A 115,561-nucleotide genomic window follows, 5' to 3' on the forward strand; every position below is an offset into this window, starting at 1 on the left:
TCGTGTGACCCTGGTAGGTCTTGTGATTAGAGAAAAAGTGTTATGAGCTACAAACATATTGTTATAATTGGCAATTTGCGTGCTATATTCTGATGCAAAGAGATTGATGTTAAGATCTCCCACTATCATAAAAGTTTTTTTTGTCAATTTTGTAAGGCAGTTCTCAAAATTACTAGTAAAAGTATGAATATCGTTTCTTGGATGTTTATATAAGATACCAAGGATCAAATTACTGTCAGTAGTTTTAAGGTTTATTTCAAGCCACAATTCTTCGCAATTGGAGTAATTTAAATGATATTCAGTTGTCACAGTAAATTTAATATTGTTTCTAATAAAAGCACCAGCACCCCCTGCTTTGAAAGCAGAAGGTGCGTGTATAAATCTGTAGCCATCAATGCTTATATTGTCAGAGTTATTACTGTGTAATTTAGTCTCACTTAAAGCTATTATGTGAGGAGAAGGGGAGAAATTGGATAATAGTGCAGATAGTTGACCAATATTTTTTCGAATAGAGCGAATATTTATATCAATGACTGATAAGTCTGAATCAGTTCAGATACTTCTATGTTGCTGCACTGGCAACCATTAATTAAATTTAGGTGTTTCAAACTGTTTGCATTATCATAGTGGTCTAAAAAGTAATCTTGATTAATCGACATTTACCTATATTAGGCAGCGAGCCGAGGCCATTTATCTTTCAGTTTCGTAGCGCACATAAGGTAACTACCTGAAAATGATTTTAAAATGTTCCTTAGAAATTTAGTAACAAATATTGCCTTGTTCCCACTCCCAAAAGTTGCACGTTTTACAGAAAAGACGCTTTTACTACAATAAATATGTGTTACCATCTGTCCTATTTTCTCTGCTTTTCGGGTATCATGGGTCAATGAACGCAGACTTCTGCATGATGTAACAATCAAATTAGTCAGCTGTAGGTGGATCCCCAGTGGTCGGATGAATATCAGATGTACTACTACTGCTCGCTTTTGCGTTGAGTAGCCTTTCCATAGTTTTTTTCAGTTATTATTAGTTCAGTTATTCTAAGGAGGTGTTAAAAAGTATAAGTAAGATATTAAACACTTGTATATCCTTACCATAAATAGCAATTTTAGTTGAGCACTAGCTCGTAAGACGTTGTTTAATAGGTACGGTGCGGTAACTCCAAGGAAGGCTAGACCTAGAATAATATGTCACAAACAACGATAATTTCTGGCTTGCATGAAATGTTTATGATTGTTTATGATTTGATTTAATAAGTATCATTTATTTTTTTCGGACATTTGTTAGTGTCGTAGTCCTGTTTCTAGAAATAAAATTGCCTTTGTTCAAATACATAACCACATAAACTAAAAAAAGACTAATTGTAATATTTCTGTTCACTATGTTATGTACATTCATTTGTGACTTCATTGCTTAAAAATAAATACGTTTGATAGCTTCTATAAAAAGGATGTATTATTCGCTAATGTGAATCAGCGTTGTTGGTGTCGCTGCTTTCGAGGTCATTCGCGACTCCTGTCACACAATTAAAGTATTTTTTGTTGTTGGTTACATTACATGTATGCCATATTTTTTGTAATCTACCTAATAAATTATGATTGACTGAGGAAGTCCGATTTTGGTCAGGCAAAACATTACAGGAATACATTTGCGTTAGTGTGATGTAGGGCTCTCGAATTGCATAGTTCTTATGTATGTGTTGTAAACTTATGGTTATTGAATTTCCGGGAACCTCATATATTCAATTTCGCATCAGGATTGTGGTACAGCTGTAATGCGTTCAGTATGTTCATGTTTACACAAAACTGAAGAATTTATTTAGTTACCAGAAGTGCGCTCGGAAACTCATTTTTTGGGCGTTTTCAAGGCTTCGTCTCACGGCCCATATCCGTGGTGAGGATCTACAAGTGTTTAATACCTTACTTATACATTTTTAAACAACGTCTTAGCATAACTTAACTAATAATAACTAAACATGGCTATGGAAAGGCTGCCCAACTCAACGCAAGGTCGAGCAGTAATAAAAAATATTCATCCGCTCGCTAACAGCTGATTCGATTCAATTGTTACCTCATGGAGAAGAATATAGGACAGATCGTAGCTCATATTTCTTGTAGTAAAAGCGTTTTTTCCGTAAAACGTGCAACTTTTGGAAGTGGCAACAAGGCAATATTTGTTACTAAATTTTTAAGGAACATTTTAAAATCATTTTTAGGTAGTTACCTGATGTGCGCTAAGAAACTCACTTTCTAGGCGTTTTTCAGGGCCTCGGCTCGCGGCCTATATGGGACTAGAAGAAATAATCAGCAATTGAATGATCGAAAAAGATGTTTTGTATACAATACACAAACCTACTTCATTAAAAGCAGGTCCTGCTCCGTAATGATTGGAATGGTAGAAGTGCCTGACTTCTTTCTAATGAGCACTTTGCCATTATTGGTCTACAGGAACTTATAGCCACAGGCATGCTTTAGATCTCTGGCTTTGTAGAACAAATCTTTGTTCGTGTCGGATAGATTTTCTACGACAAAAATTTTGGTGGATCTAGGAACGCTCGGATGAACTGTAGAGATGTCTAAGGTCTTCAGTCTGCGTCGATTCATCAATATTTGATTTCTTGTTTTTCTGTTTATGAACTTTGCAATAATTGGTGATGGCTTTTTCCTGTTGTTTTTTGACATCATGTGGCAGTTTGAGATGTCAAAAGATTGCAGAGAGACATCAATTATTTTGCATAACTTGGTAATTAGATTTTCACAATTTTCCCCGGCTGAATAAGGTATTTTGTGAAATTCCAGATTATCCAATCTGGAACGACGTTCTTGGTCTTGTTGTTGCTAAGTCAATATATCAATTTCTTCCTTTAGCTCTTCCACAAGATGTTCTAGTTCCAGAACTCTTTTTTTTGTTTTGGTTGCAATTTTGTTGGGCTCGATTTGGTTTGATCTCAACTCATCGAATTTTTTCGACACGAAATCCTGGCTTATTTTGATTCCATGGATTTCGTTTTTGATTTCAGTAAAGGATGTTACCTCTGATTTTATCTCATTTATTGACTCTTTCAATGATGTTATTGAATTCTCCAAATTTGGATTATTGACAATTGTCTGATTTGCATTGAAAGCTCTTTCAAGGTGTTGCTGAATGATGGTAGGGATCTCCAGACGCAATGTTTCTAAAACTGTACTTTCCAGTATAGTGACAAGATTGGTGATGTCATCAACTTCAATTTTGGTAGTCATTGATGCAGTTGAACGCATTTGTCGATCGGTTGGACTTTTGCGTTTTGGTGGTACTGGAGGAGCACTGGCTTTGTTTGGTGTATCCATCTCTTCTTTTCCCCACTGCACAATTGAAGATGTTCTCCACAAATTATCAGATGTAGATTACATCTATATAGAAGTTATATTAGCTATATTATATTTAACCAAATATCATCTGCAAATCTTAATAAAATAGCGATGAATGATGTGCTGTAATGATGTGCTTTAATCTGCAGTCTGAGTCTTACAATAAATGAAATTATTATGGAACTTTATTTCTAACTCCATATTTAATATGAAAATTATCCAGAAAAATTTGATATATATGTATTTTGTATCAAGAGAGATACAAACAAAATATGGGCAGTATGTGTTTTGAAGTATATGATAATCCATTACACACTTCCTTAAACTTTTATTCCTATTTGGCATATATCTGCTTTCATCATGCAGTTGAATAAAAGTACGAAGCACTGCAAACTTTCTTTGTTTTATTATCAATTCAAAAAAATTCATTTTACGAATCTTTATTTAACAATAAATTCAAGTACATTATGAAATACTGAACAAAAATTATACTGAAATTAATGAATGCATAAAATGCTACAGGACAGCAGAATATTGAGATTTTCGACATTTCGCGACTGCCATGAAAACATCTTGCAGTTTGCGATAAATAAAATAATCTTACAAAGATAGTTCATTACTCATCAATATTTGCAGTTTATGTTTGTAGAGTTGCCATCCCTATTAATTTTTTTGAAATTGACAAACCATCCCATTGTTCAAAGTTTCGGGTTTGTTATTTACCATCCCTTGGTTGGAGAAAACTGGATCCCGGTTGAGTGCCAGATAGACATGTGTACTATCGATACGTCTACCTCCAAGATACGATAAATTCGGAAACCATCTGGTGTAAGCGTTAGCAGGAGTAGTCACATTGGTCTAAAAACAAATGATAATCCAGGGGTAATTAAGATTAACATCGTCGGTATGTACTGGGATTGGAAAACAAAAGCTGCAGTAAAAGAGTGAAGATTCAACTGCGTTAGATGTCAACGCTTCTCTACTGTCTTTTGTAACGTGGGAATCTCGTGAGTTAAAATTCTTCTATATTTATATATTTTGTTGACACCAATTATGCTATGTTTAATGTGTAAGTATGCCTTACTCACACTATATCATTATAACGCACCCCATAGATAAAGCCAGCATTATAATAGCTTACGAATCAAGAGCCACAAGCTAAACAGCTAGCAACTAAAAACAGCTAACAACTAAAATCTAATTTTAAATTTTTATGCATCACCTTAAAGGTAAAACAACGCACTTCTGCTGAAGATAATGATACTAACCAGAGGTTCGATTTGCAATTCAATCCAGAAGAACATGTTTTGACCTGACGTCACCTTTGATCGTAGCAGGTTTATTATATTATTGTACACTTCATCGTTCGCAATCGAAGCCAATGTGGAATTTCTTTCAAGACATTTTTCCTGGGCTTGGCTATAATTGATCATTTTGAAGTCGTGAACATCTGTCCAGTAGCAAATTGACTCGAACTGATATTCACACGTTGGGTCACCTGAATAAAGAATAGTAAAAGCGAAGTTGTGTGAGAAATGTAATATATAGAACTGATAAAGATAAGAACATGAGAGTTGAGATAGGAATTTGATACCCCATCAAACAATAGAGAAATACATGATTAAAGATAGAATGTCAAAGGGGTATAAGACGTCACATCAATAAATCAAAAGAGACACGGAGGGTAAAACTTGCAGATGTGAAATATGGCAATACCTCTGAAATCCACGCTTTTTCCGGTAGTAGACTCGTCCAAGATCGGTTTCTCCGTTGAAATTACAACCTTTTCTATGCTTGTATGCATAGTGTGTTGATTCCCAGCCATTACTATTGTGTTAGTCAATTGCAAACCTTCAAATGATGACGTAATTTTTTGCGTGGTGAGAGATCTTGCTTCTATTGCTTCATTTACTTGCAACTGACAAGCGACCCCATGAATCTCTTTTTGTGGAGACATGTTCGCCATTCCCTGCCCTGTAGAGGTCGGATCCCGGTTGATTACAAGGTATACATGTGTTTTATCTACGTTGTCTTCGCTTGTAGCAGGCCGATTTGGAAGCCACATTGTGTAAGCATTCGCGGAAATTGTGTCGCCGGTCTAAAAAACAAACAATACTCAATGTTATAGTGAATGATGATGTCTCGAAGAGTCTCTTATTTTTGAACAAAAGAAAAACACTCACTATCGAGTTGCAACATTTATACATGAAAGCAACTTTTCCCGTAGTTCACTTAATTATTTAGTAAATAAGGCAAAACTGTGAGAAAATATTTTTCAAATTAAATTGGGCCATCCATTTTTCAGTAAATTCGAATCAATGATTTTAAATTGAACTTCAATCTTTAAATTAGTAATTTGTACGTGGTGCAAGGATGGAAAACATTAACTGATCTGCAAATGTCTTGTCATCAATCTTTAACGCCATCGATCAGAAATATATTATTATATACAGAAGGGTGAATCCAACTACTAGAAAGATTTTATTTATAGTGGTCGCCATATTCTTCTCATTTTTTGATGCCGATGTAAACTCTCAGAAAACATGTGTAACTAAAATCAATAAGACTAAGCTTTAAAGTTCGACGGGGTATTAGCCAATACTCACCAGAGGATCTATTTGTAACTTAGTCCAGATTCGAACGTTTTCAACATGAGCCGGAATCTTTGATCGTATCATAGTTGTTATTATATTGTAAACCTGACTGTTGGGAATGAGAGCCAATGCTGAATCTTTTGAGTTGCACATCTTTATCGCTTCCTCGTAATTTAAAGTTTGGGTAGGGTTAACTACTGTCCAGTAGCAAATTGATTCAAACTCGTATTCGCACTGTTGGTCTAGAAACGAAAAGGGTTATGAGTTTCATGGAAACATGACGTATGTGTTGGAAGTTGTATGATTACTGACCAACATAAGAATGATATAATCTTTGAAATAATCAAATTCTTACCAATCCTGATAGTGGTATCAAAACTTTTTGTAGTTTCGCTTTGTGTAATAAAAGTAGTTGAAATTTCAAATCCGCTGGATTCAACGCTGTTTCCAATAGTAGTGTCTCTCAAGTTAGACGCTTCAGTAGCTTTGACGGTATTCGGAGTAACTGTTGCTCGATCTTGTGTTTCTTCATCTACGAATAAATGAATAAAAACACACATTGATTGACTATGCCTGTCATCGATCTGAAATGGCAAAAAGGTATCAATGTAGCTATATAAGATGACATTGATTACCTGGGATTAAAGTAGAGACAGCAGTGTTAATCGTGTCACTTGTGCTTTTAACTGTTGTTTGAATCTTGCTTGTTAAATTTTCATATGTTATTGATGTTGTTTCATCGTTTGGACGATTTGTGGAACTGCCATAGGTACTTGTAGGATTGTGTACGTACACGGTACCGTCGTCTTTATGCATTTCATCGGTACTATTTAAGACAGTTTTATTATCCGTCAAATCATTTTCATCAGTGATGTTTTGTGTATTTGTGGCTGGGTTTGACATTACTTTCATTGTTGGAGTGACTGATATCGTCTTTGTTGGATGGTTCGTGATAGAGGTTTGTTGCTTTCCTACACGAACACTTGATGTCGGAAACTTATTAGGTACCATCGTCTCTTCACGGATGCTGAAGCTCACTGGGACAGGCGTTGCAGGATTTAAATCGTCTACACGAGTTATATATGTGACAATCGTGATGTCCCGGAGCTGATTTTTCATCAGAATGGACGTTACTTTTTCTTCAAGTTTGAACCTTAGATCTAACATGTATATACATAATGAACGTGTTGATATTCTATGGCCTAAGCAATAAGTTAAAATGTTGTATTTTGCATAAGTTATGTACGTCTTTAAATATGTGGATTCATTTAAATTTAAAATAAGCGAGAGTCATCTTTCTTGGTTTGTTTCAGTTCTCAGCGTGACGTCAGTTGCAACTTTCGTGACGCTTTTATGTATAATGCGACCCAGTCTGACTCATCTATCATTCTGCTCTCTTTGTTTGGTGCCGAGAGAGGTTTCCTATGGTCATAATTTTATATGATATTCGTTCAATAGCTCTGAAACATTTTAGTTTGTTCACATGCGTTCGACCTATTTTCAAATCGACGCTTGATGTAACCATCAAGACTGTATTAAATCTTTTGAGTGACTTTGTAGGCAAGCTTTAGCTGGTTTTACGTAGTTTTTTTTTTATAAGTTCAATTTGGTTCGCTATCCTACGTCAATTGCGACATTTGAATTGCATAGATTCAAAGCACGAATATAGTGGGAGCTGAAGTGAATGTTTGATTAACATGTCTATAATATTGTCTATTATTTTAATACTAATCATTGTACCATTTTCAACGCTCAGCAAAAATATAGACAAATCAGAAAACTCTATTACACTACGAGTGTTTATTAACCTGTCATTTTATTAAACATATTGAAACCCCAAGATATTTTTACTCACCCTGCTCGTTGGTCAGCTGAAAAATAGACAGTATTTCAGAGATTGAATTTGGGTAATTGTTCATGCATATGCTAGTATTTAACTGGTATTCGGAAAATGTTGAAGATGAAATATACATAGGTTGCGAAACTTTCATTTTTCTCATTCATTCCTATTGACTGATAAACATGCATGAACAGTGGGCATAAATATACCGGTAGATAAAATATGGTATCCCCAATGTGCTAATTATTCTGCATATAAATGTTTTACCTTAATAGAGAATCCATAATCATTGCAATCACAAAATTTATTCGAATCCGTTGAAATGTCAGCTGCAAAGAAATGTAATATATTTATGTATAGAAACAATGTCAAAATCACTTGAATAAATAAAATTCTTTTTTCTGTAAAATTAGGAATCATAGTATTGAATAACGTAGAACTAAAGCATATTTGCGTAGTTTCTTGTCCTGGCGTTGTTTAAACTTATAAACTTAAATTTGCCATCTAAACTTTACTCACCTACATATGCTCCAATAAGAAGGAAAGACAGAATGAAAGTGAACAGTCCCATGGCGACTACCCCAATTCGTCAAAATCACAAACTGGATAAATTCTGTGCACATTCAGTAGAGACCGCCGTAACAACTGAATTTCGATTTTGTATCACGTTTGTTTTATGTCCATTCTTTCTAAAAATAAAGCGCCAACTTCCGTGAACTGAGTTAGTCATATTTTTTAACATATTTTGGGCAGACCAAGTCGTTAAATTTGATATTTTTTGCATAGGCGTAATCTATCAAATCGTGAAAATTTTACCACTTCGAACAATTTATGCTGATTGTATATGAAGTTATAATCTTTTTTTTGCGTCTGCCTACAAGAGTGACTGGTAACTTGATACACTCTTTCTATAATATCAAGTTGAATATACGAATAAAATAAAAATGTATATAGTGTACGATTGCGTTATCTCAGCGTCATAAAACTAACCTTGGTACGTAATCTCATGTTCAATAGGAGTGAACACAGTCGCTCATGATATGCGTCTAATCTCATGAAGACATTCTTATAGATTTCAGTTCCCAGCCCATTCTAAAATCACTGTTATCAAACAAGCGCTGAGATCGCATACCAAAGTTGCACTATATATAGTTCATGATTTACAATTCTTCTATAATATCCTATAATATTTTTCATCAAATAATATTCAGTCTCATTATAAAAGCCAAGACTCAACCAATGCTACTAGATCAAACATATTCCACAATCACATAAAATTGAAAGGTTTATAAAGTTAATTTAAGTCGGAAAAAGTCGTGGGAGTTGCAAATTACGTCAAACTAAATACTGACATATTTCCGGAAATCAGGCTGCCGTGATTTGTGTAGACGAGATGAATAAGAGTGCAGCATAGTAAAATTTGAAGAAACATACACCCTTTCCATAAACACGCAGATAATATCTCAATCATAGCTTTACAGGCGGAGTTGATTATGACGTAAAAAGCTCACCTAATTAATCATCGACAAGTTTTTCCACTGGTACTGAAAACGGCTTCCTCACCGGCTCCAAATCAACATCAGATACTCTCATAATTTTGATTCCACTTTTCAAACTTTTGCACAAACGAATTTAAGGCGTCGATGAAGTCAAGTACAGTTGAATATCTTATTTGTAGCTTGAGATTTAAGCGGCTCAAGTTGCCTTACGTGTATATAATACAAGTTCTGAATTGAGTTCTTGCCGCGCCATCATGAAAGTTTCTTTTCGTCGCCGTCGCGGACCTGAAGCCGGTCTTCCATAACTATTATTTTGAAAACCTATTCAAATTACTCAAATGATGTATGGTTTATCAACGTTTCCTAATTTACGATGATTGACAGTGTGCATCTACGCACGTTGTTACGACATAATTGAGTAGTCTGCGAAGGTGATTGCCTGCCCAGACAAGCCATGCTTGGCCAGGGATATTTTCTGATTTTTGTTTTTAAATAGATAAATTATTTAGTCAATTCAAAATAATGCTACCTAAAACCTCCTTATCTTGACACTCCCTAGTCAAATTTTTAAAATATTTTCAATTAGCATTTGTCACCTAACCAAGATGGCTTGAAAGGCCATTGAAGGCTCGTTTGAATCGTATTATTATTTTCTATTCGCAAGAGGTCGCTAATGGACCGCTCCATGTACGAAATTTTGCGTACGTGAGAAAATTCATCGACGATAGTAAACAAACATTCGAACCTTTCTTCTTTATGGCCGTTGAACCGTTACTTATGATAACGGCACTCTCTCGCAAGCGTAATAGTCGTCTCGCTGTTTGTTTTCCTAACAAAATGACATCACAGGGAAGGGTGTAGCGCAAACAGCTGCCGAGTAACGAAGCTGGTATATTTGTGAAGTCAACGCAGTTCTTGTTTGTTTATTATTGTGCGGGTACTTATTAGTGCGTGTTTACGCGAGGAAAATGAGCGCTCGGCCGCGCAAATTACTTTCTTTCAAGTAATAACGTATTTCTTTGTATGTTTCTTAGCTTCCAAATATTTACAGATATAAAACTCGTAAATTTGGAAATAGGCCAACAGGGAGTGACTCACAACCCGGGTACAAAAACACTCGGACAAGCCTATATCATGCTTGAAAACGGCGCAAAAATGTCTTATTGGGTTTGTTTTGAGTTAAGTCCAAGATAAGACGTATACATAAAGAATGTTAACTCTTACTGATTATTATTAGAGCCATATTTATATTGAACATAAGTCTCATCCCGGAATAGCAGGCAACTGCTTATCTAAATATGCTATATTGGTGACCAAAACTACTGGCCTATCTTTTTTGCTTTTGCATCGTATGACCCGTAAGCAAATAGTTATAAACGAAGGTGAAGTGTTTTTTGATTACATAATTAAACATGCCTCACCTAGTTCTTTACACTCATTATTTTTTCCAAGATCTGCACAAACTGTGCAATTTCCTTCGGTTAGGGTACAGTTGACTTCGTTCCCAGCTGCGCAGTGATTAGATAAACCAAGGTTAATCACAGGTACTGAATACCCTTTTCGCGATGTTAGATTTCCAGTCGTTGCCACACTTGCAATAATCCGTTGAGCAGGTGGACTCAAAACAGCATAATGAAGGCATGCTTTTTAATTTATGATATTTTATGAAATAGCTGTTAATACGAATCAAGTATTAAATTTCTAAATACGATTTTATGGAAACCTAGGTATCCCAAATGGGTTAAATAGGGGATATATCAAATTTTGATATGATTATATTCATTATTTATCAATTAAAATAATAGAGTATATATATATCTCAGCCTTTTGCAGACGAATTTCACCTGCTTGCAGAAACCTTCTAGATCAGTGGTTCTCGAACTTTTTAAGCCGCGCCCCCTTTTTAGAATTTGTCAAGTCTCGCGCCCACCTCTAAAATACAAATAACAGATAGTAAAGCGAAAGTATGTTTTAGTTTTAACAAAACAAGTTGAAAAAACGTGAATGAAAGGTAAATGGTGTAATGAATGAAAAGTTCTAAGCATGTTTTGAATGCTTCACCAAGATTTAGTAACAAATATTTTTATTTTTAATTAGCTTCACGGCCCCTCAAAATATTGCCCAACCGTTCAAGGACCACTGATCTCGATATTATATTAAACTTTAGTCAATATGTCTTATTCAAAAAACACGTTGAAAATACTTGGATGATACGTAAATATTAAACCATTGATACCTCAACAAGTTAAGTCAGACTTACCTTGTTAAGTCATCAATGATTAAACTTTAATGTAAATATCCAAAATAAGACGGGCAAGATCTAGTCTAATCCAACAAATATTTTTATTTAGCTTCACATCCCCTCAAATTGTCTACGCCCCATTTGAGAGGCATGGCCCATCGTTTGAGAACCAATGCTTTAGAGTTTTGTTCAGAGCAATCGTAGCCAGACTCCGTTTTGGTAACGAAAGTCAATTTGTCACAGCATGGGACCCTCCATTTCTCCAAATCGGTCATGTTTTTGCTGAAATTTGAGTCAAGAGAAATATCTGTGAGTTGATGTTGGGATTGAAATTGCAGACCAATCTTGAGTGGGAATCAATTTTCTAACTGAAGTTTCTTAATATTCTTATTCCACCCGAAATCTCGTGCAACAGTGCTTGTTACGATTCGTCATGTAAATAACACGTTTTATTGTCTTTTCTCTCTAGAATGAGTACCAAAAACAGATTTTTCATAATTTATTTCTTTAAGTTAACAGCCATGGGGTGATGGTCCATCCTGGTGTCTCAATTCGAAGACTCGATTCAGAGTCACAGGTCGTGTCGTTGATCTTACAAGTCTTGGGTTGAGAAGTAGATTTCATAGATAACATTGTTGAAATATAAACATGGGTCACATTACCGCCATGACAAGAACGTCTTTCAACTACGTTGTTTTAAAATTGAATTTGGATCTCCTAATATGCACGAACAACATTTACGTTGGCATCAACTCGGCGTATTTTATTTTTGCAACATTGCGTCACAAGTCTCTTTTGTGAATAGTCCATTTCGAGTCTAGAGATGAATGGTTCCGGCGATTGGCGGATAACGATATTGGAAACTTGGTGAGGAGGTGGGCATAGCGTTTTTTGGTATTTTCCGTAAATACAAGATACTTTGACATACAACGGTATGTCATTTAATTTAGCAACATGAATTACTTTGCTTCAATTAAGCAGGTCTGTAAGGTATGGAAATATACAATCGACTACGGACCTTCGATTCCGGATTGAGGAAAATTCTGACTCCAACTCCCGACACCACATTGTAAAAAATTGACTTCGGATTTACACTTCGAAATTGTACCTAGCTAGTAAAAAATTGCTAATGTTTTTGATTTGTGTGTCACATTCAAATGCAAACCTAATTCTACGACCTAAAATATCGGATGCATTTAGTATTTTTTATCTCAACGGAAAGTCGGAAAAATAATAATTTAATTTGATAAATTTCGAGATAAAAAAGTATGATCTGTTATAGTGAAGAATCCTACATTTGTTGCTTCTGTTCGGAAATAAAATTCTTACCATAATAACATAATGTTACAAATGTATTGCAAAACAGTTACATTTGTCATTGGAGTTTGAAAATGTAGTAATAGTATATTTGTATCAAAGGCCAAGATGTGATCGCCATGGCATGAAATAGCAAAAGGTAAGAAAAACGAAACAGTATACTTACGTAGCTAATTAAGATAGTTACGATTTCAGAATAATTAAGGATTGTCTGGTTACTCTGGTACGTTTGGGGTCGTTAAAAACTGAGTACTCCCAGGTTTCTCACACCGTAAGGTAAGCCTAACGATATTGTATGTATAGTAACAGGCTACCGGTGTGAGGAACCGGGAAGTACTCAGTTGTTTACAACCCTAAACGTACCAGACAATCCTCGATTATTTTGAAAATCAAGATAATTATGTAAAGTATGTTTCGTAAAAACGTCACGTGTGTCTCCCTACTTTTAATCAGAAATGCTGCATTGTGAAGAACATTTATTCCACACGTAGCGGAACAAAAATACTAGTTTTTAAAAGAGCTATAAAGTGGGAGAAACGCTCTTCCCGACATCAAGACATTCAAAATACTCGCAATGAAAAAAAAATGTTTTAACTCCGGCTACCGAGACCACGTTGAAAATTGAAAAATTAGACTCAAGTTCTAATCACCGAACCGAACAAAAATTTCCGAATTATTGAAATTCGGAATTTTGACTTCGGCAGGCAGAAATAAAAATATCCAGAAAATTTGATTTTGCTTCGTTTTACAACAGTACGACTTAACCGGAATACCAGTAGGTGCTCGCCACTAATACAGTCCAGTAATACTGTAATAATTGGTTCAGAAGATCCAATGTGCTGCAAAGACACACAAATAGGTTCGAAGTTCACGACGCAAACAAAGAGACTTTATTAAAATAGCCTAAAAAAAACAATTAAAGCAGATAAAATAAGAGCGACAAAATACGGTCCTTACCCAGCGACAGCAGAAGCAAGAAGAGCGAACGCTGCGAACTGCAGCCAGTTCACATATACAGTGATGGTTGGAGTCGAGTAACAGGATCTAACTATAGGCCGAATTATGGATCAGACTCCACACACTAATGCATATGCAATACTAGACAAGAAATATAAAACAATAAAAGCTAGGTCAATCCAGTCTCGCCACAATACCCCCCTTTTCATTAGAGAAAATTCAAAAAAATTTACTCTCAAAAAAAAAATAAAAACATCCCCTAAGAAAGGTATTAACACAGTGAGAATACAAAACTCGTAAAAAACACAATGTGTATGTCCATCGGCGGGTATTAGCAAAATATGAAACACAGTGGAACGATATATTAAACAGTAGAAAGCATTTCTGAAAGTATGACAAATATAAAGCATACTATTTACAAAATACACAATAAAAATACAAAAATTCCCAACTACAAAATCCAATAAACCCTATCTAAAAACACTAACTAGTCCTACCTAAATATATAAATTATAGCACAATTCTCAATGTAATTCAAAACAAAATGTCACAGAGCATAATTCAAGTATGAAAATCATCCAAGTAGGCAGGTCTAGGCCTTGTCCTACCAGAACGAGTAACAACCTGATTTTCATCAGACCTACCTAAATCTAAATTAATCTAAATCTAAGCAAATCTAAATTAACTTCTGGCTCAACATCAACTGGAATAACAACATCCTGCTCATCATCATTAGAAACAGCAATATTGTCTGGGAAATCAGCACTAATAACAGGCACACTATCGCAATCTTCAACCAAATATAAACGAAGATGATCAACATGAGCTATTCTACAATTACCATTGTTAACATTGTTAATACGATATACAAAATGTGAAAAACAATCTAAGACTTCATAAGGGCCTATCCAACCAGTCGAAAGTTTTCTACTCTTAGGAGGATAAAAATACCACACAAGATCACCAACATTAAAAGATAAAGGCTTAACAGTTGCATTAAAATTACGTTTCTGTCGAACAGCTAATTTACCCAACTGTTCTCCAGCAAATTCAAAAGCTTCAGATGTAGCATTATCAAACCATTCAACAAATTCATCATAACACTTAGGGACATTATGATCAGGAGGTTTACCTAAAAGTAAGTCAGTCGGCAATGAAATTTCACGTCCCAACATTAAACGATTCGGAGTAAAACCTGTACTTTCATGTACAGTAGATCTATAAGCCATTAAAAGATAAGGAATGTGTTCGTCCCAGTCTGTGCGGCTAGCATCTACAAATGCTTTAAGCATTTGCTGCAAGTTCTTATTCATTCTTTCACATAGATCATCCGACCTAGGATGATAAGGAGTCGTACGGGCTTTTTTCAATTTCAAATAAGGAACACATATGCTTAAACAAATGAGATTCAAAATTAACCCCTTGGTCACAATGAATAATTCGTGGAGTACCAAATCTACTAAAAAATTCCGTTACAAGTACATCGGCTGTTGTACTGGCCTTTTGATTAGGCAAAGGATAAGCCTCAACCCATTTAGTAAAATAGTCTGTGACTACTAACAAATGTTCATTGCCCCGTTCAGTGATAGGTAAAGGACCCACAAAATCAAGACTAATTCTAAGAAGTGGCTCAGTACAAATCATTTTACAAGGCAACACAATTTGAAAAATGGATTTCCCTACAGGCGCGGATGGCAAAAACTGGCGATGAAGCACTTCATCGATGACTCCCAATAATTTCCACTGGCTGCACAGGATTCGAACTTTTCTGGAGAAAAACAAGAGTTCTGCAGCTGGAGTTTGTTGATCCAACGTTTCCTTCATTGTCAGTACTTTAGAGATGTTATCGTCCTTCATCTGCATCTCACGCATATCGGTCGATGAATACGAAGCGAGCCATTCCATAGAATTACCATGACTCGGCTGCAAAGCAGCAACTTTGACAGCTTCCAATTCACACGGCTGATCACCATTCCCACAACTAGTGCAGGAATCACGCTTACATCGGCGACGAATACGACTCAAACCATCAGCATTGCCATGCTTGGAACCAGCACGATGTTCAACTGTAAAATCGTAAATGTCCAGATCTGATATCCAACGAGCTACAATGCCTTCAGGATCTTTAAAATTCGAAAGCTAACGTAATGAGGCATGATAAGTTCGTAGCTTGAAATGTCGACCCCACAAGAAATGACGAAAATGTTTACCCCCCCCCCCCCCCCATTGCAAAGCAAAAAGTTCTCGATACGTTACACAATATCTCTTCTGCGCCTTGTTAAGGGTAACGCTGGCATATGCAATGACTCTTTCCTCGCCATTCTGAATTTGACTTAAAACTGCGCCAGCTCCAAAACCAGAACAATCAGTATCTAATATGAATTCATCTTCATCTTCCTGTGGAAATGATAAAACAGCAGCACGAACTAAAAGAAAAGCGACATCACACAGCTTTGTCCATGCAAATTCTACTTTCTTCTTCGTCAGATGAACAAGAGGATGTGCAATGGTAGAGAAATCTTCAACAAATTGTTTGTAATAATAACAAAATCCAAGAAATGACTGCAATTCTTTGACATTAGCAGTCTTGGGACAATCACGAAGAGCAGCAATATTTCCATCGCTACAGCTTACACCATATTCAGATATTACATGTCCCAAATATTCCACTTTACGACGAAAAAGTTTACACTTCTCCGGCTTGAATTTAAGTCCAGCAGCACGAATTCTTACAAAAAACTTCACGTAAGCTGCTCATGACCAGATCAAAGTTTACTTCATAGGACAAAATATCATCCAAGAATGCAAGACAAATTTTCCATAGAATTCCAGCCAAAACTTTGTCTATTAAACGCTGGAAGCAAGATGGCGCATTGGCCAGCCCGAAGGCAAGAACACGGAATTGAAAAGTCCTACTTGCCAGTACCCACTCGCCAAGTCCAACGATGAAAACCACTTTGCTTTACCCAATGCATCCAAAATATCATCAATTCTTGGCAAACTGTAGACATCTTTGATGGTTACCAGATTAATTTTCCGAAAATCGATACAAAAACGACAACTTCCGTCTTTCTTGGGAACGAGAACAATAGGCGAATTATAGGGACTTTCACTCGGTTCTATTACACCTTGATCAAGCATGTTTTGTACTTGTTTCTCTGCGATTTCTCTCTTTTCGCCCATCCCATACGTCGCGATGGAACTTTGATTGGTTCAGATGTTGACGTTTTAATCTTATGTTTGACTACAGAAGTTCGTCCCAGTTTGCCATCAGGACCAGCAAAAACATCCTGAAATTCGACGAGCAAATCACGAACACTTTGACGTTGTTCAACCGTTAAATCTTCTGGATCGTCGACGAGCTTCTTTAAATGTTCAGGTAGTTCCCTGGTGTCCATGACATCACCAGGCACCACTTGTTCCAGAAAAGAGACAGTCAGGTTTTCTCTTGGGCATAGTAAACCGATAAGCAAATCCGCAGGTATTTCTACCGCTTCTTTGCCAACATTGACCACCATGAGAGGCACTAGAGAGCATGAGGCGTCCACCACTCCGGGAAATAGAAATAAACCACGATGGCCATACTCGCTCTCAAACACACACGCAGCCTCTGCCACAGCTATGACGTCACTATTGGGTTTCCATGGGCAATTCAAACGACCATAAATCACCATCTCACTCTTTCTGGGAACAGTCACACATTTATCTACAACAATTCTACAACTAGGAACAGACGAAACAGGCTTAGTCAGGGAAACAGTTTTACCATCAACCTCCATTTGACCTACAGACATATGCAAAACACAGTCTTGCTCTTGGAAATAATCCATACCAAGCAAACCATAGGGGGCACCAAGATCAGCAACAATCACTCTCTGAACAGCACACACAGAATCAATACAAATTTTCAAATCAATCATACCACGAGCTTTCAGAGAAGTTCCATCAGCAGTTTGAAAACAAACATCACAAGGAGACAAATCACACTCCTTTCCACCAATAGAACAAAAAACTGCATAATCTATAAGCGTAGCAGCGCTATCAGAATCAATAAGAAAACGTACAGTAATGCCATTCACATCAACCATAGCATACCAGCTAGTGGGTTATCTCAAAGAACAAATCAAATTATCAAAGTCTTGGTCCATGCATAAATTCGTCATTTTTCCAGTAGCAGCTGAGGACTCCCGTGCTACTGATTTCTGTTTAAAGGCATATCATTATTCTTGGGCGCAGGGGGAAACTGGGGAATATTACCACCATCACGAGTTTGGCCATTCCCACCCCAGACAGAATTGGAGCTATTCCCTTGAAAAAAATTTCTTACAGGGCCACTGGCCGTTTGCTGGGCCGAATAAGCAGGAGGCTGCGAATTCTGTAGAACATAATATCGATCACACTGAAAAGCTATATGACCTCTGCCATGACATCTCTGGCACTGGTTCTCAGGGCAATTCCTACGTATGTGACCCTTGGCACCACAACCATAGCAAGTAATAACTTCATTCCTACGACTACCCTTCTGACGGGAAAATCGGGGTCGGTGACCCTCGTCTAACATAGCACGAAATTGGTCAAGTATCTATTTAAAATCATTCCTCAGCATACTAAATTCAGATTCACACCCACCATCATCACATTCAGAATTATTCACAACAGCTACCATGGACTTACTAGCACGATTACAACCATGAGCACTGTGCGTAGCATCAATAGAATGACATACATCAGCCACAGTAATTAATTCATCCAATCTCTGAGTCTGCCTGATTGTCAAAGTCTTAGACATCTCGAAAACGCTGCTTAATCAGATTCTCACGAGCAATAAAATCCAAAGAAGGATAAGCCTTTCTCGACAATGCACAAAGAGAAGTAGCATATTCCGTTGGCATCTCAGTGGCCAACTTCTTCCGGTTATTAAACAGAGTAGCAAAGTAGGATTCCTTACCCTCTGGATAATAACGCTTTTTCAAGGGATTCACTGCAACACTCAAACTGTGCCTATCGGGAAGGGATAATTCATTCAACAAGAACGAAGCCTTCCCACGCATACATGCAGCAAAATGGACATTGGACACCGGCAATTTTATCAGTCCATCCATTATAGGTACTAATGGATGAAAAATAACACAAATATTCATCCAAAGACATACCATCCCCATCAAAAGTATCAGGCTGGATATTCACTCTCATACTATTATTCATACCAGGAAGAACTGCCTTGCAATCAGTAACGTTACCATTCACACTTGCATGCATAGGTGTAGACTAGTCAACCACACACTCATCAGCAAAATTCAATTTTTTAATAGTACCGGTACCATTCATCAAACATTCATTATCAGGGCAGTCTGGTTCACCATTCCTATCAACACTCTTAGGCACCTCAGAGGTTTTTGAAATAGGTTTAGGAATGAATGATGGCACCTCACCCTCAGCCATGGCCTCGTCAATGCTCTCCAGATGGCATAATACCCGTTCGAGTACTACCTTCATGCCAACATCTCTTTCTTCAAGTTGTGCAACACTAGCATAGACTATTTTCAGTTGCCTAGCCAGTTCTTTATTTTCAGCTTCTAGTACTTTATTCTTATCTTCAATTTCTTTATTTGCCACTAGTATGTCTTTATTCATGTTTTTAATTTCTTTGTTTCCGGTTTCCATCTGGGCAATTTTATTCCATATTACATCTCGTTCCTGGTCGCAATTTTTTCTTCGGTGTGACATCATGCACTTTTAATCAAAAAATCGTCCGATTTTTCAATTCTGGCGCTAGCTCGTCAATTTGCAACGGTACGACTTAACCGGAATACCGGTAGGTGCTCGCCACTAATACAGTCTAGTAATACTGTAATAATTAGTTCAGAAGATCCAATGTGCTGCAAAGACACACAAATAGGTTTGAAGTTCACGATGCAAACGAAGAGACTTTATTAAAATAGTGTAAAATCCACGCTTAAAGCAGATAACATAAGAGCGACAAAATACGGTCCTTACTCAGCGACAGCAAGAGCAAAGAAGAAAGACACTGCGAATCCGAAACAGTTCACATATGCAGTGGTGGTTGGAGTTGAGTAACTGAATACAACTATTGGGCGAATTGGGGCTCAGACTCCACACACCAATGCATATGCAATAACTAGACAAGAAATATAAATAAAATAATAAACAATAAAAAATAGTACAACTCCAGTCCCGCCACAATACCCATTCAAACATTCTAATCTAGCGTGTGGTGTCAAAAGTTATGATTTGTTTTAATGACGCTGACACACCTCATTTCACCTGTCACAACACACCTCCAACAAAGAATGATTAGTCATATTTCCACCAGTGCACTATGCATTACTCAGAATAGCATTATGAGTTGGGCAATGATATAATTCAAATCAAGCCATTTTAGATGTTTCTTGTTAGGATTAGAGTGTGGTCTCATAATATATAGATCAGGGGTGGGCAAAATTTTTTAGTATAAGAGCCGCATGCAGCAAGTCAGAAATATGTGAGAGCCGCATAATTTTTGAAATTAATAATATTAGAATAACGTGAACTGAAAAGAACTTTACACAAACGTATAATAACAATATTGCAAAGAATATATTCTTCAATCGCTTAATGAATTGAAAATAAAACTGTTACGCTACAGTTTCTCTTAGTTAAATTTGGATGATATATAATTATTGCCACCGAGAAAAGCCGAATAAAAACTCCGGCGAGCTGCATGGAAAATTTATATGGAAAAAAGTTCCAATTTGCCTATAAAAAGGCCCAATAAAAAGTCTGTTCAAAGTACTTTTTATTTGGTCAAAAGTCCAAATACTACAGTACTGTCATTACTGTGTCAAGTACCTAACGCTTTTGTACAGTTTATAATGTGTGAATTGATAAGTAATATAGTAATAATAATAAATTGATTACCAAAAAAAATTGTTTTATTCAAAAACTTCCACTACTTACTTATAAGGGCTACCAATTTTTTGTCGAGCTCCATATATAACGTAAATTTTACTTACTCATACATACTTTGCTTAGTGATGGTGAGGCTTCTTCATTTTTGAGTGAATTACATTTCATTTAGAAATAAGTCTAGATAAGGGGAGCTAATAATAGCGACCGGATTGTTTTGAAACAAAGGGAGAAAGAGGCTGTCTTTATGGGCCGAGTGTTATAAAAGAGGGGGGAATCGAATATTAGATTGGGCAATTTCAATTGCCGCAAGGATTCGCAACAGTAATGCGTATAATAGTGATGCTCGTTATGGTGTCAGGAGTTATTATTTGTTTTTAATGACGCTGTACACACCTCATTGACGCCTCCAACAAAGAATGTGAAGAGAATGATTACCCAGTCAGTTAATGATTTATATACACCAGTGCACAATACGCATTATATCGTAGAATGCTGATATTATTCAGATACATTGGGGTAGGCGAACTGCGGCCCGCAAGCTAATTTGTTGCGGCCCTCGAACGACCCGACATTTGACACATAAAATAAAAATTGGTCCTAAATTTATTATTGTCTCTACACGAATTTAGGTGGTAACAAGTGCTGCTGTACGGCACTTGTTTTGTAATAAGTAACTTGTAAACTGTAATGTCTAAGTGCTTAGACCGAAAAATATTTTTCTTTCTTGCGCATTTCAAAACCAATTTGCTCGATATGACCAGGCAGCATCGCAGATATTAAGATGTTAATCTAGTTACAAAACGTGTGAAACTTTAACACAGCAATAACAGCTTCGAATGCATCATAATTTGAAGTTTAATTTAGCGATTGTTCGAAGGAGGAAATATTGCGGCCCGCCCACTACCGAAAATGTGTATATTTGGCGCGCAAGTACATAAAGTTTGCCGACCACAGCATTAGTCGAACACCTATATGCTTAAACAATCGGTAGCTGAATAAAAATTTCTAGACAAAAATGTTTGAAGGTCACGACCTTTATATCCCATCAGCAATAACCGAACCGAACAAGTTAAGCTGAAATACAATTCTTGAATATAACGCATTATGGTAAATTCATAAAAATGAATTAGGTATGTCATATTTAGGACGAATGCTCTTAACCCTAGTCCTGTCAAGAATGACCATTTCCTATATCTTTTAAGAAAAGATCACTGCTTCAGACTCAACTTCAGATTTGCCTATTGTCAATTTTAGGGCAGGAGAGCTGGTTTGAAATCACAGTATATGAACCTGGTTAGGGGGTCTCCCTAAAACCAGGCACTTGCGAATTCAGGCACTTTTTCAGGCACCATTTCAGGCACTTTGATATTTTTTTATTTTCACCGTACGTCATTGGGGTTTCCAATTTACCTGACAAGATAATTAGACTTTAAATAATTTTTTGCATCCCTATATTGCAATAAAACAATATTATTTCCAATTTATTAGAGTATAAATAGTTTTTCAATAATAAAATGTGGCAACATTGATTACAAAATACAGAAATCAGGCACTTGTGAAATTTCAGGCACTTGGTCAAAACCTATCTTACAATGTATCTGATTACTCTAAAGCAGAAAATTAAATATATACACTTTGTATGGTTGAATTTACAACATTTTGGTAAAATACAATACCGTTTGTGACTGATGGAGACGTGTCATATTTCGCAAGTGCCTGATTTTTCTCGGTGACAGTTGCCATATTTTTTCGCAATTATTTTCTTAAATTATTTGCGTCAGCACTTACTATTCTTTGCTTTCTAACGCAAATTCATTGTTCCACAACAATTTGAGCGTTTTTAATATTGCAATGAGCAATACCATTTGACAACATATGGTCAACCATCGTACTTTCTGGATTTATTTGAAATTGAATATGAATAATAAAATCTGTCAACCTTAAGCACAAAATACTAAAACCAGGCACTTGTGAAATTTCAGGCACTTCGTAAAAACCTATTTCTCGATGTTTTTACTTACTTTGAAGCAGAAAACTAAAATATACACTCTTTTGTATGATTGAAATGACGTCTTTTTGGTAAAAAACAAGAACGATTGGGACTGGTGATGAGGGGTCAAATTTCGCAAGTGCCTGATTTTTCATTTTTTTCGATAACAGTTGCCATATATTTTCGCAACAATTTTTCTAAATTATTTGAGTCAGAACTTACTAATCATTGCTTTTTAAAATAAATTCCTAGTTGTACAACAATTTCAGCGTTTTTAAAATGAGCAATTTTATTTGACAACATATAATTAACCATCGTACTTTTTGAATTTATTTAAAATTGAATGGGAATGATAAAATCTGGCAACCGCAAACACAAAATACTAAAACCAGGCACTTGTGAAATTTCAGGCTCTTTGTAAAAACCTATTTCTCGATGTTTTTACTTACTTTGAAGCAGCAAACTAAAATATACACTCTTTTGTATGATTGAAATGACTTCTTTTTTGGTAAAAAAGAAAAACGATTGGGACTTGTGATGAGGGGTCAAATTTCGCAAGTGCCTGATTTTTCATTTTTTTCGATTACAGTTGCCATATATTTTTGCAATACTTTTCATAAAATCATTTTCGTCAGAACTTAGTACTTACTATACTTTGCTTTCTCGGTAAAATGTTTTTAAGACAATCCGATGTATATTGAGTGCTATTCTTATCGCTAATCTCAATTCGACGTCTGCCCGAAGATGGTGCAAGTATTTATATTTGAAGTGAGTACATAGCTCTTCAAAACGCCCAAATGGAAGATTGAACAAGGCGGAGTCAACAAAAATTCAATCACATTTGGAACGTTGTCGCACTGCATCGTCGCCACTCATATACTCTGACATTCCGATGCATGAATTTTGCTTTCTGGAAAATAATAATTGGAGTGTCTGTTAAAGCGCGAACTGTATACGGGAGCACGTACAATACCAATGCTGCGTTTGCAAGCGTTGGTATCATGATACATATGAGAAAGTATCGAAAGCGAAATTGTGGAAGTGTAAAATTTGTATTCGGTAAGTTGGTGTTGCAACTGTGGGTATTTTCAGGGCGCTCCCGTAGTAGCCTATGTGCTCCAAGATGGCGCACAACCTAATACCTCTATCTTGGTACACATACTATGTTCGGGTTGTGTGCCAACTTTGTGCACATAATACGGGAGCACCATTTTATGCACAACCTATTCTGATGCTCATTCGCGACATGAAGATACTATACGCCCGACATATAAAAGTAGGAAAATATACACGAAACCTTTTCATGTTTAATTTCAGAACTGACATTTAAAATTTTCAATTCTTAGATCTGTGGTTTTACCTGATTGCAAGATACGTAAATCATATCATGTCAAAATAGAACAAATAGTAAGGATTTTCATTGGATACTCAATATTTCTAATAATTTTCAAACTGAAAGCTTTGATTAGTGTTCACTCATACACTTCCTTTGTGAAGTGTTTTTAATGTTTTATCTCCTTAATAAATTTAAATTCAAATTTATATCCCCAATTACTGATGGAGAAAGATCTATAATCGAGAGTTTAATACGGCTTCTGTGACATTAAAAACATTTACTGTTTTACGTTTTTATATATTTGTAACTTTTTGAATAACGCAAAAAAATTCGTTGACTGACTTACTGGCGTGTTGAATATTGAAGGATTTTTATTGTAACATTCGTTTAACGATGCTTTTAAGCCTAACTTTGGGCATATCAGCTACCTGATGTCTTTCGCCGAGCGAATTTTGTTTAGGTGACATTGCCATTTCGTATTTACCATCCTGTAGCCATTCTTCTTATTTAGGAACTACGTGTTTTACAGTTAGCTGTTTCAGCATGAAATAATGTACAAATAATTCTACGTAAACTATCCATGAAATCCATTCCATAAACTATCCATGAAAAGATATTACAGTCAGATCTTCAGGTTGTAAAGAATATTATACAACAGCAACAGCAAGTGATTGAATATCTTAATTGTAGCCGTGGTTGAACACCGCTGGTTGTCAATATAGATTTTGCACAGGCTTTTATACATTTTGTGAACGGTAAATTATGTTCTATTATGGGATAATGTGACTTGGATACGTATTATAAAAGATTCTATACGACATAAGTCAATTGTTTCTGTTATGTAGTTTATATGAAGTCATAGGCCAAATTACATTATTAAAATCGTCGTCCGATAACAATTAAAACTGGAATTTCGAACTAATATTGCCAGAAGACAAATTAGGTTGTTTATAACGATGCGATTGCTACTACCTGGGTAATATATTACGTCGAAATGTTTATAACAAATTAGAAGAAGTTTTGAACCAATTTCAAGGGTTCCGAACATTACTATAAATATGTCGTCTGAATAACTAATATTCCCTACAGATCTGTCAAATTTAAACCCGTATTTAAATAATACATATGTCATACTTTTGAATTAATAAAAATAAACAACACAATGTCATTCAAACTTTACAATATTCAAATAGTTTTGCAAAAGCGTGATTGGTTTAATTAAATACCGATTTCCGGATGTAGATACTGATGTAAAAATTTTAATTCCATTTATGCTAAGTGGAGCTCTCATACAAACATTGACTTTTATAAAAAAACGCAATAGGGAAACAACATATAAAAAAAGACAAAAATTATAGAGATATGGCAACTACCATTGACAAAACCAAAAAATCAGGCACTTGCTAAATTTGCCACATTCCTACCAGTGACAGTTCTTCTTGTTTTGGACAATAAAAATACCAAATTCAGTCATACAAAATATGTATATTTGGATATTCGGCTTTAAAGTAATCAAAAACATCGGGAAATGGTTTTTTACAAAGTGCCTGAAATTTCACAAGTGCCCGATTTTAGTATTTTGTGCTTGCGGTTGCCAGATTTTATCGTTCCTATTCAATTTCAAATAAATCCAAAAAATACCATGGTTATCTATATGTTGTCAAATAAAATTGCTCATTGTAAAAACGCTGAAATTGTTGTAGAACTAGGAATTTATTTTAAAAAGCAACGATTAGTAAGTTCTGACGCAAATACTTCAGTCCTACTTCAGTCCTTTTTAGTGCTGGGTCGTATGACTCAGCATTATTTTATGTTTTGAATTCATCGATGCGCATCTTAAACACCAGATGTCGCTAATGAGCCTTCTTCTGAATGAATCGTACTGGCGGTTCTTGTAGTGTGGTTATTTACAATTAAATTTATTTCGAATCTATTGTCTTTCCATGATTTGTGCATTTTATTTCGGATCTATTGTTGTCTTTCCATGATTTTTGTATTTTTGAAGATAATTTTTCCTTTTTTGTTGTCGAATCCACTGTTGTCTTTCCATGATTTGTGTATTTTATTTCGAATCTATTGTTGTATTTCAATGATTTGTGTATTTCTGAAGATAAATTTTCGTTTTTTTGTTGTTCTATATGCTTCATTGCTATATTTGCTGCTTTAATACAGCACCAAGGTGTCGCTGACTAGATGACTCATTGAGTCTATTCGCGACCCCGCGTCAATTGCAATGAATCAATGTTTTTCGTTTTTTCAATTTACTGTGTTTTCTTTTGCCTCATATTGATTCTTGCATGACGAAATAAAATATCTGAATCTGAATCTGAATCTGAAATAATTTAGAAAAATTGTTGCGAAAATATATGGCAACTGTTATCAAAAAAAATGAAAAATCAGGCACTTGCGAAATTTGACCCCTCATCACCAGTCCCAATCGTTCTTGTTTTTTACCAAAAAGACGTCATTTCAATCATACAAAAGAGTGTATATTTTAGTTTTCTGCTTCAAAGTAAGTAAAAACATCGAGAAATAGGTTTTTACGAAGTGCCTGAAATTTCACAAGTGCCTGGTTTTAGTATTTTGTGCTTAAGGTTGCCAGATTTTATTATTCATATTCAATTTCAAATAAATCCAGAAAGTACGATGGTTGACCATATGTTGTCAAATGGTATTGCTCATTGCAATATTAAAAACGCTCAAATTGTTGTGGAACAATGAATTTGCGTTAGAAAGCAAAGAATAGTAAGTGCTGACGCAAATAATTTAAGAAAATAATTGCGAAAAGATATGGCAACTGTCACCGAGAAAAATGAAAAATCAGGCACTTGCGAAATATGACACGTCTCCATCAGTCACAAACGGTATTGTATTTTACCAAAATGTTGTAAATTCAACCATACAAAGTGTATATATTTAATTTTCTGCTTTAGAGTAATCAGATACATTGTAAGATAGGTTTTGACCAAGTGCCTGAAATTTCACAAGTGCCTGATTTCTGTATTTTGTAATCAATGTTGCCACATTTTATTATTGAAAAATTATTTATACTCTAATAAATTGGAAATAATATTGTTTTATTGCAATATAGGGATGCAAAAAATTATTTAAAGTCTAATTATCTTGTCAGATAAATTGGAAACCCCAATGACGTACGGTAAAAATAAAAAAATATCAAAGTGCCTGAAATGGTGCCTGAAAAAGTGCCTGAATTCGCAAGTGCCTGGTTTTAGGGAGACCCCTGGTTAGGGTTAGGCCATAATTTTATTCTCATTTTTCTTATTTTAGTCATATTAAGAGTTCGGGGACTAGCCAAGTGACTCCCGTAGTATTTGTACTTGAAATTGTAGCCTACCCCAACCTGGTGCACATACTACGTTTCGGTGTCCGCCATCTTGGTCCACATACCTCTGGAGTACCGTATATTCCAATTCCAACTAGAGCTAAGATCTGAAGCCCAACCCGATTCGAAATTCGGGCCGGGTCGGGCCTGAAATGTTAATAATCACGTTCGGGTCGGGCTTCTCTATCGCTGACTTTATTTGTTAAATGAGGCGTTTAAGCCACGAGAGACCGTGGTCGGCAAAAAACAGAAGTTGCCTCATCAACACGACACATACTGTACTAAACTCTTGCAATGACAATTCAATGAACTCCTAAATGAAATATGAAATTTCGGGCTCGGACCTGCAAATCCAGTTAATTAGTCGGGTTTAATAGCCACGGGCCTGAGTCGGGCCGGACTGGAATTTTGGGCCCGATCTTACCTCTAATTCAAACTATGGGTCCAGCTCTGGAACTTCATTTTTTACGCTGGAGCTGGGCTTCAACTTCATACCAAATGACGTTTTTAAGTGTGACCACTACCGGGGGCCACAACGCTTGGCAAAAAAATTATTTTACTTTTGATATTACAAGGAAAGCTTCATTTTTAAAAAAGGATATTTCACAGGGTGTTTTTTGAGTTGTTGAGCATGAAGTGTTTGTACCGCAATATAAAAACAGAAGTGTTCACAGGCGTAATCAACTATCAAAATATAGGAGAATGCCATTCCTTTTTCACTGGGCGTCCGCTCAGAAAGTAGAAACCCCAACAAAATATTTCAGGAAGTTTCAGTTGCTCCGAACTAGGCTCTGTATATAGCGTGTAATACCAAAATATGTTAGAGTTACAGAAATATTCGCTCTGACCGGAGAGATGAAGGAAACGTGGGCAACCATATGTGACAGCGCTGAAGAAATCATAATCGATCATATATAAACGCTTCATTTTACTTAAAATTACATAATTTTATATTGTACTTCGAATAGCTTTATTATTCTGATATTGAAGTCTTTATCTTCATTGTGTACATTACGATACAAGTGTTGGTTGAACAAAGTCTTTGTAAATGATTATATTACCAGAGTTCGTCGCAGTTTGTTAATTATTAAAAAATTGCACAATTTTAAGCTTGAGTACACCTTGACGTGTCACAATATACTATGGGATATTTTCTTCAGTGAACCTCATCTTTAGTCATCAGAGGTATGTCAGTAGTTGATATCAACATGTAGTAATAAAATGTAAGATATTTAATAATGATATAATCATATTAAATCTACTGTTTAAATTTAGTAAAAAACTAGTAGTATATATGTGAAATTAGACGAATGAATATTTTCAAACTACCGACATAAAAAGATGAGGGCAAAAGTATACAGATTTTTATAGTAATTTAACATTTGTTGTAGTAATTACACATTTTTATACCAGTTATGTTTGAAAAGTAGTTACAGCCTAGTTTGTCATTTACAGCAGTGATTTTCAACCGGTGTTCCGTGCAGACTTGCAGGTGTTCCGCGTCAGATTGTTGTCCCCGAATCCTTTTCAATTTTATGATAACGAAAAATAAATTCGAATCCACTAATCGTGTAATTAGTTTTTAAAAAGATTCTGTTATGCTTAATAAATGTCCCCCTAAGAACAGACTTCTTAGTTTATTTCCGGAATAGTGGCTAATAAGCAGAATGTTAACGGGAATGTAACTATTTAAATTTAATCAGCTGCTCAAACGCCATTTTCCTTCTGTAATGCTAGGCTGAGGCGTCATTGATCAAATTCTACTATGTTTTCAAAGTTAAGGTTTGGACCAAGCGGTTATTTTGTCCTATTATAAAAAACAATATGGTTAAAGTTGGATCACGAATGGGAACTTGGGTATTGATTTTGAAACATTTTGCAAACGTCAGCTCATAGTAGCCTACACTCTTAACAAAAGAACTAAAATTAGTCAATGGTTGGAGTACAAGCAGAAGTTATCAAGCTTGAAAGAGTTGTATTATTTATGTCTATAATTTTAGGACACTGGTACAAACTGATAAATGACACATAAAACCAGTAAGTCTGAATGGCCGCCTAATTTCAAAGCCCAACTTATTTCCGATTGGTCATCAATACGTAATAAACATATCTACGCTCAGAGAAACAATACCGTCCATCGACAAGGCGAACTCTGGAATACCAGAATCTCGTTTTTAGGTAAATTGACACTATAAGAAGTATTCAGTTAGCTATTTCGAGCAGTTCATCAACGCTATCCATGATACCGACAACCGTTTGTTGGCGTTTCCTAAATCCTAGCCAAAATAGAGGGTTCGTGCTCATCTAAACCAGCTCATATATCATGTTAATATTACATTGCTATTAACGGATACGAACAACCAGTTTTAAATAATTTTCCTTGGTATTTCCGCTTACTTATGTCTCTCCGGTCATAAATTTGTACGTCTTTTCACAACTGGAGTCATAAGCCACTGGCCATGTTGTAATTTCATTATAACGCTAAAACAGATCGAGATTAACAATTATTTATTTTGTTCTCAGTTTAATTGCATATATACGTTTTCAAATATGGTCCGCGTAAAAGTAGTAAATAATGAGGCGGATCTGCGAGCGATTTCTTCGAAACTAAAGGAAGGAAAAAAAAGAATTTTGGATATAAAACTCAATAAACCAGTAAAGCATGAAAATTACAAAGAATTGAACTCTGTTATAGAAAAATGTAGCGGATTCAAAAGTGTATCCGTGAGACATTATTTCTCAAGAGGAATAGACTTGAGGGGATTTTTGGAAGCGCTGTCTAAAAATTCAGACAAAAAAGTAAGTATATAAAAAAGAGTTAAGCTTTTAATTTCAATTGAGATTATGTTTTGCTTCCGCGTGACGTCCCCGAGTTATAGCTCTGACCAAATCCGCCCAAGGATCACGAACCACTTGTTTCCATGTGGTATTAATCATATGAGAAATCCTTATAATTCACTTCCTTCACTTTTGTTTAACTCTAGTAATCTTTACAGCAACCTTCTGTTATTTCTAATATTGTATGTCCTGGATTTTCAGTATGCTGTTGATGTTTGTACTTTAGAACTACAGCAGCCTAAACTGACCTTACTCAGTTATAATAACTAGAACTGTTATGAGTTGATGAAATATATTCTCGTCTTGATGCAATATATTAGTTATCAATATGACCTAACTAAAACTCGACAAGTTCGCGCAGATTTTGTCTAGGTATACATATCTATTAGTATAAATGTATTTGCCAATCAAGCATTTTGTTTCTAATCCGTTTATCATCATTCTCTATAGGCATATCCATTGGACATTACGGACAATGAATACGCCGATTGCTGCACATCCTCATTAGTAGAGTTAATCAGGAAGAAGTCTCTTTCTGCTTTGAAATTGCCAGACAATGTTCCAGAACAAGATCTAGATCGTATATTGACTGAAATTAAAGAGAGTTCTCGAGAGGTATGATAATTTCAGCCATGTATCCAGTATTCTGGTAATTTAGAGAGATTGTTTTGACTCAAACCATCTTACTAAAGATTCGGAATGATTCGAGTCATCTAAACGAAATACCTCGACTCGCGATCAAAACTAGACTTAACTCGAGACTGTTTGAAGGTAATCGAGTCTCTGAAATGGTAAAAATGTATCATTGATGTATTATTAAAATCTCAAATGCCCTAGCAGGGTGTTCCAAGGTTGTCGGCCTCGCGGGCCACATTATTATTTTTGTATTGTTCGTGGGCCACAATAGTGCCAAGAATGGGTAAACAGTGCAATACAAAACAAACACTTTTATAGTCCAAACACATTGATCATTGTTTATCATTTATCATGATAAAACATGCAAAAACCACAAAAAAACTCACTAAAACCTGCAAAAGTAGAAAATGCCGTTGTCACTGACAGACCTTGCAGACATATCAAGCAAGCATTGTGGTATTTTCCCTCCCATATCCAGTCGAAAATCTGTTCGAATTGATCAGCTTTCTTTTTAAACTCATGTTTACAAAATAATTGCAGATGGATTAATTACCGAATTTCATCAAATTTGAGATACAGGAGCGTAATTACTGAATTTTTTAACATATAATGCAGCGTTTTTTGTAATACTGGTTGCAAAAAACACCGGGCAGAAATTATATTGTTTGGCATTAACACTAATATTTAGTTATCAGGATAGCCGACCTAGGCTAATATATTCCTCATTCAATTTGTGTTTTTTCTATGGACTTTATTTTGTTAGCATATATTCCCGACCAACAAGATAGGAAGCCAGTTAACAAATTAGACTATCAAAGAACATCATTCAACTTCGCTAGTTTCCTCAGCTAGTCATAACACTAGTCTATTCAGTGATGTAACAATATATCAGAAGATTTCTCTGTTTATTTTTATGATTTTATGTGTCGAAACAGCAACAAGACTTGTGACTCGGCAGTGCAACGACTCGAATCTGGACTCAATTTCTAATATTTGCTAGATTTTACTCTTCTTTCGATCAGTGATTATCAATCGGGGTTCCGCGGCACCGCAGTGTTCCGCAAGTTATCATACGAATAGGAGAGTTTATTTTATTAGGTTTGTCAAGCTATTAAGTATGATTTTCAATATTAAACTTGCTCTCTGTGAAGATCGTTTGTTTGGACAGTAATAGGTTTGCTCATATATATACTGTAATTATAGTTTTTACAATCAAACAATAAAAAACAATTACCCTATTGCACAGGGGTTTCTCTGTCCTCTTGAATGTTTCTTAGGGGTTGGTTCCACCCAATCAAAAAGATTGAAACCACTGTTGTAGTCTGTAATGACTTGCAACTTCCTGACTTTCAGATGAAGTTTTTGAAGATTTCCAAAGGCCCCATTTTGGATACGTCGATAGGCACACTCCAACACTTGCTTGAAAATAGGAAAATCCTTGATCTACTTGATCTTTCTGGTTGTATACTTACTGATGAGAAAAAGACATTGTTGCTCGGTTCCAGAAAGACTAGATTATTCAAGGTATGGCGTGTTAGAATTTTTTTTAATTTTGTCTCGGTTTCCATCCTGCGTTTAACTGTGCTAATATTGAATAGTATGTTTATATTCCAGAACTTCCATATTTGTTCTCATAACCTAGGCCAGGGCTAATCAACTGGCGGACCGCAACTAATTCTTTATTTTTGATTATTGGCCTCAGTTTGGATATGTGAAAGTTTCCTTTTAAAAATGACTTTTATAGTTTTAAAGGTTATTTTTATATTTTGCTCAAATTTGCGCCTAACATATATGCAACGAAGTGTAACGCCATAATAAACAAAGAGAATGGAGCTATCTTGATCAGCCAATGACCATCAGTCGGCCGAGAAAATGCGCGTTTGAGGATTTCTGGAAAGATCGCAGTAATTTTGAAATTTTGTGTACAGATCTTTGGTAAAATAGTTGATTAGCCCTGCCTCAGGTCATTATTATCTTTATAGAAGTTTATAAGCGAGCCACTATAATTATGCCAGATCTGTGGCGCGGCGAGGAGGATTTGTAGAAAAATCACCCGCCCACCACTTTTCCTTCGAAAAACCAAGAATGCCGCTAACAACTACTGATGATTTTTATTTTCGTGTAGTGATTATATAAATTTCTAATGTCTTTATGTAAACTATATTTCTGGAAATATACGCCTTGTGCCACGGAATCAATAATGAGATTTTTGTCACAGAATTATGCGTCTAGTGATAGAACGTGTTATTGAGCGATCGTTGGCGATATACTAAGACTGAAAAGCTGTGTTAGAAGTTTGTTTATTTTGACGTCAATTGAACAATACCTTCATTATCGGCTGTTGAATTTAGACATCACGTGACGGCGATGTTTACTTTCATCTGTTTACTTTTATCAGTGCTTCCATAGTATAACGTCACCAAGTCTAGCCGCACGGAGAATAACTAGTTTGCTTAACTAGTGGCGATGATTCTATTTTGTCGTTCATTCTCCAAAGCACACAGCTACCGCGCGAATTGCCCTTTGACACGTGTAATCAATTATTGCTTTTATGATAGCCTTACATATTGAAGGTTCTTATTTATCATGGATTGTCCATTAGTTGAAAAAGTCAGCCCATTCAATTACTGGGGTAATCTCGACGACTATTTTGCCGTATAATGGGACTTTTCGAAGCGTCGATCGTTGCGTCATCATGATATTTTCTCATATACTTTCAGGAACCCCCAAAGATAATATTTAAAAATGAATCAAGTCTGTCACCCGTTAAGGAAGAGGATCATGATGAATCCTCAGGTTGGTTGCAAGTAAAGAGTCACCATAGATTTTAGAATTTACCTTAAGAGCAAAGCAAATTACAGCACATTGATTAAAATAAAACATATATATACAATACAATATATAATACAATTCTATACAGTTACCAGGTTACCTGGTAAAAAACAAGAACTCTGCTCCATTACATTGCTTTCCTCTGTAGTGACAGCGATTCTCGAAATATGATCATTACTGTGTTTTACCAAGTTACTTTTGCTGGTGTAGATCTTAATTAAATAAACATGGTACAATTTCACTCGAGATAAAATAAATTATGTCCATGATAAAGAATTAGAACGGTATCTACTCAAGTCTCCCACTTGCTCATACACTGTTTACATCAACAAAATGGCACAAATATTCAAGTTAATGAAGATGTTTAACTAAATGAATGACTTTGACAAAATAACATAATTTAAGTAATTTGTTTTTCAGAAAAGCAAACTTCTTACAAAATTGCACTCGATGCCAGTGGCACTTCAGCCTTTGAAACTTTGAAGACAAAAAGTCAATCTGGGAAATGTAAATTTTCCTTTCATTTTATTTTTTGTTTTTGTACAACAAGTATACATGCCAATAAGTAAGAGAAAGGAGTTTCCAATAACGTAACTGGAAGTCACACTTCAATAATAATAATAAATTACACCAAATGCTGGTAAGTCCAAAATTGTAGGGAAACAGAAGTGAATGTTCTTTCGGAATTCACCATATTGAAGCTTTTTGCATTATATTCTGTACAAAATAAGTAAACTATAAATATTTTTATTTTCAGTAAATAGAGCAGTATCTACACCTTGTTTGGCTGCGTCTGCGCGAAAAGATGGAAGAAAATCTAGGTGGAATAGAGGTGAAGAAGAAGATTACTCTCTAGAACAGTGCTCCGCAACCGGTGTGCCGCGGCGCATTAAAACAACCACAAATTTCTCATTGTTATATGAACATAAAACAAAGTTACACCATGTATTTTTCGTTTGTTGTGGTGTGCCGTCAAATTTGACAAGTTTTATAAGTGTGGCGCAAGTTAAAAAAAGGTTGCGGAGCACTGCTCTAGAACAGTGGTTCTCAAACTTTATAAGCCGCCCCCCATTATAGTAATTTGTCAAATTCGATAGTTATTTATTGAAAATTTTGATATAACTGTTATTCCAGACAACAATAGCTTATTTTTGCATCTCTAGATACATGCACTACCACACATTTGCAATCACAGTAATTTGGGAGAGTGTAGTTTTCTTGAGGTCAATCAAACTAGTTCATGATGAGACCAATTTCGATTTTCTTGTCTTAACATCCAATAGTATAGTTATTTATTCAATAAAATGTCTACATATAACAGTTTCACATATCCATATTGTTCTGAATTGATTGCTGATTTATTTCATTAAGGGTCCAAGCACGAATCTCCAATGTTACATGGAAAAATATCTAAGGAATGGAAAGGTTAGTACTTTTTAATATTCATGACTTAGTAAATAGTTAAATGATGCAGGGCACGTATATCTAGATTGTGTACTGATTACCCCAATGGTTCTCAACCTCTTTTTCTTTGTTGCACAAAAATTCTGTGGCCAACTGACATTTTCATGTGGGGGAAATTTCAAGAAAAACATAGAATTCCTCCTGCAAAAATGAACGCTTTCCCTTTAATATCAAATTAGGTGAAAATTACCACTCTGTAACGAAAAACTGCACCATCCATTGCTACTACCATCAAATTTAACTAACAATCGACAACTCCAACAATTTTTAATAGGTCTGTGGCCCACCTGAAAATCGTCCTGTGGCCCAGCAGTGGGCCATGGCCCACTGGTTGAGAACTAGTGGTAACCTAATGTGACTCTTTTATCTGTCATTACTTCAGTTCAATAAAATCATAATTATCAGTCAACTTTTTGCATACTTACAAATTAAATAAAATTAAAATTAAATACAAATTCCATAACCGCCATGAATTGCATGTTTCTCAAATTATGTTTCAGGACGATAATGTGTAATTCGGGCTTAATAGTTGGCATATAGTGTTATGTAGCCTACTTATGGATACATTGCTGATTACCATGTATATGAATGTTTGCATTGATACAACAATTGTTTGACTGAACTAAGTAACGATACAAAAAGTCAGGCTTAGCATGTGATTCGGCTGTCTAATAAAATTGTTGATACCCCATTTCTAGTCTCAGATAAATTCTAACAAATCTAATCAATTTGTGTGTTCATTATCCATCAGCATTTTTGTTTGACTGGTATGTTATAATATTTTGTTTTATTCAATTTTAGAAAGACTAGGTTTCAGAGTAAGCAAAGATTCTGCTCTTGGCTCGTCCTTTGGCTCTTCCATTAATTTGGGTAAGAAATTGACTATTTTTTACTCTCTTCAAATGTGTAGGAGCAAATCTGTAGGTGTCTCTGCTCAAAGACACGTTTGACTAATGGTGCGAAGTTTTTGGAATACGCTATTCATTGCACCGTGTAACTGTGTCTGTGAGGAATAAGAATGTATGGGAGGATTACTGAGCAATCTTCCGTTGTAGAGATCACGAAACTGTTATTGGGTTTAGGTTTAATATTCAAGTCCACCAACTAGAATAATTAATTAGTTGACTATTTGGCGTAGTATAGCTAGATAGAAGGCACTGATTTATATGAGAAATTGAGCTTTGCTATTGAATGAAACATGAAATTCCCACCAGCCTGTTCTCGATTATTACTATTATCATTGTTTTTTCTTTCATTCTTCAGGAAAAACAGAGCCTTGTGTATAGCCTAACTAATTTATATGTATATCTGCTTTTTACAGCTCATCGAGGCTCAATGTCGTCCCTGTATACCTCAGATATGAGTCGAACCTCTTCTCGGTCTGGATTAGTCACTGGGAAGTCCGTTTTAATAGCAGGTATGAAAATATCTGAACTGAAATACATAATATATTCGGAGCATTTTAATGTTTACTCAACTGCTATATGTTCCGCTTCCTTGGATTACAATATGAAAACCCAAAATAATAAAAGAAAACATGAATATTACGGTTGACGACAGGAGCTAATATGCAGCTACAAAGTGCGACAACAACATTTGACGGCGATTTAGTTTTCGCAACCCAAAATGTTTACTAGTCGCTCACATTTTGTCCTATGGCATAGAAATTACACTCAATCTTGATCCTGTCTGATTGCACACTTCACTGGTATTGGGTCATATTGTTTTTATGTTCAATAAAGACATAGAATTGTGTTAAGGTTTATAATATGGAGTACTAGCGCAAGTTATATTTCGCAGGTATGATTCTGAAAAACCTTGTCAATAGATCAATCTCCTTGTTTTGCAATCTGTAAAAAGAATATGATCCTGAAGAATTTTTATGCGTCTTAAAAAAAGTTTACGTCCTTCTTCTCAAATGACTATACACAATATAAAAATACTATGTTCTCCTAGACCTAAAGCTAATAATATTTGATTGCTATGGAATAATAGGTCTGCGGCCGACTGAGAAAACCCCATTTGTAGAAGGCCATGGCTCTTCATTGACAGACAATGCCATAAGACTATTTAAGTCAATTTTAGACACCACCTATTTAAATAAACCCCTTTCCCCCATGAATTAAATGCTGGGAACATATTGCTTACAAATAAAATAAACTTACTTACAAATTAAATAAAATTAAAATTAAATACAAATTCCATAACCGCCATGAATTGCATGTTTCTCAAATTATGTTTCAGGACGATAATGTGTAATTCGGGCTTAATAGTTGGCATATAGTGTTATGTAGCCTACTTATGGCTACATTGCTGATTACCATGTATATGAATGTTTGCATTGATACAACAATTGTTTGACTGAACTAAGTAACGATACAAAAACTCAGGCTTAGCATGTGATTCGGCTGTCTAATAAAATTGTTGATTCCCCATTTCTAGTCTCAGATAAATTCTAACAAATCTAATCAATTTGTGTGTTCATTATCCATCAGCATTTTTGTTTGACTGGTATGTTATAATATTTTGTTTTATTCAATTTTAGAAAGACTAGGTTTCAGAGTAAGCAAAGATTCTGCTCTTGGCTCGTCCTTTGGCTCTTCCATTAATTTGGGTAAGAAATTGACTATTTTTTACTCTCTTCAAATGTGTAGGAGCAAATCTGTAGGTGTCTCTGCTCAAAGACACGTTTGACTAATGGTGCGAAGTTTTTGGAATACGCTATTCATTGCACCGTGTAACTGTGTCTGTGAGGAATAAGAATGTATGGGAGGATTACTGAGCAATCTTCCGTTGTAGAGATCACGAAACTGTTATTGGGTTTAGGTTTAACTATTCAAGTCCACCAACTAGAATAATTAATTAGTTGACTATTTGGCGTAGTATAGCTAGATAGAAGGCACTGATTTATATGAGAAATTGAGCTTTGCTATTGAATGAAACATGAAATTCCCACCAGCCTGTTCTCGATTATTACTATTATCATTGTTTTTTCTTTCATTCTTCAAGAAAAACAGAGCCTTGTGTATAGCCTAACTAATTTATATGTATATCTGCTTTTTACAGCTCATCGAGGCTCAATGTCGTCCCTGTATACCTCAGATATGAGTCGAACCTCTTCTCGGTCTGGATTAGTCACTGGGAAGTCCGTTTTAATAGCAGGTATGAAAATATCTGAACTGAAATACATAATATATTCGGAGCATTTTAATGTTTACTCAACTGCTATATGTTCCGCTTCCTTGGATTACAATATGAAAACCCAAAATAATAAAAGAAAACATGAATATTACGGTTGACGACAGGAGCTAATATGCAGCTACAAAGTGCGACAACAACATTTGACGGCGATTTAGTTTTCGCAACCCAAAATGTTGACTAGTCGCTCACATTTTGTCCTATGGCATAGAAATTACACTCAATCTTGATCCTGTCTAATTGCACACTTCACTGGTATTGGGTCATATTGTTTTTATGTTCAATAAAGACATAAAATTGTGTTAAGGTTTATAATATGGAGTACTAGCGCAAGTTATATTTCGCAGGTATGATTCTGAAAAACCTTGTCAATAGATCAATCTCCTTGTTTTGCAATCTGTAAAAAGAATATGATCCTGAAGAATTTTTATGCGTCTTAAAAAAAGTTTACGTCCTTCTCAAATGACTATACACGATATAAAAATACTATGTTCTCCTAGACCTAAAGCTTATAATATTTGATTGCTATGGAATAATAGGTCTGCGGCCGACTGAGAAAACCCCATTTGTAGAAGGTCATGGCTCTTCATCGACAGACAATGCCATAAGACTATTTAAGTCAATTTTAGACACCACCTATTTAAATAAACCCCTTTCTCTCGTGAATTAAATGCTGGGAACATATTGCTTGTGGCGTGTTTAATTTTAAGAAATATTTTTTTTCCCATCTGGTAGGTAATTTTAAGCTTTAAGCTGTTGAATATTACCTTTTATTGAAAATTTAGTTGACCCCTTGCAACTTGAATTTCACGCTGAATAAGAATATTGAAGTTTTATTTTTCAGATAAAGATGAGAAACATACTCTCACTGTTCAAGGACCAAGGTTCACAGAGTTTTCAGGTTAGTTGATAAAACTCACAAACAATTGAAATATACCGAATGTGAACTATGCGATATCGAATGCAAGAGAAATTGAATAAGAATATTAAACTATGTGTCAAACTATGGCCTGATGTTCAGTCACTGGTCTGAATATTGTGTGAAAACTTTGTGGTCCTTTAAACCAGTTATGATCAGCCATGCTCGTGTACCTGAAAAATTTAATACCAACATATATCCTCCTTTATTCAACCTGGTGTTGTAAGAGCGACTAGACAATAAGCCATCGTTTGCCATAATGATACCCATACCGCGATACATTTCAATCAAAGTTCTTCACGAACATCAGTCTCAATGAGTAATTAAATGAAATGTTATGACACTTTATAACAAGGCAGAAATTTGACTTGCAAAATCGTAAATTGAGAATACCGGGTTTTGTTTTCATTATGTATATCACTGAGGTCATGGTTTGCCTCATTAATGTTGTATTTTCAGCCAATTTGATGATAAAAAAAATTTAAATGTATCTAAACCTGTTAACCTGATTAAACCGCTTCATGAACTTTCCATCCCGACTAGAAAATGTTTCACGCTGCTCATACTTTAAAATTAATTTTCACCTTCAGGACCAAAGTCGTGTATCCACGCAAAAGATGGAAAAGCAGGAGGTAAATTACGGATGGAGGGTCCAGCAATAACGTATGACGGTGGGTTGCTTAATAATTAATTAACACTTTCGATGCCAAGATCAGTTTTTTCAATTTTACCGTTCCGTGCCGAGGTGAAAACGAGAGAGTCCTCTCCTCCTCTCTCGTTTACTTCTCTCTCGTATTTAGTTTTTGATTCATCGGGAAAGGGGCGAACCAAGCGGTGTCATCAGTTATCGTTCATTCCGACACTTCAGTCGTAGGTGAAAGAACTCACCTACACACGCGTATCTTGTCGGAATTGCTCTCTCATGCTATTATAACATAAGTTGATGATAACTTGTCTTGATCTCTCATTGCGATAAAGATTCAATTCGAACATTTTATTACATCATTACATTGAAAATGTATCCAGTTGTTGAATCACTCGCACTACTATGGCAAGATAAGAGGCCGATTTCAATACTTTCGACGTATTGTAATGGTGACGAGGTCATAGAGATACATATGTGTTACAGTTGTATGAATATGCAATGTGACTACTTTGTTTATTTTGCAATATGTTATCCTTGTGAGTGACAATAATTGGCCATTATTAATGTTATTGGAATATATAGCGAATGAAGGATATATTTTTATGCTAGTAAACGATTTTGTTTTCTTTGTTCGAATTTGATATTTTCGTATAATAAAATGATTCTGATTGCTGAATAAAATGTTCGAATTGAATCTTTATCGCAATGAGAGATCAAGACAAGTTATCTCCAACTTATGTTATAATAGCATGAGAGAGCAATTCCGACAAGATACGCATGTGTAGGTGAGTTCTTTCACCTACGACTGATGTGTCGGATAATACCGAAACATGCGTAGTACATTTCAGGTGCGTTTGTATCTTAGTATTGCTCCTGAGTTTTCGTCGGGCGCTTCCAGATTTGGTGGGTTCAGTCAGTAAACGATGAAATTCGAAGTCTTTACTTGCCTCGGCAAACATTTCATTCAATCTGGTATTTATAGCGAGCAAATACTTATTTGCGTGGATATTTGAACTAATATTGGCGTGCAAATGAAGTATTTCCAAATGCAATTTCAATATTCATTATACGCATCCGGTGTCTCTAAGTTGACATAATAAAAAGGTTTAAAGCTTCATCGAAATTCGTCAGTTGATCTGTCAAGAACACGATTTTCCGAAATTGTTATCTCACGCAATTTGCTACGCAAGTCGTCTCGACTGCACGTAGTCCCGTCTTCGTGGCGCCAGACACGTGATCGCTATTGCGTAGCTACGTAATCAGTACGCCATGGCTGCTTATTGAACTTGTTCATCCGACACAAAGTCGTAGGATTGCATATTTTGCTATAATTATGGTTATACAATAGCTACGGAAGTAATTCAATATGAGCTGAAAGCATTCGAGGGGCACTGTGTTATTGGTAATATATTTCCCACTAAATTACTATATCTCGGATCATATCTCACTGACAAGTAGAAAAATATATGTTCCGAATAATATCAATTTCTCACTTTATTATTTCAAAATGTAACATTTCACCTCTCAGGACGATAAAATTTGCTTTCGTTGCAGATGTCCGTCAATCCGTTACCCAAAAATGATAAAAAATTTGAAAAACGTTCAAAAATACCAACATTTTGAATCATTTCATCGTCCTGCCAATAAGACGACGATCATGCATATAAAAATATTCGAATTATTTCCCGGTTTAGTAATGTTTTTCTACATCTTCGTAACATGATTGATAATATTATCATCTCTCCTCACACCTTTCAATCATTTCACCGTAAAAAGTTGAAACCGTGTGTTGGCGTCAGTCGGTCTCGCACAATTTTGATGATAATTTGCGGCTAATATGTACCTCGGCCATGCTAAATAAGTTGATAATTTACTTCATGGCAGACCCTCCTTCCATCTTGGTATTTCTTGAATGACGCGATTGGCTGACGACGTCATTCTTTCCCCCCAACTTGACAACAAGAGAGAGAGAGAGAGAAGAAAAAAGACGGCAAATACCTGAACTCGACCTTCTTCTATCTATTAAACTTTTTCCTTTTCGAATGACGTATATATACGTCATTTTGCACTGATGGCACGGAACGGTTGGCGCCAAATGACGTATATATACGTCCTTGGCATCGAAAGTGTTAAACTAGAAAACCATATGTAAGGCAAGAGAATAAAATGGAATCCAAGTGGCCTCAAAAGTAGTAGACCAGGGTCGTCCAACCCGTGGCCCGCGGGCCACATGTGGCCCGCCGAGGAGTTTCGAGTGGCCCGAGCTGTATTTTTGAAATAAAATAAATTGAGTAAAACTTCTATTTTTTGAGTGCTGTAGTTAATATGAAGATTTGATACAAACAATTTGTTCATTTTCTTGAAATGCGCTCTGCTAGCTATTTCAAACGGGCCATGAGTAGGGATTTGTTCAAAAAAAATTGTTCTAAAACAATTGTTTTAATTCAAGTTTTTTTGCCTGTTTTGTTCAAAATGGCTGTACTATTTGATTTTTTTGCATTAAATAAGTTAAAGAAAAATGGATGTAAAAACTTGCCAAGCGCTTCTTATTTGCAATAAATCTTTCTAAACGCCACAATACGATAGATGCTCATGCACACCTTCTCAAGTTGTAGTTCAGTAGTTGGCGCAGTAAGACGCAACCGATAAGCCATTACGTGAACGATCCTGCTGCGATGAAACCACCTTGCGAAAATTGAAATGCGATCGAATAAATCAGTTTGTATAACCTTGAAAAACTCACTTCAAGCTTAAAAAACAGAGTATGCTAAGCATAAATTAACCGAACAGTATTAACCGTAACAATGACTTGATAGTTGTGGCGTCTTTGCATCAGAAGACTTACAATTAACATTGGCTAGGTTAGGGTGTCTCATCGTTCATATCAGTAGATTATCGCAACCCACTCGTTTTGCCGAAGGGCTGCACTTGATCGAATTGCTTTTGTAGTAGGCTCGTGAGCTAATTATCATGATTTTACTTACTCAAAACGTCTCTCTGATATCTCGGCTAAACATTCCGGGTAAAATCTTATGATTTTGGTGGAGATATAAAGTGGCGATAAATGTACACAATAGTGGCAGAAGTCAAAATAAAAAAATTTTACTTACATTTTTGAAATTATAATTCCGGCTACGTGTGCAGCTGCCAGAATGCAACGTTTTGGCGTAGTTTCGCGGCGATGCAAAGGGTATTTCAATAAAAAATACATAAAATACAGAAAAAATTTGATTTAAAACAAGCCCTTGTTTTAAAACACGATGTTTATTTTAGAATTGATAAAAGACAAAACCCTAGCCATGAGTGCCATCACCAACTGAAAGATCGATACATAAATAGTAGCTTACACACTTGGGCATAATATGGAAGCACGTGTCAAACCATGTCAAATCCCCTGTGAAATCACTAATTTTTGACAGTCACATGAAAAATTCGCTTCGCATTGCTGCATCGTCCTTTTCAGCGAATATTGACAAACTTGTTAGCGAAAAGCAGTGCCAAACTTCACACTAAAATGTCTACGTGTAGAAAAAACTTTGTTGACTTTACTGTATCTTCATTTTTTTTATTGTTCTTATTATTGAGAAAATTTGGTGCGAGGGTTTTGTTTGTTTTTTCATTAACTTTTGGTAAGTGCAGCAAAACTAGAACATAATTACCATGTTAAGTGGCCCGCGCAATTATTAGTAACCTAAATATGGCCCGTCGGCCAAAAGGTTGGCCGACCCTGTAGTAGACAGTAGTCTATGTCTGTTATCACTAGGGATGTAAGTTTCAGAATTTCGAATCGAATCGATTCGAATCAAATCTGATTCGAATCGATTCGAAGCAATTTTCAAAAAAGAGCCGTGATTCTGATTAAAAAAAAATCAATTGAAACAATGCATTCTCCGCGTCGTAAGACTAACGTCACGTTGGCCAGCGAATAAAATCGATTAATTGTTAAAATTGCGCCTTATCGACTATTTATCTATGTCGCCGGGACAAGTTTAGACCAAAGTGACTGGTTTAGACATGTTTATTGTGGCTGCGAGCGAGCTCCGCACGTTTATTTTAGTCGCTTCGTGCATTTGTAATGCCATCGTATGTTTCAAACGTGTATTTCATAAACTGATAGATGCAAAACATCAATAAGAAGTCGAAACCCGGTATCAGAAAACAGGGTAGGCGGCCGACGTCTGTTGTGTGGAATTATTTCTGTACGCCGCTGGAGGAAAATGGCACATTTTACACCTTGTGTTCTGTTTGCAAGGAAAAATTTGTGTATCAAAACACTACCGGAAACTTGCTAAACCATTTACGGAGGAAGCATACGTTTGTGACCGCCTCAACTGGCATTTCAAGCCCTATCCGGCCTAAGGACATGAAGGATAGGCCTACATGTGAGGACACCTTTGCTCCCCGAAACATTGTTCATGCTGGGTAAGTCAATAGCTTAGGATAGGATTTACATATTTATCCTGTACACCCGTATATTTATCTTTTTGTTTTCTAATTTTCGTCCGCTTAAGCCGCTACATGCTATGAATTTCTGTTAGTTCTGCCTGTCTGTAGTTTTTGGTGAAACATAGTCCTGTAATCAGATAGTCTGGATAGTGGACTTTATTCAACAAGTCCTCTTGCAGTCTTGAGATGAGGTTAACCTGTTGTTCTTTTAATTCCAGAACTTCTTCAGTTCAGCAAAGCAGCTTGACTGCCTATTTCAAGCCAATAACTAAGGGTCAGTGTGAGACAATAGATAGATTGATAACTGAAGTTATTGTTGGAGACCTCCGGCCAATAAACCTTGTTGAGGGACAGCATTTTCGTTCACTGATACATCACTTACAGCCAGGCTATGTATTACCCGAGCGTAACACTGTAACTAAACATATTGAAAGGAGGTATAAAGAATGTAAAGAAAAGCTTATTAACATAATAGGGGCCATAAAAGAAAAATCTGTCTCACTTACAACAGACATGTGGACCAGCGCAAGAATGCAAGCATATATAACTGTCACTGCCCATTTCGTAGATCCGAGCGATGGTCAATTACTCAAGTATGTATTGACAACAGAACAGATGGATGAGGCTCAAAGGGCAGAAAATATAAAATCAGAAATTTTAAAATCATTGAGTGAGTTTGATATCAGCCCGACAAAGGTGTTCTCAGTGACAACAGATAATGGAGCAAATGTGGTGTCAGCTTGTCGTTCACTTTACGAAGAATATGGTTGGTACCATATTAGATGCGCTGCACATACGATTCAGCTCTGCATCAAAGATGGCTCAAAAATTGAAGAAATATCTCATGCATTAGGTGATTTTAATTTATGTTGAAAAGGTTTATTAACTAAAATTACTTGTCTTTGTAAAAACCTAATTTATGAGAGAAAAAATGCATATTTTTTAATCTGCATAGGTTATTCTTTCATTGTAAGCATTTGTATTGTTAAGTGCAATAATTTCTTCGTTTTTGCAGCTGGAGCTCGTCATTTGGTGCAGTACTTTCGCCGATCAACGAAAGCTATGACAACTTTAAGACATCGACATGCTCAGGATGGCACATCTCCTTCAATAGAAATGCCAATCGACGTATCTACAAGATGGAATTCCACTTATGTTATGATAAAAAATTTGATCTCTCATCAATGGACTATTCGATCTGTATTATGTGACCCAACAATTACTCCTAGAACAGCAGCAAGTCACCTGGAATTAGGTGAAACAACATGGAATATGCTTACAGTGCTAGCAGAGATTTTAGAACCCTTCAAGGTAGTGTAAATTACTTTGCATATCTCTTGATATTTGTTAGCACATATATGTATGAAATAAAATTATTTGTTTCATATTTTGAAAGGCTGCCTCTGACCATCTTGAAGGTGACTATGTAACAGTTTCCTCTTTGATTCCTCTCACAAAAGGGCTGTTGGGCCATTGTGAGGAAAAGAGAAATGAGGGTGGGACACTATCAGCTATTACGAATGAATTTTGCAACACTCTCATAAATTCTCTCAAACTTCGATTTCGTTCTATACTGGAAACACCCAGTCAAGAAGAGGTCAACTTGTTCCAAAAAGCAACATGGCTCCATCCTTGTCATAAAGGGAAATTTTTTGATCGTTCTTTCAGAGTCCAGGTAATATTCACTTAAAATCTGGTATACCATTGTATTTCTTAAATTTGTGAAGTCAGGTCAAAATTACTCTTTCAAACGCATAGGCTGTGATGTTCCTAATTTGCAACTGTGATTTTTTCTTTTACATGTGTTGGTAGTATTCTGGATTCTGTTGTTCATTGTGTGAGTTATACAAGTGGTTCAACTAACATTATCCCTTTCATATCATTTATAGACTTGTACAAACCCATATAATATTTTTTTTTTGTGTTTCAAGGTCAGAGTTTCTCTAGAAATGGAAGCCACTGAAGCTTCAATGCCAGAAATACAAGATGAAATACACGTTGAACCTTCTGCGGTTACTGCTCCAGAGGTGGAACAAAATTCTCTCCAAGGACTCTTTTCGATAGGGATTGAACAGTCAAGCTCGTCTGAATCGGAAGGATATGCATCTAAAGTGTCGGAGGAAATTTCACAGTACTTGAAAGAGAAATTGGACAGAAATACAGAGCGGTTAAACCCATTATTGTGGTGGCATGCCCGAAAAACTGATTCTCCATCCCTACACAAAATGGCCAATCGGTACTTGGCTATACCGTGTACGTCAGCACCAGCGGAGAGAGCCTTCTCTTCTGCTAGTTTAACAGTTTCTAGATTAAGAACCAGACTCAGTGGTACACACGTAAATGAGTTAAACTTCTTGCACTGCAACCGAAGTTTGATGCAGCAGTGAATGATTGCTAGTTTATTGTTCACCTCAATTGAACATTATTATGCGTGCATGTATTAATATGCGTGTTTACTGAAAAATAACCTTGTGTGTGTTGAATAAAGTCAAAGAAAAAGTGATGTTGTATTAATCAGAATCGATTCGGAAATATTCGATTCGAAAAAAAAATATTCGGTATTCGATTCGAAAAAAAAAATATTCGAAACTTACATCCCTAGTTATCACTTCCGTCACATCTTGCTAAAATGGTAAAATTTACCCTTGCCAGTCTGAACATGCAACTAATTAAAATGCGAAATTGTTTGGTTATGCATTTCTTTATTTTTTCTGTCTAAACTCAAAATCAATATTGGGCTCTACTCAATTGATTTATACTTTATGGCAAATGCCATATGCCCTGAATTTCTTGGACTACAAAAGGAAAATCCATGATGGTCTAATAAATGAATACATGAATATCAGCGGTTCTATAAGATTTGAAATCAACTTGAGTTTAAAATGCTAAACTGATAAATCTACTTTATTGACTCTCCTCCCCATAGAGATGATAATCTTTGTTAATACTCGTACTTTGGAATTAATGAGATTTTCACTTTTAAGAATCAATGAAGAGTATTAATTCTGAGGATGGGAAGACAAGAGCTAATGTACAGCTTCAGGCTGCGACAAAAATATTTGATGGTGGGTTGCTTGTTTATGACAGTAGTGGAAACTGTTGGACTCGACTATGAGTAAATCTATTGGCTGTGGCACAACATATTTATGACCATGTATGTAACTGGACCCGTTTATGACACTTATTGATTTAGCCATGGCATGTAATTTACACCGACCGGTCGTGATTACGAGAATTGTCAGTTCTGTGTTAAACATATGTTTATATTTTAAGGTTCTGAAACCGGTTTCAAACTCAAATCCGAAGACTCACATCTTTGTGCAGAAAATGAAATGAAAAACCAGTTCAGAGAAGAAGGTATTTCTATTCATAACTGAGTGATCAATCAATTGCCTTTATCGACACCCAGTTATTTTTGAAGTCTTAGAGACGGGCTGATTAAAATGTGGTAATCACTTATTTGTTATCACTTTCCGCACCAAGATGTCGCACAACCTGAACCATAACCTGGTACAAAACCCGAGTTCAGGTTGTGCGCCATCTTGGTGCGCATACTTCAGGAGGTCCCATATTTGTCCCTTTATGAAAAATTGAAATACAGAATAAAAATATACAACACCAGCACCTTTACCATATTGAATGTTTTTTAATTTACATATTGATTTTATTCTCTAAAAGCGAAAGGAAAAAATATTAACATTGATGGTTCAGGCTGTTATCTACTAAGCTCTTGAATTCATGCCCAATTTTTAGGATGGCAACTAGACATTGCCAATATATTTGCACCACCTGTCGATGAGGAAACAGAACTTGACGAGGAACATAATCTCATTGTTCAAGGACCAAGGTCCACGGAGTTACCAGGTGAGTTAATAAAACTAAGAACACACACACGTTTGGAATATGCCAGATTAAAATGGTCTGACATACGAGGAAATGAAAAATGAGACGATATGTGACAATCACCGGTCTGAATTATGTACAGAACCAGTCAAATATAACTCTTTTTATAGGCCTAATCCCATGCGCCACTCACCATGTTTACCAAATCTTAAACGAGGTTTTGGGGTTAATGATCGGGGATTCATGGGCGCTTGGGATAGGTCATGCAAATTAGAAGCCTGGGTACAGATAGCAAAGTGTAAACGATGCTTAAGATAATCAGGATTTTCGCAAACGAAAAAAGGGTACAAACAAACATCAGATTTTTTATGCATAGTCTTTTATCCTCATTTCAATCTTTTGTACTACAAGGAATAACCCCTCGTAGCCGGCAGCCATTTATTTCTGGGTTTCATGTTCTTCAGTTTTTCGAATGACATGGGCTTGCAACTATCTCGCGGCATTCCGTCTTGAGTTCTACCTCATGCTCTCAAACACAACGCGAATCTATTTCCTCTCATTGAAAAAAGTCAGTTCAGAATTGTAATTGGATCCATAATTTATGTCCAATTTTCAGGATGTCAACTAGACATTGCCAATATATTTGCACCAACTGTCGACGAAGAAACGACATATAAACCCCAAGCAGAACCCCCGTTTGAGCATTGTGAGAAGAAGCAAACTTCGGATGAATGTGGAATAAAAAATGCAAAAGGTAACCGTCATGTATAATTGCATCGTGACTATACTATTAGCTCCAATCAAGATCATAACCGATACAATTTTGTTGTTGTTGTTGATGTGGTAAAATATATAATATTGCATTGCACTGATAATAGTTTATAAAATAGTTCATGAATATGAAACTTGAAACGAACATGTATTTGAAACGTTAAACTAGTTTAACAGCTCTATGGGCTAAACTCTCCAAGGAGACGGAAATCGTCCAATATATTTATACTTCAATATTTATGAGATTTTGAATTTTAGAGTCAAAGGCGGGTATCTATGCAAAAGATGAGAAAACTCGAGCTGAAGTACGGCTAGAAGGTGCAACAATATCATTTGACGGTGAGTTGGTTATTCATTGCAAAAAATCAGTCGATTACAAATGATGTGTTACTTTTCATTTTAAAATATTCATTCTCAGTTTTTTTTCCACTGTTTTCACAATTTGATGAAATATGTTTTGCAATGCATGTTTCTTATTTATAAATTTCACGGCGGATGTGAATATTAAAGTGTTATTTTTAGATATTGACGAGGAACATACTCTAATTGTTCAAGGAGCAAAGTCCACAGAGTTATCAGGTTAGTGATAAACCATATCACTGGTCTAAATTATGTACAGGGCCAGTCAAACTTGACTCTTCTAAAGGCCTAATCCCACGCGCCACTCACCATGTTTACCAACTCTTAAATGACCTTTTGGGGTCAATGTTCTGGGATTCATGGGCGCTTGCGATAGGTCATGCAAATTAGAGGCCTGGGTACAGCTATCGAAGTGTAAACGATGCTAATGATAATCAGGATTTTCGCATGCGCCAACGAAAAAAAGGATACAAGCAAACATCCGATTTTTTATGCATAGCATTTTATCCTCATTTCAATCTTCTTCAGTTTTTCGAATGACTTGCTTGCATCTATCTCTTGGCCTTCTGTCTCGAGTTTTACCTCATGCTCTCAAACACAACGCGAGGGGGGTAACAAAATAAAAGGGTATCAGAAAGAACGAGAGCTTTGAACGTTGTAATAAGCAGCATCGTCTTGCGATTTTTCTTTCGTGGTGCATCGCTTTTTTATATACATATGTCATGATGAATTTGCAATTGCTTTTTGACTTTTCAATATTCCAGGAACTATCATATCGCAACAACAATACAAATTCACACGACCCCCTCTTGGATATAACTGACGCTTCATAAAACCTGCTTCCAGGTTAAGATCCCCTACGTTAAACGTTCCAGTTACAGTATGTGATATTCGGTTGAAGTCCGTAATTTAAAGAATCGCTCATCCAAAACCGCGAACTTATCTTTAAGAATCAATCATGTATTACAAATGTGTAAATCATACTAATATTTTCTACAATAATTATAGTTCTCAAAACATTGGCCAAAAAGACTAGATCTACTTCACTGCACAAACAGAGAAAAGACATATCGTGGATTCGAGTTGAAAAAGATGAAGATGAAGAAAGTTTGTTCTTTTATATTTTTTTTGTCACTATTATGAAAAATATTCAAATTAAATAGCACCCGGATGGGAATAAGCATGTAGACCAGTGGTTCCCAACTGCCGGTCCGCGAAGTTATTTTTTGCCGTCGCAAAAGCGCTGCGTTAAATCTCGCAAGATCCAGACACCTCAAAATCGGCATGCGTGTTTTTCTGTTCTGCATGCTTTTTCCGTTCAATATGACCGTCCAATAAAGGTTATGAATATTTTCTTGTTTATAACCGAAAGGAAACATTCAAGAGCAGTATAATATTCCACCGACCATAAAGGTTGATCCTAACAAAAAAGAATTGTTAAGCATTGTTGGTCAACACTTGGATGAATTGGCGAACAATTTTGAATATTATTTGCCCGCCAAATGAGGATCCTCAACTAGTAAACATTTTAAACACTTTTACCATAAACCCAATGGAAAAGAAAGCTTCATTGAACTATGTTGTAATTCTATTTTACAGTCTAGATTTAAAAAAGAATCACTGTTACAATTCTGAATATTCCTTGATGACAAATACCATCGCTAAGTAATTCAGCAATCAAACTAATAACCGTATTTTCAACAAGCTACTTATGCGAAAAAAAATTTCATCGCTAGTTTTAATTAAAATGAAGCAACGTGGCTTTTACGTGTGCCATCTTTACGTAGAGGCATCGTAAGTGCTCGGCATTGCAGTATTATTACGCAAATATATATTATTATTTTATGTTCCGCTCATTTCAGTTTTTGAGTACATTCTATTCAATTTTGCCGGTCCGCTAGGGTAAAAGGGTTGGGAACCACTGATGTAGACGCATGGGATTGTCTAATGGACAAAGTGACCAGCAGTCGGGTCAACCTCTATGCGATGCTAGAGAGTCCTGCAGTTTTATCTCCCATATATATTATCTCTCACGAAAGTCGACCCTGAGACTTACGCTAATGTGTTACTAACTTATTGCGCCATGTCGCATACAGGAAGACATCACTTAAATTTTCTATTCTGTAGAATATGAATTATCATGAATTAGGTTTATTCTTTGAACGGATTGGAATATCCAGTTTACTCGGGTTAGCTGGCGCACATTGATCTACTATCAAATCTCCTTGGGCTATTTAAATATGCAATTTCAATCAATGCATGTTGCCTACAAACGAACATCATTTCTCTGAACATTTTTACAGAAGAAAACATACTTGAACCCAGCGTAGAAGTTCAAAATGTTATATCAGGAAGGAAAAAGGGATCTGCTATTTTTGAGACAGAGTCACAAGGTATGGCGATATGCATTGGCACTTCCTGAACTTGTTTCAATTGAACAGCACTAGGATAAAATTGAAATTTGTCAGATACGTAATTATGGATGTTTTCTCAATGCTTTATTTCCGTAACAAAAGCATATCATTATATCGTCACGCTAATAACCGAATTGCGTATGTCATTATTGGCGATTTTGAGTTTTTTTTTATAAAATAGGTATTTATGTGATGCTGCGCCTGTATGTTAACTCAGATTTTATTTTAAGAATTCCGAAACCCATAAAAATGGATATTCAGTATGACATGCACATTTGTGCTATTGTTTCGTCATAATGAATTATCATCGGTACCGCAGGACTATTGTGACGTCACAAAGGCAAAATAACTTCGGCGAAGTATTTTCGAGTTTTTGCATCTCGGATTCTAGCTAAGCGCGTATTAATTTGAATTTATACTACAGTATAGGAAGGCGTGCACTCATGATATTCACTGTCCGAGTCCAATTCACCTTGGTTGGCTTTTATATTGGGTGCATTGCTGTTTTATTCTCTATATTTAATCTTAGTCGTATTTCGGTGGATGTGTAGAACGTGTTATATTGATGAAATATATATTTTTAAACATAAAAAATAAAGTAATTGAACCTGATTAGCTATTTTGGGAATTAGACATTGTAGATACTGAGAATTACATTCGTTTTTGGAATGTTTAGTTTTCGGGACTGGTGCATATAGTAGCTACGTTTTTTACGTTTTTCTCAAAACTGCTAAAAATGACTTAACCAACTCGGTTATTAGCGTGACGATATAATCAACGGCAGAACGATTGAAAATGTGAGCAACCGCTAAGCATACATCTAAATTTTGCCCCGTGGTTTTTTGCATTTTATCTCCCCGTTTTTATCGTTATTATCAAAATATAAGTATAAATCAAGTTACTCAGCCTTCATATTTGCTTTAGCAAATGTGTTTTAGTTCAATAAATTAATGGAACCCCCCAAAACAGGCCAAAATATCATTTCAAAAGAGGCTGTGAGTACTCTCTAATGGCAGCTGCTAGAACAGTTTGGGATAGAATAGTAAATTTGAAGATGACCAAGTTTTCAAGTACTGTCCGCCTAATTCTAAATAATAATAATAAATATTTTGCAATGTTGAAAAATAGAAATAATATTTCTGGGGTCTATTCATTCAACTGAATTGTATTCTGGTTCTTTGCCATTGACTTTTCTATAATTAATTACCGTAGCCTAAATTCCATGGCGTTTCATAGTTTACTGAGTTTTATTCGTTTAGCCCTGTCATTTGGTGACTTGGTTCAGACTAATAAGCATTGCTCAGTTTTATAATTTGTGATAAGTGGAAATGAGTTTCAGTCAAGCTGAAAATTCACTTTTGCCAAAACAGAATCAAAGACTGAAAGCGCCCAGCTTGACCTAAATGAAGCCACAGCATCCGAACCGAAAAGCATATGTTCACAAAAAGATGTTGATGACAGGGATCACGGAGAGAAAAGTAAGAACGGTGCTCCAATACACACTCTATATTAGATATGCGCTTGTCAAATTCAGGCAACTAATGGAGATCTTCGTCTGAGCAATATTTCACTAAAAGCATGCATTCATCGAAACGCAACTAATTTATCTAATCTAGTACCCTCGATTGGGAAATTCGATTTTATTATCACAATCAGCCGTGAATTGCTACATCAACAGCCCCAATCATTTAGCTGTTTTGAGGGCTGCTTTGTCGTTTTACATTCATATGAATAGTGAGTTTTTTAAATACTGGGGCTAAGATTTAATATAAGTTCGAGGATTGTAAAAAACACTGCATTATTGTCAATAGTTATTCACATAACTAAACAATTGTGTGCAGTCCTATTATAGATATTATCGAGAAACAACTTCTCATTTAAACAGAGTTCAAGGATGAAAGTGCAAAATTGCCACCAAACCTGAGAAGAGCCCAACACAGTGATCATTTGCACAGCCAGAGTGAAGTTTTTCATGGTAAGTAATTATATAAAGTATTAGTATATCATGCTTGAGTCTTTATGCTATATTTCAATAAATTCTAAACAAGCTACTACTATTCCGTTAAGAGATACTGTGTTTTGGGAGCAACATAATCATTGCCTACTCAATCATCACAACTAAAGCCTAGGTGTGGAAGTGATTGTGTTATTAAAAATCAAGATCTTTAACTGCAAAGCACTAGTGCAGTAGTCTTCAACCTTTTTTTTTATCGTGGTATACCTTTTACAATTTTTCAAGAACTTTGTATACCGTACAAATACCAATTAAGGCTTAAATAAACATTAAATTTTAAGCACATATTGTACTGCAATATCATCATGCAATCTAATAGGCTAGTGTCCGCAAGTTAGAAATTTGACTGACGGGCTGACGGCCTTAGCGTCAACGAGAATAATGTTCAACGTAAATCAAACGAAGTGCATGGTAGCCGAAATCACCCATTATATTAATATATATTATATATACGCTTTGAAATCACCAACCCAGACACGTGACCGCATTGTCTATTTAATTTGTGATGTAACAATGTGCTCACGTCGGTTCTTTGCGTAAATGACATTTTATGTTTCATGTGCGCCGCGTTTGTATTGTTGTCTCCGCTTGAATATTTTATAATTTATTATATTAAAGTTTAGAATCCTTGACTTAGGCTGTACACCCTTCGTATACCTTTAATTAGTTGTATACCCAACTTATGGTCCGGTATACACTTGGGTATACCGTATACCCGGTTGAAGAGCACTGCACTAGTGTGACTTGAAAACTTGGAAATTTTACCTTGGCATTGTTTGATTTGAACAATACTCTATGACAGGTGAAATTGGCTTGAAATAGAATGGATGGGCAACATTTCTTAGAGTAACAGAGCAACCCAAAATTATATGATATGCATAATATGTTAGGAGGTCCGTCAATTTCTTTTCTTTGAAAAAAATTTCCATCAGCTCTAACAAATTTACCAATATCTTTATAACAATAATTACCAATATATTTTTTTGCAGGTGATGTCATCAGAAAAGAATTTCGAGCCCAAATAGGTCCAGATGGGGGAAACATTGAGATCTGTGACTGTTTGGTCACATTTCCTCCAGGTTCTTTCGAAGAACCAACATTAGTTCAAGGAAAACTAGAAATAGATCCATTACGATGGCCTCCTGGTTACACACCCATCACCCCAATGATATTTATAAAATCTGAAACTAAAACAAAATGTCCAATTACAGTGCAATTGGTTTCTTGGTGTAAAAATGGCGATTCCAGAGAAGGAAAAAATATGACAGTTGACGTTCTCCATCTTCCAGATGAAAAACCTGAATGGGAAATCATTTCTACTCAGCCCTTTACTAGCGAAACTACGTTTAGTTTTGATAGCCCCGACTATAGCCCATTCCTTGTCGCAATTTATGAATACTTTACTGGCCCTGTCGAATATTTAGTCGACTGTCGTGTTCACACGAAACCTGATAATGATTTTCAGCTAAATTTCAATTTGCAAAATCGAGTTATAGAAGAACATTTATTAAGATATAATCCGGGTAGGCTTCAGTCTGGTTTTCAGACAATCTCAGTTCGCAAAAATGATAGAATAGCCATAACCATAAATTGTGTTGAACCTGATAGAATTTTGTTTGTCACTGAAAGGTTTGAATTTGTTGCTAACAATGATTTTTTGAGAAAAAAATATAAGCAATTTGTAGCACACATTGCAAATGAAGTAGTCGCACCCAGGCGATTGAAAATATCATGTGATTTATTAGTAAATGGCGTTGCTGTACAAAGAGACCAAACCTTCATGTATACACTGGATATAGAGGGCGGTGAGAATACTACTTATTTTCGACTTGCTAGATTCAATTTTGAAATGGTCAAAACATTCATAAAAATTACAGCTTATTAAATAACTTTTGTTCGGTTCTATACATGTTCAATATTGACTATGCTCTCTATAAAGGTATATATTGTGAGCGAGATATTTGTATGTTTGACAATTGTGTCTCAAGCAAGGTTCCATCCAACTAACCAAAAGCGAAGCTGCTAATTGGAGGTGTCAAATACTATAAATCAAATTGCGCAACGTACAGAACAATAATAAACGAAGTAAATCTAGTAACAAATAAAAGGGTTGTTTATTAAAATATTATTTATTAAAGTAATATTTTACTCTTTAGGCGGGCAAAAAGTCAACCTGTATGGAGACTTTAACGTTGCTGGGAATTCTACACTGAATATTTGTCCGCAGAACGTGGAAACTAATAATCTTCCTGTTGAGCAGCGTAAGTGAACAATTTGTCAGAGGAACAATGTCTTGATTAAATACACAAAACAAAAGGAGCATGGGATTTGAACTTGAGATCTTTAACCGGCGATACTAACATAATTGAACTCGATGCGCCCTCCACTGGACTATCCTGATCTAAAATGCTATGGGTATTGAGATTTGAACTCGAGATTTAAGTCAACAAAGTTGAAGCCAACGCTTCGCCTACTTGGCCTAATGGCTCAATGGTTACCGGGACTGAAAACGTTTCCCACGGGTATCTGGATTCACATGTATTAGATTTGAAATAGTAAGTGATATAAGCTCGTTTTTGTGACTCAGTTACTAATAATTTGTTAATTATCGAGACTGGGAATTTCCATTATAATAGAATTTTTGAACAGGTTCTATCGATGCCCCTTATCCTGCATCGGTTTACATATTTAGTATCTTGTTATTGCAGTTTGGTTTACTTGACACTCATAATTTATAACAACCTCCCCCACTCATTTCTTTTACAGATGATAATCACTTGGGGCGGTACAACGAACAAGGAACTAGTGTCTCGGCATACTTTGTGTTCATTGTAATGCTCGTCTTGTGTTTGTTCCAAGACGCCACATCAAAAATTATAATTTCTGTTATTTCCTCTGCAATAGTTATGGCGATTTTCACAGCAATTTGTGAACGTATTTATCAACAGTTTTTTTGAGTTGTGTGCTACTTGCTATAATACTGTTTGCCGATAAACGTAAATATTTGATTTTGGACCATACTGATGTTATTTTTTTTTTTTTTATCCCTGTTTACGATAGGCAATTTTCGTAAAAATATTTATGTATAATTCAATTTCTTAATTTTTTTCATTGTCTAAGTTTATTCTGAATAGTTGATTTCCACCTAAGCAATCTATCTAATGAGATGCCATTGCATATGCCACTGTTGATTAGTATTTTGTTTCTATTTTAAAGTTTGAATAACTGCAATAAATTTTGATTAGTTGCTAAAAGTTGTTTTAGGTTACCTGCAAAATATATTTGCCCGGTCAGGGCGCAGCCAAGATTTTCAAAGGGGGGAGGGATCAAATCAGGAATTTCTCACGCTACGTTGAAACAGTTGCCGCTATTACGTGATTCGTAATGCTCGTCTCGCCTTTGCACTGCTTATCCCACATTTAATGTGTTTGCCTTTTCTTTCGAACCTTAATAGAGCCGCTTTCAGTTTTAATGATTTTCCTTTCAAATAAAATATTCAATTCACGACATCTACAGAACATCAGAATTTTGTATGTCCTCCTATATTATTTTAATTGTGTTCAACCTAACTCGCGGACTTACGACAAAATAAAACCATTGGTACTCTAAATTTCTAAAATACGACGGAATTCTGCGAACATAAAAATGTGAGAAACACTGCCATAAAATATTTAATTTTGATACGTATATTAGCGATCTTGCGAATTCTTCACAGCCGCTAAGGTTAAGCAAATATCAAATTCTGATATAAAATTCCCAGACAGAACAATTAATTTAGTACAATAAAAATACATATGAAGTATATCAAACATACATATTCATCATCTCGAAATCCCTTACTCCACTATTTTAAAGAGTCAACTTTTTCAACGGTTAATGATCTTTTTTTGAGCACAAAGTAATTCATCCATACGGGCGGCAGATTCAAAATATCTTGCTTTATCAATTTAATCTGCGATTGCTTCGACAGAATAATGGAAATATTGTGGCAATCTGCGGACATGAAAATATGTGGTAAAGTGCCCGTCTTTTAAGATTTTGTAAACTTAACAAATCTTTTAAAGGTCACCGTTGAAAAATCTCTTCGTCTGCGATAAAATTCCGCAGAGTAAATTTATTTTAGTACGACAAAAATTGATTGAATTTACTTTAGATACTTATATATCAAGTCCTTTGTTTTTATATTTCCTTTCCACAGATTTCACAAGTCTTTAAGTTTCTGTTTTTTTGAATGGAGTAAGTAATGTTTTCTTAAACTTTCAAATCTGGGAAATCCCTTACCACCGCACATTTATGTTTCTTTCGAATGAACGACCATATGATTCACCAGACAGCCTTTGTACATGAAGTTTTTTTTTTCAAATGCAACATTTATTAGATTTTTTTTCTCCAAATCTTTTCTCAAATGTTGTTTCATGTTGCCTTTATCTCCATCAAGTTGGTTGAATAAACGTAAAACACTGACAACATCAAAACGAGATAGCGATCGGAGACCGCCGACTTATCGATTTTCCACCCAAAAAAATTAATTAATTACTTAATACCTCGCTAATTATAAAAAAAATATATATATATAAAATAATTAATTAATAACTCGCTAATTATACGACATAATTCATCCAAAATTTGGAGCAGATTTAACCTCGCTTTAGTGAGATATCGCGTAACAGCGTCCAATTACATTTAGTTTAGTTTAGAAATACGGATATCAAACAGGAAAGAAACTACGAAAGTAGACTAGGTACGTAAACGTTAAATACAAGATAACTAGTAAACAGAGCTATGCCAAGCTAGCGAAACAGTTAATCTGTAGTACTACTAACAGTCTACAACAAGAATTACATAGATTTACGGCATTAAAACACTATAATAATAACCTAATACACAGAGTAAATTTCACACTGCCGGCAAATCAGCTCAAAGAGAAAGTTACTTAACTGCTCACTAGTGACTCAAGTGGTATAAATAAATATGGGCATACAGAATAAAACAGAGTTATAGACGTGGTCGTCTCACATACAATGAACGTTCTCAATAAAATAATAAAAAGATTACTCTTGAACATTGTTGGTAGTGATATAAAGAGAGGCTTTTCATATAAAATTCATATCTCCTTTATCCATTTTTATTCAATCTATCTCAGTTCCACGCGTGATTAGGACATTTTATTGCGTAGGTTATTTAGTATATAAATTGGTCATATTGACTATTTTTTTTTATCATATGGTATTCTATCGTCTATACTGCGATCGTAAGCTGGAAGCTGATAATAAAGACATAGTCTCGTTGAAATATCTAACAAAGACGTGGGAGATTGGGCAGTCGAGCCGCTACCGTTGTATTCGTCGTCTAACGGCAAACGATAAGCTGTCGTCTACCACACAACAAGTCAAAATACGTACTTTTGACCCCTAAATACTTATAATATGCAGGCACAGAATATGCGATGTCCTGATTAATAAATAAAGCAAACGGAATAGCTAACCTCATCGAATCTTGATTTCTGAATCCCAAGCATTCAGTCAGATACACGATAACTCATCCTATCTTGCTACACTCACTCAGCGGAATGTTTGCCCCCTTATACCGGTTTGCGTGATTTTTGTACCTTTTTATCGTTTTATATTTTTTTTTGTATGTCTTCATATTTTACAGGGGTAAATTTCGCACACTTGTGATTTAGATTAGCATAACGCTGTATGAACACGTGTCTCACACCTGTAAACCCTATAATAATGCCACACAACTTGTTGGTTTCTAGCCAGTCGTCAAAAACTTTTATACGAATGGTAATTAAGAACTATTGAAAGCAACATTCGGCACCAAGTAATAATGTGTGTTGTAATACCTGATTTAAATGAGCTGTGTTCTACAAGTTGGATCTGGTTTAGGCAGTGAGAACAAGCCTTATACGTGGAAAATATCAAATCACTTGATCTGACGATCATTCCAAATTCCTCAATTTGTAAAAAAAAAAATGGAAGCGTACTTGGGTTTGAGATTGCGAAAACCCGAAACCCTGTATTTTAAATATCAGACCCGAATGGGATACCCCAGGCCTTCGGAGGTGAAATGTGCGGTCGTGCTGGTGTTTGTTTTACTGTAAAGTAACGTATGGTTGTGTGCTATGTTGGCGCTTGACTGTTACGTCTTTAATGGACAATAAACTAGAATCGAGATTATAAAAAGTAACAGTTGTAAACATCGCTCCATGTCACTACGGCGGAAATGAGGTCTGTCAAATTTCTTACATTTTCATATCATTACAAATGCCGGTGCTCCTGAAGTAAGCGCAGCCAGCCAGAATCGGAATCAAAAATTTCCATACGGCAGCTCCTCAAACATGATATAGCGATGACGTTTCTCGTTGAAAGAGTCAGCTTTTTCGGTGGATAATGATTTTTTACGTTAAGCAAAATACTTAATCCACGACCAATGCAAGCATTTAAAATATCTTGCTATATAAATTTAATTGTGTTCGACATAACTTCCGATTTCATCGACCTACCTTAAAAAATAAAAGCATTATTTTCTCTTGTAAAATAGCAGGGCAATCAGCGAATATTGGTATAGGTGGGAAATTCATCCAGTTACATTTAGTTTTGAATCTTTTACCTGCGATCCTGCGAAATCGTTATCGCCGTTAGAAAAATCCGAAGACCTACGATAAAATCCCAAAATTTACATTTTAATTTAGTTCAAAAAAATTTGATTGAACATAGTTCACATTGATTAGCTCATACGTATATCGTATAGCTTATATACGATTAGCTCGTATTATGATGGTTAATGATGGCACTCTTGATTATCAAACCAATTGCAATCAGAAGATACAGACGCAGACGGAAATATCCATCCCCGCCAGACATTTTTAAGTTTCAACTGGTATTCAAATTTGCAAAAAATAAAAATTTGAGGCCTACAGCATAGTAAGCAATGCCATGATGTATTTATCAACAAGCATATTTACCATCCGAGAAGTCGTGACCGAAATTCGATTTGACCTTCTGTGTGTGCATGATTGTCCATGAAATGCAAGCACTTCATCAAACACAAAATCTTTGCTGAACAATAAATTTTTAAAAAGATATGCTAAACATAATTACAAGCTTGTGACGTACTCGTGATGAATAGCATAAAACGATTGCCCCCAAAAGACTCAGAATTTAACGCTATCTTTAATCACCGGAAAGTATGGAACAGGGATTTCTGCCGTAAGATTTGTCTGTTTATTTATTGAATCATTCCAAATAAGAATTTATCAACTTGAATAGATGTTATTGTTTACTATAAAATATGGAAATGTGTGGGTTTGTTCAAAATTAGCTTCCTTATGTTTGCAATCGAAATGCATATAACTGAACAGATGAAAATTCCCGCCATTACGACTCGAATAGTCTCAGCGTTTTATTCTTGTGGTTACAATCATTTTCATTTATTTTGCCACGATCTCAAAATGCCCTAATATTGAATGTCTGAAATATATAATGTAACCATTGAAGCGATACATTTTAACTGGCATAAATATACGTATTTGTTTAGCTTGAAAATATTCTTCCAATTTGTGATATGCAAACGTCTTAAACAATATTGCCCTGGCTATTTCAAGACTCCGAAAGGTCACAGCCCTAGAAAATATTAGGGATTTATGAATTTCATACGTATATCATCATAATGTGATAAAAAAAAGTATAGTGTAACCCCGAGGGTAATTCAAGAATATGTAAGCAGGTACATCGTGGGCACAAATAATTGTTTTAACTTCTGTAATTATGATATATAATGGCTCAATATTGAGGGTTTACAATGTCTTAATTAGCGTTTTTACATCTGGCACGGAATCCTAAAGCGAAAATTACGGTGTATTCCGTTCATGTTGTTAATATTTATTTGAACATTTATTTATAACACTATTTCAGAGTCTTAATATTTAGGTACTCCCTTATTTTCAGTTGAAAATTTTTAGTTGCTAGTTCTCTATGCCTATGATCGCATAATAACGAGTTTTTTTGGGAAAATCCACTGACATAATATCAATGTTAACGGCTTGAATAACCGCGTCAAGCTGACCAAAACAATCGGTGACTTGAATACCATTAGCAATTTTTCAGGTCTCCCGAAAGTGTTGAAAAAGGCCCTCTCGCTGCGCCAATAACAACAGTAATTAAAGTAAGTGTCGACCGGTGGTCTGGCTTCTCTTCAGACTGTAGATTAGACTAACCGAATCTATCCGAACTATCTCGTATTCATTGGAAATTTTCGATTCGACAAAAATATTTGGTCACTCTTAGACACTTTTATTCAGTATATTTGTTTAAATTTAACCATTTCATATAAGTTTCAGACGCACTTTAATGATATATATCAATAAAGGGCCAATTTTTCAAATAAATATGACTTATAAAAGACATCGATTTCACTGGTGGCCGTTGACCATTTATAAAAACGTAATGCGGCCGTCTGAAGAAAAAAGGTTGCGGTTTCGATTCATGACTCTATAGTGACACCGTGTGTCCAAACACCAATTAATTAATATCTCCCTAATTATACTACATAACTCGACCAAAATCAATAGCCATCTGGTCCGTGTTATGATGAACGCACATGCAAAATTGGGTGGAGATTAAATTCCGCTTTCTTGAGATATCGCTTGCATCTAACAGACAGACAAAGATCGATAAACAAGATCGATAAGTAATGATGTTTTTACATCATGCACTCGGTCTATTACTGAATCTGTGATAATATTATTTTTCGTCCTTGGTATTCATTTTGATCCCGGTCTGTGTCAAATAACAAAAAATATGCTTTTCGTGAAAAATTTTCCATTGGACATGTCCGGCTTCAACCAACACATGACCTCTCTAAATCCTAAATTGCCCTTAATAACTTCTATAATACCATTAAATTGCCGACTCGTTTCCTTTTTTCCTCGTATTTATTTATTTATATTTAATCTCATTTGTATCCACCTATGATGAACTTATATATAGCACATACACAAGGGTCGGGAGCCTAGATGACTTTAATCGGTCTTGCACACCGACCCGCACAAAACAGTAATCAATCACTGTGGAATATTTTCGTTATTGTACTATGTTTATATTAGTGTTGATTTTGTTTTTATGGCAATAAATCTCTCTCTCTCCCCTGGGATACCCTTACTGAAATTAATAATATCGGCGACTTTGTGTGAGTGACAATCGCGAAATTTAATTAATAACTTTGAGCTCTGTAGTGACCAGCAAGCGTGACTGTTCAGCGTGTTCAATCTATCGGCATATTTTTTCTTTGCTTTTCCGCTTGTTATGGATAGATAGAATCATAGATAGTTTATTTCGAAAACTCCATAACAAACACAAATTGAAAATGGAGAATTATGGAGGGCATGATGATGAACCAGAGTTTATTAACCATTTATTTTACAGATGCCCTTTTGTGCCAGAAATTTATAATTATGTATATAGAGTCATTTTCAAAATGTGTAATATTCAATTTCTCGCCAATTATCGAACTTGTACTTTTATTGATTTAAGTGGACAAGAATACACCTTTGCAACCAGGGAACAAAAGAATGCAATTATTTTATTGCTATGCATTGCCTAAAAAATAAAATGATGTTATATGTATGAAAACAAAATGAAATATCTACATGAACGAATGAAATGGATTAACGAAAAATGAACCGAAACATGGGAACAAAACTGGTTTGAATATTTATACCATTATTTTATTTTACAATACTTTTTTTAATTTAATATTGTAATTGTCTGGTTATATTCCACTCATATGGGGTGGTGAAAAAAAAAAAAAAAGAGAATTATGGAGGGCAAGCAAAACCTATGAAAAAGTTTAAAACACGAGAAATATCTCATGTGCCTGCCCACCAGCACGCACACAAAAACACAAGCCCAATCAAATGGGGCTTGGGCCAAACTTGACAAACAAAATACACGATAGTATTAAACTTTCGGGCTGTTGTACTTTCAACAATTACGTTGATAATGACCAATACCTACAACCTCATGCAGATAATGTGGGGAGTGGAATGTAATAAATTTGCGACGATAGTCATACTCCAGTCTGGATTTCATGGCCTTTTTGAACGAGAAATCGGGCGTGCAATCAGAAATTCTCACGTGCAAATAAGAATTCCTGGCGTGCAATTATAGCTCACGGCGTGAAAAACAACTGCGCCCGCGTGCAACTGATTTTGACATTAGATACCTCTCAATACATCCGCGTAAAATTACCGGTATCTATAAAAAAGAATCAGAGCAAAAATGGACGTTTGACCTTTGACCCCAAACATTATTTTTAACTTCGTCACTAATTTTTGAAAGTGTTTGTGCGACTTTAGATATCGGTACTGTTCAGTATATTCGTGTAAGATTATTGTATGAAAAATACGCTGAATCGGAGCCGTACCTGGCCAGCGTTGGTGCGGAGGCGATCTTTTCGTCCATAACTATTCTCACAGGATTTCTATCATTCAACACGATATCGTCTTTTTTGCTTTGCATTTTTCGATCAGACCAAATCTTGCAAGCTGGTATTAGTCGGCAATTGTGGAGTTATAATATTTTGGCATCTTTATATTACTGCATTATTGATTTTAAAACCATTTAAACCGATTTACATTGGTGGGCAATTGCAAATTTTCGGCGTGCAAAATTGAATTCGTTCGCGTGCATTTTTACGGAGCGCTAGCGCCCTCGGGCGTGCACCTGCCATGGAATCCAGTCTGGGTCATACTCATGAAGCCAAGGGGACAAGTTCACAATTTCATTCATTTTCAGCTTTCAAGCTCATTTATTTAGCTTATGAATCAAAGATTATGGTTGTCATGTCGTTGACAGGGTGGTTTATTGAAGTAGCATGTCTTTTTTTTATCAAAACCCGTACTTTAACAAGTTGGGTTGAGTTTGCAAAATGGGAAACTGTTTTGATTAATTTTTATTATCTTCGGTAAACCATGCTTTGTGGATTTACACGTATCAGTACATAGTGACATACGGTACTGTACCGGTACACTAGAAAATCTACAGCTGGTCTGGCGAACGTATAGGATGGGATTTACACATATATCTCCTGGGGGAGGGGAAAGTCGATTAGACGGCTAACCGTATTGCGAACCAGGCCTCTCGTCTGGTTACTATTCCATGTCGAGTACCGTACCATATATGGGATTAGATATTTATTTGTTTTCGGAAGCATAGACTTCATGGTGGAGGAAGCCGTACCAGTAACCGACCAGCAGTTATGTTATGTAAACCACCCTACCATGTTTCGATTTTTTTGAATTAGTATATTAATTATATTTTTGACTCAAAATTCTAAAACACAGGTCATGTTAAATTCTGGCCAGGCAGAAGAGCTTAGTTTTGGAAATGATTTTAATAAAAGCACTCCACTTAATCGCTAGAAAAATTTTCAATAGCAAGAATTCTCTCTTACACATTTCAAATGATTAATATACTTTTAACAGTTATTTTAAATAAAGAATGTGGTAATCATAAATAAGTTAATGGATAGAGGTTTTCATATCTTATAATTTTCAACTTTGTTAGTGTTAAATGAAAATAGAAGACATCGCCACAGAATAAACCTTGGTGTTATCGAAAGCCTGTGTTATTGTCGTGGAAACGAAGTAGTATTTGAATGATTCATATGATCCCCTGGATCTTTTTTTCACATTTTGAATTCTACACAGATTATGTCAGGCAGTATAACAAATCAGCTACTACTCTCATTAAAATTTGTGTGTTGTTTTTACGACTGTAGTGTGCTAGCAACAAGTGTTGACCAATGCTATATTGTAGGATGGTTGAATCAGCATCGTCATACAGAAAATAGCCAAACTTTAATATTATCAACAATAGTTCTTGTCTTGACTTAGTTTTTAATTACAATTAAAATAAATTCACGAAAATGGTTAAAATTTAATGGCGGCCAGAATATTTTGTATTAATTCAGAATATATTATAATATACATTATTTGAGTAAACATATTGAAAAAATAAAACAATCCATATTCTGTGTTTAATATACCATATTTCATGATAATATCAAAACATATATATTTCAAGATCATCCTCTGAAACTGATAGAGTAAACTAATTCAATCGCCACAGAATGAATCTGCAACATCATGGCAAATGTTCTCTGGATATTAAAACTTTCGAAAAAGATGTAATGTTTGAATGTGAAATATGCGGAAAACAATACAGTAGCATGGTCGGCAAAAAGCAACACCTGAAATTTCATCTAAAGAAAAAATCTCATCAATGTAATGTCTGTGGAAAAAGCTTCATATCCAAATGCTACCTGGATAATCACATTGTTTCCCACGTAGATCCAAAGGAGAAACCACATAAGTGTGAAATATGTGAAAAACAATTTGTTGCTTCAAACAGCTTAAAGAAACATATACTTACCATTCATTCGGAGAACAGAAAGTACCACCCATGTGAAATATGTGGGAAAAAATTAACAACTATACGGCTTCTGAAAGACCATATGATAATTCATATTGGTGTCAAATTGCATAAATGTGGAATATGCGAAAAGAAATTCACCCTTGCTGGTGGTTTGAAAGTGCACCTGAGAGTTCACTCGAAAGAAAAGCCGTATGCGTGTAAGATATGTGGAAAAACTTTCGGCTACAGCAGCAGCCGTAACAGTCATTTGAAAACACATACTGACCAGAAGGAATATCAATGTGAAATTTGTTCGAAAATGTTCAGTTGGAAAAGAAGTCTTAAATTGCATATGGGAAAGCACATGCGCGACAAGAGTTATCAATGTGAAATATGTGGAAAATACTTGAGTGGAACTATAAGCTTGAAAAGCCATCAAGTTGTTCATAGTGCAGAAAGGAATTATAAATGTCCATTGTGTGACAAATCATTCAAGCGAGCTCACGATGTGCAAATGCATCGTTTATATGTGCACACTGGTTTGAGGAACTATGAATGCAAAATATGTGGGAAGAAATTTACTGGCTCATTCGCGGTGAAAAAACACATGATAACGCACACGAAAGAAAAAAATTTTAAATGTGAAGTGTGTGCAAAACCATTCAAACATCCAGCAGATGTGCAAGCTCATATGTGGAATCACACCGGCCCTAGAGTTCATAATTGTGGAATATGTGAAAAATCGTTTAGATCACCTTCACGTTTAAAAAGCCATATGTATGTGCACAGTGTCACTAAAAACTTTGAATGCAAAGTATGTGCAAAAAGATTTAAGCATCCTAGAAGTCTGAATGCGCATTCACTCCTTCATACTGGCGCTAAACAAAAGGAGTGAAAATTAGAATAAAATGATTTTTTTCATTCGGGTATAATCTGTATTTCGGGACTCTTTTCAGGCTCTCATACTATTTTAGTATAGCACTACTTGTGGGCCGTCCAATTTCTTTCTACCAATAGGATTTTTGTCGAGGGTGTTACCACTCTGCAATACTACATCATATGGGAGAATTGTTGTATACTTGGCTTGTAAATAAATGTATAACGTATATACTCGCTGTCGCACTTGGGATCTGTGAGTTTTGTGCTAAAAAAGTTTAATTTAGAGTTAACTCGCACATAAGTCGCAGCGAAAATATAGGGGTTTAAAAGGCTTTTTCCCAATTTTTTTGCATAGATAACTTCCTATTTTTTTTTGTAGGGCTCAATATGTATATGGACACCTGTGAGCGATAATAAGTGCATGTACGCAAGCGCAGACCATACAATTTTCATGAAAAACCAACTCGTTACAAACCTGTATTTAATTGCCAGTACATTCAGACCCCTATTTGCACTTATGTCGAGCGGATTGGTCGCACCAATATTTTTATAAAAAAATATAAGGAAAAAATTGCGACCTATCTCCTAGTTTTTTAAAGCCGAAAGTCTTGTAGAAAAGAATCTGAATTCACCTGCAGAGTCTTTTGCGCCACCCGGTGATTCGCCTTTGTCAATATATATATCATAAACAGAAACGAATGCATTGTAATTATTGACGCAAAACAATTTATCAAAAAATAAGATTTTTACGCTATCTAATTGATTTGATAAAGCCAATTTGGTTCCAGGTTTGATAAATAAGCTTTAAATACTTGGTTTATTATTTTTGGTTCAAAATTGTATTAGTTGTATCTAAGTAATGACAGAGTTGGCACTGTTGGAAGATTCAAATAGTGACTCCTTTCTGAAGTGCATAAAGACGCGAAAGATAATAGCAAAGGCTTGGCAATATGATTTCAATAAAACTTTATTTTACCTGTTCACTCCCGATTAGAAAATCGATCAATTTGCCATTGGCAAATATTACAAAATTATTATTGTGGTGTGGTAAATAATTCCCTTTTTTATTATTTTTGTTTACTATGTAATTTACCATGATCTTATCACGTTTCTTTAGTCAATTTCTCTGTGGCTGTGTGTATGTGTGATATAATTTTAGGGGAGTGAACACGTACCACTTCTTATCTAAAGTTTTGTTTGCTATCCTGATTTCACAACCAGTTTTTATCAACCAGAAAAATGTAGATTTTATGGTTCAAAAGCCGGAATATGAAATAAAATACTGTTGTTTATAGAATTTATTATAGCTAAGAATTGACCTGCAATGCCGTGTGAGCGTTGTGACTTAAGGCTCTGCCCTAAGCATGTCCCACGCGAGACTTGTACAGCACATGACTTGGTCAACTTTTTTTAGTAAAGGATTCACATATTTATCTAGAGGGACAGGAAAGCAGATAACACTGCTTAATCATATGGCCTCTTAACTTGTTACCATTCTATGTCAGGTATGTGGAGAAAGCTGTTAAGCGCTGAGGAGTCCAGCAATCCTCTCACCCCCAATCATCGAACCTGCGAACACACGCAGGGCGATTGAAGATGCGGTGGCGAGCGTATGCCTATTGCTTAGCAGGATAGCGTCACACTGCCGCTAATTATCATCTTGAAACTGTGGCACAAACAGCACATGAGAAATTATTTTCATTCAAGTGAGGGACTATGTGTCTTTTCCCTCCACTCGAATCACTGAATTTCTTTGTGATTTACTTAAGTCAGAAATTCTCTATATCTCTCCATCCAGTCATTTCAAGCCTTACCTGGAACGCATTGGTTTTTGTCTCTGATGATTTGAAAGCGAATTCCCATTTTCATTTTGTCTTTTTATTGTTTAGTTTACAGTTAGAACTCCCCCATCCACTGAATGTTATCTTTGACGCTTTCAGGTTTTCATAGATTTACTTGATAAAAATAAGTTACACCTATTTTCTAATCATTGTAATGATAAACTGTTCTACTGTGATTTTCAATTGAAGCTCTTCATCTCAGCAGAATTCTCAAACTCAGCTGGGTCCGCTAGACTTAAGAGTAAGCCGGTCTTTCTGCCTAGAGTGGTGCTTGTTTTTCTTTTTTATTCCTTTTTAACAATGTTCGTACATAACTCGTACTGTTTTAATCAACATTCAATTCATTCATGCATGTTGAAATAAAGTTGTTACATTAACAGATTTTTATTGCCTGAATTAATATAATTAACATTAAACAATTGATTATGCAAATTCATACGAAAGAAAAGTCATTTCCTGTGGAACAAGCTTCATAACAGCATATGATTTGATAAGTATGTGAGAATTCGTATATACTGTAGGAAAACCATACTCTTGTAAGATTTGTGGGAAAGGTTTCAAACAAGCTGGCAATCTGAATGCTCATATAAGAATTCATACTGGAGAGAAGCCGTATTCATTGTAAAATATGTAGAAAATGTTTTACAGGATCAAGTGCTTGGAAAAACCCTATTCTTGTGAAGTATGTTGAAACAATAATTTAAATCATACGGGAGAGAAACCATATTCCCATAAAATATATAAAAAGTGCTTTGCACAACCAGGTCATTTAAATGACCATATGCGAATTCATACTGGAGAAAAAGACATGTGGAAAATGTTTTGTAAGATCTAGTTCTCTGAGAGTCCATATACGTTTTCATACTGGAGAGAGGCCACATTCGTGCAAAATGTGTCGTAAATGCTTCGCAGCATAAGGTAGCTTGGATATGCATATAAGAATACTTACTGTAGAAAATCCACATTCTTGTACATCATGTGGAAAACATTTTGTTGAATCTGCTACATGGTCAAAACATTTGAAAATACATGGCAGAGAAACGACTTTAAGATGCAGAACATACAATATTTTAGTTTTGAAATATTAATCTAGTACTTTAACAGTGCGCAAGTATTCTTGATTTAAATTCATTCGAGATAAACCTGTATTTTTTTTGATAAGTTGCTGGAGTTTTATTGTCTTATTGCATCATGCAAATCATCTTGAAATTCAATAGAATAGATATATTGTTTCAAATATTGTGTGTTATATCGCATTTGCTTTAGTACTTTAATTGTAAATAAGTCTAGTTATTTTGTATTGAAAATCCTGTTTTTTTTTGCTGTCAAATTGGCTGATGATCTGAACATTGTCTGCAATTATCTTGCTACGGTGATTTTGGATTTGTATTGAAGCAACATTTGATTTCTTTCTCACTTGTCATTTAGATTTATTACCCATTTTCAAATTGGTAAGGCTCTTTCAACAATATTTCATATTAATTAGGTTTGCCATGCCTGGCGTTTATTCAAATTTTTAAATATTACTTCCACCAGTCTACTTCTTTCACTATTTGTTACTACTAAAACTTATACTGTTACGACCAATGATTCTGGCGCTGATGATTTGAGTGTGAAGTATGCGGTAAACAATACTCTATGAAAGGCAACAATGAAACCTCAGAAAACATTTTGCGAAGAAAACTCACGAATGTAATGTTTGTAGAAAAGGATTTATGGGGGCTCCCGAAGTATGCGAACCAAAATGGCGGACATCGGAATGTAATATGTGTACTAGGTTAGGGTTAGGCCATAATTTTAGGTATAAATACTACGGGAGGCTCTTGGCTAGTCTTCGAACTGATAACAGGACTAAAATAAGGAAAATTGGAAAAAAATTATCGCCTAACCTGTTACGTTCCTATGTCCGCCATCTTGGTTCGCATACTTCGGGAGCACCGATTTATGTTCTAATGTGAGTTGGATAAGCACATTGTGTGCCATGTCCATCCAAGGGAAAAACCATATAAATGTGAAATATGTGAGAAACAATACTCTTCTTCAAACAGTTTAAAGAAACTTATACTCATTCATTCGGAGAACAGAAAGTACCATACATGTGAAATATGTGGGAAAAAATTGACAGCTATGAGACATCTGGAAGAGCACATGTTGAGTCATATTGGTGTCAAATTGCATAAATATGAAATATGCAAAAAGAAACTTACTACTGCTGGTGGTTTGAGAGTGCATTTGAGAACTCATCTGAAAGGAAAGCCGTATGTGTGTGAGACATGTGGAAAAACGTTTAGTCGTAGCAACAGACATTCGAAAACACGTACTGATCAGAAAGAATATAAATGTCAAATTTGTTCGAAACTATTTAGTTAGAAAAGCAGTCTTAAATTGCATATGGGAACCCACATCGGTGACAAGAATTATCAATGTGATATTATTTGACTGGAACTCATAATCTGAATAATCGTCCATTGTGTGACAAATCATTCAAGCTGGTCCCATTACATTTGAACCCGCGTACATTTGAACCCATGACAATTGCACCTGTATGCTATTGCACCTATGGAATTTTTTTTTTGTTTCACGGATAGTTAAACCCATACTAACCCTAACCCATGGGTTTTAGCACCCGCATATAGATTGAACCCGTGGATATACGCATGGGTTCAAATGTACGGTCACCATTCAAGCTAGCTCACGATGTGCACACTGGTTTAAATGCAAAAACATTGAATGCAAAGTATGCGGGAAGAAATTTAGCAAATCGTATAACATGAAAAGGCACATGATAATTCATACGGTGAAGGAAACAAATTTCAAATGTGAAGTGTGCGCAAAAATATTTAAACAACCTTTTGTGCAAATTCATGGAAGAAATTTAGCATATCGTATAACATGAAAAGGCACATGATAATTCATACGGTGAAGGAAACAAATATTTAAACAACCTTTTGTGCAAATTCATATGTCTATCCACACTGGCCTGAAAGTTATAAATGTGGAATGTGTTCAAAATCGTTTAGAACAATTTCAAGTTTAAAAAGGCACGTGCGTGTGCACAGCGTCTCCAAAAACTTTAAATGTGAAGTGTGTGCGAAAATATACAAGCACTTTGAGAGTCTATATAGACATTCACTCCTTCATGCCGACATGAAACGAAAAGAATAAAACCACATTAATACAATGTGGTTTATAATTCAGACTTACTGTGCCAATCAACTCTTCGTAAATTGCCCAACTTCTTTCATGATGATTTTATCGCGACAAGTGACAGGCCTTAGAAATGCCTGTTCTCTGTATTGACCAATGAGTGAGTTGTATCGTTTTAAAATTACTGTTTTAAAATTCGAGTGTGTATTTTTAATTTATCTGTTTTTGGATTCAATTCGATTGTACATTTCTGCAATGCAGACCATTCGGCATAACCAATACTTTGTGTGTTTATTGACCTCTTGAGGAGTCAGATTGAAGTTTTAATTCGCTAATTTCATTGGGAAAGAACATGCACTCCTATAACGGCCTAAATAGCACATTGCTTTTGAGAAAGCAGATTTTACTCAGACTCCGCTAATACGTCACCGGGAAAAGAACACGCAGATAAGCAGGACGCCCTCAAAACGGTATAAATAGCGCGGGTGGGAGCGTGACAAACTTTTATGCTGCTCAGGGTGAATTTTAATAATGTTGCCTCTTATACTTAACTCAAAATAGATTCGGGGAATGAACAGATTATAGATGTTGCTATACACGTTCACCCCTGTTTACAAAATCTATATTCAATTTGGAAACGTTTATAAAATCATTAAAATGGTGTGGCTCTTATTTTTTTTATCCTTTACTGCAGTGGTTCGTGGAATCTTGCGCTTGGGATTGCCTGACGACTGACGAGGTTTCTGATATTAGGCACCGCCTTTAATATAGCCAGACCAATGTGACTGTCAACCTTGAGACGGTTTTGATGCGAAGAACCATATTCGCACAAATAGGTTGTGACAAATTGAACAAGCTTTCCTCTCCCCCGGGATAAATATGTGAATCCTTATCTCGCAGTGTAGTGAAACCGCGCCCGTCTGCAGGTTAGACGACCAACCAGCGAACTATTTTGATTGGTGGATTCCAAATTCCATTATGATCGAACAATTCACGCACAAGAAAGTGAATACACCCAGTGATCAAAAATAACCTAAAATCCTAAATGAAACTGCGGTGAGCGCCAAAACGGGGAATTTTATTTTAGAAGGAAATTATGCAAACGATGTCGTCTTATGTTGATTTATTAGCCTTGTGTCCTTTGAAATCGTGTTTTCAATGAAATGATTTATCTCACCAAATTTGCTGAACACTACGAATTTACCAAAATGACCACGCGTTAGGCCCATTTCTCATACAGGATGTAATAAGCTGACAATACCAAACCTAAACGATTCAAAATTTATCAGCCTCTTTCAGATGTCAGTGAAAGCTTATAAAAAGCATTTATCGGCGCGAAATTAAATAGGCGCCGTGTACAGTCAGTTCCAGCGACACCATTTTATAATTCATGGAAAGATGTTAGAAATTTAATCAGGCTTTCGATTGAGAGTTTGGTGTATCGATTTCGAGAAAAAATTCTATTCGCACAAATGACACAATTTATTGTTCTTCCAGACTGCCTCAATTTCCGCCTAATATTATGAAGCACGCGCTCTCCTTTGTCATTGCGTTTCGTGTCTTCAAGCACTCTTTACTCGAGTCACTATTTGATCCAACAGCGCTTATATCAAGCAGAATTCGCGATATTCCGGAAGTTAATCAGATACTGTTACTACAATTTTGAACCAGAAATAATAATACATCTCTTTAGGCTTTAAGACTTGGGAGCTGAAATAATCAAATCAATTAGATAGCGTAATCGTCGATTGCGTTTCACGTTAATAAATAGCTACCTACCTCGGTATCATACCGCCCTAATTAATTTTAATTATGATTACCGGTACTGTTATTGATTAATAGTATTTAAAATAATTTGGACGTTATTTCGCTTGTTGTGGCTTCTATTTGATGAGTGAATCAGGTCTAGCCCACCTCTTCATACATCCAACTTGACAATTCTGATTGGGCAATTTGGCATTAGGTGACTCCAATTATAATCAGCTTGACGATATCTTTTGAGGAATACTTTTCTATCCACAATACATTACTCTTGTTGACTAATTCGGTATCCAATTTGGCAATCCTCATAAAATTATTAATTTGGTGTGGCAAAAGAATTTATTCATTTTTTTTTTTTATTTGTTTGTATATTTTCCTTCCTTTTTACTTTTAAGTCTCGCTTTTTTCGCTTCCGACAGTATCATGTCTCGATGATTGTGTGTGTGTGTGTGTGTGTGCGTGCGTGCCTTAATTAGTTTTTTTTTTACTTTCGGGTGAGCGAACACGTACTACTTCTTTTATCAATACCTTTCCATCTAAAATCTGTACGTTTTAAACCTTAGTCTAGGTTTTGTTCGCTTTCCCGATTCTATAATCAGTCACCTTTACTTTTGTTTTTATCTATTTTTTATCGTCTATTGCTGATTATGGAGTCGAAATAAACTTATAAACTTATTATTATAGAATGCGTTAGAGTTCGTTTCTATTTGTTATCTATTAAATTGCGTTAACGTTCGCGCCTACTTGCTGAATATAAAAAGTTCATGTCATGCACACTAAAAGTAAAGTAATTTGAATAGTCAGTTAGTACATATAGTCTGGCAGACATGGGGAACTTTTCGGCCGAACTTTGATTTCAGACATAAAGTTTTTTTTATTTGTGATTATTCATCTTGGGGGCATTGCCAATCATTTCTACATGGGTGTGGAGTTTGCAGCCTTGAGCAATTTTTTACGGCTCGATATTTGTATTAGTGTTTTTCGTCAAACCTGTGCATCATAATAACGCACAACCTGAACCATAACCCGTTACAATTTTATGTTCAGGTTGTGCGCAATCTTGGTGCACAAACTACGCAAGCACCAAATTTACTAGGAAATAAAATCAATAACTTTTAGGTATTTGTTGAGATCTTTGTATCAGTGTTTTTCTTCAAATCTGTGCATCATAATGACGCACAACCTGAACCATAACATGTTACAATACTATGTTCATGTTGTGCGCAGTCTTGGTGCACAAACTACGCAAGCACCAAATTTACTAGGAAATAAAATCAATAACTTTCAGGCATTTGTTGAGCCCAGTTTTGGGTCGCGACCCATATATATGGAAATACTGTCGGAACATACGCGTAAAATAAAGAGTACTATTTCAAAATACCTGTTTTTGTTGCAATTAACAATACATGCCTGCTAATGCAATCGGGGTCCCCTTTTAAGAAACCCTGTCATAAACTAGAAGAGGCGACCGTGCTTCTTTTGCCTGTTGTCATGCTGTCCCTGGAATTAAGCTACAAAAAAAATTCACGAAAACGGATTTTTAAATTTTATGATTTCATTAATATTCTCAACAATGAATACGGGTATAAAATGATACACGGGTGGTAAAATGTCAAGTTATTCCAACAACATGATCATGTTTAGCAATTTACAACCAATATTATGTTTGTAACTTTGTTTGACAGAGCCCCAAGAGCTCTAACTACAAATATCAAAAATGTGAGGCCAAAAAAGTCACACTACAACATTGTCAAATGTGCTGTATTTACGATAGATAACAGGTTTACCAAAAAGAATTACATGAAAAATGGTAAAATAAAGATCAATTCAGCAATATCTTCTTGGTGATATGCATCTGTTGATGATTCTATGTGTTTGTTTCGGAAGTTTAATAACAGAATTAATTGTGGTTGCTGGGGATGTTTCAAAAAAACAAAGCTTTCACGAAATGTCAAGGTTTAATAGTATTAGAAAAAGTACTCCCATGTTTTTTTTTATTTGATAACCACGCCACAGAACTTATTCGAAAGGTATACGCAGCAATTGCGAGAGGCAGAAATGCCAAGATGGGATTTCATCGCATTGCAAACCAATATTAGCAATATATATTCGCACATTGCCATTTGAACAGCGTGGAAAAGATTATACCTATCTACACACTTTAAGAACTATGTCAGATGAGCGTCATATTATCGAATATCAGTAAAGGAATAGTGCAATGGGAAAAAACATATAATGCGGAACTTTCAGTAGTATGCAATCAAATTATCTTATTGTAGAACATATATTTTAGAACATTTCGTCACGCCAACTGCAGTCCGAAACTTTTTGTCTCTGGCTGAGCTTAGATACCAATTGGCACTCATGTAAACTGGTAAGACTGTAAGAGGCACGCGATGGAGTAGATACTAGGAGTATCCATCCCCCAGCTGTCATTTGAGTGGGTACTGCTGTTTTTATTGCAGATGTTACTGATCTTTTCGTATTGAAGATTTACTGGCATCATCGATTTAAGGATGTTGGAAACCAACACGCAATATTACAAAACTTACTTTCAACACGCAGTTTGAATGAATGAAAAAGCTGAAACTAGTATTCTTTAGAACAGCATACAAATTCTATGGAATGAAATCATACGACAAAAGCTCGTCAAAAACATATAGCTCAATAATCAAGTGGAATTTGATGCATGTGCGCGTTACTACGTGCAACCAAAGCACGCAGGGATGTACTAGTAATTAAAACGTTTGACTCAACTAGGTTGGCATAACAGGTGCACATCTCGGTTTCGCATACGCATACCTTCTATCTCCACAAGGATATATTAATTTTGCCAAAGTCAATGCAGCACTGAAAGGTTCCGGTTCTTCCAAAAAAAAACACGTTACACATCGTTAGATACCAGTGGATGGTTTTACATGGCCTTGTTCGGAGTGAAAGACGAGGTCGAATATTCCAATCCAATGCAACTAATAAAATATTTCCCAAGTCCCTGAACTTAAACTAGGGAAACGAAATGCGCGCGGCAACGCAAATGTAGTTTGAAGAGCGCAATAGAAAGTGAGGTGATGCTGTCGATGGATCTTGGCTTGTATTATTGAAATAAACTATCATTTATTCTACTAAAATTGAATTTCTGGAATTGTAAGGAGATTCAATGTTACTATGTATGCAGAACTAAACCATGTAGTTATGAAATAATTGTTTTTAACAAAAAGGCGGTCCTGAAGTATTCGTACCAAGATGGCGCACAACCTGAACATTGTATGTTTACCAGGTTAGGGTTCAGGATGTGCGTCATATTGGTACGAATACTTTAAATCCACCTAAAAAATTGCTCAACATTATATACTCCACACCCACCTGGGTATCATTATATATGTCATCTACACTATATCTAAACAATAAAAAAACTTCAAGTCTTAAAACAATGTTGAGGCCCGATTCTGCCGGACTAATAAGTTCTTTTGGGTTTGTACTCACTGAGGTGATAAACTCGTGTTGCAAAATCTAAATGTTTTTCCTTCAAGTGCGGGTATATCGGTGGCGTTTTAGTTGAATGTTATACCGGCCTTCTTGGCAAACTGTAGAGATATCACGGTAAAAATGTTGATACCCCTGATTGAAGTTTTTGTCAACTTGCCAAGACCTGGATTTCAGAGATAGTCTTTACTGCTTTAAGACAAATTGCCGTATTTAGTTTAGTAGCATAAAATTACACAGGATTTTCAATGGCCCAAAACACTTTCAATGCCAAGGACGTATATATACGTCATTTGGCACATACCGTTCAGTGCCATTGACGTATCTATACGTCATTCAAAAAAAAAGGAAAATATTGATGAAGTTCTGGTTCAGGTATTCGCGGCCGTTTTTTTCTCTCTCGTTACGAAGGTGGGGGAAGGCATGACGTAATCCACTGAATCGCATCATTCGAATTTTACTGCGATGCAAGTATCATCTGACATTTACTAAACTCAAACCTTACTTGAGATTACGTTTCCTCTCCCGGTTCCATAATCAGTTTTATTTATTTTGTTCATATCAATAATTTTATCGCCTATCATGCTGATTATGTGGTCGAAATAAACGTATACACTACATTTCAAACTTTTCCAATATATAATAAAGAATTCAATTTCACGGCCGTGGAAATTTTTTCTTTATAATTGATTTTCATCAAATTATATATATTTTATCAGATATAGACACTTATTGCGAACATAAATAAAATATATTTAATTGCAAAACTGAAAAGACATACAGTTCAATTATCACCAGCATGGAGTTGGATCGGCACGAGGAAAAGACACTTGATCCTAATACCGACATGCCGACAAAAGAAAAAAAGTTTGATTGCGAAATATGCGGGAAACAATTTAGAACGGAACGCACAGGAAAAGCTCATTTAAAGGCTCCTACTGCGAAGAAGAACTTTGAATGCAATATCTGTAGCAAGAGTTTTCAATACCAATGTTACTTAAAAAACCATATGATAATACACGCTGAAGAAAAGTCGCACAAATGTAATATATGCGAGAGACAATTTGCCCGAGTCAGTTGCTTGAAGAAACACCTACTGATTCACTCAGGCACAATAAAAGAGAAAATATTTGCCATATGAATGTGAAACGTGTGGGCAAAGATTTAGTAGTGCGAGTAATCGAAACAGACACGTGGTGACAAAGCACACAGATGAAAGAAAACATAAATGTGAAATATGCTGAAAAGAATTTGCCTCGAAAAGCAAGCTCGAGGTACATTTGCGAACTCACATAAATGACAAGAGATATCCGTGTGAGATATGCGCTAAGTACTGTATTGATACTTACAACTTGAAACGCCATATGCTAGTCCATTCTACAGAGAAAAAATACAAGTGTGAAGAGTACGATAAAGCATTCAAGAGGCATGGAGATGTTCAAACACATTTGCATGTTCACACAGATGTGAAGAATTTTGAATGCAAAATATGCGGAAAAAGATTCAAGGTTTTGGAACAACTGAAAATTTGTTTACCCATACGGAAGAAAGAAATTGTAATTGCGAATTGTGCGGAAAAGCATTCAAGCAGCCGTCGGACTTGGAAACGCACATGATTGTCCATACCGACGCAAGAAACCATGAATGTGAAGAGTGTGAGAAAAAGTTTAAGCATTATTCAAGTCTTGCGAACCATTTGCTTGTTCACACTGGAGCCGGAGCAAAGGGTCAATGAAAACTTCACTGTTGCTGCACACCAAAACTATATTTCTGTAACGTTAGGTCTGAACAAAGTCGGACTTCGTGTGAGACAAAACATAATTAAGCTATGGTCGGGGAAATTCAACCAAATTGTAGAAGAAGTATGATGAAAAGTGAATTTATTTATATTGGTGACAACAGTACTTACGTGAAAACAAGTATTTTTATGTATTCCGTGATTTCAAAACATTTATGTAATCGAATGTGTGATCCTACCTACTAAGTCCATGAACACGCTTTTTACTTGTGGAAATTTATAGCCAGTGTTTCTAAATTAAAATTATGCAAGCTAGGTTCAAAATTAGTGATTTCTCTGTCATTTATTGAACACTGAGTAGATCTATGGATTATTATGTTGTTGTTAGTGTTCTTCGTATTGTTATTAATATTGTAAATAATCGCTTTTCTTCTCAACCACTGAACCAATTGCTCCTAAATTTTCAGTGGTTCAAGATTGTTGTTATTGTCGCTAATAATAGGTTTTCTCGTTTTTCACTTCGGAGTTCTTTCAGAAGAGCTAATCAAAATTGAAAATCGCGCACCATGTGACGGTTCCCCGACTGTATTTAGCCACTTGTATTCAAAAAAGTGGGAAGGTTTTTGGTAATAGTACTAGAGATCTGATACTACTTTTTCTTTTAAAATAATCCACAGACACGCCCCGATATGACTCACCACAGATATTTATAGTATATTTAGTACGTTTCGCTAATTCGGAATTGTGACGGCTATATTGGTCATTTAACTTTCGTGAAATCCATCTATATTCGCATACTCTTGTCATATAAGTAGATGTGATATTTTTCAGTGACTTAGAGCCAGGTTCTGAGCACGGCTCGTCATAGAATGTAGATCAATAGGTAAAATATAGAGAAAATGAATGTCGCGTAAGTAGAACAGATTCAGATATTTATTTTCGTTGAGCAACATTCTACGTATAAACAAAAAATATAAATTCATAAAAGAAACGTACAATATTTCAACTGCACTGGACGAGGGGCTACGAGAAGACTATCAAGTTCATCGTAACCATTTTTCAACAGCAGGTGACGTCATACATTTACAAAGGTACATTGAAATTAGGCCGTTCAAATTGTGTGAGAACGCTCAGATGCAGTGATCAGATTATTAGCTTTTTAATGGCAGCTCGGTTACAGTTTGAGTTTCTTAAAGGGCTTATGACGGAATTATTACCTTTTTACGGTATACACTTAGTATCTTCTGCGTTATTTTGCTAATTACTTACGTGGGATCATCTTTAAAGATGATATTTATGCCACATGCAATGTGAATTATTGGTGGCCAACAACAGAAAACAGCAAAAGTATCGTTAATTAATCGTCGTTAATTCTAAAGAAAAACCACATTAATGCCAGGCATGTGGTAAAAAATCTATCCAATTGGGCAATTTAAGAAAACATTTTCGAGTTCATCCAGAAAACCAGAAATTTTGCGGGCTCGTGGAAAGGAACTTGCGAGAGATAGAACGAGTCCTCTACCGCTATGCTATAGTGGCATATCTAAGGTTAAACCACAATGATCGTTTTCAAGTTTGTTCAAAAAACTCTCGGCATTTCCGAGGAGTCTTTTGTGAACTATGCAAACCAAAATGCGTAATGTTCTCTTGTTGCAATTTACGTTATTCTCCCGTAGTATTCGTACAAAGATAGCGCACAGTCTGAAAATAGTATGTATTACCAGGTTAGGGTTAGCAGGTTGTGCGCCATCTTGGTACGAATACTAACGGGATCGCCGTTATAACCAGTAGTGCATCTATAGGGGTTGGTCTTTGATACCGAGGGGAAAGGCCTTAGGGGCAGTAGGAACGGTCGGCAGTGACAGTTTACTATTTAGTTACGTGACGTTTAATTTATTTGATATCATGTATAGCAACATCTATAATCTGTTTATCCCCCAAATCAATTTAGAGGCACCGTTATCAGAAATTCGCCCTGGGCAGCAGAAAAGTTTGGCACGCTCCCGCTTATCCCCCTTTAATATTGCATGTCCGTTGGATAACCTCAAAAACTTATACCTACCTACCTGAAGTTCTGGTTGAGGCGCTGATTGGAACTCCCCTTGAACTTTTTGGAAGACTGAAAAAGTCGCTAATAATGTGTGTGATTGCATTTTGTTAAAATCGACGATTGTTTTCGTAAAAGCGCGTGCTATTTAGGCCGTCATATGGGAGAGTGTCGTCTTTATCCGCGTATTCTTTCCCAATGATGCGACTCCTTTAAGGTCAATAAGCACACCAAGTATTTGTTATGCCGAATTGTCTGCATTACAGAAATGTACAATCGAATTGAATCCAAAAACAGATAAATTGGAAATACACACTCACATTTTAAAACAGTTCATAGCCTAAATCCAAAACAGTAATACACATAAAACACACAAAGCCTTTTTCTCAACACTCGTGGAACGGATTCGCTATTTGATTTTAAGAAGTGCATCTGCAGACTGTTTTAGGGATTATACGAGAACTATAGATGCTACTTTATATTTTATTAGTTTCTCGTCTACAATTCTCTTGAGTAACGAAAATCTTTCAGACTTGAAATAAAAACTTAGAAATCTGAAATAATAATGGGCAGTGTGAATGTGCTTTAATGGTAACCGGACGAAAGGCCGTAGTTCGCCACATGGGGATAAATATGTAAATCCTATCCCTAATGGATACACGTCACACATTACAAAGAAGTAGGGCAATTTATCGTGGAATTGTTGATGCAAAGAGTTGTTTGACACAATAACTATTTAATTATAAACCACATTGTAATAATGTGATTTTATTCCTTCCGTTTCACAGTATAAAGGAGAGAATGTCCATATATACTCGCAGGGTGCTGGAATGTTTTTGCACACACTTCACATTTAAAGTTTTTGGAAACGCTGTGCACATGCATATGCCTTTTTAAACTTGAAGCCCTTTTGAAGACAATTTTGCACATATTTCACATTTATGAACCTTTAGGCCAGTGTGGACCAACATATGATTTTGCCACATGGTAGAGTTGTTTGAACGTCTTAGCGCACACTGTGCATTTAAAATGTCTTTCCTGCGTATGAGTTATCATGTGTCCTTTCACTTTACTTGAGTCGCTAAATTTCTTTCCACATATTTCGCATTCAATGTTCCTCAAACCAGTGTGCACACGCAAATGAATTCGCACATCAAAAGCTCGTTTAGATGATTTGTCACACAATGGACATTTAATATTTCTTTCAACACTATGAACAACTTGGTGGCGTTTTAGGCTATAAGTTCCAGTCAAGTATTTTCCACATATTTCACATTGATACCTCTTGTCGCCAATGTGGGTTCCCATATGCAATTTAAGACTGTTTTTCCTACTGAATATTTTCAAACAAGTTTCACATTTAAATTTTTTCTGGTCAGTGTGGACTTTCAAATGATTTTTGCGGCTGCTGCTATTGCTAAACGTTTTTCCACATGTCTCACAAGCACACGGCTTTTCTTCCGAGTGAGTTCTCAAATGCAGTTTCAAACTACAAGCGATGGTGAATTTCTTTTCGCATATCCCACATTTATGCAATTTGACACCAATATGAATCATTATGTGCTCTTTCAGATGCCCTTTAGTTGTCAATCTTTTTCCACATATTCCACATGGATGGTGTTTTCAAACCGCCTGAACATGAGAAATGTTTTTTACATGTTTCACATTTACCGGTATGTGGTTTTTCCTTTGGACGGACGTGGGAAACAATATGCTTATTCAGATAACATTTGAATGTAAAGCTTTCTCCACAGACATTACATAGATGAGATTTTTTCTGTAAATGAATTTTGATGTGTCGGTTTTTGCCAGCTTTGTTCCAATATTGTTTTCCACATATTTCACATTCAAACTTCCCTCTTTTTGTTGATGGTTTCAACATCTAGACTCTAGAGAATATTTGCCACGATGCTCCTTATTCATAATTTATCTTCTTAGGTTTAGTGGATAATTTCAAACTATGTTTTGAGATTAAAATATAGTAAACTTGCGCTAATAATTTGGTTTCTGCGGGACTAACTACTTAGCCTTCTTTTATGCTCTTGTTGTGGTGGATCTGTATGCATATAATGCAAGGATGCTGTAGCAAGAGTGAAGATAACTATCCACAATAACACAAATATATTTGTGTAACGTTTCATCTGACTCAGACTTCCTATTTATGTCTGAGGAAGTCGGACCTTGGTCAAACGAAGCGTTACAGAAATATATTCGTATTACTGAATATGATATTGATTGTATCATATTTTTCAGGATGAATATTGTACGTTACAGCGTTAATTTATAATATTCTAGCCACCATTAAACTTTGGGCGTATCAAACCAACTTGGTCCACTTGTATATACTGTAAGTATTTTTCTGACCAACAATGCTGATTAGAATAACCTTCAATGTGGCATTGTGTTAAGAATTGTACCGGTAAGTACAGTAAAATTCCAAAAGTGAGCCATAGTACTGCGAGAGGAATTTTACTAAAAACATTGAAAGAAATAATGAAACCATCTGTAGACTTCAAATTAAAAAAACATATTGAGAAAGAATGACTGTGATTGCTCACATGCAAACTGGAGGACAACTAGCTGAAAAGACACCCATTCCAGCATTTAACATTATCTGTCTATTTAATTACCATACTTAAATTTTGCACGATTTAAGCCTGTATTGCCTCCTCTAGAATGTAAATAATGGGTCTTACTACTTACTGAATACAGTGCAAAACAGGAGACGCAGTTAATATCACCTCCTGCCACGAAAGAACCACGGCGCCTCTCGCCATGGTTTTATGGCACTATTTCCGGTATATTTACAAGGTTATGTACCGGATTATAGGTCATCATGCGAAATATTATGTACCTTTTTGGTGCTCCAGAAGTATGTGCAGCAATATGTCGCACAACCTGAATCCGCTACCACACACATACTATTTTCAGGTTGTGCACCATCTTGGTGCACATACTTCTGGAGGTCTCTTTTTACCTAACCCTAAAGCCAACCATATTCATATGGAAAATGTTCTAAATTATGGTACCCAAAATGTGTCACCAGTAGGGGCAGACCTGCCATTACAGCATTACTGGCTACATGCGTTGGTTTGTGTTTTTAATTTGCTGCCGTGGTACCCCAACTCAAAACAAGGTGCCCCGAACTCATTGCAAATTTTTTTTCTGCTTTACGCTGTTTCCCTATGTTTTGCGCTCTTTGCGGTGTTTTGCGCTGTATTCAGTAAGTAGTAAGACCGTGTAAATCATTTCCTGGCGGCAGTACTGTCTACAAGACTAGATCTAGGTTTTTCAGTACAATACATACCAGTATTTACACACATTTTTCTTATTTCAGTACCGTATTTCACAAGCCCAAAGAAAAAGGGCAATATTTCAACCAGTCTGTCGGGATACTGTTACCGTACTTAAACGAGTGAGTAGATACCTGTAACACCAATTTTTTTTTTTTTTTATGGTTACACAAAGTGGATTATTCATTGAAAAATAAAATAATAATAAATAAAGACATATTCATCAATGTAAACAAACATATATATCCATATCATCGTGATAGTTCCAGCAGACACATAATTTCTAGATAATCCATAGTTCAATTCGTTTTCAATACAAGTCATTCCAGTTATGTAATATATAGGGTATTTATAATTGAATGTAACACCAATTTTTAAGAATAAACCAAATAAGAATCTTACAGACCTAAGAAGCAAACCCTTCGATTAGAAACATCATGTCAGTCACGCCCGCCAGTTTCCGCAGAGCTCAATGGACCTTTCCCCGACATCCAAACATCCGTATTTTCAACCAATCACAAGCAAGCAGATGTAAACAAACATTCTCCGCTGAAAAGCCGCTCAGACAACTTTGGACGCGTTCCGCACAGATTGCTGGCGGTTTAGGCAGATCTTTGTCCCTTTTTTCGCTTTTTGATCAGGGCTGCGAGAATTAGAAAGTGGTAATACTGCGTGTTACTTGTTGCAAATCACGTTAACGAAATCTATATATCTATACTATACTAAAAGGCTATACCCGTTGCAGGTACGGTACCGGTACCGTACAGGTCAACCAACTGCTATTTCGAACCAAAAAATAGTAGACAGTTATGCTGATGCAATCAAGGGTACCTACCGTATGTCCGCACTGAAGAATTCACCTTCGATACGATGTTGCATTTTTATTAAACAGAATCTTTTAGTGAATGTTTTTGGTAGACTAACTATGTGTAAACGCTGTGCATATGATATTTGCCGGTCTGACAACCTGTACGGTACCCCTGCTGTTCAAATGGAGTAAGATTTGTGCCTTTTCCGAAGCCACATATTGACTGCCAAAAAGAAATGAGGTGGGTAAAGGAATGCAACAGGCCTCGCATTCAATCTAGGAAAAATCGCCAGAAATACCTTCGAATGTACCAAGGCCAACATAAATATTGTTTTCGATACCTATGATATATTCAATATGTTAATTCTTATATGAAATAAATTTTCATACAAGCAATGCGTTCCATCATGCATTTTCATGGAGGCGATGGACCAACTGATGAATACCCTGACACTATATCAGATTCTTGTCGCCCAACAGAAAAGCACCATCGAATTGTGAGGTAAGGATTACTTATACCATAATTTAACTTTGGATCATAATTTCACAGGATCTGTCACCAGATACTTCATTTGATACAGAGAGATGTAAATCTGACGAAAGTGAGAAAGGATTGTCAGGGATCCAACCAGATCTGCCCCCAGACTCTTTAGTTGAAACTACCTCAAGGGTCGCTGATGAAAAAGACAGCGCTTTGAAAGACAGCAGAAAAATGTAAGCAAGCATCATCATCATTTTGTTTTAGTTCTCTGGCATAAAACAACACAAAAAGTCAACATACAAACAAAATGCAGAGAAAAGCGGAAGTCGAGCATAACTTAAAATAGATTTCAAAAAGTACGCGACTACCTACCAGAAAAAGAAATAATATTAATAAAAGGGCACGAAAGAATTAACAAGATTCAGAATCAGAACTGCAACTGCAAAGTCAAACCAAACTGCTCCTGATACCAGAAGTTGGTCCTGCACTTGGTAGTATCTGTAGTGTGTGATAAATATCCTTATTTTGTTGGGTTTTGCATTTATCCCTGTCGTATAAATCACAACTTGTTCATAATCACCTGGTAAATCTTAAAACCGAACCAAGTGGTGGGTGTTTGGCCATCTGACTATGGGCTGACTATATAACAATGAGGTATGCCCAGTGAGAGCTATTCTTCCATATTTATTATCAGGGGATGAAACCAGGCAGCTTTAATAAAATAACTCAGACGCTCCATTGCTTTCATGTTTTTTGTTTGTTGTGCCCAAAAGCATATATCTAGCGTGTATTTTTATCTTATACAACACAATATCTGCAAAACTATATAATTTGTAGTAATTTTCTTGGATTTACTTGCTTGTTCCTTCATCATATATTTTTTATAATCTGTTATATTCTATTTCTACACTGAATGAATAAACTATATTGTAAAACCTATCACATAACCGACTGTTTTTGGTTGAACTGGAATGGCTCGATCTAACTTTGTGGGATTAGCACCAGCTACAAACAACAACTGTTGGATCTATTTTGTTCCCTCCATATAGGTTGTTACCAATGCTGGGGAAGGCTTGTACATGCTTGCTTGGCTCAGCAGAAAATCTTTTAATTCTCTCAATTTCATCTGTTGGATAGTCTTGGTTAGTCCATTTAAACCATGGATATCACTATAACATTATTGGTCTTGTAATTTTATGTGGTATGTAATCGATCATAATACCTCAATAAACCTGTTGAATCTAATCTTTCAATAGTATATTTGCACCCATCTTACTGAGCTAATAAATCTGTGTTTCTATGATACGACATAAACCCAAGTGCCCTCACTGTGCCTAGCATGTACAAATTGCATCAGAGACTTGGTGACTATCCAGCGACACCACTATTCGAGGATGATGTGGTGGCAGAGACGCCTGAACTTATCTAACGCACTTGGCTTTGAAATCTAACGTTGAACCAAGATTGACGACTGAAACATCATGAATGTACCGGTATCTGAAAAAAATATTCACCTGTTCAGAATTACAGATTTCTGTAGTTTGTGCAATGTTTCCAAGAATGTATCTAAAAGACTTTTTAAACTGCCCCTGCATTTTATTTGTTCCTATACTAAACCCACCAATTCAGCCCTAACTTGGACGCTATCTATCAGTCTATGAACTATGGGATAAGGTACCGGTAGTCACGCAGGTCTCCCAGTTCTATCACCACCCTCTGAGATTCTTCAACCATATAAGTTTAAATATCACCTTTCAATGAAAGGTACGTAACGGCAATGTGAAGGCGGAATAACGTTAATAATAGATCACTTGACAATATGTTTTAACTTTAGAAGCACGAAAATACCGCTATCACCAGTGAAATGCCATTCGAAGGCCTTTAAAACGAGCAACGTACCACTCTATCGCCCTACACAAGCCTGAATATTTGCAATGTTTGTCTGAGCGACCAAAATCATAACAATAAAGGTCAAAGGTCGGGGAAAGGTCCTAGTGTTGTTTCCCGCCTAAAAATTGCAACCGGCGAATTGATGGACTATTGGCGGGAAATGCGAAAAGACTTGATAAAATGTATTTATCTTATTTTCTCTGTCCATCATAATTAAAACAAAAACGAAGTGGAATCAATTATATACGTGTCTGCAACCTCGCTTGAGGAAGTCGAGGCAACCTGGTATATCCAGATCAGCATGTTAGGCCCGGGGAAAGGAAAGTCGATAAAAAGGCTCAATCCTATGGCGGACTTCGGCCTCTCATCCGGTTACCAGTCCTTGTCGGGTATGGGATTAGTTACCCAGTTATTTATTTGTTTCGGAAGCATGGACTTGATGATGGAGAAAGCCGTAACCAACCGCCCTATGGCGACGAGTAGTCAAGCAATCATCTTGCACATACCCATCTCGCATGGGATTCGAACCTCCGCAGGGTGGCGAGTGTATTTAATTGCACCAATGTGAAATATGTGAGAAAAAATTTGCTATTTCAGGGACTTTAGAAGAACATTTGAAAATTCATGCTCGTGTAAAATATGTGGAAAGAGATTCAGCTATGGTAGCACTCATACGTGGGTCCACAACGGCTCTGAAGTTCATAAATGTCTCCAAAAATTTGAGCATCCTTCAAGTCTGTTTAAACAGGGCAGGGCAAACTCTCGAGAAAAGCGAAATTTTCTCAAAGTGAGGAAGCTGCCTCGGCGAGGTTTTGAAATCCCTGCGTGGCTTTATTCAAGCACAATAAATGCTGCCAAGTTTTTAAGCTGTGTTACAATTAATATTGAGCAATACTTCAATGCTAAATTAAAATAGATAACAAAATTTACTAAAAAAATTAGGATTTTGTTGAAAAAAAAACAAGCGACCTATGAGTTTGGGAAACTGTTTTACAGTATCTTCAAAGTGAGAACTTATATAACATCCATATATACACCTAACATAAAACGAGCCGACCGAAGACTTATCGATCGAAACTGCGGTTTCGATTCATGACTCTATAGAGACACCGCGTGTCCCATCACTAATTAAATAATAACTCGCTAATTATACGACATAATTCATTCAAAATCAATAGGCTCCTGATCAGGGAGATGCACATGCAAAATTTGGAGCAGATTCAACCCCGCTTTCGTGAGATATCACGTGCATCTAACAGACAGACAGACAGACAGACAGACAGACAAATACCTATCACCATACTTACCGATCTTGAGATCGATAAGTAATTATTTACGTTTGCCTCTAAGCTGCCATGTGAAACGGCCACTCTAATCTCGTAAGTGGCTCAATCTACATTCTTGATTGAAATCACAACCAGACTGATTATATATTCACACTGAATAGCATGAAACCGTGTTTTACAAATCCCCATTCCGGATTACGATGAGAAACAGTGAATGCCTGAGAACGCGACACGTAAGGTAGTCAACAGACACGATTACTGGTTGGTATGCTACGCGAATACAATTTAATAATTTGCAAATATAATTATGAAAAACGAGCAAATGTAACACAAAATGTAATATTGAATCTTTACTGTTTTCTGTTGCCACCCACCAGCAATTCACATTACACGTTTCATAGATATTATCTTTAATGTGATATTATCATCCACTTCGTAACGAAGTTTGTTACTATTAAAATAGCACTTATTCCAAACGCTATCTTAGCACGAGATTTGTCATGATATGATATTGCTATTCTCCCATGACACTATTGAAATAAGGGAAAAGATACCTAGTACATACCACAAAAATATAATTATAAATCCTCTATCAAATTTAAACTGTTGCCGAGGTATTATCAATAAGCTAAAGCAAGCCCTCTGAATATCTGATCATTTCATCTGAGCATTCTTACAAATTACCTTTTGCAATTTAACTGGCATAATTTTAATTCCCAAATTGTGCATAAATTTACTCTCGTAATTGTTTGACGTCATCTGCTGTGGATAATAGGTTTCAGTAATAGGTTTTCTCGCGATCCCTCGCCCAAATACAGCACGTTTTTGGATGTAATTTATATTTTTTGTTTATATGTACAATGTTTGTTGAACGACGAAATTGAATATCTGAATCTGTTTCAGTTAAGAGACATTCTTTTTCTCTTTACTTCTACTTATTATTCTACATTTTATGACGAGCAGTGCTCAGAACCTGTCTCTAAGTCACTGAGAAATATCACATCTACTTGTATGACAAGAGTACGATGCGAATATAGATGGAGTTCACGACAGTTAAATAACTAAAATTGCCGCCACAATTCCAAATTTGTCAAACATCCCGAATATACTATGTCTACGGTGTGTCATGTCGGGCGTGTCCCTGAATTATTGGATACGTAATGAACATAACGATCGTTTCAATATTATGTTGTTGTTTTTCTTATTTTTCTTCGTCATCATCATTATAAAATCGCTTTTCTCTTCGATTACTGGACCAATTGCTTTGAAATTTTTTGTGGTTAAAGATAAAATTTTTCTCCAGAAGGCTATTACTTTTTTTCGCCATGACGTCATCAAAATTATGTGGCTCTACGTGTCTATATATTTGAGCATAGCTCTCTTGTTTCAAAAGAAAAATTCAATTTTGATGACGTCACGAACTTCAAAGTGAAAAACAAATACCACAAAGCCTATTTTAGAATGAATAAAAAAAAAACTTTCAGCGACAATGATTTCCAACCACTGAAAACTTGAGCAATTATTTCGGTTTTAGAGAAAATCGAATATTTATTTACAACATTAATACCAATACGAAGAACTAGCAGCAACATAATAACAAAATAATCCATAGATCCACTCAGTGTCTAATAAATGACAGAACAATCACTAATTTCGAACCTAACTTACATAATGTTAATTTAGAAACTCAGGCTATAAAATTTCCATAAGAAAAAGGCGTGTTCACGGACTTAGTAGGCAGTATCACACATTCGATTCCATAAATGTTTTGAACGTTAAAAATGACATTACATAAAAATACATGTTTTAACGTAAAGTTTTAAGATGTTGTCATCAATATGAATGTAAGTTAAGACTTTCATGAGCATAGCTGAATTATGTTTGGCTCAGACAAAGTCCGACTTTGTCCAGACCAAAGGTTACAAAAATATGATGTTAGTGTTCACAAGGCTCTTGAGGTTTTAGCTGTGATTTATAATCACATTTTTGCGCAGTGTGAACGAGTAAATGGTTAGAAAGACTTGAATGATACTTGAACTTTTTCTCACATTGTTCACATTCATAATTTCTTGCGTCGTTATGGACAATCATGTGCGTTTTTAAGTCCGACGGCTGCTTGAATGCTTTTCCGCACAATTCGCATTTACAATTTCTTTCCTCCGTATGCGTAAACAAGTGTCTTTTCAGATGCCCCGAAATTCTAAAACTTTTTCCACATATTTTACATTTAAATTTCTTCACATCTGTGTGAACATGCAAGTGCATTTGAACATCTCCGGGTCTTCTAAATGCTTTATCGCACACTTCACATTTGTGTTTCTTCTCTGTAGAATGAGATAGCATATGACGTTTCAAGTTGTAAGTATCTATACAGTACTTAGCGCATATCTCACACTTATATCTTTCGTCATTTATGTGAGTACGTAAATGTAACTCGAGCTTGCTTTTGGAGACAAATCCTTTTGAGCATATTCCACATTTATGCTTTCTTTCAGCTGTGTGCCGTGTCACCACATGGCTGTTTCGATTACTGGCACTACTGAATTTCAGCCCACATGTTTCACATTCATACGGCTTTCCTTTTGAATGAATTCTCAAATGTACTTTGAGGCTTCCCGCAAGAGTAAATTTTTTATCGCAAATTTCACATTGATGCATTTTAACGCCGATGTGAATCAACGTATGATCCGTCAAATAAGCGTTCGTTGCGAATTTCTTGCCACAGACGCCACAACCAAACACTTTCTCTTTTATTGTGCCTGAGTGAATGAGTAGGTGTTTCTTCAAGCTACTGACTCGGGCAAATTGTTTCTCACATATATGACATTTATGCGACTTTTCTGCTGTGTGCATTATCATATGGTTTCTCAAGTAACATTTATATTGAAAACTCTTTTTACAAATATTGCATTCGAAGTTCTTCTTCGCAGTATGAGCCTTTAAATGAGCTTTTCTTGTGGCTTCTGTTTTGAATTGTTTCCCACATATTTCGCAATCAAACTTTATTGCTTTATCCGGCATGTCGGTATTCGAATCAAGTGCAAAATTGTGTGTATTTTCTTTATGCTGATCTCGATCCATGCTGGTGATAACTGTGTATTGTCTTATTAGTATCAAACTTAGTTTATCACGGTTAAATATATGTATATGAATTGAGTGTCGAAATCTGTTAAAATATATATCAAATCAATTATGAAAAAAATAATTTCCATGATCGTAAAATTTGAATTCTTTAATATATCTTTTGATAATTTCAAATGACACTATAAAGTTATTATTTGAAGCAAAACAAATTGTCTTAAGGCTGTATAATTTAACTCTCGACCCCTGGCATTTTTGTCTGGCCGGTGATAATGTGCAGCAAGACCCGCGAACCAAATGAAATAATTTATTCTTGCTACAGCATCCTTGCGTTAAATGCACTTCTACAGATGCAAGAAAAGATGGTTATTCTTGCGTAACCCGTACTGATAGTTATAACAATTAACGAGTGTTTCCTCAGAGGGTGTATTCTAAAATCTAAGCGACTGAAAAATAATATTATTTCCAAGCGTTCGACGCAAAACTTCTCGAAAATGTCGATAAGTTAATAGATTCCTGTGGCAGAATGCGCGGTTGTAGATGACGTGAATAAATACTCTTGCAATAAAATCGTGAACATTATATTCAGATTCTTTATCGGTAATTTATCCACTTCAGTTTCTTAATAACTGAACTATTGCCAAGACCGTATAGAGTTTATAATAATGATGATTGGAGACCGAGTATATATAGTGATGCGAGGTATATAGGCTCGAACGTTAACAAACGCATTCTAATTATCGACGTAAAACAATTTATTAATAGATAAAGATTATCGGAAATTTTCATGCTATCTAATTGATATCTCAGCTTCCAAGTCTTTAAGCCTAAGGGATTGTATTATTATGTGGGGTTTAAAATTGTATTAGTTTTATCTGATTAAGGACAGCGGCAAATTCTGCTTGATATAAGCGCTGTTGGATCACATAGTGACTCGAGTAAAAAGTGCTCGAAGACACGAAACTTAATGACAAAGGAGAGAGCGTGTCGAAAAATCGACAATCACCGTATTTCCCGGCTAATAAGTCGCTTTTGCTTTTCTAGACCCAATTTTGGCTTGATTTTTTGGGGGGTGGGGCGCCTTATTGAGAAAGCATGTTTATTTTATTTCTATGTGGCCTGCTTATTTTTCGCATTAGTCTTCTCAAGCATAATTTGTGTTAACCTTATATTTGGTTCTTATGGGTCTGCCAATCATGATTTAATCGTAGGCCGGTTATCGTTACTTAAAAGAGAAAACACGGCCACCGCCACCGAGATAAAGTAAGTGATTTATGACCCTTTGGTTTTGCCGATTCAGCAGAAAATGACAGGGACATGAAACACAGCTGTGAAATAACCCGTGGACGTACCGTGTGGAACTTATCACATTCCAAAATTATTTCAACATTCGGGTTGATAGGTTGTCCAAAATGATTGCCGCTTTATAATTTAAATTTACCGCTTCGTTGTTGAGAATAGTTAATTCCGTGAGTATGGTTCTACCAAAAAACATGATCTGGTTCTGTTCTGACCCTATAAAATTATAGATTGTTCAAAATGATTGTGATTTTTAACTTAAAATTACCGCTTTATTGTTAAAAATAGTTAATTCTGTGAGTATGATTCTACTAAACAAACGTGATCTGGTTCTAAACATTATTATTAGCGCATATTAGCATAACTGAACAACAGGGAACAATTTTTCTACCCGTCTTCTTGGAGACCTATATGGAAAACCCCCTTTTTTTGAGTGCTAAAAATATACATCGTCCTATTTGCCATGTAGACTTATTAGCCGGGAAATACGGTATTTATAGCCGTAATTGTTACGATATCCAATAAATTGTCACAAGTTTGGAAACAAGTTGATTTATTAGAAAAATACTTTCACCCGCTTTCTTGCAAATAATTTTGATAATGATGGTCAAAAGTATCGTTAATGAAAGTATTAATACCAAATACCACGGGTATTTGTGGGCATGAAATGTGTGGTAAACTGCCCAATTATAATCAATTTCGGATTCGTATTTACAAAATATTAAAACTATTATAACTCAAAAATACAACGGCGATTTCTGGACTTGAATGTGTAACAAAGTATAAATTATTTTTCCGACTTGTGACAATTTTTTCGTGAGTACGAAAATAAGAATCAAAAATTAATTATATTCGGGCACAATATCATTGTGTGGACATAAATTGTGAGGCAAACTCGCGATTGATATTAATTTTTGATTCCTATTTCCGTATTTACAAATTACAACGGTGATCTGTGGACGTTGAATGTGTGGTAAACTACCCGATTATAAATAGTTTTCGTATTTTTAAAATAATAAAAGTCTTATTACACAAACATACAACGGCGATCTGCGGACTTAAAATGTGTGGTAAAGTTCCCGAATATAATTACTTTTTGATTCGTATTTTTGTACTCACGAAAAAATTGTCACAAGTCTGAAAAAGAACTCATACTTTATCCCGCTTTTTGACAAATAATTTGGATAATGGTTGGTATTTAGAAGTATGGGCGTTTTACTAGGATGATTTTGTGTTGCGCAAGCATTCAAAACCATCACCGATACCACTATTTAAAATGCCTTGTCGTATTATTTTAATTCTGTTAATCAACACAACTCATGTTATTTAAAATATATATCGCAATGATCTGCAAACATGAAATGCCTGGTTATATAGCCAGGTTGTAAATAGAAGTTTTCCCATTGTTTATTGTATGAAAATTCCTTCATACACTTAGATTCTATTACTGGATTTTAATTTCGAAGTATTCGAAATTTCATATTCGAAAATAATAATTTCGAATGTATTCGAAATAGTGAACTATTCGGTATTGGCCATCCCTGGACTGTCAAGTCGTATTTCTATTTCTTAAAACAGTGGCCGGCAACCTCTATCTTATTGCATTAAAACAATAATTGTGCCCAATGTGCCCAAGAAACGTAGAAAAGTTGGCGTCAAGGTTCGAGTATTCCGAAGTGCTTAGGCGGACAATTTTATTTTTCTATGCATCATTCAAGACTTGTTTGTGACGAGTGTGTAAAGGCGGACATGAATGCGCGCTCTACCGGAAATATGTGCGCAGTAGGATACAATTTTCCGATTACTGCTCTAAGACTATCTTATTATCCTCAACTGATTGTTATTCAAATTCTGAGATGTGAATGACGTGTACTATCATGAAATTTTTGTAGACTGAAAAAGTCGCTAATAGTGCGTGAAATTGCATTTGTTAAAATCAGGATTGTTTTCATAACAGCGACGAGTTATTTAGGCCGTATAGGGGTTCTGTCTTTTGTCCCAGAAACGTATTAGCAGAGTGGAACCTATATCTGACTTTTCTCAGGCCAAAAAGCAACCAAAGTGTTTGTTATGCCGAATTGTTTGAATTACAAAAATGTACAATCAAATCTTAAAACAGTTACACGGTCGAAATCAAAAACAGTAATGCACATAAAACACACAGTGCTTTCTTCGCGACACTTGTGAAGCGGATACACGTCCCACATTGGCCAGTACAGAGAAGGGCATTTCTAAAGAATGTAGAAGTCTTTATTAGTCCAGTCAAGTATTTTCCACATATTTCACATTGATACCTCTTGTCACCGATGTGGGTTCCCATTAGGGTTGCCAACTATGAAAAATCTCAATGAAGGACATAGATTACCGTCATCATTTATTTTGTAACTTGCAGGAAAGAACAATATAAAACAATGTTAGACCTAAAAATACCATCATTTAGTGTGCGAACATTAGTATAAAGAAAATGTTTTTCTCCAAAGTTGCAATTTGCGTTATCTGCACTTAAACAAGAAACCCTTTTCCAGTCAAGTTGTAAATTGTTCATAGTGTTTTTCAAACAAGTAAACATTCCATCCGTACTTTCGTCTGCATTCTCGAAGAAATCAATAATATAAGTAACTGTGCCATGTTCCAAGCTAAAATACTGAACACAGACTGGAAACATTTTCATGTTTTTGTGATTTGAAGCATCAGTTTGAATGCCAAAATTAACAGAGGATCATGTTGTTTCAAATCGTCCATAATCACTGATAATGCCTTCTCACGTAGCAGATTTGTGACGATTGCCTCATATTTGCTTCGACTATTAGATACTTTGGTAGCAACTTCTGAATCCTTGTAAATTTTCGAATTCAATTTCAATTCGCAATCCAGCGAGTTATATGAATGACTATGTTTGATTACGTGATATATTTGAGCTATTTCTAAAGCAACTACAATATCCTCTTTTTCTGAATTTTTTTCCACCAAAAATTTATCCATTACAGAAAATGAAGCAATATCCATGATTCTAATTTTGTGACAGGCTGATTTTGCATGTTGTGCTACTGCTAAAGCACCCATGTATGCAATAGTAAAAAACACTTTCACAAGTGATATATTTTGCCTTTTGTGGATTACTAGTTTCTCTCAACCAATCATAGTCATTTTCCAGTCTTTATTAAATGAACACACGCGCTTCTTTATCTTTATTGGGGCCTGGGGGTTACATGATTTTCATTAAAAAATCAGTATTGAATACTGCACAAAGCATTTAATGAAGTTATGACTAAAACAATAAACGTAAATTTAATTTTAATTAAAAGACGATTTTACTTTAATTACACTTAGCTGAAACTAAACTGAGAATTATTCCATACATTTGTTTTAAACTCATTTATATCTGTTACTTCCGCAAGAAATAATTTGAAATCAATCGAAATTTGTTCTTCTTTTTTCGACGCTTCTTGGAGTGTTGCCATTTGCCATCTTCGGAAAGTTAATGTAAAATATTTGAAATGTTAAAAAAATTGGTATTTCTTTGGCTATTTGAGCCGGACCAAAGCGAAATTAAAAAGAATAATTGAAGGCTTGCAAATACGGAACAATATCAAACACAGTTCTATAACTATCGCGCAAAACGACGTTGGAAAAAATAAAGGACAATTATCATTTTAAAAAGGACAAGGACAAAAATCTCAAATAAAGGATTGTCCTTTGAAATAAAGGACGGTTGGCAACCCTAGTTCCCATATGCAATTTAAGACTGCTTTTCCAAATAAATATTTTCGAACAAATTTCACATTTATATCCTCTCTTGTCAGTATGGTTTTTCGAATGTCTGTTGTGGTTGCTGCTACGACTAAACGTTTTCCCACATGTCTCACACGCATACGGCTTTTCTTTCGAATGAGTTCTCAAGTGCACTTTCAAACCACCAGCAGTAGTAAGTTTCTTTTCGCATATTTCACATTTATGTAATTCGACACCAATATGACTTAACATGTGTTCTTTCAGATTTCTCATACTTGTCAATTTTTTCCCACATATTTCACATGTATGGTACTTTCTGTTTTCCGAATGAATGAGTAGATGTGTTTTCAAGCCACTTAAAACAGAAAAAATTTTCTTGCATATTTCACATTCATGCGGTTTCAAGTCTGGATGGGCGTGGGAAACAATGTGTTTATCCAGGTAACGTTTGAATATAAATCTTTTTCCGCAAGCAGTACATTCGTGAGTTTTCTTGGCGAAATGTTTTTTTGAGGTGTTGATTCATGGTGCCTTTCGTAGAGTATTGTTTCCCGCATACTTCACATTCAAACTTTATCTTTTTGTTGATGGTTTTAATATCCAGAGAACATTTGTCATGATGCTGCTGATTCATTTTTTGGCGATTGAATTGTTCTATCTTACCAGTTCAGGAGAACTATTTTGAAAATTTGAAATATATTTGTTTTGACAATAATTTGAAATAAATACAAAATATTGCATTTTTCTTTTTAAAATGCTTTCTCAATTAATACATAGTATTCTAGCCAAAATTAAATTTCGGATATATCAAACCATCTAAGTCCATACATATTTTACTTGAAATCCGAGTCCAGTCAAAAACTATTGTTATTGATAATAGCTAGTTTCTGACTGACATTTGATTTGACTAAATCACAATGCTACATTGGTGCATGCTACATTGGTGCTATGGATTGATAGTGCTATGAAATCTGGCAAGTAATTCATAGTAATGCAAGTGGATTTTGGCCAAAGCAGAGAGAGAAATAGTCGATTTTTTATACTGAAATCATATGTGGCTATCGAAATATAAAAAAGAATGGAGGTGATAGCATGCAAACTTGACAACTAGTTTAAAAAGGGGCCATTGCATAATACAGTACAGCACACTATCCAAATTCCAAGAATTTCCCTCCATTTGGCTCAATAAAACAAACACTCTATGGGTCCTGTCCAGCAGACCACATATGGGAACTATTTCACGCTTCAGTGGTTCGCCTGCGATTCAAATCCGTGCTATCGGTCAACAACATCAGACCACCTATCGAGGAGGTCTGGAAGTGAGCTGCACTGGTCTTGCTCAGTTGCTTCGTCCTGCTACTCGAGAAATCGCAGTTACATACGTTGATCGAAGGTGTATGGAAGTTGTTTTCCTTTTCATCTATGGTAAGTGAGTTGCTTTTTTAACAGGTAAAAATTTAGCTAGATAGTACAAGTTTAATGTAAACCTCTTCCGCATCTATTGGGTCGCAGTTGAACCCAAATTTGAAATACCGGTACCTGTACTGGTGGGATCCCGGTGCGGCATGCTGGGTTGTTGTTTTGAAATAGAGAATTAAATCTTAATGTCTAAAGATCATTGATAGGAACTGAGCGCAATACGACATATGTTGATAAACTTCAGTTTGCATTGAGAAATTTTATGGAACTTCTCCATACAGCCATACCTCATCCTAGCTGGCACTGGTACGGTACCCTAACTGTACATACCGGTACAAATTCAACGCTTCAGCGTCGGTAACGTCGCAGTAGAAGGGCGATATTAAATAATGAAAGTGCTTCTATTTACATATGATGAGCCCACTCCACACACAGTGTTCGATTGATAAACTGTAAATGCTTGAATTTGGTTCCCAGTAGACTACTGGTAACTGTAGGCCTACCGTAGTATTTTGTTAATGAATCGTGTGACATAAGGTGCCGTTGAATGCTGAATGGACGACCAAAATGATCTAACTCGTCGTTTTGTTCTTAGATTATGGGCAAATTTCAATGGGAAAGCAACACCTCATCATATTCTGCAAATAACTTCACAGAACTTCAATCAAGAACGTGCATATAATTTTGATACTTTATTTAATTAACATTTGTATTGAATTTATGGATTTATTGAAAATAAAATATAGGCAGTGTTTGCAAATCACGACTCATTTGCTTTAGACCGGCAGATCTACAACTGTTCTGATCCCGTTAGTTTGGACATGTTTTCGAGGGCGATAAGTGGTCTCCGAGACTACTTTAACATTTCCGAATCGAACCGGTTCACTGGACTGGTTTTTATGGACATGTAATCAGGCCTTATGTGTCTCACAAACGAGGGGCGTCTGGGACCACGTCAGATGCTTCATATCGCGCCATGATTGTCTCAATAGTAATCTAAATTAATCGCAGCCGTCACATGACCAAAATTGCCGTTTTTTGCTAAAAACTCTCGAATGCTACGGTAAAAAAAATTTTCCTTCGGTAAATCGGATTATTTTTTCCCAAGGAATTCAACGATGACGTTACTAGATTGCACATTTTTGTAGTATTTTGCGCAACTTCATTGTACTGTATTATTATCGATATTGAGGGACAACAATGTCCAGACGTCTCCCAAAAGAGGGGTGTCTGATCATCTGTAAAATGGGTTTCTCTGAAACGAGACAATGTCACTCGATTTGTATAGTGTGCCGTACTGTAATATTTATCTGTCTAATTAGTCAATATAGCATGATTCAGCCTGAAATGCCTGTTCCAGAATGTGTAAAACTATTTTCTGTAGGTACTGTCTCCAAAACTAACTGTAGACTTTCCACCACGTACCAATATTTATGTACAAAACCACATGGCGAGAAAAAAGGTAACCAAGGCTAATATTTATTTATTTCAGTGCTTTACAAGCTCGACCTAATTCCAGATGAAATACGGGTCTCATGTAGTTTCTTACCTAACATACTTCTAGTGGGCGTAACATGACAATTTTTTTACATATCAATCCTAACCCCCACCTGACCACACCATCCAAAAATTCCGTCACTACGACGTCACAATCACGTCTTATAAGCTTTCGAAAGTATACTACGATCGCCCTAAATGTCATCTGCGCCGACGATAATAAACTAACGGCACGATAAAGAAGTAACGGCAGCGATCTCTCTCATTTCGGATCATCGCCTGCGCGTCTTGGATGACAGTTCGTATAGTTTTAACTAAAGCAGTGTTTCCAAATCTATTCCCACCCACGTACCATTTCGAGGTTTTATACAGCGCTCGCGTATCACTCCGTAAGCGGCCGAAGCGTGCTTTTATTTATACTTTTAGGTGAGCGAACACGTACCACTTCTTTTATCAATACCTTTCTATCTAAATTTTGTACCGGTACGTTTCAAACCTTACTTGAGGTTTTGTTTGCTCTCCCGATTTTATAAACAGTTATTTTTTTGTCTTCATCCATTATTTTATCGTCTACTGCTGATTATGGAGTCGAAATAAACTTATACTTATACTAATCTTTTATGACAGCATAATAACGCATTTGATCTATGCGAAGTGTAATAATAAATTCTTTTAAACTAGGCAACATCAGCCAAGGTTGGTGGGATCGTTGTTCACCACCAGTCACAAGAAGGACAACAAAATATAACAAGAGAGCAGCGCTCAAATATATGGTTGCGTGGGCCAGAGCGAAACAGTCTCAAATTTCACAGTCGGCCGTCACGCTTGGCGGATTAAAAACCGTGTTTCCATAAATAAAAAGTAATACAGCGTAATTTTCGATGAATTATTAGATCCTATAGGAATCATGGAAAATTTGGGAAAAAACAAAAGTAATAGCTTTCTGGAAAAAAAATCAATCTTTAACCACAGAAAATTTTGAAGCAATTGACCTTTGACCCCCGGAAAATTCTTCTTATACTTTACCATTGCAAAATTTTCGGGGCTATTTTAAGAGTGCTATTGCGAGTTGGCGCTTGTAAAATGGAGTATGTGTTTCAAACCATCATTATGATTCATCACATACAACAATCTGTTTTTTAAAAGTACCGGTAAAGAATTTCAGGCTAGTCTATCACAGCTATTTCTACACTAATTTTTATTACTGTATGTATGTTTGTTTGCCTCAAAAATGTAACAGTATTTGCATAATAATTAAACAGTAAAACAGAGACGGGATACATGTTCAAGACCTTACTGGCCTAAGACACAGATGTGCGACATGTACCCCTAACAATGATGCGTTATACTATGACAACAGACATGAAATTGACTATACAAATAAAACTCTAGTAAAATACACAAGACAAAAAGGTACGACACAGCGGCGATATGTACAATAGTCAGTTTATGGCCCGTCCATATCCCAGGTTCCGGGATATGAAAAGATGGAGATAGGGTATGAGTCGCTGAATTGATATGTTTTTATACTAAGTCTCACGAAACACGTAAAGATTTGTTCGGGATATAAACTCGCCAGAAACCAACGTTGAGTGGGGCCACGACACGAGAAAAAATTTGTAAAAGATAAATGTAGGAAACGTTTGTTTAAAGTTGAGTTGTTAATCATAGTTTGCACTGGACCAGGGATATGGGAACAATAGAGAGTCTGCCATAAAATGCGGCCACTTTCATAAGCGCTATTGTGTGAAATTTATTGTCGCCATGTCTCAGCATGATAATTATAAATTTTTATTGAATGATCTAGTTTGCATAATTGACGATCCAGCGAAGGAAGTAAATAAACAATAAAACTACGCGGGAAATAGAGACAATAGATCCGTGGGGGTCTCGAAACTTGTTTTCCGATCAATGGAGGTTTGTTGCATGATGACATTGTTAGTCGATTGGGGGTATTTTTCATCTCTGTAGTTCTTTTCTCATCTTCTATGTACCCTTTGTATCTAAAAAATAAGAATTCCAATAAACGTCTCTAAAAGCTTGGATCTAAATTCGGACGTCGTTTGCGAGCTTTTAATACTATTAGGCAATGGGTTTCATAATTTAAGTCCAAAGAATGTGATCGATTCTTGTGCTATTGATGTTCTAACATACGGAACAAAAAATCTGTAGTGACTTCTGATATTTCGGGTATTATTATTCGCGAATACGCGATTAAAACAACTAGGACGTTGACCAGTAGAGGATAAAAACATCAATGTGCAAATCTCTAGTGCAGTGCTTTTCAACCGCGAGACAGCGCGCGTTGTTACATTGAAATTCACAATTGATTTTACGTTATTCTCCTATTCACGATTTCTACACTCCACCCGCCATGCATGCCCGAGTAAAATGTTTACATTTTCGAAACATTACTTGGTCAAGAATGAAAGGTATCATTATAGAATTATTTGGATTCACATGAAGAGAACTATGTCCTGCCATTTCTTTTCTGGTCATAGCTTGTTCGTGTTATACTATGTATGGTTTCATGTGAAAGTTATTTCAACTTTTCATTTTCATTAAACAAATTTATGTTTGGTTCATGCATGAAACGGCAAATCACGTGCCGCCAACCATACGGAGTTTAAAATCTGGAATATTTATTTTAAATACCTCATCTGATTTGACGTTTCTAAATCTAGGAAACGGTGTCAGTACCTTTTTTAGCAAAATAGGGAATTGAAATGGAAGATTGAAACGCAAAGAAAACAAATAACACCACGACGCAAAGACGATTTTTCAAATGTGTTGCTTTTGTCTGTTAGCGAGCGTTGTAGGGGAATTCTCGCGCAATTCACGATCGGTTCAGAGACGTCCTGTGTTCTAGTGAAGCGGCGCAGATCACGTGGTACCCGATATTCGAATGGTAAAATGCCAATCGAATAATTTAATATTCGATTCGTTATTCGAATATTTTGCCCAGTCCTAGTATAGATTATACCAAAATCGAACCTTCGCTTTGTATTGACCTTCCAAATCATCTCTCATTTGGTCGATTTCATAATTTTGCTGGTCACGAAGATCGGCAATCGCAGCTTCCAATCGACTTTCATAATCCACTTTGATCTTTTTATCAATTTCTGTCACACTAACATCATGACGTCTACGAGATTCTCGAACGTACTGGAAATAAAATATGAGATTTCCAGCATTCAGGATTATACAAGTTAGATAGAAATTTAATTTATCTACACATATATAAAATTTAGCCATCATAGTAGTCATAGATAGAATTATAAACCTCAATCCTTCTCTACATGCACAAAAACCTTCCATAATTTATTACAGAAGAGGTGTTATCATATATGAAATATGCTTTTATAAACTTTTATTTCATACAAGCCAAAATTGATGGAAATTTTTTTAAGAAAATTCATTCCAATCAAGGCCACACACACTCACTTAGAGGTGAAAAAGACTCATCTTAAACAATTTTCCCGGGCGAAGAACACACAACAATCGAGTTGCACCACGACTCAACATAAATACAGCATTACAAATATTGTATTCCAAAATTCAATAGGTACTGAATATAGTTCTGACGGCATTAAATTTGAATAGCAACACACACATACAAATTTCAATAAATTATTTTAGAGTATTACAAATATTTCATTTCTCAATTCCATAGAAATTACACATAAATATCAATAAATTATTTTATCATAGAAAACTATGATCACAAAGAATCTACACAAAATCCCAAAGTAAATTATGTGATTTTCTACTGAAAAAGCCTACCTCCTTCCACAGCTTCTCTTTAAATTGCAAATCTTCTTGTAGTGATTGAAGTTTGTTTTGATATTCGATTCTTCGCAATGTTTCCGATTCCAGAGTTTTCCTTGTAGTTTCCAATTCCTGGGCCAGGTCATTCACTTTAGCTTTAAAAGAATCTGCAATATAAATTCAACAGTACTTTGAAATTGAAAAATTGCAAGCCCTTTTCAACATCTGTACATATCAATTGTTCTCTCTGACAAATAATATGCTCAATCAAAGTATAAATCAATAATAAAATTCTTTTGCATTTTTAGACTCTCAATTATCAATTTAATTAGAATAGTGATAATAAATTCATATATACTATGTTCTGAATAATATACATATTATCTTAAATACTTGAATTGTAATATTTGCTATTGCAGAAGCCCGATTGCCTGAGCTTATCAGCGTAACTGCTGTGTTTCATTTGAGCATAAGACTGATTCTGATGATTAAATAATTTAGAAAAAGGAAATTGATGGTTTAACATTCATATTTCCTAATGAACATGTATGGCAGTTAGTACTCAGAATATTATGGAATTTACAATAACTAAAAATTTCATATAGTCTGATTTTGTACTGATTTTTTTCTTCTCAACACTATCATATTTAGGAGCTTCAATGCTAAACATACCCAGTTGAGCAACAGCATCATCTCTTTCTTTCAATGCATTTCCAGTTTGTGCTTCTTTGGCTCTTAATCTCTTACTTGCATCTTTCAATTTTCCTTCAAGCACTGAATTATCATGTTCCAACCCATCAGCTCTGGAAAAAATATATTAATGATTTGATAAATTTTATGCCTTTACTTCTATGTAATAATACAATTACTTTATATTTTCCCTTCATATCATTTAATGAAGAAAAATGGTGAATATCAGTGTAAATTATCTTAGCAAAGAACATTATATTGTAGTAATTGTGGCAATAAATTAGTCACTGTCAGGAATTGGCTGGGAAAGACTATAGGCAAGCTGTGCCCCCATTCTAGAATTTGTCAACAAAGCTTCAAACAACACATAGTAAGGCGAGAGCATATTTTGTTCAATGAACATGTTGAAAGTATGTGCACATAATAAAGAAATGTAAATATTCATAATAATTAGGCGGACAATATGAAATCTAACAAATATTTTTAATTTTCAATTTAAACTAGGGCTAAATTTTACATTCATTTGTCATTGCGCTAGACAAACTGTTACTCTTTATTTAAATAAATATATTTTACGGTGATTGTACATTTTCCCGCCGCCGGCCGGTGAAATCGATATTACAGATCTTGCCAACGTTTGTATTACATTTCCTCTCTCGTTTGCCGATTCGACCCAATTACATCGCATTACATTTTACTATGCAACTTATACTAATCCTAACATGATTGTGTAACATGATATACTATACAATATATTTCATTTACACTATACTACACTAGGTACGTGGATGTAATTTGTCCTCAAATTTGATGCTCTCAAATAGAATGGTCAAAGAGCGCAAATTGTCCGGAAGCCTCTTTTACGGTTCAATGCAACAAACAGTTCAAACTTACGCACGACATGACAGTTTTCGCGAGCGATAATAACACGGCAATTTCATCGGTTCACCAGTTCATCGAGTACATCGTGTAATTTAAAGAAATACTGCATAACGCAATGCCTAAAACGCTTGGGTATTATCCCAACGCGGTTGGATGGCGGAATGAGTATTTATGTCACTATACTAGTTATATAACAAATTGGGAGAAAATATAATCTCAATAAATGAGCGCAGACAACGACAGTACTCCCCTATGGAACGCCCACCTTAGACTCAATCAAAAATCGAAGACGTCAAGCGGAAGTCATCGACAAGCCTTACCCTCACGACACATTCTATCCATGATCCATAATTGGACGTGTATAATCATTATTGTTTTGCTTTTTTGGACGCAAGACATATGAGAAAATTGCCCAATAAGAAACTACAAACGGACAAAATGGATGACCGTAGAAAGTTGAATGATATTATTTATATCAATAGAAGTATTTATATTCAAAATCGTGTATATTACAAAAGCGAACCAATAAAAATTCTCCTTCGTGTTTACGACACCAATGACATTAAACAACATGATGCGCAACTCCGGCATTTTTGGCCGAAGATCGTATCCGATAACACGCTCCAATGCACATACTTGACGAGACGAAAACGAGCGGATGTGTGCTGCTTCCATGCATAGCACGAATGGTGTTCGTGCCTGCTTTGACAGTTGTTGTCGATTTTAATGATATTCTGGAAAGTTGAGTTAAAAAGAAATCGGAAAAGGTAAGGTAAATAATATTGTTGTATATCACATCCAGCATTAACTTTTATTTGCGTATTGAATCAACGGGTTAACAAGTTCACCTAACATTTCACTCATACCGGTCTATATTGTATAGTCTGATCTCTCAAGTATATGAAGCCGCGAATGCCTGTAATTTTTGGACTAAACCCCTTTATTAGTTGGTTTATATACCAAATTCAGTATAACATTTTTTACATTTGACATGAGATATTGGATTTATTAGCTTTTCCATTCTAAATCATATAGACTGCTTTATTTATTCTTGACAAAAATTAATAAATCTCCTCTCTTTCTTCAGATGTGAATTTTGTGGACAAACCTGTTCAAGCATTGTGAGATTCATGCAGCAGGCAATAGCAAAAATCGTAAGTATATCAATCAAGAAATTAAGCCGACATAAAGAAAAATTTTCGTGTAAGCTCAATTTCCCATTATTTATTAACAGGACAACTGTAGCAGAAGGGAAAATGTTCCACACAAATCTTTACACTATCGCGTTTGCAATATTCTCTGATAAAAAAAAACGTCTATGATGTCCAGAATTACTCTTTACAGCTAGCTTGTCTGCCATTCCAGCTTTCCAAGTGAGCAAAACTTCTTAGATATAATAATTATTTTCTTTCGTTACAGGCGCAAAAAGGCAGGTACTACACGTAAAGAAGGCGCCAAAAGCGAACGGAAAACGGTCGCGAAAAGCGACGATAACTATGTGCATTGGAGCGTATCATGAAATACAATCTTTTGCCTGTAGTCTTATGGAGTGACGTCAGAGTTGCCCATCATGTTGTTACTTATCGATCTTAAGATCGGTAAGTATATTGATAGGTATTTGTCTGTATGTATGTCTGTCTGTGTGTCTGTTAGATGCACGCGATATCTCACGAAAGCGAGATCAAATCTGCTCCAGATTTTGCATGTGCATTCATCTTATCTCGGACCAGAAGCCTATTGATTTTGGGCGAATTATGTCGTATAATTAGCGAGTTATCAATCAATTATTGATATAGTGATCTAGATTTTTGTAAAGCGAGAGAATTTTGAAACCCGCCGAGTGTGTGTGTGCGATGCGCAGTGCGCAAGTTACAAGAGCGGATGAATCGAAACTGCAGTTTCTGTTTTGGGGGATCCCCTAACTATCGATCGATAAGTCTTCGGTTTCCAACCGATATTCTCGTTTAATGTCATTGACGACACCGAATAATCTTCCCGCCGAAACGAACACCAGCCACATAGCAATCATGAATGGACGTCTGTGGGCCGTCCTAACTCGACGCCGTTGTCCGGATTGTAGTATAAGTTAATACAATGCAAACACGCATTTGAGTACCTTCGTTTCAAGTACTACTAAGAATAGAAATGATCAATCATAAAAATGTTGTAGATAGATGTGTGACTGTTCCCAGAGCGAGTGAGATGGTAATTTATGGTCGTTTGAATTGCCCATGGAAACCCAATAGTGACGTCATAGCTGTGGCAGAAGCTCCGTGTGTGTTTGAGAGCGAGTATGGCCATCGTGGTTTATTTTTATTTCCCGGAGTGGTGGACGCCTCATGTTCTCTAGTGCCTCTCATGGTGGTCAATGTAAGCAAGGAAGCGGTAGAAATACCTGCGGATTTGCTTATCGGTTTACTATGCCCAAGAGAAAACCTGACTGTCTCTTCTCTGGAACAAGTGGTGCCTGGTGATGTCATGGACACCAGGGAACTACCTGAAAATTTAAAGAAGCTTGTCGACGATCCAGAAGCTTTAACGGATGAACAACGTCAAAGTGTTCGTGATTTCAGGATGTTTTTGCTGGTCCTGATGGCAAACTGGGACGAACTTCTGTAGTCAAACACAAGATCAAAACGTCAACATCTGAACCAATCAAAGTTCCACCGCGACGTATGGGATGGGCGAAGAGAGAAATCGCAGAGAAACAAGTACAGAACATGCTTGATCAAGGTGTAATAGAACCAAGTGAAAGTCCCTTTAATTCGCCTTTTGTTCTCGTTCCAAGAAAGACGGAAGTTGTCGTTTTTGTATTGATTTTCGGAAAATTAATTTGGTAACCATCAAAGATGCCTAAAGTTTGCCAAGAATTGATGATATTTTGGATGCATTGGGTAAAGCAAAGTGGTTTTCGTCCTTGGACTTGGCGAGTGGGTACTGGCAAGTTGAACTTGACCCAGAAGATCGGGAAAAAACAGCATTCAGCTTGCCAGGGAATAATCATTTTCAATTCCGTGTTCTTGCCTTCGATCTGGCAAATGCGCCCTTGTGCTTCCAGCGTTTAATAGACAAAGTTTTGGCTGGAATTCTATAGAAAATTTGCCTTGCATTCTTGGATGATATTTTGCCCTATGGAGAAAACTTTGATCTGGCCATGAGCAGCTTACGTGAAGTTTTTGTAAGAATTCGGGCTGCTGGACTGAAATTCAAGCCAGAGAAGTGTAAATATTTTCGTCGTAAAGTGGATTATTTGGGACATGTAATATCTGAATATGGTGTAAGCTGTAGCGATGGAAAAATTGCTGCTGTTCGTGATTGGCCCAAGCCTACCAATGTCAAGGAATTGCAGTCATTCCTTAGATTTTGTAATTATTACGGACAATTTTTTGAAGATTTTTCTACCATTGCACATCCTCTCGTTCATCTGACAAAAAAGTAGAATTTGCGTGGACAAAGCAGTGTGATGTCGCTTTTCTTCGCTTGAAAGAACTTTTAGTTAGTGCTCCTGTTTTATCATTTCCACAGGAAGATGGAGACGAATTCATTTTAGATACTGATTGTTCTGGTTTTGGAGCTGGCGCAGTTTTAAGTCAAATTCAGAATGGCGAGGTAAAAGTCATTGCATAGGCCAGCGTTACCCTTAACAAGGCGCAGAAGAGATATTGTGCTACGTATAGAGAACTTTTTGCTTTGCAATCGGGGGTTAAACATTTTCGTCATTTCCTGTGGGGTCGACATTTCAAATTGAGAACTGACCATGCTTCACTACGTTGTCTTCTGAATTTTAAAGATCCGGAAGGCATTGTAGCTCGTTGGATATCATTTCTGGACACTTATGATTTTACAGTTGAACATCGTGCTGGTTCCAAGCATGGCAATGCTGATGGTTTGAGTCGTATCCGTCGCCGATGTAAGCGTGATTCCTGCACTAGTTGTGGGAATGGTGATCAGCCGTGTGAATTGAAAACTGTCAAAGTTGCCGTTTTGCAACCGATTCATGGTAATTCTATAGAATGGCTTGCTTCGTATTCATCGACCGATATGCGTGAGATGCAGATGAAGGACGATGACATCTCTAAAGTACTGACAATGGAGGAAACGTTGGATCAACCACCTCCAGCTGCAGAACTCTTGTTTTTCTCCAGAGAAGTTCGAATCCTGTGAAGCCAGTGGAAATTATGGAGAGTCATCGATGGAGTGCTTCATCGAGAGTTTTTGCCATCCGCGCCTGTAGGGAAATCCATTTTTCAAATTGTGTTGCCTTTAGTTTTGCGTCGAGAAATGTACCGACAACTCCATGAGTTGCGTACTGGTGGACATTTGGGTAAAGAACGAACCTTCTATAAAAAATTGAGAAAACGATTTTATTGGCCTAGAATGCACAGTCAAGTATCTTCTTGGTGTCGTTATTGTAAAGCTTGCACTGCTACCAAAACCCCTCATGGGAAACGACGTGCAGAAATGTGTAAAATGATTTGTACTTAGCCACTTCTCAGAATTAGTCTTGATTTCGTGGGCCCTTCACCTCAAACTGAACGTGGCAATGATCATCTTTTAGTGGTCACGGACTATTTTACTAAATGGGTTGAGGCTCACATATATGTCATTTAATTCGACTTTTCTGCTGTGTGTATTATCATGTGGTTTTTCAAGTAACATTGATATTGAAACTCTTTAACTCTTTTTACAAATATTGCATTGGAAGTTCTTCCTCGCAGTATGAGCCTTTAAATGAGCTCTTTTTGTGGCTTCTTTCCACATATTTCGCAATCAAGTCTTATTGCTTTAACAGGCATGTCAGTATCCGAATCAAGTGCAAAATTGTGTGTATTTGCTTCATGCTGATCTCGATCCATGCTGGTGATAACTATGTAATGTCTTATTAGTATCAAAATTAGTTTATCGCAGTTAAATAAATGTATATGAATTGGGTGTCTAAATCTGCTAAAATATATATCATTTGATTTGAATCAATTATGAGAAAAATAATTTCCATGACCGTAAAATTAGAATTTCTTTGATATATATTTTTTGATAGTTTCTAACAACATTATAAAGTTATTATTTGAAGCGAAACAAAGTGTGGCAAATTGTCCTAAGGCATTTTGTCTGACCGGTGATAGTGAATTTGATTCTTGCTACAGCATCCTTGCGTCAAATGCACTTCTACAAATGCATAGAGCAAGGAAATGTAGTTATTCTTGCGTAACCCGTACTGATAGTTATAAAAATTAACGAGTGTTTCATCAGAGGTCGTATTCCAAGCGACTATTTATTTCTATTTCTGTAAATCTAAGTGACTGGAAAAATATTCTTTACAACCGTTCGACGCGAAACTTTTCGAAAATGTCAATATGCTAATATATTCCTGTGGCGGAATGCGCGGTTGTAGGATGACGTGAATAAACACTCTTGCAATAAAATCGTGAACAATATATTCTGATTCTTCATCGGTAATTTATCCACTTCAGTTTAATAACTGAACTCTTGCTAAATGTTCGTATAGAGTTTATAATAATGATGATTCAAGACCCGCTGTATATAGGGATGCGAAGTAAATATAGGCTCGAACGTTAACGCAATTTAATTGATAAAAAAATTTGAAACAAACGTATTCTAATTATTGGCATAAAACAATTTATCAACAGATAAACACAATCGAATATTTTTATGCTATCTAATTGATTGAAGCCTAAAGGATTGTATTATTATTTGAGGTTTAATTTGTATTAGTTTTATCTGATTAGGGACAGCGGCCAATTCTGCTTGATATAAGCGCTGTTGGATAAAATAGTGACCCGAGTAAAAAGTGTTTGAAGACACGAAACTTAATGACAAAGCAGCGCTTGCTCCCTAATGATAGGCGAAAATTAAGGTAGCGTGTTTGCAGTCAAACTAGAACAACAATAAATTGCGCAAATAGAATTTTTTTGGTTGAACTCTCACTCGAAAGCCTGATTTAATTTCTAACATCTTTCCGCGATTAAATGAAACAGTGTCGCTGGCGCTAACTATATGCGTCTCCTATTTGATCATTTCACGCCAAACAATGCTTTGTATGAAATTTCATTGACATTAGAAAGAGGCTACTAAATTTTGAATATTTTCAGTTTACTCATTACATCCAGTATGTTGTATTGGGAAAGGGTTCTAACGCTTCAAACGTAAGGCCATTTGTTAAATATTGGTGAGTTAGTTCCGTGTTAAGCAAATTTTCGAAATGAAGTCTTTTTATTGAAAACACGCCAGCGGCACCATATCTTACCCGAAGTCCAAGTCAGAGTTAATATAACTAAGGTAGTGTTTCTTAACTTGGGTTCGAGAGAGCTAGGAATCCTCTGAAATTCGACTATCAAAAACTCGTGTTGTATTGCAACCGATGTCGGGCGCTTTGTGGACGTCCGTAAGAAAGCGTTTCAAGATGTTTAAAACCCAATTGGATCGGCCTAGCCATGAATTGGTACCCTGTAATGTTTACTTTACGCCTTCCGAATGTATGATCTAGTAATAATAGATTATTGCCTCATCTGAACGAGAAAATACGTCACAGAAATAGAAAAAAGTTGTCGTGGGTTTTGGAATTTGAGTATTTATATAAAGTTAGAATTTATCACTAGTAATCAGATCTTCTAAATTGTGGTGATGTGCGAGACGTGATGGATAAAACCATATAGTAATTATTGCTTTCAAGTATATATTCTCAATGAAGGAGATATTGTAACGACCACCTGGGTTTATTCGGTCATTCAAGGGGGCTCCCGAAGTATGCGAACCAAGATGGCGGACATCGGAATGTAATATGTGTACTAGGTTAGGGTTAGACCATAATTTTAGGTATAAATACTACAGGAGGCTCTTGGCTAGTCTTCGAACTGATAATAGGACTAAAATAAGGAAAATTGGAAAAAAATTATCGCCTAACCCTAACCTGTTACGTTTCGATGTCCGCCATCTTGGTTCGCATACTTCGGGAGCACCCATTCAAGACACATTGAAAGCTGAAAAAATATGCTTAGGACGTCACAGTTTTGAAAAAAAAAAAACGGAAAGCCGACAGTCTCTGCATCTTTTAAAGACAATATGTCCCATCTTATTTCGATTCAAAAAAGACTTGTTTGTAAGGGCAGATGAAACGCATTTCAGGAAAGTAAACAAATCGTTTCTACCACATTTTTATATATTATAGTGATGCAGAATAAAAAAAAATTGCTCTAAATATTTTTCACCAAATTTGTATTTATTGCCCCACTGCAATAGAAACAAAGCCAGTTATCACTCTCTTGAATGAACTAACTTAAATAGACCGAAATAACGTTTCTAAAGATACATAAATACCTTATTCGACATAAATACCAGAAAACGTCATATCGTAGTGAAAACCCAGCTGTGTTTGACTTTCACGATCGATATCTCGTGTTTGGTTTATATTTGGATTGTCAGTCTTGTTTCTTTGGAAAGGGGAGGTAAGTTATCGCTATTCTGTTTACTACGGCTGACTTTGATTGAAAATTCTTGAACAAAATTTTTTGAAAATCCTGATTCAACAACCCACCACGGTAGTGAGAATAGCGTTATCGCTCTTTGTTAGTGTCACGCGGAAAGTGGTCTAGTAATCCATTAAGAGATACCTGAACGGTAATTCTAGCACGTTTGAACGGGGAGGACAAACTGTTTATATAAAAAGTGTAAAAATCCCTGAGGGACCACCGGGTACAAAGAGTTTAGGTTGTTGGTACAGACCTCTTGATTCTCAACCTAAATATCTACAACGAGGTATTCATTACTAAAATTTAGCTCAGTTTAAGGCAAAAGTTGGAATTCGGAAGTAACGATTGAATACGAAATCGATGCGTATTTAAAGTTCAGTTCAATAAACGATAAAATTCTCAGCAAAGGATATCTGTTTATCAAAGCTTTTCTTAAAATTATTATCACCCATCCCGGATGATTCTAATATGGTGTCAAGTCGTACCGTATTTCTATTTTTTAAAACAGTGGTCGGCAAAAACAATTTGGCCCTCGAAGGACCTCCATTTTATTGCATTAAAACAAAAATTGATCATAATCTCATTATTTTAATTTTTAATATTTAGCAATAAAATGCCCAGAAAACGTAAGTTGGCGACGAGGTTCGAGTAATCCGAAGTATTTTTTTTCTATGAATCATTTAAAACTTGTTTGTGGCGAGTGTGTAAAGGAATCGAATGCGCGCCAGTGTTAACTCTAAGGAAATGATGAGTGCAAAGGGTGCTTCGCAGTTGAAAAAAAAAAATGCGAAAGTGCTTTTGCCGAATTTAGCAAGTTAGGTGCCCTAGTTTTTGCTTAAATTCTTTTCAAACACAATCATTTTCATTGATTCAAATCACGGCGCATTAAAAAGCAATATCAAATTTATTAACATTAATTTCGAAGTTAGAGTTAAGAAGAAGAATTCACCTACGACTGTCGCTAACAGACGGAAACGATAAATATGAGAAATCTTTCAGTTGTGGTGTTTTTTCTTTCTGCGCCTATCATATCTGTCAATTCAAGCCGTTTTTTGCGTTTAGAAACGTCAAACCAGATAAATGTATTCTATGGACATTTCCAGAGATTTTAGAAGGAAATATTATTTTGACCATATAGCAATACTATTATTGCTGATTTATTTAATCAGTATATTTAATTCAAAGCAACAAGTGTTTTATTTATTATTCAATACGAAAATAACACAGAAACGATAGAAATTAAAATCATAAAAAGTCAGCTATTATTAGCTTTATAAATATTTTCATCACTGGGTCAGTAATGATAATATTGTTCGCTAAAAACTAGGGTCGTAATTTACAAACTGTTATCGAACCAGATGATGAGATTAAAATAAAATTTAAATATTTATGAATTCACTACTTAATAGTGTCTTTAACATCTTCGCCGATGTAAACTCATAGTTCTGCTTGAAATATAAAAAAAATTTCAATGTCCGCTGCTGCGTGAGAATTATTACTTGTGAAAAAAGTGCTATAGATTATAGTGCAACAATAATTAGGATGTCGGCCGCTGAAACGGTCGCGGTGACAAAAAATAATCCGCGAGAAGGTAAAAACTCCGTCTTGTTACCGAGTTTTCAGTCTTTAGCAAGTTTCTATTAAATAAAAATAAATATTCAAATTATTCCATTTGAAAAAATTCGATTTTGCCCGTCTCTAATCACGCGTAGGTAAATACTCAAAGAATGACAATAAAAAGATTAACATTGAATTACCACGAGTAATAGTTTACACATTTCATGCACATTTAATTGATGTTTTTGTACATATAAACGATTGTAAACACCATTGATACCCGCGAGTTTTACTTTTCTCTTGGAATTAATTTTCACTATTTTTATCGTTTTATTTCTTACATTTGTTTCTCTCCGGAAATAGCTATCTCATTTATAAAAAAAAAACGAACAAAACTTTCATTCAATCAGCCGACCGTGTCTGTTGCAAAAGGTACTCCTTCCCGTGAACAGCAATTCCGCATTTTTGTTACTCCTTCCATCCAACAGACAGCGATTAATACACACAGCAATCGATATTAGTTACCATCGGCCATAGTCGGAAAGGGTGACTCCCCCTCGTCCGAAAAAATTTGCTTGTAATTAGTCCTCCCTCTCCCCTTAAGAGATGAATTGACGTCATGTTTATCCATCCTATTTTGAAATATCACACAAGTTCACTATGAAAGTCGCCATCCCGCTATTTTGAGCGATAGGTCGACCTACTCTCCCCCTGAAGATATTTTTTGCTCCGCAATATTACACAATATTACTTTGATAGTCCTCCCCCGTTTTTGAACATGGGTTGACCTACTATCCCTGCCTCCGTAACCGCCATTTGGAAACTTTTTTGATCTGAAATTTCTACCTTTTACTTAATAGCGACAGAGTCGTTTCACGATTAGCATATCACGATTTCGCGATAGAAGATAATATTCTGCAGATCAGCATAATCACAATGAACAGGCCAGACTTTTATTCGTCTTTAGGAGATGTTATCTTTTTTAGTCGGCGCTGATACTGATGTTCATCTCTGTGATAATTGTAATATTGATAACGATTGCCAACCGTGGCAGTATCGAATGAATATATCTAAAAGATATATCATAGAAAAATATTTATTCTTCGACATTTGAAAACCAGCAACAGCGACTGTCGAATCCGCGGAAAATAAGAAAGTGTTATTGTTGACTGCAATTCAATAATAGTCATAAAAATACTGTTATACGCTAGTTTAGGACATTCTCTTCAAAATCCCCACACAATCATTTTCATTAATTAAAATTACGGCGCATTAAAACGCAAGATCAAATTTATTAACATTAATTTCGAAGTAAGAG

The 115,561-nt window shown here is 35.8% G+C and overlaps 5 protein-coding genes across 5 annotated transcripts; 3 read left to right on the forward strand and 2 right to left on the reverse strand.

The window, feature by feature from the left end:
• Positions 1 to 2,837: 2,837 nt before the first annotated feature.
• LOC120340397 (uncharacterized) lies at positions 2,838 to 8,803 on the reverse strand. Its single transcript, XM_039408642.2, has 10 exons — positions 8,304 to 8,803; positions 8,052 to 8,113; positions 7,800 to 7,815; positions 6,580 to 7,104; positions 6,300 to 6,476; positions 5,957 to 6,186; positions 5,067 to 5,448; positions 4,619 to 4,848; positions 4,038 to 4,208; positions 2,838 to 3,344 (listed from the first exon to the last, which is right to left on the reverse strand). Exons 1-10 carry the CDS (start codon positions 8,353 to 8,355, stop codon positions 2,838 to 2,840), a joined length of 2,352 nt encoding a protein of 783 aa, XP_039264576.2. The 5' UTR covers positions 8,356 to 8,803.
• Positions 8,804 to 29,905: 21,102 nt separating this feature from the next.
• Positions 29,906 to 56,981, forward strand: LOC120340395 (uncharacterized). The gene is made up of 26 exons (XM_078120214.1): positions 29,906 to 30,176; positions 30,666 to 30,830; positions 32,205 to 32,375; positions 33,572 to 33,647; positions 34,104 to 34,190; positions 34,441 to 34,515; positions 35,055 to 35,108; positions 35,949 to 36,017; positions 36,469 to 36,564; positions 37,693 to 37,761; positions 38,214 to 38,309; positions 39,190 to 39,246; positions 39,855 to 39,935; positions 47,341 to 47,421; positions 47,630 to 47,713; positions 48,110 to 48,220; positions 48,816 to 48,953; positions 49,229 to 49,309; positions 49,493 to 49,549; positions 50,339 to 50,437; positions 51,634 to 51,723; positions 53,115 to 53,222; positions 53,630 to 53,719; positions 54,748 to 55,563; positions 55,915 to 56,019; positions 56,525 to 56,981. Exons 1-26 carry the CDS (start codon positions 29,928 to 29,930, stop codon positions 56,713 to 56,715), a joined length of 3,396 nt encoding a protein of 1,131 aa, XP_077976340.1. The 5' UTR covers positions 29,906 to 29,927; the 3' UTR covers positions 56,716 to 56,981.
• On the forward strand, positions 43,695 to 46,859 carry LOC144432125 (zinc finger BED domain-containing protein 6-like). The gene is made up of 4 exons (XM_078120215.1): positions 43,695 to 44,332; positions 45,372 to 45,667; positions 45,753 to 46,031; positions 46,288 to 46,859. The coding sequence occupies exons 1-4, from the start codon at positions 44,326 to 44,328 to the stop codon at positions 46,741 to 46,743; spliced, it is 1,038 nt and encodes a 345-aa protein (XP_077976341.1). The 5' UTR covers positions 43,695 to 44,325; the 3' UTR covers positions 46,744 to 46,859.
• A 6,409-nt stretch (positions 56,982 to 63,390) lies between the features above and the next one.
• Positions 63,391 to 71,047, forward strand: LOC120341334 (uncharacterized). Its single transcript, XM_039409822.2, has one exon. The coding sequence runs from the start codon at positions 65,894 to 65,896 to the stop codon at positions 67,070 to 67,072; it is 1,179 nt and encodes a 392-aa protein (XP_039265756.2). The 5' UTR covers positions 63,391 to 65,893; the 3' UTR covers positions 67,073 to 71,047.
• A 29,986-nt stretch (positions 71,048 to 101,033) lies between these two features.
• LOC120340319 (lamin-B2-like) lies at positions 101,034 to 105,029 on the reverse strand. Its single transcript, XM_078120238.1, has 5 exons — positions 104,905 to 105,029; positions 104,300 to 104,430; positions 103,643 to 103,794; positions 102,854 to 103,024; positions 101,034 to 101,862 (listed from the first exon to the last, which is right to left on the reverse strand). Exons 1-5 carry the CDS (start codon positions 105,003 to 105,005, stop codon positions 101,839 to 101,841), a joined length of 579 nt encoding a protein of 192 aa, XP_077976364.1. The 5' UTR covers positions 105,006 to 105,029; the 3' UTR covers positions 101,034 to 101,838.
• Positions 105,030 to 115,561: the final 10,532 nt, after the last annotated feature.

Source organism: Styela clava, chromosome 14, assembly GCF_964204865.1.
Source record: "Styela clava chromosome 14, kaStyClav1.hap1.2, whole genome shotgun sequence".
Taxonomy (NCBI): Eukaryota; Metazoa; Chordata; class Ascidiacea; order Stolidobranchia; family Styelidae; genus Styela; species Styela clava.

What these genes read in the sequence shown, in the direction of transcription:
- LOC120340397 (XM_039408642.2), bottom strand. Translation starts at nt 8,355, where the DNA reads ATGGGACTGTTCACTTTCATTCTGTCTTTCCTTCTTATTGGAGCATAT. An exon ending in TCTTATTGGAGCATATGTAG is followed by an intron (nt 8,114 to 8,303) that starts GTGAGTAAAGTT and finishes ATTTCTTTGCAG; the next exon opens with CTGACATTTCAACGGATTCG. An exon ending in TGTCTCTACTTTAATCCCAG is followed by an intron (nt 6,477 to 6,579) that starts GTAATCAATGTC and finishes ATTTATTCGTAG; the next exon opens with ATGAAGAAACACAAGATCGA.
- LOC120340319 (XM_078120238.1), bottom strand. Translation starts at nt 105,005, where the DNA reads ATGCGATGTAATTGGGTCGAATCGGCAAACGAGAGAGGAAATGTAATA. An exon ending in CCGGCCGGCGGCGGGAAAAT is followed by an intron (nt 104,431 to 104,904) that starts GTACAATCACCG and finishes TATTTTTTCCAG; the next exon opens with AGCTGATGGGTTGGAACATG. An exon ending in AAGAGAAGCTGTGGAAGGAG is followed by an intron (nt 103,025 to 103,642) that starts GTAGGCTTTTTC and finishes TTTTATTTCCAG; the next exon opens with TACGTTCGAGAATCTCGTAG.
- LOC120341334 (XM_039409822.2), top strand. Translation starts at nt 65,894, where the DNA reads ATGAATCTGCAACATCATGGCAAATGTTCTCTGGATATTAAAACTTTC.
- LOC120340395 (XM_078120214.1), top strand. Translation starts at nt 29,928, where the DNA reads ATGGTCCGCGTAAAAGTAGTAAATAATGAGGCGGATCTGCGAGCGATT. An exon ending in TTAAAGAGAGTTCTCGAGAG is followed by an intron (nt 30,831 to 32,204) that starts GTATGATAATTT and finishes CCTGACTTTCAG; the next exon opens with ATGAAGTTTTTGAAGATTTC. An exon ending in AAAAGATGAAGATGAAGAAA is followed by an intron (nt 50,438 to 51,633) that starts GTTTGTTCTTTT and finishes ACATTTTTACAG; the next exon opens with AAGAAAACATACTTGAACCC.
- LOC144432125 (XM_078120215.1), top strand. An exon ending in AGATTTTAGAACCCTTCAAG is followed by an intron (nt 45,668 to 45,752) that starts GTAGTGTAAATT and finishes ATATTTTGAAAG; the next exon opens with GCTGCCTCTGACCATCTTGA. An exon ending in ATCGTTCTTTCAGAGTCCAG is followed by an intron (nt 46,032 to 46,287) that starts GTAATATTCACT and finishes TTGTGTTTCAAG; the next exon opens with GTCAGAGTTTCTCTAGAAAT.